Source organism: Juglans regia, chromosome 16, assembly GCF_001411555.2.
Source record: "Juglans regia cultivar Chandler chromosome 16, Walnut 2.0, whole genome shotgun sequence".
NCBI classification, from domain to species: domain Eukaryota; kingdom Viridiplantae; phylum Streptophyta; class Magnoliopsida; order Fagales; family Juglandaceae; genus Juglans; species Juglans regia.
In genome coordinates this window covers 17,547,616-17,691,794 of record NC_049916.1, presented here as the reverse complement: position 1 = coordinate 17,691,794, position 144,179 = coordinate 17,547,616, and the positions used below count along the sequence as shown (strand labels likewise).

At 35.0% G+C, this 144,179-nt stretch overlaps 8 protein-coding genes across 10 annotated transcripts; 1 reads left to right on the top strand and 7 right to left on the bottom strand.

The window, feature by feature from the left end:
- Positions 1-7,783: 7,783 nt before the first annotated feature.
- LOC108986760 lies at positions 7,784-8,990 on the bottom strand. Its single transcript, XM_018959501.2, has one exon. It carries the CDS (start codon positions 8,923-8,925, stop codon positions 7,927-7,929), a length of 999 nt encoding a protein of 332 aa, XP_018815046.2. The 5' UTR covers positions 8,926-8,990; the 3' UTR covers positions 7,784-7,926.
- Positions 8,991-21,884: 12,894 nt separating this feature from the next.
- On the top strand, positions 21,885-22,490 carry LOC108986765. The gene has a single exon (XM_018959506.2). The coding sequence runs from the start codon at positions 21,885-21,887 to the stop codon at positions 22,488-22,490; it is 606 nt and encodes a 201-aa protein (XP_018815051.2).
- A 3,137-nt stretch (positions 22,491-25,627) lies between these two features.
- Positions 25,628-28,746, bottom strand: LOC108986755 (probable inactive poly [ADP-ribose] polymerase SRO2). 2 transcript variants are annotated; one of them, XM_018959497.2, is made up of 5 exons: positions 27,993-28,746; positions 27,008-27,252; positions 26,702-26,838; positions 26,461-26,559; positions 25,628-25,862 (listed from the first exon to the last, which is right to left on the bottom strand). In XM_018959497.2, the coding sequence occupies exons 1-4, from the start codon at positions 28,487-28,489 to the stop codon at positions 26,461-26,463; spliced, it is 978 nt and encodes a 325-aa protein (XP_018815042.1). In that variant the 5' UTR covers positions 28,490-28,746; the 3' UTR covers positions 25,628-25,862. The 2 variants fall into 2 exon arrangements, with proteins under 2 accessions (XP_018815042.1, XP_018815041.1); XM_018959496.2 differs by having other exon boundaries at positions 25,628-25,859.
- A 27,146-nt stretch (positions 28,747-55,892) lies between these two features.
- Positions 55,893-59,401, bottom strand: LOC108986761 (transcription factor bHLH90). Its single transcript, XM_018959502.2, has 9 exons — positions 59,088-59,401; positions 58,780-58,965; positions 58,605-58,686; positions 57,825-57,893; positions 57,170-57,733; positions 56,806-57,039; positions 56,496-56,672; positions 56,316-56,393; positions 55,893-56,121 (listed from the first exon to the last, which is right to left on the bottom strand). Exons 1-8 carry the CDS (start codon positions 59,198-59,200, stop codon positions 56,334-56,336), a joined length of 1,485 nt encoding a protein of 494 aa, XP_018815047.1. The 5' UTR covers positions 59,201-59,401; the 3' UTR covers positions 55,893-56,121; positions 56,316-56,333.
- Positions 59,402-66,375: 6,974 nt separating this feature from the next.
- Positions 66,376-67,185, bottom strand: LOC108986759. Its single transcript, XM_018959500.2, has one exon. It carries the CDS (start codon positions 67,018-67,020, stop codon positions 66,622-66,624), a length of 399 nt encoding a protein of 132 aa, XP_018815045.1. The 5' UTR covers positions 67,021-67,185; the 3' UTR covers positions 66,376-66,621.
- Positions 67,186-75,567: 8,382 nt separating this feature from the next.
- Positions 75,568-82,288, bottom strand: LOC108986785 (pantothenate kinase 1-like). The gene is made up of 10 exons (XM_018959545.2): positions 81,879-82,288; positions 81,452-81,628; positions 79,820-79,866; positions 79,553-79,669; positions 79,042-79,161; positions 78,815-78,909; positions 78,386-78,479; positions 78,032-78,163; positions 76,492-76,604; positions 75,568-76,230 (listed from the first exon to the last, which is right to left on the bottom strand). Exons 1-10 carry the CDS (start codon positions 81,964-81,966, stop codon positions 76,017-76,019), a joined length of 1,197 nt encoding a protein of 398 aa, XP_018815090.1. The 5' UTR covers positions 81,967-82,288; the 3' UTR covers positions 75,568-76,016.
- A 9,820-nt stretch (positions 82,289-92,108) lies between these two features.
- On the bottom strand, positions 92,109-114,860 carry LOC108986778 (phosphatidylinositol 3-kinase, root isoform). Of its 2 annotated transcripts, none has more exons than XM_018959536.2 (18): positions 114,566-114,860; positions 113,859-113,955; positions 113,200-113,296; positions 111,188-111,346; positions 110,865-111,074; positions 110,106-110,284; positions 103,426-103,573; positions 99,905-100,000; positions 99,270-99,405; positions 99,029-99,150; positions 98,370-98,567; positions 97,302-97,472; positions 96,942-97,079; positions 95,579-95,733; positions 94,239-94,382; positions 93,947-94,094; positions 93,679-93,862; positions 92,109-92,555 (listed from the first exon to the last, which is right to left on the bottom strand). In XM_018959536.2, exons 1-17 carry the CDS (start codon positions 114,675-114,677, stop codon positions 93,725-93,727), a joined length of 2,448 nt encoding a protein of 815 aa, XP_018815081.1. In that variant the 5' UTR covers positions 114,678-114,860; the 3' UTR covers positions 92,109-92,555; positions 93,679-93,724. The 2 variants fall into 2 exon arrangements, with proteins under 2 accessions (XP_018815081.1, XP_018815082.1); XM_018959537.2 differs by having other exon boundaries at positions 98,370-98,564.
- Positions 114,861-131,974: 17,114 nt separating this feature from the next.
- On the bottom strand, positions 131,975-137,611 carry LOC108986771 (polygalacturonase At1g48100-like). The gene is made up of 7 exons (XM_018959512.2): positions 137,084-137,611; positions 135,899-136,030; positions 134,847-135,077; positions 134,703-134,747; positions 134,403-134,610; positions 133,519-133,709; positions 131,975-132,538 (listed from the first exon to the last, which is right to left on the bottom strand). Exons 1-7 carry the CDS (start codon positions 137,486-137,488, stop codon positions 132,146-132,148), a joined length of 1,605 nt encoding a protein of 534 aa, XP_018815057.1. The 5' UTR covers positions 137,489-137,611; the 3' UTR covers positions 131,975-132,145.
- Positions 137,612-144,179: the final 6,568 nt, after the last annotated feature.

Sequence of the window (144,179 nt, the reverse complement as noted above, 5' to 3'; positions counted from 1 at the left end):
GTAACAAAAATATTATTAGACAATGGAATTAAAGAAATTTAAACTTACATAATTTGTCTTTGCTTCGAGACAGGTCCAATTGGATTTGCTTTAACATACAATTGAGTCAAATCATAACCAGTAGGATTTTCTTCTGCCTGCAAAAAGAAAATCTATTTTAGGAGTTAAATCAGAAAAATGTATTATATGTTAATATTTAATGAGAACGAGAATAACTTACTATTTTTTTAGACAAACGATGAATAGATCGAGAACCTACATGATGACGTATCGTTAATTTTGATCTATTTGCTTGGTTCGCAGTATTTCGTTGCTAAAAAAAATTATGTTTATATGTTTAATATATCTATCATATACTATTAAAAATAGATAGCAGCAAAATTACATAATAAGCATGATCTTCAAACATATCACAAATTTTCTCTCATTCGTTTGGTGGCATTCCTTGAAATGGATTTTGGCGTGCCTCTATTTTAGTACTGAACTTTTTATAGTGTGCATGACATCGACCTTTGTACCTCCAGAATGCATTCTACATCAGTTCCTCAATCGTTAATCGATCATCTCGTCGGCCAAAATTAAGTTCAAACTTGTCATTTAAAAAATTATAAACAATTAATATAAATACAAAGTAAATTCAAATTAACATGTTATATACTTAGATGATTGGGATTTAGCTTATTACCAAGCAACAGTTTTTTATGTGGTCTTTCACATATTGGAAAACTTTAGACCTGGAGGATATAGTCATCGGTGCATACGTGCGAGTAAGCGTACAAACATAAGAAGCAAGTCACGCTGCCGAATCTCCGGCGCCACCTATGTGACAATTAGGAATATCAGCTTTAATTTTACCCAATTTTCTTACTTTCTCTATGCAGACACCCCTCGTTGTGCCACGACTTCAGCGCTGGCTTACAATAGTTATATATACAGTAATTAAAGCATATATTTTAATTAAATTATTTTATTTTATAGATATATATTATTTAAATTGAGCATAAAATTCGGTAATGAATTTGATAAAATACCTTGTTCTGATTCTAGTGATGTTGGCCCACTATTGATGGAAGGTGAACCACACGGGGAGTCGGTAATAGATATGGATGCGCACGTGTTGCTATGCGTTTGGGAGGCATGTTTGTTTGAAATTGAAATAAATTATTATTCGAATAAATGTTACAGATATTTATAAGAATAATACTTACAAAAATATCTATTTGAAATTCATTCACTTTTAGTTTTGTTGGACCAGTCACTCTCATTCTTGCTAGGTACTTTAGTTGATGCATCTTCTTCCAATATTTCATTCTCAATTATTGTGGATTGAGTATTTTCTCTACGCAATGGAACCATGTCATATTGGCTTAGATCAACAAATAAATTGATGTTTTTTTTCTTGATATCCTTCTTCATTTGCTGGACAATCAACTTCTTCATGTGGATCGTCTGCCTCTAGAATATAATTATATACATTTCTTGGTGCAAACTTCTCTACTATCCGCCATGGGTTCTCGTACTCTAGATTATCTAAATAAAAAAACTTGATTCGCTTTGCAAGCGAGAACAAAAGGATCGTCCTCATACAATGTGCAAGATGTATTGATACTCACAAAATATTCATTGTTACGCACTTCCAACCTAGGATTTGAGACATCTCATCAATTATATTTAAACAACCAGACCATATATCCCCATGTATTTTAACGCTATGATATCTTCTACAATTCCGTAAAAGTCAATGTTATCATCCCCCACAATTTTGAGTTTTCCTATATCGTTCTTTGTCAGCTTTGTGAAATTTATATCCACGCACCGAACACCTTGAGTATTGGATGGCCTGCCTGGACGAAACAAATGCCAGAGCATACAGTTCTGGTGATATTTCTTCTAAATTTTCACCATATTTCAATACAACTTACATCAATAAATATTATTATAGCTACATTAATGTTAGATAAAAATCTGTAGAGTTTAGTGGTATATAGTTCGTATTATTATAAGATGGGGTTTTATAGTAATACCGTATGTTCAAACCACGAGGTAAATTCATCTTCGTGCATCTTTTCTATATCAGTTACATCATTCATGCGAAGTAGCCATATATGTTCATTGCGTATGTTCATGTGAACTATTAATTTGTAACAAGTAATGGTCAAGTATTTACTTAGAGGATCATCACTAACCTCAAGTAGTGGTCAATCTCTATGCAGTTATTCAAGACATACCATCGAGCTCTTTCAAACTCTCGGCCACATAGGTCATAGCCCCCTTGTGCACCTATGAGACGTATAGTCTGGGAAAATACGAAAAATGTTGATGAGACTCTCATTTGTCCACCTTCATAATTTTGATCTGTTTTGGTATATCTAGTATCAATCCCACGAAAATACATTGAACAAAAGGTATGCGACTCATTATCAATATATGACTCTACAATTGAACCTTCCAGACGAGCTTTATTCCTCACAAATTGCTTAAGTTTTTCAAAATCCATTTAATAGGATACATTCATCTATACTAAACGGGCCAACGACTAAAGCCTCATGAGGTAGGTGCACAGCCAAATGAACAATTTCATCAAATAATGGAGGTGGGTACAAACTCTCAAATTTGCACAATATGACTACAATGTCATCTTCCATTTTTAACAATGCATCAACTTTCAATGTTCTACTACAAATATCCCTAGAAAATCCCCCTATTTTAGTGAAAGCTAAACAAATATCTCGAGTAAGCTTTCCACGCACACCAACCAACAACAGATGCAGCATAAATACATGACAATCGAGACTTTTAAGACCAGTTATCTTCCAATCATGTGCTCGAACATATCTTGACATGTTTGAAGCATAACAATCGGGTAATTTGATTGTCATGAACTAATCACAAAATTTCTTTCTCTCATCATTTGAAAGTGTATATCATCCGATGGGTATAGAGGCTGACGACCCATTATCTTGCAAATGCAACTCCGATCGTATCCTTAACTCCTTTAAATTTTTACGAGAGTTAGCTGTATCTTTTGTCTTCCTTTCTATTGACATCAGAGTGTCCAATATATTCTCACATATATTTTTCTCAATGTGTATAACATCTAGATTGTGGCGTAGTGTCAAGGTAGACTAGTATGACAACTAGAAAAAAAATACTTTTTTTTGTCCAATTCAACTCGACTAATTGTCTTTTTCTCTTTCGAACTCTTGAATATTTCCCCAAATTTGTTTTTGGAAACACCCCCCAACTGCGGGATAATATGATTCCCAGACAGCTCTAGTAGTATTAACCTGCACTCAACCCTTCTATCAAACATCGCTCTATTTGAACATTATCTATGAACATGTGGAAAATATTGACGGTATCCCTTGAAACATACTTTCTTACCATTTGTCAACCACCGAGACTGTGTATCTTTATTGCAAACAAAACAAGCCATTTTACCTTTTGTGTTCCACCCAGACAAGTTTCCATATACTTGGAAATCATTTATTGTCCCACATCATTATAGCATGCATCTTGAACTCTTCTCCATCCCTCATCCCAAATATTCCTGCACCCAGATCGCCTAACATCTCAGTCATATCATCTCCTTTATCATTACTGTCATCAGAAGCATCCACAATAATGCCGTCCATGTCGATGTCGTTACCCTCCTCCATTTGATTAGACTGACTGCTAAATTTAACTCCTTTAAGAAATGATTCACCATGTAAGACCCAATGTGAGTATTTAGGATCGATTCCATTTACAAATAAATGATCATCTACTACCACCAAATTATAAGAATTAAGATTTTTGCACTTCTTGAATGGGCATCATATAAATTATCTATTGTCAATACTCATGCGAGCAAACTCTATAAAAAACTTCACCCCTTGTGCATACTCCTTGTAGTCTCGCCCAAGTCTATCTCTCAACAGTATCTAACTCCTATCCATCTCCAATTTCCATTACTCGTCGGCTACTATAAAAAAAACCAATTCATGGGATAAACACTGTCAAGAGTATATTCTAATACACTTTTTTAATTACCATCTATTTTATAAGATAGTTGGGGCTTCACTCATTAATCATTTCTCCTGATTAGAACAAAGGATAACATCTACATTATGTTTTTTGGTTCGGGCCTGAGTTGACTCAACCATGTATGTTTGGCGTGTTCTCGTTCGAATGGACTCTAATCCGTTTGAACTCTCAGTTGCCAAATAGACATATTTTTGTTCGAACAAATTAAATTCGTTCAAATAATCACAAATTGTCTGTTCGAATGAACAGAACATAACATTCGAATAGAGATTTTCCTAGTTCGAACTATGAAGTTACATTACAATGGTCAGTTCGAATAAAATATGTTTTGTTTGAATGAATTATTTCAATTCAGTATAATATATTATATTTTTTCAATTATATAATAATACAATTATTTTAATTATATTCTTACTTTCTTTGCAGTTAAACAGTATACTAGTGGCATCCAGAGGAAGAAAAATGTGAGAGATTAGACTGGCCAAGGTAGTGGAGCAGCTCATGCTCAGGAGACGAGCGGGAGATCATTTGGATGACTTCTGCAATCTTTCATAGGAAGGACGGACCATACAGTCCATCATCATCGACTGGGGATGGACATCGATCAGTCAGCAGTTGGGGACTTATCTAGAGATGGTCGGTGAGTTTTACCGTGCCATGGGAGAGCATGACGCTAATGCTCTATGCTACAGTTTAGCGGTCTGGAGAGTGAGTATTACTTTCTCACCCCACATTATTGTCGAATTCGTTGATCTTCCGCGCGTGATCGAGGCATATCCTGCAGCAGTTGCAACGGCTACATTGAGAGTAACGATTGCACTATCTGATTTGGGGACACCGGCCACATCCTCATCACCAGCGCTGAATGTAGAGTCGGATGCTAGTTCAAATGATAGTGAAGATGAAGATCTACTTGATGATGATCTGACAGACGATCAGGTCTGTCAACTTGTACGAGACTCTTCGGCTCCTTCATATGATGGGAGCATGGTGATCCAACAGGCCGACTATATAACATTTTTCAAAATGCTTAATTTGATTGTTGAATATAACATTGATCCGAAAAACACAAGATTGATTTCGGGATCGATCGAGCTAGATTTTTGTTGCAGATAGCATGGGGGGACCCAATTGATCTAGCATTATATTTCTTCCTCCGCATTCGATCGGAGTCACGCTATTCTAGTATAGGTAGTCTACCATTTGCACTTTTGATATCTAACCTCCTACTCCGATTGGGGGTTACAATGCCTGCAACTTAATGGAGGTCGCTATAGATGGGGCCTCTTAACAAGATTACATTCAGCTAGAGCAATAGGCACTTGCGGAAGATTGCTCCAAAACAACCTAGTGGTACGCTGACCGATCCAAGTTTTAGTAGTACTGCTGGTGTTCAGAGATAGCCTGTTGGGGCTTCTTTGGATCAGGTACAAGCTTTATTTGTGGAGTTCGTTGAGCCCGTCATGGAGAAGCTTAGGGATTTGGATGGACGCATTAAAACGTTACAAAAGGATTTTGATCTACTTAGCAAATAGATTATTTTAGTTATTATTTTACTTTTTTATGTTATATAGAACATTATATATTTGGGATGTTAATATATGGTTTTTATTTTTCGTGTTTCCTATCTTATTTATTTTTTTATTTTACTTACCATTCATGATAATATAAAAAATGACACTATCTTTACAGCTATATTTATATAAATTTAACATAAAAGAAATTACTATAAAATTTTGAAATTAATTACATAAAATTAATTTATAAATTTTTATAAATATTATAACTCACCGTAAATAATATTATATAATATATACACATTTTTTATATTTTAAAAATTATAACAAATTAATGGAAAAAATATATACATAAATTAATGATGATAAACAATTTTTATATAATTTCTAACCAAATTAATCGTTTGAATGAATAAATATGGTGTTCAAATATATTCGAACGATATTTGTTTTGTTTGAACGGTCCTACAAGCTTGCCGCTACATTTTTCCACCAAATCTATTCCGTTCGAACAAGTAAATGTAAGTTCGAACGGTTATGAATTTTTTCCAGAAAAAATAAATTAATTTATTGCCAAAATTATTATTCGAACAACTTATATAATGTTCGAATAGACATTAATTTCATGTTCGAATCTATTTTGTCCCGTTCGAACGATTGTGCATTTTTTAGATGATTTTATTCGGTTCAAAATATCCGTTCGAATGGATATTTATCCGTAGGTGAGACATTGTTCATTAAGGTTAACATCTCAGAAATATTGAAGTCTTTCTGGCCTCCAAAACAAGACAAAATACATCAACTACACCATTGACCCAACAGTATGTAACCAAATTCACAACGTTTGACAAACTATATATGATTGAAAAATTAATAAATTTATATGGCAAACTTCATATGCCCAAGTTACCAACGCATTGATATGCATGGCCAAGTTGCCAACTAATTTCATAGGACATTGACACATGAAATTCAAGAAATCTCTTTTTCTAAATGTATAAACAAATTTATATTAAACTAAGGTAAACGATAACCTTAGAACTATCTTACAACTAATTTATAACTCTACATGAAATGAAAGATAGTTTTATAATATTAAAATTTATTTTTAATGGAGTGACATTTTATTAGTTATTTGAAAATAAATTGTAAAATAGTTAATGTATTGTAAAGTAATTATAAAAGAGTCGTATTGTAAAATACTTATAAAAAAATTGTAGGTATATCATTACTCATAAACTAAAATAGATTCAAACATATTCTTGAAGGTTGGCAAGCGGGTTGTGCAGTCGATGGGCGCATGTCGTCTATCAACTGTCGAAAGATGGTAGATTTGAACATTTCTAACCTAGAATAAAGAAAAGCCTAAAGAAAAATCATGAATTTGTGAACATGTGAAGTATGAGAAGGGAAGAGAGAAAAGCGAGGAGGGTAGGACTCCCCCCTCCCGTGATGGAAGATGATGTTTTTATTTTAAAGCAAAGGATAAGATAAATAACAAAATAAAAAAAAAAAAAAAAAATCTAAAGAGATGAGAAGGGTTGTCTTATCACAAATTCAATAAAATCTTTTATTAAGTCGGAAATAGTTTAATTTTGAGGGAGGCCAAAGACCAAAGTGTCCACCCTAAATATGAGGACTTTTGCATACATAAAGAAAATGAAGAATTATTCATACTAGAGAACAGTTGTTTCTTTTGAAAGGAAAAATTACCCTAGAATCATACTTCCAACTGTTTCTTTTTTGAATGATCTATAATAATTTAAATTATCCATATAAATATTTTCAATAACATTAAATAAATAATTAAAATTATAAATCTCATTTTATATGAATAATTTTCTATCTTTTGAATCTCTTCAATAAAGAGGACTTTCTTCATATGACAAGTTTCAGACTTTGAGGAAAAAGTTTTTTTTGAAAAGAACATTGAAGAAAAGTTGGATAAAGGATAATATTTCCGTAACCGAAAAGGTAAAAGCAAAAAGAAAGATCAAAGCCTTGATATTAAAATGATAAGTGCTTGATACAAAAAAAGATTTATAAATTAATATGATTTAATATAATTTATTAAATATATTTTATAATAAAAATAATTTTATAATTTAACGTAATATATTTTGTGAGTTTATTTTTATATAATTTATTTTATATATAAAATATTTTTCAATTAAAAAATAAGATGGAGTTGAAGAATCTAGACACCTCAATAATGAAAATAAAAAGTAAAATTATAAAAACGAGCTAATGTTTCTTTTCCATACATTACTACTTTTCTGCTATCATTTACATTAGAATTAATAAATCAATTTAGATTATCTACAAAAAAAAAATATATATATATATATATAATTATATATTAGTGGAGGGGGGAATTTTCAATTTAGAAAGGATGGACATTTCTGCTAAACCCGTTCACATTTGTGAAAAAGCCGACCAGATCCTGCCTGTATGGCAAATACGATTTCCGCTTATCTCCCTCCCTTCTCGCTCTATTCCTCATGTAATGTTTCTCGTGCGCCGACGATGCCGTTGCGCCACCCTTCGAACCCTGCCCTTTCGATTGCGCTTTCCCAGTACCGGCCGAGACCCTCGCCTTCTCAACGTTGTCGTTCTTTCTACTTGCCGTCGTTTCGTTTGTCGGCTTTACGCCTCCGGATGGGTGGTTCAGAAGCACGAACGCGTCGTGGCCGTCGCTGTTGCTTCGCAGGACCAAGTCTCGGAACCTCCGCAGCTTTGAGAACCCCGTTGAGTTGCTCTTCTTGGAGAGCTCCTGCGGCGAAGCCTCCACCGCCTTACCGGACCACACGCAGTACGGACCCTCGCTCTCCAGTTCCTCTGATTCGGAGGATGAAGACGGCCGCGGAGGACCTCGCTCTCCCAAGAAAAGCTTCCTCAGTGGCGGTCGGAGAGGCGAGGACTTAGCGTCCTTAGCCTTTGAGTCGCCGTCGTAAACGTCGGCGAATAGAAGATCCTGGTTGAAGATAGGGTATACTGGGCGGATCTGGCCGTCGACGAATACATCGTCTGCGGAAATCGGAGATCCGTCGGGATTCGTGCAAGCGAAAGAGAACTCCTCCTCATCATCATCATCTTCATCTTCTTCTTCTTCCTCTTCACCATTTTCACCTGCTCCCGCAAATTCATCTCTTAATTCACCATTTTCGCCTGCTGCCGCCGATTCAGTAACCAACTCATCCAAAACTTTGCCTTTCGAGCATCCTTCATCTGCCGGCTCCTCAGACACGGAACCGAAAGCCTCGAATTTCAGCTTTGCACTAAAATCATCGCCAACTTTGGCGTCGACTTGTGCATATCGCGGGGTTGAAGGTTGATAAAGATGAACGCTGGGAGGCAACGATAATACAGAACCCGCTTGCATTTTTGCGTTTTTGCTCGTGTAAACCTGAAATAAACAATGATACAAAGTCCGAGGATGAGATTTTTTCGAGTATATATAGGATATGAGTTGGAATTAGTTGGGTGGTTTTAAATAGGTAGTTGGGGAGAAAGTCGAGTAAGCGAGGCCTTGGTTAACAAGGAACACGTGTTCACACATAAAGAAGCTGACGGATGCTATCGAATCGGAGCTGCGCACGTGTTTCGAAGGGGGTGGGTTCTAGAAGAGGCCAGCTTGTTTTTAGGATCGACTTATGAAAGGGTCAGAAAGGTTTATTTATTTATTATATTGATCAAAGGTGTGAAGAGGTGGATAGCTGGGTGAATCCAATTCCATGGGTCAGGGAAAGAGTAAAGGCTATAGTGCATGCCCATGTTGATGTAGGTGGTGGGTGGTATTATACATGTGATAGAAAGTCTTCTAATAAGAGTTGGCCCATTAAAATTTTCTTATTTTTCTCTCAAAATTTTTCTTTCTTTTTTTTTTTAATTTTTTTTCAATAAAAAAGTCATATAAACATTGATACGGGGTTTGATATACGAACTTACTTATACCTAATTAGGCTCTATGTAATATAATATCTAGTTTTTGGATTAATTACTTGTTGATTAAGAAAATAATTGTTTTAAGAAAATAATTGTTGATCGATCAACCTTTATATATTGTGTGGGTCCTAAGTACTGAATTAGATGACTTTTTTTTATCAATCGATTAGTTTATCATTCATTTGATAGGATTCTTATTAGTATGTGATGAAATGATTGACGAATGGAGGCATATCATTGGAGTATAAGTTAGTATCTCTTAAGTTTCAAGTAGCTAGATGGCAGCTAGCTCTAAACATGAAACTTAAGTGCATGGGTTGCTTTCTTGGTTACCGCGTGTTCGTTGCACCAACAAAGGAAGAAAAGAACGTCCTAAAAAGTGACACGTGAATAAGGTTCAACATCACTTAATTCCCAACACATCTGGAAGCAAGCATGCATGCATGCATATGTGTTTATATAATTGGGAATTTCTTCGCAATGCAATGGGTCGATCATCATATAATCTGCTATGAGAAAGCAAAGCAAATGCATGGTGGTCAAACAGACGCGGTTATATGTGCATGCACGATTACTTGTCTTGTTTGATCTCTTGTTTATCCGCGTGGCGTCTCCACGGTCAGTTTGTTCCAATACTTTTAAATATTGTTAGGTGTTGACAACAACTTCAACGTTCAACATCTTTCAATTAATCTAACTCTTGTTTTGTGTGAAAACTTATCCCTGCAAAATCTTTTGGGAATTGTTTCCATTATAACCCGTGCATGGTTCATCAGTACTCTCTCGATCAAATTAATTATTCTTATAATATATGAGTTTGAGGGTCTCAAATAAAAAAGAGATAGACACGTAAATGACTAAAAATATAAAAGATCTTCTCATATTTTAGATCGAGTAAGTTTTTCGAATAATATTAATTAATGTTGAATAATTATGTACGTTGGACCTACTGAATTCATATATCTATTAGTGTTTTCCGACGATGAAGTTCAAATAATAATTTGAGAACTTGATCAAGAATGACCGACAATAGTGCCGATGACTAAAGACTCTTACCGTACGTCAACGATGCGGTGGCCGGCGGGTGATAATATTCAAGCACTGGTAGAAGTTGGGGGGTTGCGGTTGATCTGGATATGGGCACAAGCATATAATATGACATGATTTTAATTACAGGCAGGTGCATGATAATATTAATTATATATATAGTCGTACGTGCATGGTGACATATATATATATATATCCATGCACTTCTTCTTCTGCTTGACCAAGTCTTGAATTCCTCCTCCAAGAAAACAGTGGAAAAAGAAATTAAGAATTGTCGACAGTACTGATGCATGGACTTTCTTTTTTTTTTCTTTTCCTTTTCTATTAATTTTGGGTCATTGGACTAAACATTAAAGGAAAGTATCCCTTTCATCATTTCATGTATGTTCCTGTTCGTCGTAGATTTTCTTGGATCAGGATTTTGCAGTTATTTTCATATTAAATCATTTTGTTTTTGTCACATCAATATTTATTATTTTTTGCCAGCATATATAATGCATATATATCAATTTTAATCATAGCAATTTTTTAACAAAGTGATCATAAAGGGTTGAGATGACAGCAGTTATTACTTCTATCAGGTATAAACACAACAAATATCATCCTAGATTAGTAGATTTATCATTTTTAACTCAGTTTTAGTAAAAAAAAAAAAAAATGTCAAGATCTATTTAATTTGAATTAAAAAAAATGGAAGAATCAATGAAAAAGAATGTAATAATATAAATTAGAAGGCCAAAGCGACCGATAATTCAAAGTCAAGTTTATATTATAACTGGTCATGTACTACGTACGTACGTCTCTTGAAATTATTATAAAAATTAATTATACCAATAAGACTTTCTCCAAATTCTAGAATAACCTGAGATTTTATTCACCAGTACTTAAATGAATTGCCTTATAATGAATTGTAAGGATTAAGGGAGTAACGATCCTTTCTAATCTAATATGTAATCTATGATTTCAAGTAAACCATGTAACTCAATTAATCAATGAGTTAAGTGTTTAATCATTTCTTTAATCAATATAGGAATAATTAACTTCTATTTGTGTTCCTATGAACTCCCTTACGAGGGCATGTTGCCTCTCAACTTCACCACCGGTATAGGTAAGGAGACTCATAAAAAAAAAAACATGTGTTATGTTAGTATTGATATGTTGAAAATTATAAAATCTAAAATTAAAATTGATAAAATGAGTATTATATATTTTTTATAAATAAAATTATAAATATACGTAACACTACTATATATTCTTTTGAAAAACAAACCAAGATCCAAGTTGAAAAGTGGGGTAAAGGTGGTGGTCCAATACTACTAGTAGTAGATCTAGAGCCTTAATTGTCAACTTGTGCATGGGAAAACCAAGTAATTAATTGACTGTTTAGCTTAGCACTTAAGGTATTTATTTATGCCTAATCTATTTCTACTGTACATAATTTATGAGCTTTAACAATTTTCTATACGTTTGACATTATTCTAATTTTATTAATATACATCATGCTACTTGTAATTAGTCATGAGGGACCATATTATAAATTCTTAGGTGTATTTTCGTTATTTTACCACAAAATTTAAAGAACTGTGGATATTCTAATTTTTTCCAAAACATTTAATTATTTTTAATTTACTAATTACAGTAGCAGTCCTATATAAAAAAAAAAAAATCGATTTTTACTTGCATGCGTACGTAGAATCAATTTTACTTTTTCTCGTACATCATCTCAATTTTTATAATAGAACATATGCTTTAGGTTCTCTTTCAAACATCACTCAAACTCGTGAAATAATTTTTAATTTTTTAATTTTTAATTTATTACCCAAACATGCCTAAATAAAATTTTTATAATGAATATTTAGTCAAACTTGACTGCCTAGAGACTTCAACGTGGGTGCCTGTTGCATACCACAATATTCCTTGTGGTTCAAGTGACTTGCCCTGCTGGGCAAGCCACGTTGACAAATTCTTGTACAACGATCAAATTGGGCAAGATTGCTGCGCCTTTTGACTTTGACCGCCAACAAGTCTTCGATGAGCTAGCGCGGTGACCAACAAGAACATTCCGAATCCGGGGATGGGATGGAGTAGGAACAAACTCCTCGTGCAAGTAACCAAAAGCAAAAGAAAACGAGCAAGTCATCCACGAGGGCCCTGACCAAGTACATTAACGTTCCAAAATCCATGCAAGTGGAACAAAGTCGTGCATGCTCAAATTCATGCATTTTGGGATCAACGATGTTTGGACGCTAGTGGAACAAATGTTTGTGAATGAGATTTTGATAAATAGTAAAAAAATATTTTAATATTAAGTCAAATAAAATATTTTTAAAATATAATACTAGCAATCACGGGTAGCCCAAATCTAGCCACTAATAGTGTCTTTTGACCTCCTGACACACTGGTCGCCATGAGGAGGCCCAAACCGATCACCTTTGGAAGCCCATATTGACATAGAACCTTATTCAACAATGGAAATATCATGATATCTGATTTTAGAATCCTTTCTATGAAAATTGAATGCAAGGATGGAAAAATCATGATATTCACCATTTTTTATTCCAACATAGAACCTTATTTAAGTAAGAACTTTCATACCTATTTCTAGTGATTAAATTTTGAATGAATGGCCTACGCCTCATAATCAAGTATCCATTAATTCAAGGAAACTCTTACTCTTTGTTAACATCGTGTTTTGTATGACTTTGAACCAAATTCTAGTAACTCAGGTCTTCAAAACTAGGCATACAAAAATGAAGTAGAAAGCAGTTGAGAGAGGGCATCCTTAGGGCCTAGAGTCTCTAATACCAAAGTTAATATAGTATTTTGGAAGTTTGTAAAATAATGAAAGAGTCTAGAGATCAGAGAGTTTTCTCGTATCTAAAAATTGCTATTCATATCGGGAGCTTAGGGGGACAGATCGTGCCTGCTCTGTGGAGTCCATGCCCTCTTTATTTTTCTTTTTGTCAGAATCTTTTTATGTGGCGTGCCTCTACGACGACGTCATTAATGTGACGTGTAGCTCTAGTAGTGGTGCTATTAATGCAGCGTGGTTTCTCGATTTGCCTTACACTGCTTGTGTCCTCGGTGGTCTATCGATATCACTTTGTAAAGGGATCGAGGGTCATCCTTACTTGCCGCTTGTTTACATGGGCACGTACTTAAAGGCTGGACTCTGTTCGAGTGATCCCCAGGACGTCGAGTCCCATCCCCCTGCAATATGCTCCCATATGGAGGTTGCATCCAGGAGAGTCTACATGTGGGCTGAGCCGAAGAGTCTATTTGTTCTGGGTTGGGCCTTCATTTCTTATTCATTTAGTTGCTCCTCTCAGGCCCATCAAGAAAGGGAGGAAAAACCCCTTACACTCTTAATACGAAATCGAATCCAAGAAGTTTTGTGCTTAGAGCTCATCCTAAACCTATCCATTGTCATTTGATAACGCCAAAACAAGTATATATTCATGTTCCCCCTAAAAATTTCCTCTATCCCCTCCTAAAACTTTGTTGCTTTTGAAAACAAGCAGAGATCTTTTAGACCAAATTAGTTGTGAAATTGCTCATCATTTTGTATAGAGTTTACCCAAATTTAGAGAATGCTAATCCAAGATGGAAATAAGATGGGATTCATCCACGGCAATTTGAATTTTAGTTTAGAAAATATATATATTTTTTAAAGTATATGATATAACTCTCTTTTTAAGAAAAACATATGATTTTCTAAAAATAATTCCCTTCTTCTAAACCCAACTAAAACAAATAAAATAAGTACCTTGTTTGACTTTGATGTAGGGGCAGGCAGTAGGGCACCAACTCCCCACCCTTGCATGGGCGGCAAGGGCAACCCCACCCGTAGGGAGAAAAAGGTGCGGGAGCGAGGGCGGAGGATGGGCTAGTATTGTAGGAATCTTGTCAAAACGACCATTCATTTTTCTTATCTGTAATACCATCAATTTAATTTTGCTTCTTATTGTAGGAGTCTTGCCAAAAAAAAATAAAAAATAAAACTTGAAGATCTACCATGGAGATGTGATTACAAATTTAGCACGAATAAATGCTTCAAGAGATGCAGATAATGATGTTTCAATATTTTATGCGTCCAAATTCATTTTAGATATTTTGTAATTTTTTTTAATATTTTGTACCATGACCCTAACTTAGAGTTTTATTGCAATCTCGTAACATTTTCATGAGCAATTGTACGATTATATATTATGTTTGAATTTCACATTTACTTCCTATTATTGGAACGAAACTTCATTTGTTCGAATGAGTACAACATGTTATATTCAAAACGGCCAAATTGCTATTCGAATGGTATAGCGCTAACATAGGATGTTCCAAAAGTTATCATATTAGTTAATACAACAAGTCATCATCCCATTTGAACGCATAACTTTTTTATTCGAACGAACCCACTTCTATCCGAACGTAAATATTTTGACCAAAAAAAAAAACTTCAAATCATAACGTAAATTGTTCAGAGCAAAGACGGTTCAATATTCAAACGCTCGTCCGAATGGGTATAACAAAGCAATCGAATGATAATCACTCATATTCGAATAGCAATGGCATTACCCGATTATGTTCAAATGAAAAGGCAATACGCCCAACCATTTACGGTCACATCGTTCGGAGGATTATAACCATTATTCGAACGTCGTTTGAATTTGGAACTTTCTTATTCGAACAGTTTGAGTTAATATTTGAACTGTAATTGCACATCATTGAACCATATATGGTCTTGATGTTTCAGTATCCAATTCTTTGAGAGCCAACCCTAAATATTTCTAGAGAGAGAAGATCTACCTTCTCTCTAGAAACCCAAACCGAAAACCACCTTTGGGGGGGGGGGGAGTGGGAGTTTCTGCTCCTCCCTCCCTCCCTCCTTCCAGATGCATTTTTCACCAAGTGTTTAATTTTCCAGTTGGTGTTTTGGTTTTGTTTTTATTTTTTCCAGTCAAAGCATGGAGAAGCGACGTTTGATATTTTTTAGTTGCCAGCGACCACCACGCTCCCCACTGCGAGATTCTTAAACTGTTGATATTTTAGACTGCCAAAGGTTTCGCCAAAGGGAGCGGCGCGTGATCCACACGCGTGGGTCAAAGTGCGAGCATGGCCTCCACGTGCCACCACACAGAGGGCTCTACTGCCACCACGTGCAACGTTTCTGGGGTCAGCTATCTCGATAGCTTCAGGATTGATGGTCCGACACACTCCTAGTGTGACGCGTGTCCTTCATGCGCCAGTACAACCTCCTTGATCAGTGTTTTTTTTTTTTTAGTTTTCAATGTATTTCAAGTTTCTGGTATGTTGTATTGATGTTTTTTTTCGATTTTTCCTATTTGTTTATGTTTTGTTGCTTGTGTTTGGTAAAAATAAAAAGAAATAGGCTATTGGACTTGTTGTCTATAGTAGAAGAACCTTCTCCTCCTTTAGAGGATGGGGGATGGTTTTTTCCGCTCCTCTTTTGGAGGATTGATGGTGGTTTTTTCTCTCCTCTTTTGAAGGACGGGGGTTGGTTATCTTGCTTTTACAAAGTATTATATTCTCAGGCAAACTGAGATTGAAATCTTTGTTCTTACAAAGTCTCATATCTTTGAAGGTTTTGTCATTAGAAAGTTTATAGAAGTTAAGACAACACTCATCACAGAGAAATTTGTGTGCGGGAAAAAACCAAACGGATGAGTAGTTTGACTTGTAATATGGGTTTTTTTTCTATATTTATCAGTCACAGCTATGACTTCAACTTCATTGAATGAAATGAAGTGTATTTCCCATAAAAAGAAAATATATATGATCTCGACAATCGAACGAAAGTCAATCCTATTTGAACTTGCACGTCTTCAATTTTTGAATGACTACGCATCCCCTTCGAACGTTTCTCAACCCATTTGGACATGATTAAAGTGTTCGAATACTGGCCTCATATCTAAAAATTCTAACAATATTCTATGTTTGAATAAAAGTTGGCCGCTGGAATTCTTTTTAGGGATGAAATGAATTCGTCTCGAAATTTTTTTCTGTTTGAACGAACTTCGAATGGGTCGGAAACATTTCATCCCAAAAGATATTTTTTGAGACGGAATTTTTTTCTCGTCCCAAATTTTCTTTCGTGACAGACCTATTGGGATGAATTAGGGACGAAATGTTTTCATCCCTAGTTGTTTTCTGGGATGAAATCCCACTCTTTTGGGACGAAATTTTTCATCCCAAAAGAGGGGTTTATTGTAGTGGCTACATTTTAAACCATTGTTTTTTTTTTTTTATTTGCTTATAGCTATGGAAGCCTTTTACAAGCACACTTAAAACTTTTCACATAGCAGCTTAAGGCTCTCTCCCTGACTTCGCATAGGGTGTTCTTCTCTGTCTAGATTGTCGACAGTACAAAGCATTGCAATAATAAGAAGTTTGCTAGGGGACTTTTTTGAGCACCCTGGCTTTTTACAGTGATGGAGGAAGGGCTGGAGGATTTGTATAACCAGCAATCACTGTCGAAAAAGGAAAATGAGGAGGTCTTAGTGGAGACAGAGCTGCTGGAGGAAACCATCACAAGGGGGAAAGATGTTTGATCATTTCTCTTCTTACCACCACTACAACAAGGAAGCTTTTAAGCAAACAATGCGAAAGATTTTGAGATGGATAAAGAGCATTACTTTTTGGAACTTGGTGCCAACGATGATTCTGGTGGAGTTTGAGGATGGTAGGGACAGAGAAAGAATCTGGGCAGAAGGTCCTTAGTCTTTCGACAAGAATCTGGTCCTCATGAAGGAACTAGAGGGTGACTTACAAATAACCTAGATACAACTACACGAAGTCTCTTTCTGGGTTCGCTTGTATGACCTACCTATACATGCCATGAGCGAGAGAGTGGGACTTTTAACAGGGGCAAACATTGGAAAGGTGGAGGAGGTGGATGCAGAGGAGGGCAAAGTGGCATGGGGAGAATTCCTTCAGATCAGAGTCAAGATGGACATCACTAAACCATTGATGTTGGGAAAAAAAGGTCAATGTGGGAGCCTTGGCACCAGCTGGGTCCATTTTGTTTATGAACGTCTACCAAACTTCTGTTATGCATGCGGCATGTGAGGACATGGTCACAAAGAGTGTGCTCCATGGAAGATGAGAGAGAACCACTTTGAAGAGGTGGGGCTGCCTTTTGGGCAGTGGATGTGAGTTGGTGAAAACTTTGGAAGATGGGGGGAGAAACGGGATAAACAACAAAGGGAAGTTCGACCTCCACCCCTGGCAACAAAGAAGCAAAGAATACCACCGCAAATAAGGGCGGCAAAGGAACCGTCGACGGCAGGAAAAGTCAGTGATGACAGAAATCCCGCTAAAAAGGACGTCATTTCAGTGGTGGCAACAGAAAAAGGGGCATGCGTTTTTAACAAAAATAAGGTTCAAGCCATCCAGGAAGACACGAAAGTTCTGCATGCACAACCCCAAAACACCAAAAAGGTAGTTACAGAAAGAGATAGGTCTGGGGGAGAGAAAACTATTGAACCAGCAGAAGAGGTTGCAAAGGGTAGAGGCACGACAGTTACACTAAAAGAGAAAGGGGTAACAGATCCACAGAGCCTGGTGGATGTGAATGAAAGGGCCTTGGTGGATTGTCCCGTACACCAACTTGGGGCCCATTCCATGAAATCAAAAGGAAAAAAAAAAAAGACAGAGGAGCGGTTACAATTCAACTGTCCAAAGCGCCCCAACAACCAACATAATAAATAAAAAAAGATGAGGGCCTTGTGGGGGAGTTAGCTCTGATCCCCTACAAAGCTCACATAAGAGACTGAAGGTTGACAGGTATGGAAAGGAAGATAACAAAGAGATATCGGCAGAGGCTGGTCACCCACCCCACCGGGGGCAATGAGGCTGCTTAGTTGAAACTCTCAGGGGCTTGGGAACCCTCGAGGAGTTAGAGCCTTTCATGATTTGATCAGGAAGGAAGGTCCTGATCTTGTGCTCATACAAGGGTCAAAAATTTCAGTTAGGAGAATGCAAGCACTAAAACACCACATCAGTGTTGTTTAGTAGTGGAAAGTGAAGGACAAAGTGGAGGACTTGCCATGTTGTTGCACAATGACATCAACCTAACGGTAACAAGCTACTCAAAATACCACATTAATGCATACATCATAGAAGCGTGGCCTGCCAACTAGTTTTTAACAGGTGTGTATGGATAGCATCTAGAAGGGATGAGACATGGAGCCTGTTGAGATCACTAAGGGAAATAGAAGGAAGTGCGACCTGGTCGGTCATGGGGAATTTTAATGAAATATTGAGTAGAGATGAGAAAGTGGTGGGAGAGAGAGAGACCAGAGAGGTAGATCTTTGCTTTTAGAACGATGATCAGTGATTGCCAATTAAAGGACCTGGGTTATGAAGGGATACCCAAAACCTGGTGCAATAAGAGAAGCCCCCCCAAGATAGAATAAGTGAATGACTAGATAGATGCCTAGCAGATTGGGCATGGTGCAATCATTTCCCATCTGCTAGAGTCATCCATGGAACAACAACTCACTCTGATCATATACCCATGATTTTGCACCTACATGGGGGGAGTTAGAACAGGAGAGATAAAAAGCTTTTCAGGTTTGAGGCAATGTGGGTAGAGTTTGAGGATTGTGAGAAGATCATAGCAGATGTTTGGAAGGATGATGCAACTAATATGGATTTTGAGGCCCCGATGAACAAAAATGACAATTGTAGCAGGAGTTTAACAACATGGAACCACAAGGCTTTTGGGAATATTCACAAAAACATTAATCAGGCTAGAGTCAGGCTTTAGCATCTACAAGCAGGTGACCCAACTGGCCTCAGAATTGGAGAACAACAGGTAGCTCGAGCAAATTTGCAGCGTTGGCTGGAGAGGGAAGAAATTGTGTGGCGCTAGAGATCCAAGTCCCTTTGGTTGAGAGAAAGGGACTAGAATACAAGATATTTTCACCATAAAGCCTCACAGAGGAGAAGGAAAAACAAAATTGAAGGGATCGTTGATGATGCAGGAATATGGCAAGTGGGGGATAGGAGAGACAAAGATATCCCTGAGTACTTTCAGAATATCTACACAGCCTCTACATAGCAAGGTGAAAGAAGTAGTGACTTGGAGTGTTTGGTTGACTTAGAGGGTTGGGTAAGTGAGGAAATGAATCAGATGTTGAGTCAGGCTTTTAATGAGGAAGTCGGGAGAGCCTTGCAACAAATGCATCCCACAAAAGCACCTGGCCCGGATGGGATGGCACCTATTTTTTACCAGACCTATTGGAAAAATGTTAGGGAGTCAATAACTTCTGTTGTATTGCTTGTTCTAAATACTGGTAAGTTCCCTAGCTCTCTTAACTACACTTAAGTCAATTTGATTCCAAAGAAGACTAGGCCTGAAAAGGTTGCAGACTATCGCCCCATAAGCCTTTGCAATGTGGCTTATAAGTTGATGGCAAATGTCCTTGCAAATAGACTAAAACTAGTCCTTCCACACATTATATCAGACTCTGGAAGTGCCTTTGTTCCAGGAAGGCTAATCACGGACAATGTCTTAGCGGCTCATGAGGTAGTGCATTTTTTAAAAAAAGAAGGAGTGGGGAAAACTGGTTATATGTCTATCAAGCTAGATATGAGCAAAACTTATGATAGATTAGAATGAAATTTCCTTGAACAAACCATGCACAAGATGGGGTTCCATGCAAAATGGGTAAATCTGATTACGAGTTGTGTTAGAACAGTGTCTTATTCAATTCTCATCAATGGGGTTCCTAAGGGACCTGTCTTTCTTTAGAGAGGTCTAAGGCAAGGTGACCCGTTGTCACCCTACCTCTTCCTCCTTTGTACTAAAAGCCTCATCTCATTATTGCAGAGAGTTGAAGTTAGTTAACAGGTAATAGGCATCAAGATATGTAGAGGGGCCCCACGTATTAACCATTTTATATTTGCAGATGATAGTCTATTGTTCAACAAGGCCACAATGTAGGAAAATGCCAACATCCAAAAACGGTTAGAGAGCTATGAGAAAGCATTGGGTCATAAAGTTAATCAAGACAAAACAACAATGGTGTTCAGCAAAAATGTGAGTGCTGCACAGTAGAAGGACACAATGGCCTACTGGGATGTACAAGGGGCTCTCCAACATGAGAAATACTTAGGTCTACCTCCCATGGTAGGCAGAGCCAATAGAGAGATTTTCTCAGATATCAAAAATAAAGTGTGGCTAGAAACTGCAGAACTAGAAGGAGAAACTGTTATCACAGGGTGGAAAGGAGTTCCTTATCAAAGCAGTTGTGTTGTCCATACCCACATACTCAATGAGTTGCGCCAAGATTCCTGATACTTTATGCACTAAGCTAACAACTAATGGCTAGCTTCTGGGTCAAAAAAGGAATGAGTGAAAAATCCATTGGGTTAGCTGGTCCAAGATGTGTGCACCAAAGTCAGAAAGGGGGATGGGCTTTAAGGATCTAAAATCTTTTAATATGGCCCTTCTTGCAAAGCAAGGGTGGCGTATCCTGCAAGAGGAATCATATTTACTGCATAAAGTCTATAAAGCCAAATATTTCCCTCCTGGTCATTTCCTAGATGCAGGCTTAGGACAGCAACCTTCCTATGCACGGAGAGGAATATGGGAGGCCAAAGACAAGCTGAAACAAGGATGTATCTGGAGGGTGGGAAATGAAAGATCAATTTATATATGGTCTGATAACTGGATAACTGGTTTCAAGCCATTGAGCTACAACTTCAGGGAGTCTAAACTTTCCAACAGGAATGACACAGTTTTTTATCTCATTGACCAACATACCAAGCGGTGGGACTTGGAAAAAATCAGAAGGCTATTTCAACCACAGGTAGCAGCAGAAATCCTGAAGATTGATTTGGGAGCAGGTGAACATATGCAGACAAACTAGTATGGGGAGAAACAAAAGATGACAAATACTGTGTAAGAGGTGCTTATAGGCTGTTCCAAGTCAGGGATAATGCAGGGGAGAGTTCCAGTGTGAGTCGATAGAAGAGAGTGTGGAAGGCAATATGGAGGATGTAAGTCCCCCTCAGAGTCAAACTTTTTGCTTGGAGAGCTTGTAAGGAGAGTCTTCCCACGAGAACCAACCTGACACATAGGAGGGTGTTATCTGATAACTCTTGTCAACTCTGTCATTAGGAACCAGAGGATGCATCACATGCTCTAGCTTTCTGCCATCAACTAGAAGGCTGCTGGAACAAGTTACCACTGGTCCCTCATGTTAATGCCACTGAGAGAAACAAAAGTTTTAAAGATATCATGTATCAGATTTGTAAAGGGGCAGGAGGGAAGATTTAAAATCCTTTGTAATGATGGCATGGAGTTTCTAGTACAGAAGGAACCAAATGGTACATGAAGGCAAGATCCCATCGCCAAAACAAGCACTGGAGCGTGCTATCACACTGCTTAAGCTGCACCAAAAAATGAAACAAAAGCCAGAGATGAGAGCAAGATTGCCAATTGGGTGGGAAAAGCCATCACCAGGAGTGTTGAAACTCAATGTTGATGGAGCTATCTTCAATGACCAACAAGGGGCAGGGGTAGGCATAATCCTTCGAGATGCAGTAGGGGAAGTCCTTTTGGCTGTGAGTAAGAAGGGTCATGCGGTTAATGACCCACCAGACGTAGAACTGTTAGCCATGCTAAGAGGACTGCAACTATGCATCCCTTTAGGAATCGAGGAACTTATTCTTGAAAGTGACTCACTACTGATGATTACACAACTGCAAGAGAAAGAAGAGTCTTGGTCTCTACTAGGGAATATTATAAAGGAAACCAAACTTCTCATGGCTAGGTTCTACTGCTGCACAATTCAACATGTTGGGTGTAAAGGAAATGAAGCAGCTCATAGTTTAGCTAGATATGCTTGGCATATAGATGATATCTCAATTTTGTGGGAATCTTTCCCCAAGGTCATTCAACAAATTGTATGGGTTGACAAATTTTTGTAATAGCTTGACTACTTTCAATGAAGTTTATTTAAGTTATAAAAAAAAAAAAAAAAAAAAAAGCTTATCACATGCTGGAATGAGTGAAGAAATGAAACTGAAGATTAAAAAACTACATCTTCTTGAGTTGTTGCTACTAATTACTATGCCGCAGACAATATTCGGAATTCGTTAACGTTTTCAACAGTTACAAAAGACGACTATGCTAAATCTAGTATCAATTGTGCCGAAATATTGCATCTTTCTATTCTTTTGTTACATAGTGAATCACATTTCCTATTTCGTGTTTCTATTTGTGTTCTCCACAAATTGTCGCTCAACCGAGATATTTTGTATAATGACCCCACAACAAGCAGTGTGTTACATACATGATTTGTAAGTAACATAATTCTATCATATTTTTACAGAAAAAAGTGTCTCATACGTGTCAAGCATATTTTTGAGTTGTCCACCTTTAGAACCAAACTTAAGGTACGTTTAGGAACGCAAGTTACACAAGTATTCTCAATTATTCTTAGATATTTCCTTTCCAAAAATTACTTAAATACAAAATATTTTCAATTTCAAATCTTTAACTTTTGCATTAACCTATTACCTAATCATTACAATTTTTCAAAGCTCCCAAACAAAATACAAAAAATAAAACAATTTTTTTAAATTTTACAACAAAAATTATATTAAAAAATTATATTCAAACACTTTTTAATTTTATAATATTTTTATTCAGCTTTTTTATTCTTTTCCAAAAACTAATAGAATATTTTAACTCAAATTATTTCACTACCATTCAAAAATATTTTGAAATATTCTAGGTATCACCTTAGTTGATTCTAATCTAATTACATTGGATTACAAAAAAGGAACAACATATTCGAAACAAGTTTAGACACTTTAAATTGGAACACAAATATTGACATTACATGTTACTTAATATGTTTCACTAAAATAGAGGCAACCAACTTCGAGATTTTACTTTTAGTTTATCATTAATTTCTCAAAGACCGATATATATATTATATATATATATATATATATATATTGAAAGTTTTTAAGAAGAGTAATACTAAGTGTAAGTCTCAAATGCATCAATCTTACGTAAGTATTTTTAAAAGAGTGGATCCTATTAAGAAAAAGTAAAAATTTTATACTTTTTACGATGAAAAATTCCATTTATAAAAAATTCAACGAAAAATACGACTCTTTAATTTTCTTCATTCAAAAAGTAAAACGCAACTTGGCTAAGAGCATTCATCACCTATTGACTAGTATCATTGATTGATCGGGTATCCAACCATTCCTTAGTGGTTTAAGCTTGGCCACCAAATGGGCGGTGGCCAAAGCTATATATGCCCACTCGTGGTGAGTAGCTAGCCATGAAGTAGAAGACGTCCCCTCAATGTGCTGCTTCTTTTAGTTTTTTAAATAAATTATTATAATTATATGTTTTTCTAAATTAATATTTTTTTTTTCAAATAAGAAAAAAATAATTTTCAGGTGACAATTTGTAAAACTGTGGATTTATTTTTGTTAATTAAGGTGGTCGATATTTCTATTGGAGGGACTTGATAAAAACTCATCGTGCCATGAGGTGCTCAGATTGGATTGAGAAATACTCTCAACCCATCTTATATCATCTCATCATTATAATTTTTATAAATTTTCATATAAAAATCAATAAATAATTCAAAATTTTCAAATCTTAAAACAATAATAATATTAAAAAAAATATTCTAAAAATATTTTATTTAACTTTTAACTTTCAATTCAATTCATCTCATCTCGACTTACTATCCAAACCTAACTTTATAAGGATAAAAACTCAATCCGGACAAAGCACGAAGGTTTATTAACCAAGTTTTATTTTTCAATAATAGGGTAACTTTTATTATTGAGTAAGAAAGGCCTTAGCCAAGCACACAGAGTTCACAAGAAAAAAACACCTAAACAGAACAAAGAAAAAAGACACAAACTTTTAAAAGAAGTATTAGGAGGACAAAGTATAGCACCCATTGATTGATAAGTATTAACTTCCAACATTTAGATCCTATTATAAGCAAATACGCATTCCCACTAATTAGCGGAAAAGAAATTTTTTTCAAATTAGTGATTGTCCTTAGAACTAATGATACACTTGGAATTCTTTTACAACTTATTTTATAATTAATTTACGCAATCATGCTATTAAGATCTTCTTTGTACAGGTTGGAAAGGGAGAAGTCATTCATGACCCACTGTGACAATTTGGACCTTGTTGATGTCATTTGGAGCCCCCCATTGTGGTTCCGCAATGGTGATACAATATCTATACGTACGTTCATTTCAAGAAATAGAAAGTAAATACAGTAACTATAAATAGAGAAAGAGATGCACAAATTTAAGTGGTTGGCCATAAGGCCTACATCCACATGTCGTATAGGGTGCAAATCGATTATATTGGGAATATTTTATAGTCTCTCGTATCTCTCATATCTTACTGTACAAATTGAGTCGATGATCTCTACTGCCTAAAGAAAATAACCCCTGAAGCTTTAGACTTGACGTCTAGAGGTTGCAAAAGCCCTCTCTCGATATCTGATCTCATATTCCTTTTATTCCTCATTGGGTGTAGAGAACTCCTCATTATGTCACCTCATTGTCTCCTTTTTCGCATTTAACTCTCCATTCCTCTCTTTCCTCCTATCAGTTCTCCTCTGTTTTTCCTGACACCCTTTTTTTTCTTTATCTTGTCCCCTCTCTATCTCTTCCTTTCTTCCTTTAGTCTTTTTTTCCCTTTAGTATCCTGACGGTGATCTTCTAACGGACTGGGCCCTCTATATTGGGCCTGGGATATGTTATCCCTTCCACAGGTCACTTCATTAAAAATAGTTTCGATTCCACATAATTATCAATTGAAAATATAAAAAAAAATTGTAGAAAATTTATAAATGATCATTTTCCGTTCTGATTTTGTATTTCACGTTTAATTTATCATTAGGTCCCATTTGGTTATACAGTTCAGATGAAATGTTAAAAATTGAATAAAATATTATTAGTATATAATTTTTTAATATTATTCTTTATTTGAGATTTAAAAAAGTTGAATTATTTATTATATTTTGTGTGGGAGTTTGAAAAAATTGTAATGATAAAATAAGATAAGATGGGATGCGATAATTTTGTATATCCAAACCGGCCTAGTGAAAAATTAAACAAGTAGTCGATTCTGATCATTTTCAACTGAAAAGAAAAAACAAAACAAAACGTAAATCCCACTAAAACATCTTGCTTTCTAAGTTTAAAGGCTTTCCTCTTATCCCACGCGTTCATTCACGTATGTACCCTTTCCGTACGTCTTGTCCAATGCATTTTGTATTTTGCCAAATGTTGCTACTACTGCTGCACACAATATGGTAAATTTCAATTTAACATCCGTTAGGCTGTGACTGTTTGTGATAAAAATAAATAAATCCCTAATAAGAACTTAACCAAAATAGAAAATGATAAAATAACAAAGACAAGCGTTACATTCACATAAAAATTACATAAAAGTAAATTTATATATAATTGACATTCATGTGATATATTAAATCTATTTTACAGTAAAAATAACTTTACAATCTGACGTACTATATGCATTCACATCAATTTGCAAATTTACTTTTGTAAAATATCTTCATCACCACAAGAGAAATCAAATCTAATATCTAAATAATAATACAAAACTCAAATGTGTTGCTCTCTTTTTTTTTCCTTTTTTTCTCAAGTGATAAATAATTAATGGTACATCAAATTAAAAGGAAAGAAACAAAATGAGGTGGCGAGGCTTCTCAACAAATACCCATCGTAACAAATACATAGACAAAAGTAACTTTTTGAGAAAAAAGAAAAGAAAAGAAAAGAAAATAAATTAATACAAAAAAATTGATGATCTGGACTGATCATTTTCCTTGGCTGATGTTCTAAAATAACAATCCACTAGCTAGGCGAAACGCACCTAGTGTTGTCTGTAACGCTTTACTGTTGCAGCTAATAACTCATCTCCGGCAGTGAGCCTCAACATCTGTATAAATCTTGGTCGCGAGATCTTGAGTGCCTGTCATGACCATGAACATACAAACCAAACCACAATCATAAGACAGAAATCTGAGAAAACAAGCACATAGAAAAAGAAAAAAGTTTGCAGCTTTTTTGCAATTAATTAAGCACATCCAACATAAAGAATTTGATAGACTCACCCGAAAATCCTTGTGAGATTTGTGAATCAATGCCATTTTACAAGGACTTAAGGTCCTTGAAAGTACGGACATTAGAGCAGGAATACTCATCCATGGCGTGGATGGTCTCGGATTATTTGGCTGCAAATTCGGAATACCTGGCCATTTTAATAAAAAAAATTAATTGTTTAATAATAGATTCTATTTTTTTTTAAAATGATTGTGCAACGTTACTTTAAGATTGTACCTAGAATTATTAAAAAAAGGAAAGGCTCGATGGAAACAATTAGAAAGTTAATTAAGCAAAGGCATTAATTAGTTACTTACGCGTTAAGCAATGATCAGGGACCTTGAAAGTTATGATGTAAGCGGGAAGGATGTGCGAATTCATGAAAGCACTCCAGACGATGTATCTTCTGGGAGCCGATGGCTTGTCAACGCCGGAGTCGAAATTTCGTGAACTTGGATGAGACTGCTCGGAACCAGGACAAACGGTTTCCATGTTCCCCATTATCACCCGGCATAGCAGAACATGCCTCAACCCATCTTCATCTACCGCAGAGGATGCGGCACTGTGTAGTTAATTATTCAAACATAAGCTACCAGATTGATGCAATTGTGAACAATTTTAATCTTTAGTCTTAAAAAAAGGATATATATGCTATTCTATGTAAAACTATAAAAGAAGATACAACTGTTTCGTCTACAAAACAAAATAAATATATGAGATGATTTTAGATAAAATACTATTAAAATATTATTTTTTAATAATATTATTATTTTAAAATTTAAAAAATTAAATTATTTATTATATTTTATATAAAAATTTAAAAAATTTATATGAGACGAGACGTTTCTGTATTCAAACTTATAAAAGTATCTTTTATTTAAAATATCATGATATTGAGAAGTATCTTTTATTGAAACGTTATTTTCATGAATTTGTTCTACGAGCCTTTATAGATTCAGCTGATTGTCTATATACTAAGAGAAATTTTATTTGCAGTCCCCATTTAGGAATTGCATGTGCAGACCCTTTACTAAATGAGAAAAATCATCATTTCAAGAAAGATAGTTTTATAATTTTAAAAAAAATTAAAGATAAAATTATCTAGGCTTGTATTATAGTCCCCATTGAGACTCTATCTAGCATTGCTCATATACTAAACGATATAACACACGTCAATTAACATAGAAAATATTTTTATTTTGAATCTTGCAACGATTATTTGGTTACCCCTCGAATATGGCAATCGGTAAAGACCTGGATTAGAAGACATTTCATGAGATTTTCGATGCTTTTGAGACGTACCCATCAATGGCAAACTTGGCAGGAGCCAAATGGAGCCCAAAACCATAGGACGGACCGTGCGAAGGCCTCGCACACCGACTAAATCCGTACTTGACGATCTCCCGAATATCGTCCCTCGTGCCGCCATACCATGCGTACCTCGTGTTGGCGTCTCCGCCGCACTTGTTCGCCATCGCCTCAGAGAAAATCCGGAACGAGTCCAGCCTCGCTTTCTTGGACGCCAAGCCAGATGAAGTAGTTGGAGAGCTCTTGTGCATCGCCACCACGTCGGTATCCTTGGAAATATCTCCCATGCCGTGAAGAAACACATTCTTGATCACATCGTGCTCTATGCTCCCTTCTCCGACCGCCGCCAACCCGTCCCGCGCAAACAAACCTTGAGATGTCGGATGAGGAGATGGAGGAGTCGATTCTTCGATTACGGACCCGGCATCGGATATTTCATCATCATCTATACTCTCAGAGATTTGGCTTTCTCCCTCAATTATTTCCTCCATTGATTCTCTCTTCTTTATCTTAATAAAGCAAAAGTTTCTCTTTCTCCAAATTTATAAGACAATCTTGGGAAGGAATTGCTGAATTAATTAAGAAAGAATCAACGGAGAAGATAAAGGAAATTTGAATTAAACAACAGATAATATTAAGGAATTACAACCGACTCATGAGCTAGAACTGGGATGGGAGAGCAGACAGCTGGCCGATCGAGGTTGAAGAAAAGAAAAACAACACAAAGAAGGATCGAAGCCTCTTGAAGATTGTGGTGATAGGATTATATATATATATATATATATATATAATTACAGGTAGAAAGATATAAATGTCTTCTAAAGCACATCGCTTGGAGAGAAAGCGAATAATGCAGAGAGAGACAGGCGGTGGGTGGGGCTTCTGTCGTTTGAGAACACGTACATATTTCGTGCCGCCATTATAGTCTCCCACGGTTTTCTTTGACTTTGTAGGGATGGGGCTTTAACTTTTACATTTACTGTGGGAAGCTACTTGAATGCCGCTCTTTAATAGGATAGGATCGTACCGATACTCTTTCGAATCAAATTATGCTATATAGACCGTGTATGGTGGCGTAAAGATCTTAAAAATAATAATATTTTTTGATCATTTAATAAGAATATTTTCTATTAGGAGATAAATGATATGTTCAGTTTTATAATATATAAGTTTTATATATTCTTTTTTAAAACAAATTAGAAAAATCTGAAAATTATACAAAAAAATTATATTTTAATAATAAGTCTTATTTTTTTAAAAAAGAAGTGAAGTATACATGATTTATATATTCTAAAACTGTACGTAATATTATTTTGATTCAAAACTATATAGACCTATTTTTTTAAAAAAGAAATGAAGTACACATGATTTACATATTTTAAAACTATACATAACATTATTTTGATTCAAAACTATATAGATCAATCTAATTTTAAATTAGAATATATATATATATATATATATTTAGAGTTTTACCCCTACTTTTAAAATGGACATTTAAGTCATTATAATTGAATATACAAGTTGACATATGTCAACAATAACAGATATTATTATCTATTGTAGATTTTGTAAAAGCCTTATGAATGGTACATATTGACGAGGGTGAATCAGTAGCTATGAATTAAGAAATGGTAAGAAACGGTAACTCGTTCATAACTTATATCAATTTATCTTATTTTATTTTATTTAATTATTATAATTTTTTTTTTAAATTTTTACATAAAATAAAATAATTAATTAAAATTTAAAATTTAAAAATAAAAATAATATTAAAAAATTATTTTAATAATATATTATTTAATTTTTAATTTTAATCTCAACCAACCCATATATCTCATCTCTATCTCCCAAAAGTAAAAACAAACAAACGAGACCTTTTTAAGTGTAGACGTGGAATCGTGGATTGGTTTGAAATTGTCTCTCTTTTACTTCCAAGGCAAGTTACCTGCGCGCTGGTTCTTTTTTTTTATTATTATTATTATTATTTCCATATTGTGCCCCATTAATTTAATTATTCATTTTATTTTATTTTTTTATATTTTTTGTATTTTTTGGATTTCTGTGTGTTTTTAGTATATTTTTTAAATATTAAAAAAATTCAGTAAACTACTTTCAACTCATCTCAACTCATCATTACAACTTTTTCAAATTTCAATACAAAATATAATAAACAATTCAATTTTTTCAAATCTCAAAATAATAATAATATTAAAAAATAATATTTTATCAATATTTTATCAACTCAACTCAACTCAACTCAACTCAACTCACTTCAACATCCAAACTCACCCTAAATATAAACGCTCAAAAGCGTCTTTTCAAAAAGCATTATCCTTAAAATAGTGTATGGAAGGCCCTTTTGCCGCACCTTTGGATTTTGGTGTGGTATGTGATGATGCAAGATTGGCATGTCCAGTACGTATTGCGTGACGTAGACTTGTATAAGTGCAAATGTATTTATATATATATATATATTTTTTCAACTAGTTTTTAAATATCTTTAAATATTAATAAAAAAATTTTAAAAAATTAATTTACTAATATTCACTTCCTTAATTATTAAATAAAAAATAAAAAATAAAAATCACTATCGATTAATTTTATCTATCACTTTCATCAATCTAAATAATATTTTCTATTTAGTAAAACTCATTTTCACACGTGTATTTACAGACTTATTAAATAAGTTATATGATAAATTTCTTGTTGTAAAAAAAGAAGTCCAATTATTATTATTTTAAATTAAAAAATTCTATTTGTAAAGGTATAACAACTGTTGCCATAACAAGACTTAATTTGCGAGATAAATTTAAAATTTAAATATCTTATAAATTAAGCCATGTTATGTCATCGCAGTTTGGCGAAGTCACGTGCTTTACACACTTGCATACAGGTAAAAGAATTCTTTTAAAATTACAAATAAACACATATATACATATATATATATATATATATTGCTCTTTAAGATTAAGAAATGATAAGTTTATGCTTAATTATATTCATTAGTGTCTCTTTAACCGCGTAGACGTTAGTGAATTGGCCACTACTCTTTATTAATTAATTAATTAAATAGATCCAAACAAAATCTCAAATTTAATATGTACACATGACAGCTTACCATATATTCTTTCTTTTTCTTTCTTTCGTACCAAGAAAACTTATTAAATAAGTATAAATAATTTCCCAACTTTAATAATATTAAAAGTCATTATCCTGACCAAACTTAAAAAGTGAATCTTTTCTTTATAATTTGTTGGCGTGGAAAGTTTCAATATCAGCCAAGTATTGCATCAGATTCTGGCCCTTTACTAAAGGAGGGACGTATCGATCGAATAGGGAAAGAAATATCAATGTATTCTGCATGGCCACCCATTATAACGATTCGTTTGGACGTATAAGTTAAATAAAATATTATTATAATATTATTTTTTAATAATATTATTATTTAAAATTTTAAAAAAATTAATTATTTATTATATTTTATATAAAAATTTTAAAAAAATTATAATAATAAAATGAGATGAGATGAAGTAAGATAATTTCTATATCAAACGACTCTTATAATATCATAAAGTTTATTTTCTTTCGGAACACGAAATTAAAATCTTTTTCTCTGGCCACAATGGTGGCCGAGGGGAGAATTGAGTGCAATTTGTTGTGCTTATATCATGCTATGGACCCCATGCATGCATGCATGCGTGCGCAAGCTGGAGATAAGGAGATAATGGAATTAAAGGATAATTAGAAATCTTGCATGCATGTTTGGAAATAATTAGGAACGCGCGTACTTGCGTAAATGCAGCTAGCCCACACATATAACTCGCGGGTTTAGTTTAGAATGTATAAGTCGCATGTACTCCTTTTTAAAGTGAAATTTGTCATTAAAATAATAACTTTTTTATATGGGTATCAAATTTATCAATTTTTTTAAAAGAAAATGCATAGAAGTACTCGTATATCTTAAGACTATAAATATCATTTTTCTATCTATTATAATATATTTGTAGATACGTACATATATATATATGTATGGGTAGTGCTAAAGCTCTTGCTGAGGCTCTCTCACATTTACTATTTACATATATTTTTTTTCAAGTTATTTTTTATATAAATTTTTTAAATATTTTTAAAATATAAAATAAATTTAAAACATCATTAAAAATACTTTTTTAATCAAAAGGTAAAAAAAAAAAAATATTAAAAAAATGCTTCCTTGATCACGAAGTAAAATAAAAATTATAAAAAATATTTTTTATTTTACTTCGTGATTACGAAAATATTATTTAATAATATTATGAATTTTTTTATAAAGAATGATGCTAGAGCCACCGTTGGAGCTCTCGCTGGCTCTAACATAGTGTTTTTTCATGTATTTTTTTAAGTTATTTTTTATAATGATGTTTTTAATACTTTTAAATATTTCAAAAAAATAAAATAAATTTAAAACATCATTAAAAAATGCTTTCTTAACCAAAAAGTAAAAAAAAAATTATTAAAAAACACTTCCTTAATCACGAAATAAAATAAAAAAATATTAAACTTCGTGATTAAGAAAGTATTTTTCAATAATTTAATAATTTTTTTATTTTTTTAAAATATTAAAAATTATTAAAAAATCTATATAAAACAAAAAACCAAAAAAAAAATACATATAAAAAAATACAGAGCCCCCAGGAGGAGCTCCCAACGGGGGCTCTAGCATTATTCTATATGTATATTGTCAATAAATATAAAGATTAATTTCTCTTCGGAACAACCCAACTGTTCTTATGGGTTTCACAACCTCCAATTAGAATGAAACACGTAGGGGATTTCATAAAGGGAGAAGCTTCTAGCCGGATGGGTATCAAACCATATTTTGCACCAGCCAATAGATGAACGACACATAGGCACTCTAGGAAAAGCTTCCATGAACTCGCATGCATGCTAATTCCCCCTCTTTTCTTCTGAAATCTCCCTCCCTCCGAATCTCTCCCCCTCCCTCCCCCATCTCTGCACATAGCCACTGTAGATTTCAGAAAATAGAAGCGCATGCACGCGAGTTCATGGAAGAAGGCACCATGAACGATATCTCGGAGGAAATAATTTATAATTTCCGATGAAAGCACTAAGCATTGTAGGTATGCATATGTATGAGACAGAGAGCCGCCCAATCACTTAATCCCAACCCAACTTCCACCCACCACGCAACCTATGAGGGGAAAATAAAAACAAACTGGGACAATTCCTAAAACAACTCATATAATAGCCGCGCTAAGGATAAAGTTAAGGCTGTGTTTGTATGTTAAACTGAGTTTAGTTGAATTGATAAAATATTGTTAGAATATTATCTTTTAATATTATTATTATTTTGAGATTTGAAAAAGTTGAATTGTTTATTATATTTTGTATTGAAATTTGAAAAAATTGTAATAATAAGTTGAGATGAGTTTGTTAACCAAACGTACCCTAAATCTCCAAAATCTCAATTGACAAATAATGAATCAATAAATACATATGCCACAAACCCATGTAAAACTCCACACCAACTCCTCCATCACCACACAAGATTTTGGGATATGTTCACACATAGACATACACTTACATATAAAAAGAGAGAGAAAGAGGAGGGAGGAGGGTACGTAATGCAGGAGATCTTGGAGTTGTTGGGTTCTGGAGCGGGGGTTGATGCCCTTGCGAAGGACGTTGTCTTGCATATGGAGGCCATTCACTCGGATCTAGTCCATGACACACTCCACATCCTCCTTCGTCGTGAACACAGAAACAAGGCCTGCGCCATCACCACCACCAACGGACACAGGGACATCACCGTTGGCATCGAACACTCCAGCAGGGCAAGAACAAGAGGATAGAGACGACAAGAGAAAGAACAAGAATATAGCGGGCACGGAGGCCACCGGGACAAGCCCCGACGCCGTTACCACAACGCCCTTCGGTGATGGTAAGGACAATGGGGGAGCCTGTTTCTGTGTCTATGTCGCTGTGTCCGTTAGTTAAGTGTGATCTTTGCTAAAACAATCTCAAAATCTCATGAACTTGCATATATCTAAAGCAGCCCCAAAGCATCGAAGCCCTCTGGGCTTGCCTTGCAAATCCTTAGGTATATCTAAATCTTTATCAGTCTATCTATTCATATGAAAAATATAATGTATTTCTAAAAATAATTAAAATTATTTTTTATAATTAAATAAACAAACCCTATCATGCTCTACTTCACTTTTTTATGACTCCAACATCAGTCACTCAGTCTGGTGGTGGTGGCAATAGCCAGTGGAAAGAAGCAGCAAGAAGAATTCGTCTTATAGTAGAGAGAGGAGGCTTCGAAGAGGAGGAGGCTTCGATGGACTACATTGGGAGAAAGGGATTTCACGTGTTGTTCATTTTCATATTATCAAGTGTGGACAGGTATATAGCATATGAAATGGAGGAGCTACGTGTGGATCTTTAATTGGATGGTTATTATTTTGGAAGGAATAGACAGACTCACTATAAGATATTCTCATATAAAGAACAGAATTGATACGATTCATTTCTTATTGAAGGTGGTGGATCACTTGAGAACATATTTAAGATCAGTATCATGTCATTATTAAGTTGTGACGTAGGAATGCCATAATTTTTATCCGTCCACTGAAGAAAAAAAATTGAGATTGCCTGACCCACTTTGGGATTGTGGGACTCGCATGCCAACCCTACAAGAAAATGACTTTCTGGCAACAAAAAGTATCGGAAAAAGCCCAATATTCGCCAAAAATACATATTTATGTCCTTTTTTACATCGCCGGACCGTTGTCGCTATTGTTGAGTGAGTAAAAGGAATTTTCGTCGCTTTTTTTTGTCTTTTTTTTTTTTTACAATCGGAAAATACTGAGTTTTTGCAATGATATTTTGTTGCCAGAAAAGGCCTACATTTTGCCATGAAAACATGTTAAACTATGGTTAATTGTTGCCGGGAGGACTTTTTGCCGCAATTGATTTTGTAGGAAACAGATATTTGCCGCGATATAAAACGAGTGAGATAATTTTCTGCATCGATTTCTTTTTACGGAAACAGATATTTTTAGCCATTTTCGATCACCGGAATTAGTCTCATCGTCAAAAAAGAAATTCCGGCGAGTTATTCTCACCGGAAATAGTCCCTTACAAAATTTTTTTAAAAAAAAAAAATTGCACTTAACAGGATACATGAAAAATACAATACACATTCATATTATAGGCTTCCTAGGTTGTTCACGAGATCATTCATAAATTGTCACGCAGAATTTGTAATACATATGCATGCATTTGCACTACAAGACAGTGAGAGCAGGTTTATGGGGCAAAATAAGGGAGAAAGTGAGAGCAGGTTTATGATCAATGGCTATTGAAGAAAAGAAACATGATACATAATGAAGAAAAGAACAACCCAGGTGTATGAAGAAAGTTCTTAAAGAAGATGACACAAAATAATACTCTCTGTTTTTCTCATTATCTACAGTACATGGAGTGACTATATTTATAGGCGTAAAACAGATTGTACCTACACTATGTGCCAGTGCATATTCTGTTACACAGATCTCTTCTTAGGTATCTTTATTTGATTCTTCTAGAGTGTGCTGCTGTAGGCTGTTCTTTGAGTAGTGCTTGCGCATAGTAGCTGTAGATGGTGTGCGCATAGCAGTAGCAGATGATGCTCCTGCTGCTTTTGTCGATGGTGCGCACATAACAGCAGCAGATGGTGCTCCTGCTGCACCTGCCTTAACAATACAGCAGCTGATAGTACCTTTGTTATGGAAATTTCTTCCAAACCTGGGTTGGAATTTATGAACCAAAATATAGAATAAAAGAGCAACCGATTGTACCTTTGTTATGGAAATTTCTTCCAAACTTAAAAAAGCCTGCTCATCTAAGAAAGGAACTGGCAGCAGCTAATGCATAAAATAAAATAAAAATTAAAAACTCATGTTATTCCAACTTATCTACTCTTCAAAGAGAGTTTATTTGTTCAAGATATAAATTACAGGTTAACTACTTATAGAAATATATATATATATATATATATAGATATAAACTAGTTAACTCTATCCATCTTCAAGTCTTTTTGCACCTTTGAACAGACTAACTGCAGTAGGGAGACGCTGGGTGCGTAGTGGTTATGGTCAGAGTCCGTGTTTATTCAAAACATGACAAAGAGGCTAAGTAAAACAATACAACAACTTCAGAAGATAAAACCTTTTACAATCAACAAAAAAATTTGATAATTTATAAGAACTAATTAATATTTGAAGCAAAATGAAAGAATATTTGCTTTCTGACCATATTATGGATTGAGAACCAGCTCCAGTCTACACAGCAGCAGCATCTATGAAATCCAAAAAATTCAGGCCTCAAACAAAAATATTTTAAAATAACATAAACAGGAAAACCAATAGAAAATGCAACATATGACATGCCAAATAGCAAACACAAGATACTGGAAAGTTAAGTACTTGTGCCAACCCCGAGGGGTTGGAAAGACAACTTTTAAAATAAGAAAGAATTTCAAAAGCAAACAAAAAGTTTATAAGATCTACCCCAACTTAAAGAGGAAGCCACTTTGTCCCTTCAGAAGACTTTGAAGATACAGAATCCCTGAAAGTGAAAAAAAAAAGATGCTAAGATCTTAATTAGTATGCAAAAAAGAAATGAGAAGATGATGCACCCAGATATAGAGTGAGAAGATGGGAGAAAATCTAAAACAGAAGTGTGTTAAAAATTTTAGAAAAAGAAATTACAATAAAGAAGATGAAGGAAACACTACATATTTGCAACTCCTCAGAAACAGGGGTCAAATATGCAACCTAATTTAAGATCAACACAAAACTCATGTTGAACTGCTATCTATTGGTCAAGGTGACCAACTTATGCAACATAATTTCAAACCTATTGGACGAGGTTACCAAGTTAGTGCCACATAGAATCGACCAACTTATGCAACCAAATATGCAACATAATTTCAAACCTATTCCACCAGTCCACTGCTATCTATTGGTCGAGGTGACCAACTTATGTTGAACCAATCCAAACTGTGAAGTTCTGTATGTAACAATTATAACTTCTCTTTTTTGTGAAAATATCCCAAAAGAAAGAGCAATAAAAAATATTTAAAAAAAAACTACATGATTAGGAGATGAATAATTAGTTGATCACCACTTCTGGGTCGATTCTATGTGGCACTAATTTAAGTTAACCATGGACCTCAATTCTTGCTTTCAAAGTTACCAAAGGACAGCCAAAACCAGTTGACTCTTGTTCAAATGGAACAAAATGTACTTCTTAAAGCAGGAGAAATGTGGCAAATTCAGACAATAAAAAATGTGAAAAAAGGCACGAAATTGGAAATAAAAAGTACAAAGGGGAGTAGAAGCACTAATTGGAGAGACCAAGAACCCTAGGTTTGGCCATCTGATGGCCTGGCTTGCTGGATTTGCCCTAGATCCCTCGGCCCTTGGCAACACTGATCGACGCCCCAATATCTTCTGCTTAGTGCCCTCGATCGCAGCCTCGTAAGCTCGCCTTAGCTCCTCATCGTCTACACTTAATTCTAATGGCAAAGGATGACCAAGAATGTGGAAGTTACTTTCGATTTGAACAATGGAGTGAGGGAGCTCGAGTGGGGAACGGATTTCGACGTAGAGGGCGAGTGACAATGGATGAGAGGTGGTTATCAGTGTAGGTGTGGCCGAGAGTTTTGGGAAAAGGTTTCATGTGATGGCACCAGGTTCCGCTTGGGATCAGACAAACATCTAAAACTTCGGGACATGTAACATAAGGTTTCATGTTCCCGTTCATTACAATTAAAGATGCAATGTTCTTAACATGCATCTATCATTATGTAATATTCACAGCGAATAATTTTTTTCTTTAACAATACTATGCATCAAACTGAAAATATCACAAATACTTAAAATATACTTCATACAAAAGTACATACTAAACAACTGAGATCATAACGCTTGTCCAAAATGACTATGATCAAAAGAGTATTGGAGATGCAACTCCATAAGTACAAGTAGTAATTTAAGTTAACTACTATACTATCATCAACGTCACACTGTCGCTTAGTCGACCGTTTCCAGTTGGTAGATTCCAGACTCTCTTTCAGATCCTGTAACAAGATCTACCATTCGGGAGGAGAATGGTAATTGAGACTACCACAGTGAGATTTGATTACAAATCTCAGCAAGTTAATAGAAAACCTCCACACAGGCTAATGGCACATGCAAGGCAGTAAAAGCATGAATGCATAATCAAAGTCATAAGTAATCATAGCATAACTTAACAGACAATATAGCATAACTGACATAATTTAAACTAAAATGTGAACTGAACTTGACTTGCTTAAACTAAACTGGACTTAAATTGAGACTTGACTTTACATGAACTTGATCCGAAACTTTACTTAACATGAACTTGAACTTGAACTTAAACTTAACTTGACATGAACTTGAACTGAGACTTAATTCTACATGAATTTGAATTGACTTTTTACTTAACAAGAACTTAGATTTGAATTCTGACAATTAAAATGATTCTGCCAGTCGTTTCATCAGGAATAGTGAACAATCAGAATGATTCTGCCCAACATATTCTGTTAGAGATACTAAGACAATCAGAATGATTCCATCATGAGTATTTTAAATCCGTACCCTAGCAATCAAAATGATTACACCAGGAGTACCTAGTAATACTCTGACAATCAGAATTATTACACCAAGAGTATCTGCATAACTGAACTTGAATTCAATTCTGACAATCAAAATGATTTTGCTAGAAGTACTTCGCGTGAATTACAAATGGAGATATTCAAACAATCATAGTGATTACTGAAAAAGCAGTGGTTCTACCAATCACTACACCTAGAGTGTGGGTGAATAGGTGTAATCCAATTTTGATCGTCTTTTCAAAAATAGAGACAAACAAACAGTTAATCAATTAACACAAACGATCAACACAATAATTTTGGTCACGAAGTGGAAACTCATTTGAAGAACTTCTTCAAATTCTAAAACCAATCCGGGTGTAAGGCACCACCAAAAATCCAGTATAGAAAAAGTTTATTACAACCAATTTAGAGACACTCACAAAACCTTTGTAGTTCCTAAACTTGGCTTGCAACATCACAAGCAACCCACTCGATTTCAACACGCATGTAGTGTCGGAACTCCGACCTTCTATAGCTTCCCACGAGAACCTCTCGATCTCTGCATCAACAGCAGCTCCAGAAACCTTCCGGACAATCAACATGTCCACTTCAATGAACTTTGAATAAGATTTGATCTTGAGTGTAATGAGGTAGAGATGTGTTTGTCGAAGAGAGATTCACAAGATGAGGAAAAGTTTCTCTCAATGGCTCTTGAAGCACTTAGGATTTTTGCTCTGTTTCTCCACACCAAAAGAACAGAAATAAGCTGTTCTATATATAGTCCCAACAAATCACGACACTTAAAAATCCTGAATTTTAAGTTGTCTTGAACATTGGCTCGAGCGAGGTGTCGAGCGCAAGTTGTCTTGAACATTGGCTCAAGCGAGATATCGAGCGCAAATTAAGCGAACCTCTCTGAAAGAGTTCTGCTTGAGCATCATGTCGAGCGCACTTTGAGCGAACCTCTCTGTATGGATTCCGATCTAGCACACATCAAGCGAACCTCTCTGGAAGGTTCTGGTCGAGTGCTAGTCGAGCCATGTTGAGCACACTTCAATCTTTTTCATGTTACAACGCTTCAACAATTGTTACAACTCAATTTTACACAGGTTTTCACAAAAATATGCCAATCAACTAAATTTTCCCTCAACAATCTCCCCCTTTGACATTTCTGTGACAAAACCTCTAACCTATACATAGGACCTAATCCTGACACACCCCAAATAGGATTCCCATGATTCAGGTATAGTCTTGAATACGTTGAGATATTTCTACAAACACTTAGCAAACGGTTAAACGTACCAACAAAAATATGCAAGAAATAATGTCATAAGCATAAACAATGTCTGTAGCACAGTTTCCATAAAAGACTTTTTATTAAGAAATTAATCAGACATTGAGTTCAATAAGATAAACAATAGCAGCACGAGCAACATGTGATACAAAAACAAAAGCTGTTCCCCCACAAAACAAAACAAAACATAAGCTGCCCCCACAGCTTTCTTGCTACTCCCCCTACATCTATATCACTTCCCTAAATATATACTACTCCCCCTTTTTGTCACGACAAGCCAAGGGTCTCAAGTATCAACATCACTCTGACTGCCACCATCATCATCTTCATCGAGGTGCTCTTCTATATCGTTGAAGCGTTGAGTCACAAGCTGCTGTAGACTCTCAACTTTAGCATCAAGGCTATCAAACCGGGCTTCAAGGCGAGCAAGGTACTCAAGGACCTGCTGAAGGCTGGGCTCAGTCGAAACTGATGCCGATGTGGATGGTGTCGAGGTATGAGGTTGTGAGCTGGATGGCCGAGAGCTCAAAGGCTGAGATGAGGGTGGTGGAGGATGCTCAACATTCAGAGGTTGAGGGGCAATGTGAGCACGACTCAGTTGCATGGTCCTACGACCAATAGGAGCCTTAAGAGGCACTCTAGGCTCATGTGGAAAAAACGCAACTGACTGGGAGACGGCTAACCGAGTGATGAGGCAGGCAAAAGGCAAATTAGTCCGTGTTTTAGGAGAATTGAAAGCCTCAAGCAAAACCCGGCACAGATGACTCCCCAGATCCATGGAGACATAGTTGATCAATGTATACAGAAGAGTGGCGCGGTCAAGACCCACATCACTTTGATGACCAGTAGGATATAGATTTGTAAGGACAATTCTACTTAGAATGATATATTCAGGTGGAAATCTCACAGTTAGAAGTTGTGACTTACCATCCCAACTAGAAGGCATACCATATAGACATTGGGCAATGACTGGCGGACTGGGAGGAGAAGTCTGTGCATAGGGATACACAAGATTTGACATACGCGGGGCATTTAGTAAGTCTGCTAACATCCCCGGAGTCACCCGGAAGACGATATTTCAGAGACTAACATCAAAAGAGCCATCATAAGAGATGGCATAAATATTGAAGTAAAACTCCCGAACCAACTCCACAGAAAGAGTGGGATGACTAGTGGCCAAGGCCTTCCACTGGCGAGACTAAAAAATACGTGGAATAAAAGTCTCAGAAAGCTCACCAAGAGAGACTTCATGCTCAACAATAGGCAAACGGTGAGAAAAGTTTTGAGTGTAAAGCTCTCGTGCCCGAGGGGTGTGGAAATGAGCTTGAGCGGGGGCAGGAGGATTTTGGCGTGGACGAACACGTCGAGACATGACTATTGCTGTGGATAGAATCAATTATCGTTAGACAAAGGTATAGGTATGTAAGACCCGATGTATGCATATCCAAAATGCAAAATGCCCAATGCATGATCCAATACACATGCCTAATGTAAAAACCAATGGAAGTTCCAAGCCTCAATGCCAAACACTATCCCAACACTAGGATAAACATGTAATGAACATGGGAACAATGCAATGCCAATGCATGATGAAAATGAGAAACCAAACACCATTGAGGTATTTCTCTTGATTTTTGTTGCAATTCTTTTAAATTCAAAACTCATGATTAAACCAAAATTTTGCTACAAAAATCTTCCTATCCTAAGTTTAAAAACATACTTAAACATCCATTAAAAAGAAACGCTAATCGTCACCACCAAACGTTTTAGTTAAAAGATCCAAACTTTTTAATAAAAAACAAACCCTTGAATCATAAGTTTTGACCTTATTCAAAACATCTCCAAAAATTCAAAAAAATTCAAATCTTACTCTTAACATGTTCATAACATCAACCTAAGATCAACCACGCTTTAAATCATCAAACAAAAGTCACCAAAAATTACAAAAAAACACTTGAAGTTTTCGGTTCTATACTTAGTCCAAAAACATAAACTTTTTTTTAACTAGTTTTGATCAATCTCTTGATTCATGGCTTAAAAAAATGAGATCTTCAAACTAAAACATCACATGATTTTAAAATGTGTCCTAAAGAAGATTCAATCATCAAACCTAAAATCACATGGCTAAAAATTAATAAAACATAGATCTAATCCAAAAACATCAAATCTTAGGTCTAACCGAAATCCTCTTGTATAGAAAAATCATATCTTTGAAACTAATACTAAATATCTACAAAAAAATCATCCTAACTTGCATATAAGAGGTTTAGGATTATCAAATAAAAACATCAAAGTCTTTGGAGTAAAATTAAATCACACAATATTCAAACTTTCTCAAACAAAAACTATTTTTCCACTTCCAGTTTTCAAGTTTCTAAATCTAAGGAAGTCTTTCATCAAAAGCTTTAGTCGTGCAAGAAATTCTCAATGAACATTCATAAACACATGTTAACAACACTCCATAAAATATTTGGACCAAGATATGTCCATTACCTTGATCAAAAACTCCAAAATATAACATACTCTCCAGTTTAACGCCAGAATGACATTTCTATGGTTAAAACAACTTTTTATCAACCAATAACCACGAAATGAAACAAATAAGATATCCACGAAAACTACAGTCAGAGACGAACAACTTTCATGAATGAGTCATTGTGATAAAATATTTATCGAAAAGTGCCACGCAAAGTGACTCAGAAAACTGCTCGAGAGAGCTCTTTAAGAGCATTCACATCCCATTCCCTATAAAATTTCTTAAATTTTAACTAAAATACATCATTATCTAAATTTTATCCCAAGTTTTACCTATCTTCAAAAAAATATCCTACATTCCATTACATATATTTTCCCTATCCTATTAAAATAACTTTTTCTTATTCATTCTTTATTACTTTTTTCTCTCACTTCTATTTCTATTTTTTACTACTACCTTTTTTTTGTTTTTTCATCTTCTATTCAAAAATCACAATTTTTGTCCTCTCTCCAATCGTAATTTTGTTTGTCTTCTCTACAACAGTAACATTTTTTGTCTTCTCTTTAACGGTAACATTTTTTCATATTATTGTAACGGTAATTTTTTTTTTAATAAATAAGCATTTTGGTTACAATCACATTCTCCTTTTTCTCTCATCAAATCGCTTGTTCGTTTTTCCGCAAATTGTTGCTTAACTTATCCTCTGAAAATGAGTTGGAGGTTGTTCTTAATGATGATGACAAATCAACATCTCGGCATGGTCACAATCGGCAACGTTGTAAGTATATTCGGTGTGATCATATTCAAGGGCATGAACAGCTATTTCCTGACTATTTTGCAGAACTAGTAGTATATCCCTCAAATCTTTTTTGAAGGAGATTTTGTATGAGTCATCCGCTTTCTCTTCGTATTCTTAATTAGGTTGAGGCTTACGAGCCATACTTCATCCAAGAAAGATATAATGTCGGAATACTTGGTTTATCTTCTATGCAAAAGATAAATGTTGCCATTAGAATGTTTACGTATGGAGTAACTGCTGATTTTAGGAATGAATACATACGAATTGGAGAGAGCACAGCAATGGAGTGCCTAAAAGAATTCGTGAAGACAATCGTTGCTATTGTTTCTAATGAATATTTGCAGTCTCCAAATGCTAATGATATTGCTTGATTGCTTGCAATTGGTGAACACCGTGGATTCTCCGGGATGCTCGGAAGCATTGATTGCATACATTGGAAGTGAAAAAACTATCTTGTTGCATGGAAAGGTATGTACTCTAGCCATTGTCGTGAACCAACAATTATTTTAGAAGCGGTTGCTTCGTATGATCTTTGGATATGGCATGCATTTTTTGGTTTGCCTGATTCACTTAACGATATCAATGTGTTAGAGATATCTTTTATTTTCACGGAAGTAGCACAAGGTCATGCTCCTTTAGTAAATTACTCAGTCAACGGCAATGAGTACACAATGGGGTACTACCTTGTTGATGGCATTTATCCAAAGTGGTCAACTTTTCTGAAGACAATTTCATCTCCACAAAAGAATAAAAATAAACATTTTGCAACAGCACAAGAATCAGCAAGAAATGATGTAGAGCGTGCATTTGGGGTCATTCAACAACGATTTGCTATTATTCGTGGACCTTCACGAATGTTCAAGATTAAAGATCATACAAATATAATAAAAACATGTATTATTCGACATAACATGATCATTGAAACAAGCGTGATGATAATCTGGTCCTGAACATTGAGTATGATCAACTTGATGATGAAGTCCCAAAACTGTCGTGCAATCGTACAACCGAGCTTATGGACTTCATCCAGCATCATCATCAAATTAAAAACAACTCGGCACATCATCAGCTTCAAACAGATCTTATTGAACATCAATGTCAATTCTATTCCCAACAGTAGACTAGCAGCATAATATTTGTATTTTCTTCATGTTAGTAGGGACTATATTTTAATTTATCAAATTTCCATTCCCTAAACATATTCCATCAACAGAATATGGAAAAATATGAGATGTAATATCAGGGGAAATCTATAATAGTTTTTGTATTTGTAATGGCCAATTTCCTGTTTTAAAAATATCCATGCACACAATCCAATAGCTACATCTTTAACCTTTAAGTATAAATGTTTAACCGCATCCAAGAAAAAATAAATTGATTGAGTATCAATAATTTTCAGCCTTCTAACATAAATCTAGAACTGCTCTTCTTAAAAAATCTAAACTGTCTTAATATCAATAACATCCAACCTCTGTAGAAATTGTAAATAGTACACTCACCATACAAAATTGTAAGAAACAAAAAATAAAGAAATAAAATTTTAAAAGACCAAATCACAACAAATCTTTTGCAGCATTGTGTATTCCCACGATTTCCCTCTATCGTTGCTGGAAATATACCCAATGCAGTCCAAGTAAGGTACTCATGTTGATCATCATAATGCGCTCATCCGCTTCCTTCTTGGCTACCTCTACTTTCTCCGCCTCCAACCTTAGTCTCTCGTCCTCTTAATGGATTTTATTTCCCTCTTTTTTCCGATCATCTTCCATCTTGGCGGCCTTGAGGAGAAAATTTTTTTTCTCCTGAGCACGTGACTCCTTCAGAAGCGTATATTTCAACTTGCTCAGTGCAACAATCTCCTCAGTTGGCTTGCGTTCAGCCTTTCGTTTTCCTTTCTCAGCTTTCCTTCCCATTGGCTGTTCCAAATACTGAACCTCATTGTCCAGAACATTCTCCGCCTCAAGATCAAAAACTCAATCTATATTAGCTCCTGAACATCGAGTTAGGGATGGGGACGGGGTCATCGTCGACCTTCGCTATGAACTCTCATTTGTGCAACGTTGAATCCATTTAAGTTGGTTATTCAATAGGTGCCAAGAATGCTTAAACTGGAAGGAGTATTTCTCTAGCGATTGGTACATGATCTTAGTTCTGTCAAACTTGCATGTAAATATAGAAAGACAATTAAATCAATTGAGATAAAAATAAATTGCTATGTAAAACTAGTAAAAGTATCGATACTCTACCTTGTCTTGGTCTAGGGACTTGTGAATTCATCTCTAAAAAATTATACACACACAAAATTTAGTACAAATGTTAGACACGTAACAACAAAGTTTGAAGTGATTTTGTAGGCAGCTCAAGAACTAAGTGATAACATGCTGGAAATTTGGCACCCTCCAATGGCTACAAAACCGATTGCCACAACTTATTGGCAATCCGGATTACCATGCCATGGAGAAGCTAACCAAATTTCCTGTGTCACCATCTTGGATTTGTCATCATCACAGTTGAGGGAGGTAATCCAACAAAGGTTGGGTGAGGCACATTACTTCTCGATCACAGCAAAATTAGCAACATATCACAAAATGGCTGCAAAATCTTAACCCTAGTTGCCTTTTGTGAAAAAAATCACATAATGTTTTATGGCCATCCAGATTAGGATTACCCCACCATATGGATCGGGCCCTACTAACATTTGTGAATTAACTCCCCAAGTATACAAATTGCTATATTCTATTTCAATGCTTTGGGTTGATCTGTAAAGACCCATTTCCTAGTATAAAGTTATAAACAATAAATTGAAACAACAAATAAGACTTGTCATAGCATATAAGCAATGATTCAACACATAACACAACATTGAGATAGAGCATAAGAGCATTGAAACATAACATAGCATTGAAACAGAACATAGTAATGGGTCTGCACAGACCAACCCAAAGTATTGACACAACAAATAGCATTGAAACAGCACATAAGAACATTCACAGCCCATTCTGCAATGACACAACACATAGTACGTTTGGTACAACAAATAAGCAATGACACAACATACAACAATGAAAAAGTAAATAAGCAATGATAGAGCATAAGAGAATTGAAACATAACACAACATTGAAACAGAACATAGCAATGAGTCTGTATAGACCAACCCAAAGCAATGACACAACACATAGCATTCAAATAACAAATAAGCATTGACCAAGCACAAGCGCATTGAAACATCACACAGCATTGAAATAGAACATAGAAATGGGTCTACACAAACCAACCCAAAGCATTGACACATAACACATCATTGAAACAAACCATAGCAATGGGTCTGCACAGACCAACCCAAAGCAATGACACAACACATAGCATTCAAACAACAAATAAGCATTGACAGAGCACAAGGGCATTGAAATATAACACATCATTAAAACAGAACATAACAATGGGTCTGACAGACCAACCAAAAGCAATGACTCAACACATAGCATTCAAACAACAAATAAGCATTGACAGAGCACAAGGGCATTGAAACATCACACATCATTGAAATAGAACATAGCAATGGGTCTACACAAACCAACCCAAAGCATTGACACATAACACATCATTGAAACAAACCATAGCAATGTGTCTGCACAGACCAACCCAAAGCAATGACACAACACATAGCATTCAAACAACAAATAAGCATTGACAGAGCACAAGGGCATTGAAATATAACACATCATTAAAACAGAACATAACAATGGGTCTGACAAACCAACCAAAAGCAATTACTCAACACATAGCATTCAAACAACAAATAAGCATTGACAGAGCACAAGGGCATTGAAACATCACACATCATTGAAACAGAACATAGCAATGAGTCTACACAGACCAACCCCCAAAGCATTGACACATAGCATATCATTGAAACAGGCCATAGCAATGGGTCTGCAAAGACTAACCCAAAACAATGACACAGCACATAGCATTCATACAACAAATAAGCATTGACAGAGCACATGGGCATTGACACATAACACATCATTGAAACAGACCATAGCAATAGGTCTGCATAGACCAACCCAAAGCAATGACACAACAAATAGCATTCAAACAACAAATAAGCATTGACAAAGAACAAGGGCACTGAAACATCACACATCATTGAAACAGAACATAGCAATGGGTCTGCACAGACCAACCCAAAGCATTGACACATCACATACCATTGAAACACACACAAAGTATGCAAACAGAACATAGCAATGAGTTTGCACAGACCAACTTGTGGGTATAAAGACCAATATTGGCATCAATTGAAACATCACATAGCAATCAAACCAAACAAAACACGAATAATCTCAGTGGACATAGCAATTATACTCATTTCCGACAAGAAAAATGCACAAATCGAACCCGTATAGGTAACCCGTGAGAAATTTAGGATTTTTGTTTTCAAAACCCTAGATCTCAAAATCCAGCCATGGAGAAATCGTATAGGGGGTCAAATAAGGTAGAGAACCTCGGTGCAAACAGCCATGGAGGATCCCAGAATGAGGAGAGTTCTCCATGGAGGAAGCCAAACAGTTGTAACTGCACAATGGGCATGAGGGAACCCATGAGATTAGGGAAACTGAGTCTGAGGGAATGGATTGGACTTACAATGACGAAAGGATGGAGATGAGGTCGTCAATGGTGGTCGCGATGCGAGGGAGTGGCCAAAACCAAGAATGCAGCCAACAGTCGAAGGAAAGGGACGCAGGAGGGAACCCAAAAACCAACCAACAATTTTGGTTTGGAGAGGAATAGTCGATCCCTATATTTGGGGATCCATTGTAGCATCCCCATCTATTCACCACAAAATGGAGAATGGAATGGGAAGGGATTTGGGCAAAATCCCCAAATTTTAGGACAAATTCCCAAATTTTTTCCTAAAATTTGGGGATACAGAGAACGGGTTGTGAATGCTCTAAAAAAGGGGTGAAGAAGTGATGAAATGAAAGGAAGGGTGCCTTGCATGCCTCTAGACTTATGGAGGGTGAGGTATGGGCTTGAATGACCCTTGAGAGATGGTGCTTAGGTCACAAAAATGCAAGAATAGTGGAGGGGAAGTGGGTTGCTGTTGCTGCCTTCTAAAAGGGGTGTGATGAGATGGCTCTTTCCCTCACATCAAGGGACTATTTGGGGCTGTTGAGGGCAAAGGTTGGTCTGCCATGTGGAGGAGGAAACTTTCTCAAGAAGTTTTGTCAAGGTGGCCAAATTTGTAGGCCTTGGTGGGCCTTAACTAAGTGGGCTTCAATTTGGGGTTTAAATGAGGTTTGGTTAGGCTTTGGGTTGCTATCTGCCTAGTCTAATTTTTCTTAGCCCAATCAAATTTTCAAAGTTTAAAAAGTTAGATAATAATGTCATAACAAGATTTTGATGAATTAATAGCATGTGAAAGTGATTTAATTAAACGATTAAACACAATGCAAGAAATTGAATCAAATAGGGTTTGGAGGCCAACTTTAGGGTTTGGGGAAACCATTTAGGATTTCGGTTTCAATCAAGCTTTTGGAGTTTCAAATGGATTCCAAGCATGGTGTCACTAGGGTTGAAACCCTCTTTGGTTCGGCACAATTTGGTTGATCAGATGGAAAACATGGTTTTGCTTAGGAGGCATAATCTCACACCTTGATTCATTCACAATTCATCTCATTGTTCCTCTTTGTGCCAAGTGTCCAATACTATTCACCAAGTGTGACTAAGATCCTGCCAAGTGTCTAAATAAAATTTATCTAACCTAATTTGGACATTCTACACTATGATTTTGAAAACACTACACTAGATGCTACTATAGAGGTTACTAGTCACTCGGGGAAAGTGAAACATAAACTTTGCATTATAAGATCTAAATATTCATACGAACCTAACTGTGCAATTTGTTTATTAAAATTCAATCACGAAATGCCTCGAAATAAGCAAAACACGTTTTTGAACAAACGTTTCGTCCGAAAATTGAAAATGAGATTATTATGCCATAAAATCTTAAATAATCAACTGAGTCTAATGGCACAGATCATATCTCAATCTGATACTTCTAACTACATCAAAAAAATAAAATCGCATTTCTGGCACCATAGTGAATAATAACTCTTGCTATACTGACAAACTAAAACCTACGCGATTGGTCAAAATGTGAAGACTTACGATATTTTCATGATATTTCTAAAGCTTATAGAAATTCCACCATTGAATTTTTAGCAGACTGTTACATTTCAGATAGAAGGAAGTATAGATAAAAGGGGTGGTTGGTGCGAGAAGGTGGTGGTGAATGGGTTAGGGCATGGGTTTTCTAGAAATGGGAAAGGTTAGGGTAGAGAGGAGGAGAATCGCGACTCACAAGAGAAAACGATGTAGAAAGAGAAAAGAAAAAAGGGGGGAGGGTTGGAAAAATTAAAACATGACCATTTGCGGCGACTATTGTCACTGCAAATAATCGAACTGAACCAAATTTTTTTAGCGTCAAAATATTGTCGCCGTAAAATAGTTTACATCACCTTAATAAGCTATTTCTGTCCATATTAGTTAGGCGATACTATTTTCGTCGGAAAATGTGGCTTTTCCTAGCATTTTTCTAAGTCGATGGAAGTGAAATTTTGAAATAGTAAAACTACACTTTTTACGGCCAAATCTTAGTCGCCGGAAATAATTTTAACCACAAAAGCCACTTCTTCTTTTAGTGCAATGGAAAAATCAAAGAAGCTTGTGTGTTTGTATATATACCCCTCTCCATGTTTAATCCAACCCACTCAACTTAACCCACGACTCAAAAAATCGGAATTGGGTTTGGAATCAAGCAAGGACTGATTCAATGAATTGGAAGATTTAACAAATTGAATCGGTTATTTCAATGCTGATAATAAGTATTAAAAATCATATATGATGTATTTCAAACATTTAATATCATATATAAAGAGTATAAAATATAAATTCATAGACTAGTTTCAATAAAAATATGATATGAACATAAATAGTTTCAATAAATATGTAATTTATATATTTAACTTCAATTGTCGACATTTTGCCTCATATACAGAAAAAGATATAGATCATTAAGTTATATGCACATAGTAAATATAATATTTTATGCACAAGTACAATTATAATACAAAATATGCTTTCATCTCCTATTTTTATTAACTAAAGAAAATAAAGAATTACATTTTTCATCTTTCAATATTTACGATTCTTATCGAATACAATGATGAAAAAGTTAATATATGATTCGTTTCATCATTTTTTATACATGAATTTTTTTTTTTTTTATAGAAAAAAAGGTCAATTGTTAGACAGTTTAAAAATTAAAACAATTTTAAATCAGTTGGAATCAATATAAATTCAACTAGAATTGATCTAAATCGATTGATTGAAATAGTTAAGTAAACGATTCAAATAAATTGGTTCGATTTCTTACCGATTCATTTTGAATCAACTAAATCAGTCTGAATTGAAATGGTTTTCCGAGTCTTTTATCAGGAAATGTGGATGGAAAGAGTGTGATTCATGTATTCCTTGATAAGCCATTCATGAAGAATAGATGGAGAAGGGGGTTGCAAAAAAGGCTTCATTTTCGGTTGTTTGCCATGTCTAAAAATGTAGTCTCTAATTCAATATAAATAATCTATTTGTGAAAATTATGTACCTTGGGAGAAAGTTCAAACTCACTCCGCCCTATGCATGATTGTAGCCGGCCACCCTCTGTGAACCCCACCAGCAAGCGCGTAACCAAAAAATCTGGTTTAGGGGGGCCAAATATTAATTTTTATATAATCTACTTTACAAAAACACATTTCAAAACTTAATTTTCATCAAATTTTGATTTTTTTTTTTTTTTTTTTTTTGGGGGGGGGGGGTTTGGGGGCAAACCTCTTAGTAGTTCCGCGCTTGCCCACCAAGGCAAAGTACCATTTATTCGGCCTAACTTACCTTTCAACTAGCCCATCTCCACCCGTCCCCGTTGAAATGGATAGGATATATATATATATACTTTATATAACAAAATCATTCATTAATATGGTTATAACAACCATTACAAATTGTTGTTGTCAAGCCAAATGACTTGAGAAACAAATATTGGAACATCAGCCTACCACATTTCAATATTCTCAACATTCTGAGCATAACGAGCAAGCCTATAAATTACCTCATTTTTCATACGATGCACATGTTGAGTTTATAGAAAATGGTTCTAGCAGCATTTTGTTTCTTTTAGCAGGTTCTCAATAGTTGAAAATGATTCTGCATCTTCTTGTAGCTCCTTAACCATCAACAAACAGTCACCTTCTAGAATTAGTTTTGAGAATTCTTAATGAGCACTCAACTGTAAACCTCGAAACATAAGTATAAATAATTTCCCAACTTTAGCATCTAAAAGTCATTATCGTGCCCAAACTTAAAAAGTGAATCTTTTCTTTATAATTTGTTGGCGTGGAAAGTTTCAATATTACGTAAGTGCATTGGATTCTGGCCCTTTACTAAAAGAGGAACGAATAGGGAAAGAAATATCAACCACCGACTATAATTATTAATTATAAAGTTTATTTTCTTTTGAAGTTAAAATTCTTTTTTTCTGGCCACAATGGTTTGTACAACTGGTGGCCGAGTGGAGAATTGTGTACAATTTGTACGTTGTGGGTATATAAGGCCATGGGGCCCATGCATGCGCTCGTGCGCAAACTGGAGATAATGGAATTGAAGGCTAATTAGAAATCTTGCATGCACGTTTGGAAATTAGGTACATGCGTACGTAAATGCAACCATAGCATATATAACTCGTGGGTCTACTTTAGATACAATTTTGAACTTTGCAAGTTTTACGTATTTTTTTTAAAGCAAAATCCTAATTAAAATAAATTTTTTCACGTGAATATTAAATTTATCATTTTTTCAAAAGAAATACATGAAAACATACTTATATATATATATTAGGATTACAAATATTATTTCTCAATTTCTAATAATATATTTGTAGTTAGGTACATATATATTCTCATATAAAGAATAGAATTGATACGATTCATTTCTTATTGAAGGTGGTGGATCACTTGAGAACATATTTAAGATCAGTATCATGTCATTATTAAGTTGTGAAGTGGGAATGCCATAATTTTTGCCTCATAAACAAAAAAGATAAAGATAATTAAGTTATATGAACATGGTAAATATAATATTTTATGCACAACCACAATTATAATACAAAATATTCATTCATCTCTTAATTTTTTTTTTAACTAAAGAAAATAAAGAACTACATGTTTTATCTTTCAATGTTTCTAGGATTCTTATCGAATACAATCATGAAAAATTTAATATATATTTAGTTTTATCATATTTTTATACAAGATATTAAAAAAAAAAAAGGCTCAATTGTTAGGCAGCTTAAAACTAAATACAATTTTAAATAAGTTGGAATCGATCTAAAATAAGCTAAAATCGATCTAAATTGATTGATTTAAATAGTTCAGTAAATAATTAAAAAATTCGGTTAAGTTTCTTACTGATTCAATTTGAATCGACTGAATAGTTTGAATCGAATAGTTTTTCGAATCTTTTGTATGGGAATACGGATGGAAAGAATGTGATTCCTGAATTCCATGATAAGAAATTCAAATAGATGGAGGAGGGCACAAAAAAGACTTCATTTTCGGTTGTTTGCCACGTCTAAAGAATGTATCTCCAATACACTATAAATAATCTATTTTTGAAAATTATGTAGTTCGGGGAGAAAGTTCAAACTCACTCCTCCCTATGCATGATTGTAGCCACCTTTGCACCCCGCAAGGGTAGAGTACCAATTATTTGGCCTAACTCTACGCTTCAACTAGCCCATCTCCACTCATCCTTGGCCAAATGGCTAGGATTTTGATTTTTAGGCGTATATGTAAAAGCTGTGAGAGGATGGGTACCTCACTTGCTTCCCACCCGCATATTAGGAAAACATATTGATCTAGCCAGCGCCCTAGGGCAAGATAATGAAGTTTTTTGGTGAACAATCTCTGTGATGAAGTTTTGTTATGAGATAATACTAAGGGAATGTTTGAGTAATGAGATAAAATGAGAATGCTATAAATAATAGTAAAATAGTTTGTGAATAATAGAGATGAAAATCGACAGATGCGTTTCGATTTCGATTTCGGTTTGGACCAAAACCGAACCGAGTACTTTCATACATGTATAAAACCGGCCAAAATCATAGTGAAATGATTTGAGTTAATTAAGATATTCTATTAGGTTTTGGGAGATGAGAAAAGAAAAAGTTGAATAAAGGTATTATAAAATTAAAATATTCTAATATTATTATTTTTTTAATATTATTTTTGTTTTAAAATTTAAAAATGTTGTATTGTTTTTTGTTCTTTGTTTGAAAGTTTGTAAAAGTTGTAATGATTAGGTATTGATTAGATGAAAAAATTGAAGATTTGAAATTGAAAATTATTTCCATTTGAGAATGTTTAAGAAGAAAATTATCAGAAGTTTTGAGATAAGATGAGATCATCTCACTTCCCAAACAAACCCTAATGTTAGTAAGGAGAGAACCACGACGGATCTTAGGACAACTTTGTCAGGTATGTATGAAAAGTCATCGGCGAATAACAAAGTGCACCTAATGAAAAAGTTGTTCAATTTGAGAATGTCAGAAGGTATGTCTGTGGCCCAACACTTGAATAAATTTAATATGATCACAAATCAACTGTCTTCTATAGAAATTGAGTTTGATTATGAGATCAAAGCGTTGATTCTATTGGCATCACTGCGACATAGATGGGAGGCCATGAGGATGGTTGTGAGTAGTTCAACCAACAAGATGAAACTGAACTGCGACGGCATATGTGACATGATCCTTGCTGATGAGGTACGTAGAAGAGACTCGAGTGAGTTCTCGGGTTCGGGATTGGCCCTAAATGTTGACAATCAGGGTAGAGGACATGACAAGTCAAGCTCCAAGAGCAAGGGAAGAGCAAGATGAGATCTAGGTAGCAGATCACGGGTTGGAGTTGTTCCAAGCCGGACCACATCAAGAGAAACTTCAGGAATCAAGAAAGTGTTGAGGATGATGTTGTGAATGTAGTGCCAGAAGAAATTCATGATGCCCTAATTCTTGCAGTGTACAGTCCGATTGATTATTGGGTGTTGGATTCAAGAACTTCGTTCCATAGCACCTCACATAGAGAGATCATGCAGAATTATGTTAATGGTAATTTTGGAAAGATGTATGTAACTGATGGAGAGGCACTGGATGCAGTGGGAGTGGGTGAAGTGCACATCACACTTCCAAACATGGGCGTGTGGACTTTACAGCAAGTCAGACAAGTTTCAAATCTGAAGAAAATTTTTATCTCTGTGGAACAGCTTGATGACAGCGGTTATGCAGTAGCGTTCTCTGGAGGAGCTTAGAAGATCACTAAGGGTGCGCTGGTTTTAGCGCATGGTAAGAAATCTAACTCTTTGTATTTAACATCAGAGTCCAGTGATATGTATGGAAATATAAGAGTGCAAAAAAGCAGGATTGATAGCGCAAAACATATGCGGAAGCCAAAGGAAGTCAGCTTTGCCATTTCTCATGTAAACCCTTGGAAAGTTTTCTAAGGTTGCCAAGATCAATTCAAGACCAGATACTCCTTGTGCAATGGGAGTTGTAAGTCGCCCAGTGAATCTTCTGATTAAGGGTGATGTACGTGGAAGACTAAAGTCGGGCTTGACTTAAATACATCTTCTAACTTGAGGACGGGAGCTATGAGCTGTAGAGAAGATAGGGTTTGGCTAGAAATAGTGGCTAGAATGTGGAGACCTAGTATCCAAGTGGGTGATTGTTAGGTTACAAGTGGAGACTAGTCTATGAGCAGAAAATCGAGAAATAGAGAGTTCTTCGATGTCACTCAGCATGGCGCTCAAGCGAAGCTCAACCCATGAGTTCGTTCAAGTCTCACACAATAGTGAGCTCAAGCGACACACAAATCCTAGTGTTCGCTCAAGCTGCGCTCGACACTCCGCTCGAGGCAATGTTCATTAGTTGTTTGCTCGAGGCGCGTATGACATGTTGCTCGAGCGAATAACGTATTTTTTTCCAGATTAGGGTTTTTAGCGTCATTTACTATAAATATGTTATATTTTACTTGTTTTGTATGACTTACAGTATAGTTTGAGAGAGAACAATTGTCAAGTGAGTGCCTATTGTGTGAGAGAACAAAAAGCCCTAGAGAGTGAGTTGAGATTGAGTGATTGTAATCTCCTCTGGTTAATAAGATTTCTGCAACTCAGTGAACGTAGTCAATTTACTGAACCATGTATATTGTGTGTCGTGTGCTTGATCGTACTTGCTTTTACTTTAATTTTCCATCATTGGTGTGTGTGTTTTGCACAACAGGAAAGGGCAACACAGAGTGTGTATGGGGCTGGGGAGAAGAAATAAAGGGAAATGAATCATTAGGGTTTAAATCCTGACCTTTCCAGTGATTTAATATCGCTGCAAATAGTTCAATATCACAAATCATGTTTAGTGGCAACATAATCTTGCAATAAAAGCTCAAAATGTGTGGATTGACTTATTCTATCAAATTTTTTGTGTCAACATTTTTTCGCCACAAAATAGCTTTTTTTGAAGATTTCTTAATCGCCAGAAAAGAAACGACCAAATTGCACAAAATTGATTTAAACAAATCGCAAGAAAGAAAATATTGGTAGCAAAAAGTCATTTATCTGAGAAAACAATCTTCTCTAAATATATGAACAGTAAGGGTGGTGGACTGGTGACACAAACATGGGGGTAGTTTCTTGTATAAAGGCAACACATGAGTGGGAGATTTTATAATCTCTTAGAAGGGAAGAAAGTCGCATACGCTCCACTTCATGAACTCCGACCACTACAAAACATTTGGAGGGGGAAAAAAATACAAAATCAGAAATCTACAATTTTAGCATTCTCTATTTTAGTGAATTTGAAGTTCATAACACATGTATCAATGATCATGCAATTTTATCAGATTGTGCATGGATGGAGGGGTAAAACATTTCACAAACCCTTCACTTTCAGGAATTAACTCAACCCTCTACTTACTGTCTGATTTTATAGTCTCTAGTTTGTTAGCTCGATCAAAGAGCTCCTCAGCTTCTTCAGTTGAATGTCCTTCTTTGCCTGGGGAACATGTACAATGTTTATTTTGTATCAGAGCAATGATCCAATGAACTATTTCCTATCCGCCCTAATTCCATGCTAGCATTCCATTGGTGATCTTACCTCAACCTTGAGAATATTCAGGACCTTGCCATAGAATGTGGTGATATTTGCATCAGCTACTTGAAGCCCTAGCAAATGTAAAGATTCCATCAACCTTGAAAACCCACCTCGCTTATGCTCGCAGAAGAATTTAATCAAGAAGTCTCTTTGGCTTATCTGGTTCACTTCAACTTGCACCTAAGAAAAGGGTTCAAAATGCAAGGATAAATGGAGCATTTTGTTGCTCAGAAAAACAGAAGGGAGCATCTTGTTACGCTACTCAATTGATCAAAGACAATGAAAGTGACAGCTAAATGCTAGCTCTATGTACCTCTGTTTTCTTCTTTTCTCCAGAGCTGGACAAGCCCTGGTTCCGCTGAGTAGGTGGCAAAGGTGTGGTGGCGCTGCCTTGTATTTGGTCTGACGTTGAGATCTTCAACTCCGATTCATTCTTCCTGCTGTCCTCTTCATTCATTTCCATGAGCTCATCCTGAAGTTGCTTCACTTCCTCCTCCAACTCTTGTATATACCCAATTGCGTCTCCAAGAATAGCAGTTCTATCCATCTAGAGTTTATGAAATGACAGTCATAAAGACAGAGACGTCTAAAATGGGAAAAAGATGCAAAAAGAAACAAATGAAAGAAGGATACCAATTCAGTAACATAGTATTTGAAGGATATTAAGTATCTTAAACCTTGGATATCTTTGGGACTAACGAGCGCAGGGTGAAGAGCCCGTCTTTTATCCTGTTTCTTCTATTTCTCTCTGTGACCAAATTTTTTGAATGGTATTGTTCTCTTTCTTGCTTCTTTATAACTTTTGTTTCATCGTTTTCTACCATATTTCTACCATTTGCAATCGATCCTGTCCGTCGCTTCAATGAACACTGACTGTACTTGGCCTTTTTAGAGCCAGAAGATTTGCCAATTGACTGATTTATAGCACCATGCAGAGATATCTGACAAGAATCTAAATCTAGTGATGGGTATTCATGCGAAGGATTGGAACCACTGGATGATCTATCTACACATGAATAGGAGCTGGAATGGATCACTGGTGGAAGAGCCTGTATCCTGGGATTCAAACTTGGCAAGTGCAGGGGAAGTGGCCAATTTGGTAAGTAATCTTCACGCACGGGATCAAGATGATTGCCACTGAGGTTCGGATTAGCATAGCTCCAGGCACTCATGGCTTCTTGATCAAAAGAGATGGTACACTGAGCTGTAATTAACTCTATGAACTTTTGATCTTTTGGTATCTAGAAAAAGAATTATATTTTTAGCAACCAGAGGAGGAGAATATCTAAGTTGCAATGCTGAAACTAAATATAAGAGCAAGGCAAATCTTACATGTTCCGTGGCAAAGAGCTCAACAAGCCCACCAACAACTGGGATCAGAACTTGGGTTCCCAATGAATCCTGTTCAAAAAAACATTTTGTGCAAGTTTTAAGAGGCGTGTTTTCTTGTTGAATTAATTAACACGTTCTAAGTGTTCTAGTATTCTATCTCAATCCAGTCATGATCTTTTCAGAAATGCAACTATGACAAAGTATCTGTAGGGTGTTGCGTGTCTCATGTCTAGGTCGTCAGTTTTTCGAGCATTTCATCAGACTTGACTTGATAAGGGACTTCAAACAAATTATTTGATTGAACCTGGTGAGCCTGGATCCTTGGCTTTTGGTCACTTGGAAGCCGGCATGGGCACAACTCAATATACTTGATCATTATGGAGATATATGAACTAACATTGTGAAGATCGGAGGACTTTTCAAAGCTTAATTGGCTTAAAGTTAATGGTTGAGGCCCAATACAATGGACCAAAGTTTCTCTGAAACAGACCATCCCATGCTACGTTGGGAATATGTGATAAACCTGAAGCACATATAATAGGCTAATGCTCCGTTTGGTAGCTGAGAAAATGTCAGGTTGAAAAGAGAATAATTTGTGGCATCTACTCACGGGGCTTTCGGAAGCAAAAGCCTGCACTCAAATGGACCGACAGAACTGTTTGAATCTGGAATATTCTTTCCTTTTCTCTCATCTCTGTTTTTCAGCATCCAAACAGATTGAATGGCTAATTTATCGGAAATTAAATTGAGAGAGAGAGAGAGAGAGAGCGAGAGACCCACATTTGAAGTAGCTGAATTTGAGGAATTAGCATCGGAAAAAATCCACCTCGGTTGGTTTGATATCACAACCTCCCCATGAAACCTGGTTCCAATCCTTCATTAGTGTTTCATGATCTTTTTACTACAAAATGAAAGGTGTAAAATTGGAGAGAGATCAGAGAAAGAAAGCTTGTACCCAGAATACAGTGGCATAGAAGAAGGAAGCTGAGCAAGAGCCTGACAGGCCTTTGTCCTCATGGGGTGCTCAAAATGGACATCCCTGCATAGGGGGCTCGAGTGGTGCTCCTCACCTGGTTCTTCTTTCACATTCTCATCCCCATCAACTCCACCACTACAACAGCAACCTATCCATTCAATGAACCTGAAAAAAGAAAAAAATGGAGCAATGCCCACTGAACAGAGTAGATCGAAACTAGAAAAACATTGGATTAAAAAAAAAAAAAAAACTGGACATTTTGGATGCAGATGAAAAATGGGAAATACCTTGAGGGATCGTCTCCTAATTTCCAAACAACACAGTATTCCCAAGCCCTAGTCTGAGCAAGGGGTCTAAGCCACTCCACGAGTGTCTCCAGACCCTTCAATGCATCCTCCATCCACAGCACCTTCCCTTTGTTGGTACCTCTGTTACAAGTACCGGTGCAACAGACAAAGGCCTTCCATGTCTCCCTTTAAAAACAGTAACCAAAATAGAGACAAAAATGGTACAAAACAAGGCTAACCAACTTTTCCTTTTGAATCGGGAGGGTCTCAACCTATTCAGTGCAAATCTGCGACAGTGGGAATCATAATCCTGCAGAGACAGTGGATTTTGACCCATTACTAGAGTTAGTATACAAAACATGTACCATCGAATTGTTCATATGCTTCTTCAGCGAAAGCAACCCATAACTGCATATCTCTAATCAGTATGGCAGCCATCACTCTCCTTTCGCCACGCCTCCTTAACTATAACCACTTTTTTTTGTCCCCTTTATTATGCTGAACACTCTTTTTTTAGTTAAAAAAAATTTTTTTTTCGTATAAATTTTATATTTCTTAATTTTTTTCGAAAGAATTGTGTGAGAATTGAGTATTTTATAATTACAAATATCATTTTTCTTTTATTTTCGAATAATGCTATGTATAAGCTCCAAATATACAAATCTTGTACAAATCTTTTATAAAATATGGATCTCATAAAAAAAAAAAGTGAGATTTTTACAATTTTTCATGCTCAAATCTACTTTTTTATAAAAGAAAATATATGTGAGACTTGTGAATTTGAGTCTTATAGATATCATTTATATTTTCCTTTATGATAAACATAATAATAAATTAAACAAAGCTAGTAAAAATTTAAATCTTGTGTGCCACTAACTATTATATTTTGACACTATCTCATTGAGGCTCCTTCTTCTCTCTCTTGTTTGTAAAAAATTAAGAATTCCATATTTGATTTTTGTCAGAGGGGAGGAGGCTTCACCTCCCTCTCCTTCTCTCCTTCCTCCATTCACCCACCTAGGGGTGGGCAATGGGAGCTCGCCCCCGTTCGCCCCGCCCCTGCATTGACAGGTGGGTTACCCTGCAATGCCCATGCAAGGGCGGGGGGTGGATTGACCCCAACAAGGCCCCGCCCCCGCTCTGCACTCATCCCCTTTTTAATAACAAAAAATATTAATTTTTAATAATTTATATAAATATATTGTATATAGATATATATAATTTGTTAAAAACTTGAATTTAATTTCAATTTAATGGATTGCATTGACCTTCTAGGTCAACCATTATATAGGTTTCAAGGTAATATAATAGTAAAGTCTCACATTGCTTAACTATCACTATTGTATTGTATTGACATTCTATATGATGGTTGGCTTAAGAGGCCAAGACAATCCAAAATATAACTCTAATGAGTTTATATTTTTTTTAATGTATAAATTTCAATTCATACTTTAAATTATATTATTATTTGGGTCTAAAAAATACTTTTTAGACTAAAAAAATATTTAGACAATGGGTTGAGCGAGAGGCGGGACGGTGTACGGTTTCAACACCACCCTCGGTAGTGGGGCAAGGGACGGAGTATGAAACACCCCCCCCCCCCCCATGGTGCGGGGTGGGGGGTGGGGAGGGGGTGCCCCGACCCACACCATGCAGGTAGCACCCATACACCCACCTTGTTTATCAATGTTTCTTTTGCTTAGTTTTATTTTACTTTTTTCAAAGTCGAAAAGATAGATCTACAACTTTTCAATAACTTTCAAGAGACATATGCGGCACAAGCATATTCATAGGTCGAAAATCGTTAAGAGAAAAGATGTGGTTTTGTGAAATCACTGCGCGTGGTTCTCACCTGACACCCTTTTTCTCACCAGATCACCGAACTTACCACCAACAGACCTTTCAGATCTGACATTTGTGGCTGAAAAGAGACAAGTGTGTTGCCTTCACTGACCGTCACAGATTCCAAAATCTATCAGAGTTGGTTCAAATTGTAATCTATCATTTTTCATATCTATCTTACTGTTTTCTTTTTTTATTTTTTATTGTTAATTGAAAAAAAAAAGTTCGTCTCTTGGACGTTAGTCTGTAGAGGTTAAATCCTCTCTTTCTAGGAAGGGTGAGGTTGAGTCTCTATTTAGGCAAAGAGTGTTGTCTCTTGGGCATTTGTCTGTAGGGAATATCAGCAATAGTGAGGATTAGACGAGTCATAAAAGGGAATAGTGTATTGTCGAGCTTCAAATGCATTATTTTGGTTTATGATGTCATGTTTGATTTATGGACATCCCAGAATGTATCTGGTCATGGATATAAGTTTTTCTAATGAATAAATGATACGGTTTCCCTTAAAAAAACTATTATACTTGAAAAATATTATAGACACAAAGATTTCACAAAAGCAAACCCACAGGCTCACATGATTTTATATGATACGTTATATATACTCTATAATAAAAGTAGTTTTACGATCTAACGTATCACATCAAGTCACATCAGTTTTTTAGTTTATTTTTATGAAATCACTTTATGGCTAAATCATTTCTCTTATATTTTTAATAAATTCCAACATTTTGTCATGCACATTGCAAGGTGTTGTCCTTGACCAGTCCATCCATTCTCTAGAGGGCAAATTGTTGAACTTTTGATGGCCAGAAACTATTATATTGAGAAGGAAGATGCTACAAGGGCAGGTTTGGGAGATGAGATGAGAATTTTATGGTTTGTTTTGAAGTTTAAAATATTATGTTTTAATATTATTATTATTTTAGAATTTGAAAAATGTGTATTGAGATTTGAAAAAGTTGAATTATTTATTATATTTTTTATAGGGATTTGAAAAAAGTGTAATGATGAGATGAGATGAGATGAGAATTTTATGTTTTGTCTTGTGTCCCAATCCTGCCTTAGTCTACTCAATATTATCACTCAAAGTTACTGTTTGGTTATTTTAATTTTTTTTATCTAATGATTAAGGGAAGTAAATATTATTAAAGTTGTGATTTTTTTTTAATAATTAAGGATGTTAAAAAATTTTAAAAAAAAATCAAGGAAAAGAAAATCTCAAATATACATTAGGAGTACACCTAGCGGTACATGCTAGGCGGCTCCTGGCATTGTCCTAATGAAAATGATCACTGAACAGTTTTTATCCTCTCATAGGAATAGTTACATTTTAACAAAAGATTTGATTTTTTATACAATGATTATTGATAGTTATATAGAAATTGACTGAAATGTCTATAAAGTATGGTCAAACTTAAGGAGACTCCTTTTGTTTCGCACGTGAAGAGAACAATTGATTTTATTTATGGTGATTCTGTCACATGAATAAATTTAAGAGCTAAATTTCCTCCTTTTGGTAGGTATGAAGAACATGATCATCTCCGACAAATTGCCATAGCCATCAGTGAAAACCCCGCACAGTCCCTTAAATAGAGAATGACCCAAGTGTAAAAAGAATGTGTAGAAGGTAAAGTAAGATTGAAGTTGTTGTTGCCTGATTTGTAAGAGCATGCTTAAGAGGGAGAATGAGTCATCCCTAACCCACGGTGATGGTTCGGGTCTCGAACGGTGTGGTTTGGAACACACAATGGAGGTCTGGAGTTTAGGTGTGATGTTCATACATACATCTATTACAGTAAATAAAAGTTAAATACAACAAATATAAATAAAGAGCAAAATACACAGATTTACTTGGTTCAAGATAGGGCCTACATCTACGGGTCGTTCGGGATGCAAATCCACTATAAATAGAAGTATTTTATAGTCTCTTATGATCTCTCATGGCTCATTGTACAAATAATAAAGTTGAAGTTTTCTATTTGAAAGTTGAAGAATCTCTCTCTCTCTCTCTCTCTCGTCGCCCCTGGAGTCCCGAAGAAGAAGAAGCCCCCAGTTCCCTAAGTTTTTTTTTTTTTTTTTTATCTCAGATCCCTTTTACTTCATTGTCAGTAGTTGTTTTATGTCATTTTGTTGTCCCCTTTGTGTGCCTAACCCTCATTCTCTCTCTTTTTTTCCCATTTTTCCGTCACTTCCTCTCTTTTCTCTTGACATATTTTTCCTTCCTCTGCTTTTATCCCATAATTTCCTTCTCTCTCTTTCTTGTTGAAGAGACTAGGGTTGCTATCCGTATGGTGTGGGATGGGGGGGACCCTTCCCCGCACCCCTCCCCACCCCGATGCCAGAAGGTGGGGGAAAAAACTCTATCTGCCCCGACCCTCACCTAGGCCAACACATTAGGTCTAAAGAAATTTTTTTAGTCCAAAAATATTTTTTTGGACCCAAATTATAATAGAATTTAAATTATAAATTAAAACAAAAAAAAACTTAAACTTATTAGAGTTAGATTTTAGATTGTCTTGATCTCCTATACCAACCTTTATATAGGAGAGTAAGATAATATAATAGTCATACTTAAGTAATATAGAGTCATCCCACCCCCGCTAGGCCTTCTTCATGCGGGGCGGGATAGTGGGGTATGGGGCCCCGCTGCCCACCCCTAGATGAGACCCCCCTCAAGCTGGGCTTTGAATGTCATACTAGGCTTGGTGTATTTCTAGTTCTACCCCTTCCAGAAGCAGAATTGGAATTCTACATACTTGGCTCCCTTATGCGTTTTCACATGACCAAAATAATATCATATTAGAGAAGAGAATGCTCATAGAGAAAACTCAAAGTTCAGCTAAAAATATGTGAAATTGACAACTTTTACGAGTAAAAATGTTCAACACCTAAAACGTTTTTGAGATGGTGTCCATTCCATTGTACTGACCTTCCTTCCTTAGGATTTGATAATGACAAACAGTAAGGTTCCCAAATCCTAAGTGGATGCGTGCACTACAATTTGCTGATTTTAACAACAGTTGAGTTGGGCGTGAATTGTTTTTGTTGGGGATAAGCACCCAAAGAGCATATTTCTTCTTCGGCTTCTTTCTCACGTCTCCATGGACATTGTATCAGTAACTTTAAGAGCATTTTTAAATCACTATACATGTGAATTTTCCCTCAAAAATTTGAATGTACGTAAGTTTAAGTTTGCGTTTAGATATTGAAGTATTATGTGAATAGTAACGATAGAATATTAAATAATAATAAAATATTCTCAATTTCAAGTCTCTCTAACTCCCTATTTACACTTTCCGCACTTTATTTACTGTTTATATTGTGAATGAGCACTCCAACCACCTCATCACTGTGACCATACTGTCGAAAATATCGTTAAAATTTTAATTTTTAATATTTATGTTTATTTTGAGATTAGAAAAAATTAAATTATTTTTTGTATTTTGTTTAAAAATTAAAAGTTATAGTGAGTATGTATTGATTAGATGAAAAAGTTAAAAACTTAAAAATTTAAAATTTAAAAATATTTATATTTAAATAATATTTAAATGTTGAGATGAGATCTAACGAGATAATTTGCAAAACTAGACAGAGCATCATAGTGATGTTTTGGTGTTGTTGTTACTAACCAGGTCTGATTAATATGCAGCTCATTGACAAAATTCTGATTGCATGTTGTCTAATAAGTTCCTATATATGTCATTTCTCAATTTTTCTCTAATTTTTTAAAATCTTATAAAATATCTTAATTTAAATTATTTTATTATTATTTAAAAATTATTTTATTACTATTCATATATTTCTAATATATGTAACCAAACCAAACATAAATTTGATAACTATATTGCTAGTTCTGTAAGCTCATAATTATACTCTTGCGTAACTTGTTTTCATTAATGTTCAAGCTTGCTTAGAAAAGAAAAGAAAAAAAAAAAAAGACCCAACAAAAACTGATATATCTTCAGAATTCAGATTAGCTGTGACTGCGCGTGGTGTACAACTTAACAGGAAAGGAATGTCAGGAGAGGGAATATTTGCAGGATCTGGGTGTATCTACTCTGTTTGGCCAAAACTGGTACAATTCTGTTTTGTTTCTAAAGGGTTGCAGTTATGGTGGGGACGTAGCGTGTAAGAGAATTATTATGAAAAGAGAAATTATATTTGTTTTGTATAAATATCATATAGTTTTTTAAAAAAATTAATTAAATATAAGATTCATATAAAAAAATTAATTTTTTAATAATTAATTTCACTTTTTTTTAAAATAATTACGTTTACATACTCCACGACTATATCTAATATTACTTTTAAATTCTTTTTCCATTACACTTTAATGGAGATACGAATAGTTTAAGTTTCAGTATATTAAATAAAAATTATATTTTACGCTCTCAAATTCTTTGAATTTTTCTATTTTGCACTCAAAATTATCAAAACTAACACTTTTGCACCCTACATTAAAATCTAAGTATCAAGATTGTGCCAAATCATCTCCATGTTAACCAATACAATTGGATAAAATTGCAAATAACATTGAAAGCTTTTCTAATTGAATAATTTATTTGAATGTCTTCACACCACATATTATTCTCGTGATATAATTTAATTTAAAAGATAAATTTTAAAATTTAAATATTATAAATTAAATTATATTATTTGAATGATGAGTTAAGAGCTCTACCCATCCGAAATGGGTAACTAGCCACCCTCTCTACCCCCACCCCCTCCCCTTGCCCACCGTTCAGCCTAGAACCCAATCAAAATTCAAGCCCATGATGAAACCTTTCAGAATATCAAATCCACATAAGAGCAGCAGGGGAAATCATTGAGAGAAAGCAAACGAGTCGTAGTATTTCTCTGAAATCCATGACCGTGAATATCATATCCTTAGACAGTCAAATCGGCCATGAATATCAAGCCAACAATCGTGGCCGTGGGTCTTAGCATAGAGAATGAGATGATGAAGAAGAAGTAGGAGGAGGAGGAGGAGGAGGAGGAGGTTGCATGGAGAAGGAGATGAAGAGGGGAAAGAGGTAAAAAAAAAAAAAAGGAATTTTTGTTTTTATATATAGCTGAGCGTGCGGATAACAAACGGACGGGGTTAAAAAGCCTTCCCACCTCCCACTCGTTTTAAGTCAATTTCTAATGGCATCTGCCCACTTGTTACCCATGTGGATTAGGTGAGTGGGCGGGATTACAGGGGCTCCTGGCCCAGCCTGAGGTTCAATTTCAAGTACTTTTTTTATAGGAGGCTTAGTTCAATGTCTAAAAACTGCTTATAGTTTGATGTTACGAAGGAAGTGTGTAAACATTAATGCAGTGTGTATATTCAATTTTCTCAGCAAAACCAGGTTGACTGCCCCGGTATGCTGTCCTTCGAATCCTAATGCCATATAGCAAATAGCCTGGCCGTTCACTACATTCATGGAAACTGAAGAGCAACAAGAAACTGAACATTCCGGGACCCCAACAGATTTTATATATAAAGATGGAATTTTCAGCTAAAATAACTTCATGTCACAACACCATATGTATGTGTACTCAAATACATTCAAGCTGCGGGGGTGGAAACTTAGAGATACATGAGGACTGGAGGGATACAAAAAGAAGAAAACCGAAAGGATATAATGGACATGCCACCAAGGTAGATAAACTAGTATATGGAAGCTGTTCCTCTTTCCTGCACCATGCATTATCTTGCACCGGCTCTGGGTTCTCTTCCAAGAGCAGCAGGCTTCATTTCGCCTCTCATGTGGTCACGACCATTTTGGGTTGGCTTGTGTCCTCTGCTTCCTCCATTTCCAGCTGTTTTTGAAGCTGGGATTCTCTTATCAAACCCGAACTCAATGTCAATGTCCACAGCTTCCTTGGGTCGAGAGTGGTGTTGGTTTCGCTTCGGCTTTTGATCAGTTTGGTAGCGCCGGTTGCAGAGCCTGCCAAGAAAGCAAGCAATGGCCGATACAGCAATGACTACGGCCAGGACAATAAAAACTATCCCAAATGATCCATCTGAATGGTGCGAAGATGGCTGCCCTGCCTCGGTGTTGGGGTAAACCAGAACGGGCTGCTGCTGCTGCGGTTGCAAAGACATCTTCAGGCTTGGCTGAAAGAAGAGAAAGGGTACTGAGGTTTTGTTTTAGTAAAAATTCTGCAGCTCTCGAGTCCTTTGAGTGCAGACAAAGGGAGTTGTTAATTTACTACTGAAACAGGCAATGGGATTCCGTGTGGAGGGGTTATGCTAGCTATGTATAATTGGGTTCAAATATATGGGGGTTTTCAATTCAATAAAGTGGGGAGTTGCTTTAATAAAAGAGACAACTAAAGATATTCCTTGTGTTCTTTAAGTGAGGAAGACTGGGCAGTGTTGTTGCTTTGTATGGTGATGAAAGTAAGATTTTGGCTCCCTTTGAACAGCATGGTCCCATGAAAGAGCAGCAATTATTTACTTGGTGCTCGCTCCCCTTTAATCATTGGAAAAGGACGGTCTCTGCAGCTTCAATTCATTCATGAAGAAGATAATATTGTTCATTAGTTTTCGTTTATTTTATGAAATTTTTGTTCTGAGTGCTCAGGTTTAGCACTTTGTGCATTTGTTTTAGTCGTAACTCCCTGTAACGGGTGTGATTGAGCTGCTAAAAATTACGTCTACTCCTTGATGGAATGATGAGCAACATAATGACTAAGAACTGTAGCCCAGCTATACTTCATGTGGTGATTACAATTTTTTATTTTAATAACCGTGGTATCCGGCTAGCTTGAGCACACCTCGACTAATCTAATAGAACCCTAAAGTTAATGACCAGGTAACCTCCAGTGACCTAACGGGACTCGAACTAGTGATCATTGGAGAGCAAACCTAAGGTCGGACCAGCTGAGCTATCCCTCTGGGTTGTCTAATGGAAAACATCAACAAAATTTCCGTTCACTAAAGCTGTGCTCTTCTTAGAATATACTAGAAAAATTGGAAGGATGATGGGATTTTAAATCCCAATTCATCTGGGATTTTAGATCTCTTCAAATTTTTGATGGAATTCTTAGGTATATATATATATGTATATAATAGATCCATAATATTTATAACTAGATAGTATTAAATATTCAATAAATATTTTGAATATTTTTATTTATTTTTTATTCGGGAGGGGTGTCGAATCCAAAACTTCCATTTTAAAGATTTAGGTGTTATGCCATCAGGTTATATGCATTTTGAATCTTATTTTGAATCTATTTGTCAAGAACTTGAAAGAAATCTCTATCACAAATGAAGGCATGTTAATAAGGCTTCTTCCTCTGTCACGATCTTAGAGTGATCAATGATTTTCAAGATTGCTTGTTTTTATCAAAACATTCTAAATATGCTACCCATGCGGATGATGCAACAGATAAACAAACAAACAAACAAACAAAAATCTCTCTGCAAATTTGTGTTCTTTCTGTAGTTGCTTGGACAAACTCGTGGAATGCTTGCCAAGGTACTTCATACCAAATTCTGTCTGTCTACACTGCATTTTCTTGAGCTCTCACATATGCATTTTTGGCATAGATTGTTTTCATAAAATATTTCATCTAATCATTATAATTTTTTTAACTTTCAATACAATAAATAATTTAATTTTTTTAAATTTTAAAACAAAAATAATATTAAAAAAATATTATAACAATATTTTATTTAATTTTTTAACTTTAATCTCAATTTATCTCATCTCATCTATAAAAATAAACGAATTTTTATATTAGAAAATTCATTTCAACGAAGGATAATATAAGTTGGTTTATGCTAAAAAAAATAAAAAATAAATAAATAATATAGGTTGATTTTATTATTTTATCGGCTCGTGTATTTTATTTTTTTATAATTAAGAAATAATTATTAATAAAATTATGTATTTTTTTAATATTAAGAGATATTTATAAAATATTTTTAAAAAATACACCCTCTTCTTTTGCACGTCGCTCATTTGGGTAAAAGAGAACCCATTCGGTTCATTGTTCGAGAACTTTGTCGCGGATATCCTCAAAAGACGATTCTAAATTGGGATCTGCGTAAGAAATTGCTCACCATTTCCGAGGCACAAGCTCATTGATTGAATGTATCATATATATATATATATATATATATATATATATAGGAAAGGAAACTAGTTTCTATCGTTAATTTTTATTGCTATAAATTTATATATATATATATTTTTACTTAATAATTAAATAAATATTTTTTAATAATATTATATTTTTTTATTTTTTAAATATATTTAAAAGTGTTAAAAATATATATATATATAAAAATACAAAAAAAAAATTAAAAGCATTAACGAAACCCAACGACAGCTCCAGCTGTGGAGTAGCACCGCTCTGTAGGAAAATCACTGACTTTGTCTTTTGTGTGGTTTGCACAAACTCCAAGAGAAAAAGATTTCAGTAATCAATCCCTGAATTAATCCTGTTATCTTTTTGCTTGAAGGGTTTCTATTTTCTCAATTTGGTCCTCAAGTATGTATAAGTTCTTTTTTTTTTCAATTTAGTCCCAACCTCAAATTTCCATGAGACAATCTGACAGAAATCTGATAAGGAATTCCGGGTGGTTACCATCATTACAAATATAATAAAAGGTACAATATAATAGATTTTAGAGAATTAAATTATTTTAAAATCTTACAAATATAAAACTAAAATATTAATGAAAAACAGAAAAGAGAGTTATATGGCAATGAAGCTGGACATGAATAACGCATACGATCGTATAGAATGGCCTTTCTTGGAAGCTGTCGTCCTTAAGATGTGTTTTGAAAAGAAGTGGGTTGATTTAATTATGCAATGTGTGTCCTCAATCAAGTATTTCTTATTGATCAATGGCACACCTCAGAACTTCTTCTCACCAACGAGAGGCTTGAGATAAGGGGATCCTCTTTATCTTATGCACTGAAGTACTCGAGAATAATCTGGATGTAGCTGAGAGAAAGGGTTTTATTTCGGGTTTCCCTTTTGCTAGAGGCTCCTTGTTGGTAAATCACCTTTTTTTTTGCAGACAACAGTCTGTTATTTTGCAAAGCGAACGCCCTGGAGTAGAGTAGAATGTATGGGATTCTCAACTCTTATGAGGTAGCATCTGGCCAGAGGTTAAACTTGGAGAAATCTGCCATCTATTTCAGCAAAAATACCCCTGTACTCACTAAACAGGTGATCCTGTCGACAGCCAAAATGAAGGAGGCAAGCTATTTTGAGAAGTATCTCAGCTTACCTTCTTATGTGGGGAAGAACAAACTCTCCTCTTTTAGACCAATCCTGGACTCCATCAGATCCAGAATGAATAATTGGAAGGTGAAGTTTATCTCTAATGTAGGAAAAGAAGTACTTATGAAGTCAATAGTGCAAGCTATTCCATTGTACTGCATGAGTATATTCAAACTCCCCAAGGCTATCATCAAGGCAATTAATTCTCTAATGCAGAAATTTTGGTGGGGTAGTAGAGGAGACAAAACAAAAACCCAATGGTTGCCATGGAAACTGCTAGGGAAGAGCAAAACAGAATGGGGTCTCGGTTATAGGGAGTTTGATCTCTTCAATCGAGCTCTATTAGGAAAACAAGGTTGGAGACTGATTCAACAAAATGATTCTCTAGTGGCTCAAGTCTTAAAAGCCAAGTATTTTCATAGAACTGACTTTTTGCATGCAAGAATTGGTAGCTGTCCCTCTTATGTCTGGAGAAGTATGATGGAGGCCAGACCAGTCCTTGAAGAGGGTTTGATATGGCGAATTGGGAATGGAAAGGAAGTCAACATGTGGAGGGACAAGTGGATCCAACAACCAACCTCTTATAAGGTTCAAACTCCTCGGGTTGAAGGAATGGAACATTGGACAGTAGACAAATTGATAGATGACCAGACGAAAGGTTGGAACTTGGACCTTCTGAAGAACATACTCAGTGAAGAAGATATTAGCAATATATCTAAGATTCCTATCAACTGGAGGGGTATCGCGGACAAACAGGTATGGATGTGCACCAAAGATGGGTTATACACTGTGAGGAGTGCATACCATCTCCTCGGGGATATGGAAAAACAGGTAAAAGGACAAGCTTCTCAATGTGTGAACTGTAGAGAGAGCTGGACCCATATGTGGAAGTTAAAGGTCCCTAATGCAGTAAAAATGTTTTTGTGGAGAGCCTGTCACAATTCGCTGCCGACAAATCTTAATCTCAGCAAAAGGAAGATTACGGAATCAAATCTTTGTCTAGTGTGCAAAAGGGAACCCGAGAGTGTAATTCATGCATTATGGTCATGTGTTGCGGTGCAGGATGTATGGGGAATCTGCTCAAGGAAGCTTCAGAAAATGAAAGTCAGATTCCATTCTTTCAATGACTTATTGCGCCACCTAGAATCAGAAGTAAGCGAGGGAGACTTCGAAGTTTTCGCAACCACAATGTACCTAGTTTGGAAGAGAAGGAACGAACTGGTGTTTGAGAAGAAATTCGAGAACCCCTCCAAGCTCATCTATAACAGCTACCAGAAACTGAGAGATTTTAAAGATGCAAACGCAAGCTGTCCCTCCAGACATGGTGACAGGCCCCAAGCAGTAGAATGGACTCCTCCACAAGCGAATGGCTTCAAGGCAAACTGGGATGCGACTGTTGACAGATCAATGTGCAAAATAGGCATAGGGGTGGTGGTGAGGAACTGGGAAGGTAAAGTAATTGCTACCATAAGATCTCAAATGACTTTGTTTCCGGAGGCAAAGCTAGCCGAGGCTTTGGCGGCTCTAAAGGCTGTAATCTTATGTAAACATCTACAGCTTCAAAACCTCATATTGGAAGGTGACGCACTCAATGTGGTTCAAGACATTAACACAGAGAGAAGAGATTGGAGCACAATAGGTCTGATGATTCAAGATATTAAAGCAGAACTTAGAGGATTGAAATCCTGGTCATTTCATCATGTACCTAGATCATCAAATTGTATGGCCCATAATTTAGCAAAGGATGTTGTAAAACTCTCTGAGGAGAGCATCACTCTGGAGGAAGCCCCTCCATGTATCCAACATTTGCTGTAGTAATGAGAAACAAGTTTGGTTTCAAAATATATATATATATATATATATATTAAATTATGAAAAAAAAAAATGTCGACCACCTCCCATGTGCAGAACCCAAGCGATCTGAACTGAGCTTGTCAGTGTGCTATAAGTCTAATTAAGGCGTAATTGATCCGGTCCAGTTCGATTTTGGATAAAATTTAAGATTAAACCGATATGTATCGATTTTGTATTTTTTAAAATTGATTACATCCCGATTACTATCTTAAACCGGTACCTCCAATTTTACCGGTTTTCAATCCGATCCGGTCTAACTTTCCAATTTTTTTTTAAATATAAAAAATATATAATAAAGTGTTATTTTTTATGATAAATGTTATTAATAATTTAATATATATTATGTTTAAATTATATAATCAATTAAATTTTCATATTTAAGATTAAACTTTTATTTTATAAATTATAATAACTTTATCTTATATATAACTATATTAATAACATATGATCAAAAAAATTACAAATGTCCATATTTAAAATTAACATTTTATGTTATAATTTATAAATTATAATATGAAATTATTTCATATATGATATATAATTATATAGATTATATATATTATTTAATATATAATTATATATTATATATTATATATATAAATATTTTGTATAATATATAAAATTAATTTTTATTTATATATTTTTTCCAACCGATCCGGTCCAGTCCTGAAAACTACGAAATCGAAACAGGACCGGATCCGGCCGGTTTTCATAAAATAGGAACCGGTTTCGGACAGGACCGGTTTTCTGATTTCCCAATTTAAATTTACACTCATAAGTATAATCAAATCTGAATATTTAAAATTATTTTATAAAAATAAATTCATAAATAGTTGTGATTTATATAATATATTAGATTATAAAATTATTTATATATTATATAAAATTACATTAATTTATATAAATTTATTTTTATAAAATATTATTGTAATTATAGCAATTTTATATATAAAATAATGCACCCTAAGTTCTCTCCCAGGTTGTGCTTCAGTTGTAAACCCAGGCGTATTGCCTTTATTTTTTTAAAGAAAAATTTGAATTTGCTTTAATTTTAAGAAATGGTTTTATGTGTTAAAAATATTACAACCACATTCTTCTGTTTTATTTATGTTAGATTTTCTTTCTAATGGAAATCTGACATGAAAGAAAATCTGACATGGATTCAAATGAAAAAAAAAAAAAAAAAAAAGTCCCAAATGATAAAACTGAAAACTTGAGAGTGAAAAAATAAATGTTATAAAGTTTAGTGGCTACTTTTATAGTCAATAAATCAAGATTTAGATTGATTTTGGACGTTGAAGTGAGTTGAGTTGAGTTGAGTTGAGATGATAAAATATTATTAAAATATTATTTTTTAATATTATTATGATTTTAGGATTTGAAAAAGTTGAATTATTTATTATATTTTATGTTAGAATTTGAAAAAATTGTAATGATGAGTTGAGATGAGTTGAGAATGGTTAATGATCTAAACAAAGCCTTAGATTGCGTTTAAATGTTGAATTAAGTTGAGTTGATATTATAAAATATTATTAAAATATTAATTTTTAATATTATTATTATTTTAAGATTTGAAAAAATTAAATTATTTATTATATTTTATATTAAAATTTAAAAAAATTATAATGATGAATTGAAATGAGTTGAAGTAAATCTAAGAACCAAATGATTTCACGTGATACGGTGAAGTAGTGAATCGGTCCTTGGGAAGTGAAACGGTTCCATTTATGAGTGTTGAAAATTGTACGAGTGTTGAAAATTATAACAGTCTAGGCCACTGACAACGGCGACGGGCAGGTTTGCGAGTGGAATATGAATTTTGTGTATTTATTTGAAGTTTAAAATATTATATTTTAATATTATTATTATTTTAAAATTTAAAAAAAAATTAAATTATTTATTATATTTTATATGATAAATTAAAAAATATATAATGAAATGAGATAAAATTTTTATGTTTTATCTCATTCCAAACCTGTCCGGGTCAACTTAGTAAGAGAAGGCTTAGGATTGTTAAGATAAAAAAAAGGAAAATACAAAATTACAGCCTACTGTGCACTGCAGCCGCAGCACACTCCACTGTATTGAGTGTAAAAAAAAAAATACCACGTAAGTGTGCTGCGGCTACGGACTGATGCCAAGAATTCCTATAAAAAAAATAAGAGATAGAAGTGAGTCGAGACTTTAGAAGAATTAAGGTTGAGAGTTTGAAATGTATGGACCATTGGTTGGGCTATTTCATGGGCTGTAATATGGGCCTCAGTTATCTTTTATTATGATTTGATATCGTTAATAGTTGTTGTAAGGATTTCGATCCATTAGTTATATGGTCTACTGAACCCTTTAGGTTTACTGGACCCTTTATATTTACTTGTTCCCAATTCTATTACAGGAATCTGGATATATTTTGTCAGAAGAGATTTATAATTTTTATATAGAAAAATACAATTCAGTTATTTTTATTTTCTCTCAATATTCATTCCATTTTCCTGAAAAATTCCCTCAAAGTGAGATTTCCGTCTCACTCCACCGGAGTGTTACAAAAATCTTGATTTGAAATAGCAAAACTGCGGATCTAAAATTGAGACTTGGGGCCAAGTGTAGGTATGTTCTTGTTGATGTTATCTTTTCTGGAAAGGTATACTTGGCCAGGTTATTGCATTCTCTGGGGTGCTCTGCTGCAGATGCGGTCTCGTGCAGTGAAAGAGCAGTGAGAGGACACAGTTCTTTAATAAAATATCATTAAAGATAAATTTGGGTTTGAATTAAAAAATAGATAATATTTTATTAGAGAATTGTGCAAAAGTTTGTGTAATAAATATCTCAATATCATGGTGAATTGGTGTGCAGTGGTTTTGCTTTAGGTTGGCTATTTGCAGGGTTTCCAGTTGTTGATATTGTCTTTATTTGGTCTATTTGATCGCTTCATTGCTGGGCTGTTTTGTGTTTCCACATGTCCTGATGCGAGGAGGTATGATTCCATCTGCTGGGTGTGGTTTGCCATTAGGATGTATTTGTCGGATGTTGTCGGGTGTAATCCATCCTAGGCTGCCCAGTTGAGCATATCAGATGTCTTATCTTTTCCGTTTCTTGTAGGGGAAAGCTTGGTCTTTTTGTAAGGTCTGACCCTTCAGATTTCCATTTCTATACATAAAAAGGAGTTTTGCCTGCTCTAGAATGATACCACCCTGTTGGTTGGGATTTTAAAAAATAATTTTAGAAAATAAGACAAGAATTATTCAACTTTTTAAAATGTTTTCCGTCTCTTCTCAGTTATAAAAGATTGGGTGGATCTACCTACACCTATCATTGGGGGCTCCTACTGGGAACTCTCGTTAGGGATTTTAATTTTTTTTTTAAGTTTTTTTTTCATATCATTTTTTCATATTTTTTAATATTTTCTAAAAAAGAAAAAATTTCATAATATTATCAAATTTCATAGTTAAAATTTGAAATCTACTTTATCAATCTAAAAAACGTTTTACAGCGGAATTCATTTAATTAAAAATATAAAAATTCTTTTACAAAATTAGTTTCATACATTACATAAAATGTCTAGACTTCTGTCACCTCTTCCTTGGGCCATGTCTGTCCTGACGCTTCGACTCATTTTGGTCCCAAGAGGGCATTACCTTATAGTAAAAGATACCGTCTTTATTAAATAATAAAAGTTACAATATGAGGAGATACAGAATCCCACAAAGCCTAAGATTATACATAAACAACTAGGAAAGTGATGTTGTTCACTTATTGCTCTATCTCTCTCACTGCCCCCTCAATTTTGTCGTTCATATATTTTTCCTCAAATATTTTTCACTATGTTACACCTATTACAGAAGTTTCCACTCTTTGACATGCTGAGAGACTCAGAGAGCATGCAGGGAACTAAGAGTGGCCTTGTCTAGCTTCTGGTATCCAAGCCCAAAAGGAGAAACAAACAACATATTCTAAGATGCATAGCCACTACTGTCTATACTTTCATTTTCTTCTAAGCTGCAAACTCTAAGACGCATAGATACTACATTCTATACTTTCATTTTCACTCGATTTCCCGTTTGGCGGGCTACCAATCTTATCTCCTGCAAGGGAAGCAGACTGAATTAACTGATGGAACATCAAGTCATCAAAACCATGTTTTCCATAGCTCATGAAGGCACCCAATGCTCCAAGAAATCCTTCATGCCGCAAAAACATTGCTTTAGCCTCTCCTTTAGACCTGAAAAGAGAAAAAACACTGACCTTTTTTAATTGAAAGCCTCTGGGAAATATAGAAATAATTGAAACAGAACAACAACTAAGGTATCGGCCGTCATAAAGTTCCCGAGGAACCGTCACCCAAATATGAACTCAACCATTAATTATCTTTATCATTAATACAACTATTTAATTTTTTATTTTTTTTCAAATGGTTTCAGTTGAAAACAAGGAAGAATGATGCATGTGAAATATGACCAAGAACACAAAGTGTCATGATTACCAGAAGTGAACTGCAACGGATATTGTGTCCATGGTATAAGCATGACCCCCAATAAAAAAACCTCCAAAAAATATCCTCTTGAGTCCAAATCGGAGAGCATTCAAGTAAGAGATCTGACAGTGAAACATAAGAAACATTACGACAGTCACTATATGTTTTACAGAATGAAAATAGCTTTTGAGAGGAATTAAATAAGACTAGATAAAATGCACAACATAATTTCTAAGACAGAGAAAATAAGTTATGAATGTCTTTCGGACCCTAAAAAAAAAAAAAAAACAAGGATGACATATTTCATTTTCAGGGATGCCTAGCTAACAGGGAAAAAGTGTTAATAAGTTTTTTGCACCTCTAGGTTTGGCAAAGGATACCAGAACCTAAACTAGACCTTTCTAGTAGGTCATAAATGAAAGAGGTAAAATATGTAAAGGGGTTGGGAAGGCCAAGGATTTTTTTAATCATGGAAGTATAGATAAGGGAAGGCTTCTCCCAACCATTAAAGGAAAGGCTCGACAAAGACGCGTGATACCATCCTATGATTTTCTGTACACTAATGTCATAAAGTATGAGTATTTGTTCAATATTATTAAAAGGACTCATCAACGGCAGGGCTGAACCTGCGCAGGTGAAGCCCAACAGATTATTATCAATAGTTATAGAGTAGTCTACGCACAACCTGAATCCAAGGGTTTGAACCTTGCCAGTAAGAAAAGACGCTATAGAAAAGTTCGAAATAAAACACCAGAGGATTAATGTAAGAACAGGGAAGTTGGACATGGAAGAAGTTAAGAACAGAAGCATCATAATATATATTCTGGTATGTCCCAATGTACCCAGAAAGTATCAACAATGACAGCTGCTATCTAGCTTTTGTCACATATTATGTGATAGGCCACAATGTACTATTGTGCAGTATGTAAAAGAAATCTTCAAAGTTGACAAGCAAAGAAAAAATAAATATGGAGAAACTCATAAATATAATTTTATTTATAGGTATCATAAATATAATAAGCAAGAAATAAATGCCAAAATAAGGAATGAAATACCCATAATGACAATATTAATCAATGAGATGATTACAAGGTTTGAAAAGGAATTACAAATCATTTTTTTTATAGGTAATTACAAATCATAAATTGCTCTGCCTCACTAGACAGAGTATCAATTTAAGTAGCTCATTTGACTGGATTGTTCATTACTGCGTAGGTTACTTTGAGAGTTCAGCTTTTCACTCTAAGAACTAGATTAATATCCGTTTCTACAGTAAATCTTGGTTTGTTAGGTATTTTAGTTGGCTACCAAGCTTCTTCAACAGATGGAACAATACCAGCTGGCCAGGAGTGATGACCAATTACTGTCTAGGATTTGGACAGCGTAATAAAATAAAATAAGTCAAGGGTTGATCCCAATCTCCAAACTCTGAATACAACAAAATGGTAATTCTTAAACTTCATTTTTCCCATAAAGACAAACACAGTTGCTACTTCACCATGTATATCCAATTTGTGGAAAGCAAGAAACCTGTCCAACTACAACTGACCTGTCCAATGTTATTTGAAATCATTCTTAAGAGGGACCGGGAGATATCTTCGGGCCTGTAATCTGCAAGCTCTTTATTATCAGAAATTGCCTTGCCAAAGCTAGAAGCAATAGTTGTTGATGAAAGACCAACCTGTTAACATTAAAAGGGGGAGGGGGATAGAGATACAGTGAAGTTTGCAATCATCAGAGGGAAAATTAACATGGAACTATGGACGAAAAGGAACAATGAGCATCTTCTGTCAAAATTACGACCAATTCACATGAAAACTTCAACTCAAGGTACGCAAACACAAAAACCAGCAAGCTTTTGACACCTAAATTAAAGCAAAGACAGTCTATCAAGAATATTTACCTTTGAATAGTCCATTCCTCCATAGATGTCCCCGACAAGCATGTCTATCACTCTATTATTTCCCTTATGACTTAATTCCAGCAACTCATCAAAACTGGAAAAAAAAAAAAAAAAAGAATCTCTGGTCCGTGAGTTATACAATATATTTTTGTTATTACAAGGAATCCCAAAGGCCATTTAAACATGCCTCTTAAAACCCAGACCCATGTAATTCGCCCACATCACATGGATCAGGTAAGTCATCGACTTCTCACCAATGGGACGTGGCCCTTAGAAATTGTTTACACCCAAAGTTCGAACCTTAGACTTGGGGGGAGCATATCCCCAAGACCAAGGTTATTACACTTGAGCCAACCCCTAGGGGTTCATGAGTTAGAAAATATATGTAAGAAGATCATCATACCATAATAAGTAGAGAAATCAAATTACCTCTTACAATTCGTTAAGAGCCTTCCCAAACCCCAAAACGTTCCACCGCCAACATTTGTTCCGCTCACTCGCTCAAACTTCCCCTCTCCATCCACCTATATAAATAAAAAACAGAAATTAAAAAGGAATATGGATACAAATGTTTACAATCAAACAACAGTTCAAAAACATTTTTTAAGGATATAATACTAATACAGCAACTGGAGTGAAGAATATGACAAAAATACCTTGAGCATGCTGACACCAGACCCGATATTAACTAGGAGGTAGGGGTACAAATCATTATGGTCAATCTGCACAAATTCCTTCTGTCCATGCATATATGTAAATGCTTCTTGATGGACTGCCTACACAAACGAATATATGTGCCAGTTGAAACTATCAGCACGATATGTTGCTAAGGCAAACAAGGAAACAGATGCAATGAATTACTTGGTTTATGAAATGAAAAGAGACAGTTTTCGTATCAATCACGGTTGTATACTCGTCACAAAGGTATTTGACACTATAAAACTAGTTCTTAACTCTCTCACCTACCACCAAACAGATACTAGTTCGATTGATGCAAATGTGTGTGGGGGTGTGCATTCAAGGACTTGCCAAAACATGGTGTGTATTTAAGGAGAATCAGAACAAACATAATCAAGATTAAGGCTGAGGTCTAATGAGAGAGCTTCACTTTTAAAAGAAAGATAATAAGCTGTTTATACCAAATTTTGTTAGGTATAAGGGTCCCACCTTAAGTAAAAAGTTAGCTCCCGCAACAAGACAGTCCATTTCATCCTCCTTGTCAAGACAAATGCCAAGCTTTTCTATGAAGAGATCTGCATACTTGTATGAACCACCGCCTGTGGCCTTCTCATAGATGGTAAGTAGTTATTACGTTTGCATATTTCAGAATTATATGCCATAAAATGACAAAACCACGTTTCTCATTGCATTCTCTACAAATCCACCAACATTTTTTTCTTCTGCACAGGAAGTACATGTGCTATTTTGCTTTACCTTAATTATGGTCATGTCAGTTGGAGGAGCTTCAAGGTGCCGGCACCCTAACAAGAGTGACAATAAGTATCAGAAACATCAGAGGATTAAAAGTGCATCTGAAATCAACTTAAAGGAAAAATGACCTTAAATTGTAGTATCTGCATTTATATTGGAATGGTTGGGAAAATATCTTGCATAAAATGAATGCCTACTTAGGCCTATGTTTATTTCAATGTTTTCAGAGAATATCTATTGTTTCCCACGGTTTGGTAGGGAAAACAAAAGGCCCCAAAAATATTTTGGGGCATTTGGTTGATATGTAAGTTAATACAGACTAATTACCACCCAAAATCATTGTGCTACCCTTTTTTTCTGAGACCATCACAAAACTATTGAACCTTCAATCCCAATAGAGACAGAGATAAGTCAAGATGGGATCTGAGTTTACTCGAATTAGTGAAGAATGAATCAGGACTATGGGCAGTGGGAGTTGATGCCTGATGGAGCATTTGAAATCAAACAAGTGGGAGAGTGTGATGAAGGGGGAGGAAGAATTTGAGTCAAAGTCAGATTCCATAGCAAGAGTGTGGTTGTTGCAGCAGGACATGGGGTTGTGTAGGCAGATCAATGGCGGTTGGCAAGAGGTTGCGTTGGTGGAGCAGTCTTGTCAACGAGTAGAGGTAGTAGGGCTGCTCTAGAATGGTAGAAAAATCTAGTCATAAGATTTGGACACAAGGAGACGGCATTCGACAAATGACTTATGCCTCTTTAGAGGGTTAAGTCATTCTAAGGCCAAAAGACCCTTTTTGTGCTGACCAACCTAACATTTTCTTGTTGACTTCGATTTTCTACCCTTGCCAAACGCACAAAAAGATGAGAACATTTTCCTGGAAAATATTTTTAGCCAAAACATACACAGCCTTAAAGCAATTTATTTCAATGAAAATCAGAATATTATAATATGCTAAACGTCAAGCAAAACTTATGATAAAAATGGTGGTGCTACCTACATCTTTTAGGACTTATATAAAAACTGAATTGACAGCAGCCTGTGGCTGTTAAAGCACATTGAATCCACGTTGAAGAGTGTAGGATTTGGTTTTATAAAGGAGCTTCTAACCTATCAAAGATAAGCTCTAGTTCGATGCCAACAACTTTTATATGCAAAGCTAGAGCAACACCAGAGACATGTATATCACACCATGACCAGTTTGGCTAGATGAAAGAAATTTCCAAAGAGATTTTCCTGAAGTTTACACTATAACCATTGACACACAATGGATTTGAGACTTCCTTCAGGTTTAGTGTAAATTGTAATGCGTAAGTTGCCTCAGTAAAAATTATGATTGCGAGATTCTGATAGCCATTCAATGATGTATTAGGATGATTCGATCAGCTTTGTCGGGCAATGAACAAGCCGAGCTCAATCAAACATATCCAGAACAAGCTTGAAAAAAATATTTTGAACTAGAACATACTCAAACTCAAACTCAGCTCAAAATATTTAGCCCCACTGATATTAAGCCTTCCCATGATTGGTTCAGTCAGGCTCATTTTTAGTGTGCATTATCACAATGCTCTTCTTTCAACATGATTCAAAATGTAACGCGAGTTTGATCACTTATCTAAATCAGGCAAGTGCACACATACCGCCAAGATGAAGCTGCTTGGTTTGTATAAACTCTAAGCAATCATTGATCTTGCTAGTTTCAAAGTTCGCAAAGTGGAACCTCCCTTTACCCAGACTCTCCTTTCCCGACCTCCCCGCCTTATCAACAACATCAACGTCATCATTTGTTGAGAAATACACCAATTTAATGAGAGATCCTGCCCAACATACACCAAATGTTATTGTGAAGACAGAACATTTTGACGAACATATAAATTGCAGTGACAGATTGATCAGAGAGTAGATCAAATACATGCATACATACTACCGGGTATGTAGGCAAAGTGTGAAAATTCCTCAACTACGAAAACAATCACTCGGAAGAACAACCAATTCATGGGAATCAGCAGAAATTCAGACACCCAAAAAAACATAAAGAAAGGGGAAAAAAGAAAGAAAGAAAATCACCACCGATATCGAGAGCCAAGTGAGATATATGACCGTCGAGCAGGTTTGGCTCCGATTTTCCTGGAATTCCAGCCTCTCGATGATCCATTTTTCTCGCTCTCTCCGTCCGTTGCTATCGACTCCGTAAAGAATTTCCAAGTGAATAATGAATATTGAGGAGAGCTCTGTACCTAAACCGTCCTCGCTCTCTCCGCAACCAAAGGCATGAACCTAGCATTATATAAACGTTTTTGGCGTCGAAAACATAGTTGAAGATACAAACATCATAATTAACCTGGGGGGTCCAGTCCTATCCAAACTCCGAAGTCCAAAGTCGCATTGCCGTGGGGCTTGCTGCTTGCTTGCGAGTTCGTTCCGGCTGACACAATTCGCAAGGTAGTAGTTGGGGTGACGGGAATTAGAGAGTACAATTCACTGACACCTAACTGTTTTAAGCCAAATTGTACCTGCCGAAGCTTTGACGGTGCATATTAACAGCGTTAGGTAAAACTTTAGACAAGTTTGGTATAAGTCTTTTATAAAAAAAATTAAGTGTCATTAATAAAGAATAATTTTTTTTAGTGGAATTCACTTTTTAACAAGAGTTTTTATAAAATTTGCCTATTTAAAGTTTGTATAAATAATTTCTATAAGAGATTAGCGTTAACTTGATTTTAACTAAAGATAAAAGATATATAAAGTGAAGTAGTCTCACGCAAGTCTTTTATAAAAAAGTGAATCTTATTATAAAAAAATGTAAAAATTTTATTTTTTTTAATGTGGCTGGCCTACATTTTTACGAAATATTTATACATTCGGAACTTGTATCAAACATTAGTTTTTTTCTAAATGAAATCTCTTCTCACATTTCATTAAATTAAAGACTAGATACATGGAGGAGCCTCCTCCATTGTTGCAATGAAATCAAAAATGAAAAGAGCATTTTTTGCTAACAAGTGTGCTATGATATTACCATTTCTCTTAACATGAGAAATTTCACATTTAGCATAACGTCATAATAAAACTCTAGCCTCACTCACAAGCATGCTTGCATTGGACCAAGCCTCTACAGTGACCTTAAGATCATTTGTAACCTACATTGAGTCCCCTTCGATGACCACCTATCCAAGACCTAAGTCAAGACCAAATTTAACTGCCTACAATGCAGCATAAGACTCAACTAGCAATGGATCAGGAAACGGTTATTTATTAAGCCTCAAAGTGGCAACAATCAGACCCTCGCAATCCCTAACACATGCCAATGCCAATCAAACCTTTGAGCTTATCAATAATCTCATCACAGCTGATTTTGTACCAGTTGGAAGGAGGTGGTGACCAAACCTCTGTTGATGAGTACATTGGTATGACTCTGTTGCCAATTATCTGCTCTTCCTTGCTAAGCAATTCTAGGATGTGCTTGGCCTCCTTAACCAAAGAATTAGGATAATCAAATTCTTTGTTAAATACAAAGCAGTTTCTTCTCCACCAGATCCTTTTAGCTACTACCATAAACTCTTGTAAATACCAAACATTATTATTTAGCCATTTGAGTTAAAAAGAGCATCCTAATATCAATCAAAATGAATAAGGTTGGCTAACTTATTCTTTTTATTAACTTTTTGTTATTTTTTCATCCCACGTTGAAGATGGCATTGAGTAAAAAAAAAAAAAAGAAGAAGAAGAAGAGAAAATAACATTTAAAAATGTTTTGCCTAAAGCTATATTTCTTTACATATTAATTTGTTGGACAATTATAACATAAATCCATCTTGATTGATTTATGTCTAAGCCAATGTAGAATATTTTTTAGACATTTTAGCCAATTTTTACATTGCATTGGGATTTTGCTAAGTTAATGCTAGTGCTTTAGTTGTATTGAGTCGTTGACATCTTCTATAGTTTTTTTTATCAAAATTATTTTTTCAATTTACGAGAGATAGACTTGATAGTGTGGGATTTCATTTCATTAATTGCTGCATGTGAGTAATTTAAACCCTGACATAAAATATAGTGGTTTTACATACCATGTTTTATCTCTTTACGAATTACAAAAAGTATTTAGTTTGGGAAATGTAGGAAATATTTATCATATAAAATCTCGAAGATTATTTGTAACACAGAAAATTTGAGATGAATAATATTGACCTCTCAAATAACAAGTTTTACATATTGCGATTTTCGAATTTTTTGTTATTATTTCTCTTTAATTTTACAACATGGGAGAGATTAAAAAGAACTAAGGAACTTTGATTTTACACTTTTAAGATTACTAATGATCATTAAAACCATATGATAGAATCATATTCATGACAGAGTAATGCCTAAAACTTGCCAATGGTCTATCCAATCTTGAATTAGGCTTTGGTTGTCGACGACTTCATCTACTCATCATTCTCACACACCACATACTATATATAATTTTTTTATTACTTTTTTCTCTTACTAAATGTGTGGTGTATGGATGATGAGTAGATAAATATAATCAGTTTAGGAAGAATAAATTAAAAAAATGTAATATATGGTATGTGAGGATGATGAGTAACAAAATCCAACAACTCATTCACAACTTATAACCACTTTAAAATTTAAACACATCAAATCAAAAGTAAAAGTCAAAATTAAATTTAAAATAATATTATTTTATTACATAGTTGTATACAAGTTGCTAGTTAGTAGTAACTTTATCATTTTCCATTACCAATTATAGAAATGGTCCAATTAATTGGACATCAAAGTTGCATTGTAAGTTGAGTACATGCTATTTATGGAAGAATAATGACATATACAAAATTTAAATGCCCTAGTCTCGCGCAGATCTTCTATAAAAAAGTAGACTTCATCATAGAAAGTGTGAAAAAATTCACTTTTTCTTGGTGTGATCCATCTTTGTATAAAATACTTGCGTAAAATTTGTGCATTAGGAGATTGTTCCTAGCATTACTCATCTATACAATCTTGCAAAGAAGTGGTGTGGGTCAAGGTTATATAGATGAGATTGGTTTCCATTCAAATGGATTTATTTTGTGACTATTTGGGTACAATTTGCTTGGTTGAGACTCCTGCATATCAAATAAGAACGCAGGACACTGTGATTCAATATTACTACGTGCTTGAAGTTCTTGAGTTGAGAGTTGAAATCAATGAGAGTTTAACTGACGTGTTAACTAGGGGATGTTAGGAAACATATCTTATCTCATCATATCTCATCTCATCTCATCTCATCTCATGTCATCTCTTTCCCAAACATCATTCAAATATGAACACTTTTAAACTAATTGGAGGGACTCACTTAGCCCTTGACAAGAAGCGGGTCCAATATAAAGGCCCAACCCAACAAATGGTGAGGATCAAGTCGTTGAAATCATAAGGACTCATATGACTCCATCTTGTAACCACCAAATGAGTTGAAATGGATAATTGACCCAGGAAGTTGGGATGAATCCAACATTCCTGGGATGAGCTTCAAACCAAAAGAACATAAAGATAAGATCGATCCAATGGGATGATCATCATTAGTATATTTCAATAACTACCAATGTTACGCCTATATATATATATATATAAGAAGAACAGTTCAGATAACAATTGGTCTTGATCACTATCTTGGTGATAACTTATTCTGCATATCACTTACTTAGGCATCGGAGGTGCATCAGGTACACTGGGCCACCATCTTTGTTGGTTGCAGGCAGAGGGTTTCGATTGGTAATGGAACATGTCCTTAACAATGGCACCATCTGTGGGATTTTGAATGTATCATTCAATTTCTTATCGGACACCAGTGTGATTTCCACATGCCAATCACTACACACTCTCAAACTATGATTGCTGACATGGAGGCTCGACTAAGGGAAACCGAGGAGAAATTACGAAAGGTTATGGAAACCATGGAAGACTTACGATGGGAGAATGAAGAGCTGAAACATCGTAACACTGAATTCAACAAAGCTACAGTACCAAGCCATAACGAGCAGAGAGAAGGAGAAACACTGAGTAATGGAGGGACAAACGATGAAGAATTAGAAAAGTAAAAACTACACGACGAATTGCGCAGCTTCGTCAACAAATACGAAGAGATAACAAGATGGGAGGCACTTTCTCAATCGAACAACTGCTGAACCACACTAACCTACCTTATAGTGCAGAAGTGATGGCCATACCACTTCCACCGAAATTCAAGGTACCACAAATCGAGATGTATGACGGATCCCGAGACCCCGTCAACCACTAGCAAAATTTCAAAGCACACATGACTCTCCATGGTTTTCATGGAGAGATAGCTTGCAAGGCTTTCCCATTAACATTAAAGGGCGTGGTGAAATATTGGTTTGGAGCATTGCGACTTGGGTCAATTGACAGTTTCAAGGAATTGACCAAGCAATTCCTAACGCAGTTCATGGAGAGCAGAAGGCATCGGCGACCTGTGGCATTACCTCTTAACCATCAAGCATAAAAGGGAGGAGAGCCTAAAAACGTATCTCACCTGATTAAACAATGAGAGTTTGACTATAGATGACCAAGATGAAAAGATCACATTGGTGGCCCTACTGAAAAGTGTATGGCCCAGGAGTCCATTCATGGCCAAATTGGCTAGGAAGACCCCCATCAACTTTGAGAGAATTCATGGACAGAGCTGACGATTTCATCAAAGTTGAGCACATCCTACAAGCCCTCATTGAGCCAAGAAAAGGATAGATGGAGTCGGACGACAAGAACAGGGTTCGAGATAGGAAGACTGGCCCAAACCACCAAGAAAGAAGGCACGATAGACCTGCGCCCCCACACAACCAAGGTACTCGGCTCATCCATAACAACTTGAACATAGATGAGAAAGAGAGTTCTTTGAAAAGGGAACCAACCCTAACCAGGACATCATCAGACAAACATCCACTAGACAAAAGATTATACCACAATGAAAATGAAGGTTGCTGAATTGGTAGGCACAAGAGAGCTCGAACAGATCGTCACCGAATGTGAAAAGTAAAAGCAGCAGCTAGAGCAAGAACACAATCCTCAGCAAAGCAACAGTCCAGAAAGGCGGCGACCAACAAGGGAAGACGGGCATGACCCCCCTCGTAGAAGTAACATTCGTGATGACATGCCTCTGGGAGAGATTTGTACCATAGCTGGCGGGTTGGCCGAAGGAGGCGCTTCTTACTCTAGCAGAAGAGTATAGCCCATAGGGCGTGAAACAAGGAGATCTATGTGATGAGCATGCAACCCAAGCATTCACGACTCACTCACACAACGACAATCTCCTTCGGGGAGGAAGATTTCGAGGGAGTTTTATACCTGCACGATGACGCATTAGTGGTGACTCTCCTAGTCACCAACTACACCACTAGGTGAATTCTAGTTGGTAACGAAATCTCCACATACATCTTATTCTGATAGGCTTTTGTCAAAATGGGCATAGACCTTGGCAAGTTATGACCCTCACTCACCCCTCTAAGTGGATTCTCTGGTGATACGATCCATCCAGTAGGCGCCATAACCCTGCCTGTCACAACGGGAAAAAGGGCATTCACAACCACCACAATGACTGACTTCTTAATAGTTAAGGCCCCATCATCTTACAACGTTATATTAGGGTGGCCAACCCTAAATAGCCTCGAGGCTATTACGTCCACCCACTACCTCAAAATGAAGTTTCCGATAGAGGCAGGACTAGGAGAAATATGAGGCGAACAAGCCCTAGCCTGAGAATGCTACATACAGGATTTTAAGTCAGGGGGATCTGATGTTATCACTCTTGAGGACCAGGCTCAGAGTATAGCCCTACCCCCACCCCCAGTTCTTCTTGATCGGGGCTTGGAGGCGTGGGATGAACAAAGCATACAGCAAGCAGAATTAAACGAGCCATTAGAGTTAGTAATGTTATATCCAGGTGAACAGACACAATAACTAAAGTGCAGACATGCCTCCCCCCAGACATTCAAGGAGCCTTGAAGCAGCTACTAATCAAGCACAGGGATGTGTTTGCGTAGAGTCACGAAGACATGCTTGGAATCCACAACGCAGTCATCGAGCACAAATTGCGCTTCGACCCCTCGTGTAAGAAAGTCCGATAGAAAAGAAGATCATATAGCATGGAGAAGTACGCAGACATAGCTGAAGAAGTAGACCGCCTCCTCGCCGCAGGCTTCATCGGAGAAGCCTACTACCTCAATGGTTGTCCAATGTCGTCTTGGTTAAGAAAACAAGTGGGAAGTGGAGAATGTGTGTGGACTTCACGGACTTCAACAAAGCTTATCTGAAAGACATTTTCTCTTTACCATGAGTCGATGTTATTGTCGAATCCATGGCAAGGCACCGCGTGCTAAGCTTTATGGACGCCTAATTAGGATACAACCAGATTCGCATGAACCCAGCAGACGAAGAGAAGATGTCATTCATCACAGACAATGAACTCTACTGCTACCAGGTCATGCCTTTTGGTTTAAAGAATACTGGAGCAACTTATCAAAGATTGGTAAACCAGATGTTCAAGAAGCAGATCAGGCAATCCATGGAAGTATATGTCGATGACTTACTAATAAAGAGCAAAGAGCACGCCCAACACCTGATAGACCTAAGGGAATCTTTCACAGTACTCCACTAGTATCGAATGAAATTGAATTCGGCGATTGGCAGTGAAACACGTCCTTAACACTGATCGTTACAGCTTTTTTAAACTAATCATTATAACTTTCACAAATTTTCAAATAAAAAATAAAAAAATAATTCAATTTTTTCAAATCTTAAAACAAATATAATATTAAAAAATTATATTCTAACAATATTTTAACTTTATAATATTTTTTATTCAACTTTTTCTTTCTCATTTCTCAAAACCCAATAAATACTTTACGCAAACCATATTACTACTATTCACAAACCATCTTACTATTATTTACAAATTTTTTATCTCATCTCATTCTCCAAACATCCCACTCGGTTGGTAGTTGCACTAAAAAAAAGTTAAGAGTGGAGTTTGACTTTTTATCAAAGTGATGACTTTCTATCAATGTAAAAGTTCCAATTTTAATGGGTAAAACATAGCTAGATAGGCCGCTACCAATAGTTTATATTGGAAGCATTCCCATATGTATCAACCTTACTGCCCCATTTTTACATCCAACATCTGTTCCTTAATCATGCATCCTTCTCTTGCCGTCTTGCCCATAAAAAAATGTGGATGTTGTTTGCATGTAATATAAAATCACAATTTTGAATTGAAAAATATTTTAGCTACAAAGAGATTAAATAAAAATAATCATATAAACTGACATAGTTTGATGTGGTTCGTTAAATTGTAAAGTTATTTTTATTATAAAATAGATCTAACGGATCTCATTAAACCATGTCAATTTGTAAAATTATTTTTATATAATTCTTCCGTAGCCGAATGAGTTCTGTTTTGAATTTCTTAGTTTTTCTCTAAGGAAGGTAATAGCTGAGAATATGCTATATAATAAAGGTCATAGACCATTAATGTAGTCCATGGGGGGCTGTGTTTATTTGTATGTACGTGTTTGTATTCTCTTCTCTAAATGGTAGGTAGGGTATTGTGTAAAAGAACAATAAAAAGAGAGAGGCTTGCTCTACAATGCTTTTCCACGTCATTTTTTTAAGGGTTTTGATTCAAGAAAATGGAGGTTCTTCTAATGTATTTAGGTGGATAAATGCATTGTAAGAGTATGCGAGATTGCAAGCTTTCGAGTGATTAGGTCGTATGCTCAATTTCTTCCTTAACAAATCGGTTATAAATGTAGGCTCTATTATCGGACCCCTTAAATATTGTTCTTTCTTTTGTGGTTGAGTTATTTTTCCCTTTCTACACAAGTAATAGCTTTTTTATGGATTAAAAATAGTAGGAGTGAGCAATTAGAGGTGGCTTCCCTACTTGGGAGTCCATATGTGGTTAATACTAATAATCTAAAACAAATCCATATTCGAGTTCGAACTCATAACCTAATACATATCGAATCACATGAGAGTAACCTAAAGAACATTGAACAACCAGACAACCATTCTAACTTTTTGTTGATTAGTTGATCAATCACTAGCCATGAGAAATTCTCTATGGAAGTTTTACACCATACATATTCATCTAATCAACATGTGATTTGTCATTTTTATCATTCTCTTTCTTAATGCTTAAAAAGTTTTCATTCCGTTATAAATCTCTATCAACATGGGAGTAACAAATCACATGTTGGTTAGGTGGAGGTGTGCGGTGTAAGACTTCTTTATAGTATTTCTCCACTAGCCATAGATCTCCACCGAAAAAGTTTGTACAAATTTTACCTACTTATTTTTTATTTGTTTTATAATAATGTTTCTATCCATGTTATTTCTCCTATAATGTTTCTATCCATGTTAAGAATATTTTTAAGATTTATTTAGAGATTTGTAACGGAATGAAAAGAATGAGAAAGATGCCCTATAGGGCCATCAATTATCATCTATAAAGCTCCAAAATGAGGCAGAAAATGAGATAAACTAACAAAATGAGATCGCATATATAGATGTTATCAACCAAAGTCCAGCTGGGTTGGTGTAGATACCATAATTATTCAATATTTCTCGAGAATGAATTGCAGATTTTTTGTAAAATAGTTTGACTTGTAATGCTTGGCTGTAATAAGTTGAGAGTATCGCACATCTGAAACTACCTAATAATTATTCATTTCACACATAGGAGAGAACTGGACGCTACCAATATTCATTTCTTCTTCCTTATTATGACTTATAAAGAAAAATAAAATAAAATAAAATTGCAAGAATTGCAAGACTCTAATAGTCAGAGGTTGATGAGGCCTGAAATGGTTGACTTTCAGTATGTTCTTAGCAAACTTAAGCTGACTTGAGAAATTTTCTTGATATAGTAATAATTAAAGGCCAACTGACCAAATTGAGCAGTTCATGAAAATCAAACATCTTTTGCAAGTGCTCAATTTGAAAAGAGAACTAGCATACTTGACCAGAGACCAACACACAACTTTCATCATTATTTTGGAGTTCTGGTCACGGCTCATTGCAAATTGTAATATCATCTGGAAAAAAATATATTCATCATCTCATTTCTCATTATCTTATAATGTGTCATTAGATGATAGGTTCACAAGTAAAATATAATAAATAGTATCCAATATCATGAAATGATAAGATGATAATGAGAATTGAAATGATGAATAACATTACTCGTATAGAAAAAATATATTCATCATAATAAAACAAAAAACTAAAACAATATATTCATCATAATCATGGCCAAAAACTAAAACAACATATAATTGCATCAATATATCCCAACAATCATTTTAGATAGTGAGATGAGATAATTTTAGATGAGTTGAATAAAATATTATTAAAATATTATTTTTTAATATTATTATTATTTTAAAATTTAAAAAAATTAAATTATTTATTATATTTTATATAAAAATTTTAAAAAATTATAATAAAAAGATGAGATGAGATAATTTAAAAATATTTCTATATAATGAGGCTAAAACAATAGTCAAAAGATTGATTCAATCAGTCAGAATTGTACCAACTTTAGTTGTCACTAATCCTAAATGGGCATCATGCATATGTTGACTTTCTTATTTTAATTGAACAGGGAATCAAAAAGTCTCAATTCCGTGTGTCAAGACAATACTTTTTAATAAAATAGAAAGAACAAAAATTGCAGAAAGATTTAATACAAATTTGATAATTGATGATTTTATTTCGTTGAAAAAGGGTAGAGTTCAACTAGCATAATTATGTTATTTTTTATTTTTTATTGTGCAATGCATTAAACTTGCAATTAACAATACCCTTAGAATTTATATATTGAGGATGAGTTCTATCTTCTTCCATTTGGAGAAAATGGAAGATAAAACTCTGATATATCATTTACCCATGATACTTATTATCCAAGCTCTTGTATACTGCTGTGGAAGGTTTGCTGGGATGATTTCCCTAAGCAAAAAACATGTTGCTTATTTTACAGTGTTAAACTCTTTTTGAGGGCACACTGGGCCAATGAATCTATTAAACTAAGAAAAAAAATATTAACTAATTCATTAATTTTAATATCCAATTAATTTTTTTTAAAAAAAAAAGAATAAAAACAAGAAGCTCCCATTTGGAACTTTGAGAATCCTTTTGTTCGCATATTCAATTCCACTTGCTACCAAGGTTAGATTAAGATGCAAGTAATACTATCTACTTCACATCTATGTTCTGCATTTATTTGTACCACTAACTTAAGGGAATTTCAGTATCATTTGTTGGGAAAAAGATCTGCTCAAGTTGTTATCTGAACTTAAAGAGCCAAGCAGGAGAGAGAGACACATCACGTAAACTATACAGCGTTTATCGCGAAATATTTATAGACATCAATAAAATGTTATATGTCTATCTCTCTCCCACTTGAAGCCATTAAGTTCGGACAACAACTTAAGAAAACCTTATTATAATATTAATATATATATATATATATTATATTATACATATATAGTTGTAAGAACATTACTACATCCCTATACATTGCAATAAAGTTATATAATGCACATTTAATCCAAACCTAAATCATAAAAATAAAAAAAAATTAAAAAAAAAAAAAAAAACGCACATATATTCGCACCGCTGTTTGCTATTTCCTTTTTCCCCGTCCATGATGACACGATTGTTTGCTGCTTTGAAAGCTCCCTACCATTCTTGCATCTGCAATTTTATAAGAAGCAGGATCAGAAACTCAAATTTTATTTTTATCACCACGGGTGTTAACGTTTAGGGAAAATCATATTTTACCCTCCTAACATACAACTCTTTTCGCAATAAAAACATCACAACATTTTTTTTTTTTTTGATAAAAACATCACAATATTAAAGTAATCACTTCATTCCAAGGCCCCAACTACCACTTTTTCTATAATGTACCTCCACTTTAAGATCTGACCCAATTTTAATGGTTAGATCTTAAAGAAGGAAACAAATTGCATAACAAATTATAAGTTGGAGAGTAAAGTGAGATCTTTAGTAGTTTTTGACAGTCGTTTTGCAAAAAGACAAATTGAGTGGATGCAATATAATTTTCCTCAAAATTGAAAACATCAGAACAGCACCGTGTCCACCAGCCCCCGAACCCCGTTCTGGCTGGATACAAAATCAGATTTAAAGCAAAGGTTTCTCTAGGTCCCATAATAACAAACCTTTGTTTCCTGATTGGAGGTTAAGGGACCATAAAAAAGTTGCAGGACATGTTAAGTTAATTGCTTGAAAATCCACATAGGACCAAAGAAATGGTGAAAATATGGTACAAGAGGGAAACTTATAGGAATTTGGAAAAACCTAAATATACTCATGCTGCAGATTCAGGAGGATATACAGATATAACTTGGTGGATGGTGATACAATAATAAGATGTCCAATAACCTTGAATTTGTTCTTATACCAATCAACATGACAATCATGGTTCATCCGAAAAAAGCATCAATCACAACACAGGAAACACAAATGACCATCATAAATGCTCCATAGAGCTACTGAAGACAGTTGATATCCTAATTTCTCTCCATGTATGTCTTTCAGGATCTAAAGAGAGTACTGGCTGAAGAGCTGTTTAATCCAACCAGTAAATTTCATACCCAACAAAAATTAGTAATAAAAAAAGGTGACAATTCATTCGGTTATCAGTTCAACTCAGCTGATACTTGTACTTTCAGCAAAATATGCAAATTAAATCCAACTCAGAAAATTTTCCAGAAAATCAGGTTCATTTCCAGTTAACCTGTTCCAAAGAATGTGCAGAAACTGCAAACTAAAACAAAAATATGGTAGAAATCACCTGGCTATTTACAAAGGTGTCTATACAATCCAATTTCTTGCTCAGATCAGCGCCAGTATTGAGCCCACCGATGAATGGTCTCAACCATTTGAGGAAACAGTGCGCTAACACTCTCGTTGATAAGATCCTGGAAAAAGTGTATGCACGCTTCATCATCCAAGTCTAAGCGGAACTTCTCCTGAAGCTGTATGGCATAGATAGAGTTCTGGTTAAAACAAGAAACACAAACAACTATGTACTAGAATGAAATACACACAGCACAACTCACCTTAAGAATGCCTTTTTCAGGATCAGAGGCTATGTCAGGAATATTGGAACCCGCCATTAGATGAAAGAGATTTAAAATAAGGTTACTAGATTTCCTGAGGATATTGTAGGCCTCACAACAATATGACTTGAACCTTGTATAATATTGACTGCAGGAGGAAAAAGAAATGAACGACTTAATTTCTTGTATACTGCTTTTGCAGCACCAGACTGGGCCTCTGATGTCACAAATCCACGTGGAACTTTATCTAGCAAAGAGGAAACAAAGGCACCAAAGAGTTTCAACTATTTACCTTTCAGCTCCACCCATAGCCTCAACCATTTCTTTGCAGAGCTTCATTGGTGGTGGAAACGGCTTTGGATCTCGCCCAAGAATGAATCCAAAATCCACATGGAAAAGACGCCCATCATCTCTGAGGAGAAGGTTGTCGAGGTGCCTAGGGACAAAAGACACTGAATTAACAAATGAACTCCAAATTTTTATATTCAGAACTGTTCCAAGAAGTGGAAAAATCAACATGTTATCCGGGTGAAATATCCACGTCATTCCACAGAACAGAACCAATAACATAGTCTATGCATAAAGGAGCTAATGGCATTAAGTCTATGCATAAAGGAGCTAATGGCATTATATTCTAAATCTGCAACGGAAAACCTAAACTCCAAATGGAATTCAAATGTTGCTGCATAAAACATGTGCAATGACCTTGTATATTCTATAATTAATATTAACTGCATCAGTACTGCTGATAATTAAGTGTTGCAACAAAACAACAAGATTTGAGACAAAAATAGTTCTATGTTTCTAATGGATGTAGAATTTTTCACCCTGTCCTTTTCCGTCTTTATAAGAGAGAAGGAAAATGGGCGGGGGGATGTAATATGGGGAAAACGTAGGATCCGCTATCATCGCAGAGGTGAAGGGACTTGTTGTCACCCCAGAATCTCCAATGGGGACCCTGATACCATTGGAGAGAACCAAGAGAGAACCAATGGGTTTGGCGTTGGTGCCTTGTGTAGAGGAATGTCTAGAATCGGGGGTGTAGTTGGATACTTGTCTGGGGATAACGTTGCTCCCCTGGTCTCTCTTCCTCCAATAGCAAACTGGATTCTGCCTAAAGTTAACGAGATTCAGCAGTTTGTGGGAATTTCACACGGAGGATGTGAAGACCAATTTAAAGAACTAATCACTACGATTGAGGCAAGCCACGCGCTTGAAACCAAATCAAGTTTCAGAAAAGCAGGGAGTTCCAGCTTCTTTCTTGGGCAATCAACTACAACGCTAAAGGTGGTAGCTCAACTAGAGGGAAGTCTAAAGAGAAGGCATTGTGAAGACGGGAATCAAGGGGTTGGGGTTGGGTGTTTGGGTAGAGTTTTAGTTCTATGGGAATCAAGAGGTTGGGGTCGGGTCTGGTGTATTTTGGGTTGTTTTTTCACGGACTTTTTGGGTCGTTAGGGGCTTTTTGGGTCATTTTGGGCAAGGTGTTTTCTTGTATACATTCAGTGTACTTGGTTTCTCCTTTTGATATATACAATATTTTTACTTATCAAAAAACAATATGGGGAAAAAGTAAAAACAAAGTTTATACCTAAATCAAGTACCAAGATTTGAACACAACCCTTAAAGGCTCACCTGTCTCCAATACCCAGAATATAAGTGATAACGGAGTAGCCAGCACAGCTTTTTATAAATGTTTCGAGGCAGGTGGCTGTAATGCCAAAAGGCCCATGCTCATCTGGATGAAATTTCTGGAGGTAGCTTATAATGCTACGATGCTCTGAGAGAATCTGGATGCAGAAGGAATGCATAATATGAACCCAATGAATAGAACTTTCAATCATACAAAGGTATTCAGGCAATCTAACCTCCAGATCCAATTGCAAAAAATTAAACAAGGGTGTATCTAAAAAAGGACCTGTGTAGTGTAACTGCTAATCAACTAGTGCCATGCTTGTGATTAAGGTTCTAAAGTTACAATGCCTTTCCAAAGATAACCATTAGAAGATAGATATGAAGTAATAATATCATTAGTTTATAAAACATGTGCATGTGTTTGGGTCAAATCATGCCAAGAAATCCATTGCCCAGCCCACCAAAAGCATAGCCACTTTCATAATCTTTAAGTACATATAGGACTTGTGATACCCCATATGATAAGGATAAGGGTAGGGATAGTGAATGAGATCCCACATTGCTTGGGAAGGAAAAGTTCTTACTCTTTATAAGGTTTCAATGGGGCTCCAATTGTATCATTGGCTAGTCTTTTTGGAGTATAGGTCATGTAGTTTAGGCCTTCCATTGGGACATTACAGGACTGGGCTTGTCATAACACTAAGACACAAGTGCTGCTGCTCCATCTTCCAAATGAATCTCAGCACTAATATGTATTTTTATGTATAATCAACACTAATAAGCTATTCAAGATTGCATTCAAGATTCCTCCATAAAAATAGATATTCTAAAGCATTTGTCTGTTTATGTTTGTTAAACAAAAACCAAGATATGCATTAAATATTATCCAACATATACCTGTATGTGTAGGTATGTATGTATATGATTAAATCATATATTCTAATAGTTTTTAATCAGAGGTTGAAGAATATCAGGGTTGATCATCATGTATAAGGACTTACAGCATGTAAATCTAGTTGTCTAAATGCCCTGGATCCTGCCTCTAAATAGTGAACATGGTTACAAAATTAGTAGAAGTTCGCATGTTTAGCAGCTATGAAGCGACTTTTAAACAAATAATGGTGTCGATTCTCTGTTAAGTGTCAGCAGGTTTTGTAAGAAATTCCATCACTTGCCCAGATAAACTAACAATAAATAATTAAATGGAACCAAAAATATATAACAAAAATTCTCATGTCTTTCTGGAAGCTGTTTTGCATAGATAGCAATTTTATTTGAACTTATCAAAAAGGAACGATGAGCATTAATTGAACCATGCAGTGCAGTTCTCATATCAATGAAGCATCTCCAAAGGTAATAATACCTGTGCTAAAGAACGTGATGGTATGAATTCCATCATGCCTTCATCTTGCCCAGTTGCTAGCACATTATATGGAGTTAATTGCAGATCAAGATTTTCCAATTTAAGCAACCGATCCATGAGTGATACCATTTGAACAACCTATAGGAACCAGATATCCATATAACCCAAGTCAATGGATGGCTGCTCATAGTTCATTTTCCTTTTCCAAAACTTCTTAATCTTTTCAATTTTCTTCTTTAGGTGTATCTCCTGATATTCCCCATGTACTTCGATATTGTTTTTTTAATAAAATGTTATCTTACCTAGTAAGAGAGAGAGAGAGAGAGAGAGAGAGAGAGAGAGAATATGTTTAATAACTACCAATTGGTCTTGCCGAAGATCATCTCCCTTTTTAAATATGATTTTGCAACTTCCACCATTCGCCGTTCGGAAAGTCAGGCGCAAGGGATGCAATGCACTTTTGAATATTGATGACTCAGATGGCACGATACCAGTAATGAGGACATTTGGAGCCAGTGGTGATCGTATTGGCTGCAAAAAGCAACAGGCCAACACATTTACGTGCCGTTTGGATAGTGATTGAGATGAGATGAAAATTGAATAAAATATTATTAGAATATTATTTTTTAATTTTATTATTGTTTTGGGAATTGAAAAAGTAGAATTGTTTATTATATTTTGTGTGAAAATTTAGGAAAGTTGTAATAATGAAATGAGATGAAACACTTTCACTATCCAAACGGGCCTTAATGTTAGAACTAATAACAGTTTTGGAGCTGGGAATAATTGACTAGATAAAACAGAAACATGCTAACTAAGAATAATGTTGCCAAAGAAGAAAGGTGGCCCCAAGTCCCCAAGTCCTGCATTGCCCCGAGGCGTGAGGCACCAAAAAGGAGCTTACCTAAGTGAAGGCTCCCAGTTCTAAGCATAGTTAGCATGCATATAATGAACTAATATACTGCTTGGAATATTACATATGTGAAAAAAACAGCACTTGAATATTATTATCACATGACCCTGTGACTACTGGATAAAGCTGATTTCTAAAATATGTGATCTCTTTTGTCCTTCATTGTTTTTGCATTTAGGCCCTTTTCTGACTTGATATGACACAACAAACAACCCACTTTCATTGATATCTGGTTACGCCTGAAAAATTATATCCCATGACTCAAGTTTAAAATCCACCTCACTATGGTCCGTCCATCTTTGAAGTATTGGAACTTTAAAGAGGCACATGCTCAAGTGCCTAGAACTTATGCAAGTAACTAAGCGCAAAAAGCAATCCTCACTAAATGTGCTTCTCTTCAAGGCTTAAGTGGCACCTTGGTTCACCTCACTACCCTTGACAAAACTAATTAAGCTTCAATAGGTTTAACAGATGACTTGAACAACAGGTAAAGGATACTTCAATCAAAGATATACCTCTTCAAAATAGGTAAGTTCACTAAGAAGACCAGAAAGCAGCTGTCTAAGCTTTTCGATCTTCTTCTGTGTATTACCACGTACATTTCTTACATCTCTCATAATCGAACACAATTGGGCAGTCAATTCTGTCTGACGCACCAAACTTTGCCACAATTTAAATCCGTCTTCATCTCCATTTACACTGCCTGCCAACTGCTATAAAGTGGATAAAATTATACACTGCAAACAAAAACTTGAACAATCTCAACAAGTAAAAACTCACTTCACACCATCAAGCTTGATGTGACAGAAATGCATAGGGTAATACAACTGATCAAAAAAGGAAAAAAAAAAATTCATCGGGTAACACCACTTTAATAGCTCAGCTACATGTGATAGGGAAAATGTTCCATGCAGAACAATCATAAATGACAATGAACACTCTTAAACAAATATTTTCAACTTCAATCCTTTTTCTTTTTTTTTCTTTTTTTTTTATCAGTAAAGTATAATTTTATTAACAAGAAAAGTAGGTATAGCCCAAGTAAACAGGACATATACAAGATACTTGCATGTTCCAAAATGTTATAAGTTCTGAATGCAGATAGAAAGATTTAAGAGAACTTTATCATCTAGAAACCAAAAAAGTACTGAACTACTGATGTGATAACTCAAACCTTCATCATATTCTCTTCCAGAATCTCATAGGTACTGTAGAAACGTTTAGCATACGTAGGTTCATAAAGTTCCACAGCAACGTACCAGCGAAGAAAGCTAGCAAACTCGCTATTGCGCAATGCTGTCAAAGTTCATGGGGTACTGTCAGGTACTACAAACAATTTAACAGCAATGTGTAGCACTTAAACATGCATTCATACACCCACGCTCCCATATGCAAAATATACAAAGGGCGCATACCACGTTGCACAAGGAAATGAGAGAGGCGAGATTTATCAGAACGCTCAAATCGAAGAGCCTGAACAAGTTGAAGTAAATAACACTGGAGTTCTTCATCATCAGCCCTTTCAAGAATGCTAACGGCATATGCACGTACCTGTGAAGAGGGATTACAATTAGGAAAAACATGAGTGCAATTGGAAAATGCATCACTAAAATGAAATGAAGACCTCATCTTTATCTTTGTTTCAGCTGTTATATGGATGTCAAGCAAGTAAATTCAAATGAGCTTTCACAATAGTCTACTTAGTTCAACATGCGCCAATTATAAGGCGCAGATTTTTGCTTTCAAGTGATAACCCACAACAACTGGTCTTAAGGTGGAATATCAAAGAAAATATGTTAGTACGTTAAAAAACTGTGATCAGTGTAGTATTCAATACTAGACTGTCAGCAACATGGGAAACAGGGTAACATCAATCAAAACTGAGCCCTTTAACTATTAGATGAAGTGGTCAAATGAAAGTAATAACTAAATGTACATGCATGCAAGTGTTCATAGCCATTCATAGAGAGAGTTGGAGAGCTTTATACTTTTTTCAACAACTAATTGACAAATTTATTAAGCAAAGACCACATCTTTCACAGGCACCTACCTCTTCACTTTCAAAAACAGGAGAAAGAAGCTCCAGTGCATCACAAACATCAATCATTTCCCACCTACCCATCAATTCCAATGCCTGTTTTGCTTCCTGCAGAGACATCAGTATCAGCATGAGAATCTTGTAAAGCTTCATCTAACAGCTGAGTACCCAGTGCATAATTTTAGTTTGAATTTGTATCCAGTGATATTCTGTGGCGCCTGTTTTCAACCCACGTGATCCCCAAGATAATATATTTGAAACATTTCCCCATCGTACATGATTGTGGGGGCAGTCATGAGGGTAATAGATATTTCAAGTTTGAAAATATGTGGCTGAAAGTTGAAGGCTTTGTGGAGAAAGTAAGGCCGTGGTGGTCCTTGTGTCTCTTAGAGGGCTCACCAAGCTTTATTTTGGCCAGGAAACTCAAAGCATTGAAGAGGGATTTGAAAAAGTGGAATGCAGATTTCTTTGGACAAGTTGATAGTAAAAAATGATCCCTTTTTGAGGATTTACAGGTTTTGGAGGGTAGGGAGATGAGCGCTCCTCTTTTAGAGGAATCTTGCAGGAAATTAGCTATCACTTCGGAGATTGAAAATGGTGCTTTTAATGGAAGAAATCTCGTGAAGCCAGAAATCGCAAGCACTTTTGTTGAAAGAAGGGGATAGATGCACTAAATTCTTCCATCGGGTGGCTAATTCTCATCGTAGGAATAATGCGATTGAGATGCTTCAGGTCGATGAACAGGTTTGCTCAGATCATGATGCTATTAAGAGTCATATTGTCTACTTCTATGCAGATCTTCTTACAGAAAATTCCCTTGGAGACCCAAACTGGATGGCTTGCCCCTCAAGACTATCAATCAATCAAGCTCTATTTGGTTGGAGAGATCTTTTTAGGCAGATGAGGTTTTTCAGGTGATTCGTGGGATGGCTAAGGATAAAACCCTAAGTCCATATGGGTTCTCTATGGCTTTCTACCATGATTGTTGGGATGTGATTGGCGAGGATATTATGAAGGTTTTTCACGAACTTTAGTCATTTGGAAAATTCGAAAAAAAGTCTTAATGCAAATTTTATTTCCCTTATCCCTAAGAGAATTGGGGCAGTGGCGGTGAAGGATTTTTGACTCATTAGTCTCGTTAATGGGGTGTACAAGATACTCTCAAAGGTCCTTGCCAACCGTATGAGTGTCATTATGCATAGCATTATATCAAAACCCCAAAATACTTTTGTGAAGGGAAGACAAATTTTGGATTTGGTTCTTATTGCTAATGGGAAAGTAGAATCAACACAAGAATACCTAGGATCATTTGCAAACTAGATATAGAGAGGGCATATGATCATTGTAATTGGGATTTTTTGTGTTATTTACTTGGGAGACGTGGCTTTGGGGAAAGATGGATTTCGTGGATTAGGCGTTGTATTCCTACTGTCCGTTTCTCGGTTTTGGTGAATGATGCGCCGGAGGGATTTTTTAACAGCTCTAGGGGACTAAGACAAGGGGAAGGGGACGCCCTCTCCCCTTTTCTATTTGTCATTGTTATGGATGCACTCAATCGTATGTTGGTAGCAGCTGTTAATGGAAGTTTTCTTTCTGGTTTTTCAGTTGGAGGTGTTAATATTTCTCACATTCTCTTTGCTGATGATACTTGGGCCCCGTTTGGATTGAGAAGTAATTTCAACTCATCTCATCTCATATCATCTCATCATTACAACTTTCTCAAATTCTCATACAAATATAATAAATAATTCAACTTTTTCAAATTTCAAAACAATAATAATATTAAAAAATAATATTTTATTCAACTTTCATCTCATCTCTGAATCCAAACGGGGCCTTAATTTTTTGTGAGCCGAATTGTGGTCGGTCATATTCAATATTTGAGGGTTCTATTACTTTGTTTTGAAATTGTTTTGGGCCTGAAGGTGAATCTTTTGATGTCTGAAATGGTTTCTGTGGGTATTGTGAATAATGTTCAGGGATTGGCAAACATTTTGGGCTGTAAGGTTTCTTTGCTTCCATTGAAATACCTTTGTCTCCCCATTAGGAGCTGCTTTTAAGGCAAAATCTATTTGGGAGGGTATGTTAGAAAAAATTGATAGAAGGTTGACAGGTTGGAAAAGAATTTATTTGTCAAATGGTGGTAGAGTAAATCTTATCAAAAGTACTTTATCCAACTCCCTACATACTTTCTTTCATTATTTCTGTTACCTGCAAGTGTGGCCTCTCGTATTGAGAAATCCTTTTGTAATTTTCTTTGGGGAGGTATTGGGGAGAAGCCAAATTTCACCTTATTGGTTGGAAAAAAGTTTTTTCTCCGATACCTTGTGGTGGCTTGGGGATGCATAATTTGAGGATCTTCAATAAAGAACTTTTGGAGAAATGGTTGTGAAGATATCACCAGGAAGGAGAGGGTTTGTGGAGGGTAGTTATAGATTCAAAACACATGAGTATTAGAAGGGTTGGTGTTCTAATGAAGTCAAGGGGGCACATGGAGTGGGGTTGTGGAGAAATATTCGTTCCGGTTGGGAGAGGTTCTCCAACTTTTTCAGATTTGCAGTTGGAAGAGGCCATGGTGTTTTTTTTTTTTTTTTTTTTGGGCATAATGTTTGCTACTAGGGCTCTTAAGCATGTTTTTTCCACTCTTTACCAGATTTTGAGTGACAGGGGCCATGGTGGCTGACTTGGTGGTGTGTTCCAATGGTTCTTTCCATTGGAATGTCAGGTTTTTGAGAACGGCTCATGGTTGGGAAACAGAGTGAATGAAAATCGTGATTCTCCCATACTACGGTCCCCATACTGCTGCTTAGGATGAAGGAGAACAAGAGTACTACAAGAGAGAGAAAAAAAAGGCTTGAAAGTCTATTTGGAAAAGAAAGGTTTTGTCAAGTCAAGACTCAAAATCATGCTTCGTTCCCTTGGAAGTCTATTTGGAAAAGTAAGGTGCCGCCTAAGATTGCTTTCTTTGGTTGGACATTATCTCTTGGGAAAATTTTGACGTTGGATAATTTGCGAAAGAGGGGTCTCGTAATAATGGATTGGTGTTATATGTGTAAGAAGAAAGGGAAGTTAGTGGATTATCTCTTACTTCACTATGAGGTGGCAAGAACGTTAATATATAATAGAACGGGAATTGTTTGGGTAATGCTCAAGAGGGTGGTCGATTTGTTTGCATGTTGACAAAGATGTAGGGCCAATTCACATATTGAGGGATGTATGGAAGATGATTCCTCTTTGTATCATGTGGTGTTTATGGATAGAAATGAATGGTCAAAATTTTGAAGATAAGGAGAGTTCTCCGGATGAGCTAAGAAGTTTCTTCCTCCATACTTTTCTTTGGACATCCTCTTGTGTACTTACTGGAACTTGTTTCAATGACTTTCTTGTATCACTTTCTAGCTCCTTATTATGTAACTAGGTACGTGCTGTTTGTACATCTCCTGTGTACTTGGGCTATGCTTATTTACTACTATCAATAAAATGTTTTTACATACCAAAAAAAAAAAAAAAAAAGATAGAAAAAAAAGGTTTACCTGAACATCACTCCATTCAACACATCGGAGAAACTTTGTGAGAGCCCTTTTCTCAGACATCAATGAGAAACGAAATTTCCATAGTAGCTGCCTCTCATCTCCACTCAAAGTCCTTGTTGGTGGGTATTTCAATATTCTTTGTATGGACCTTCAACAAACGAGTATGAAAAACGATATACCCTCAACCTCTTTAAAAATAAATCAAACAAAATGATATTGCAAGATATAGCTAAAAGTAAGAAATTCAATAACTCAAAAGACATTCTAGAAAAACAGGAAATGAATACATTGAAGAATCCAAATGTAGCTCCAGAAAGATCCAAAATCATATGGATTTCACCAAATGCAACGTGCCTAATTACACACATACCCCAGAAATATCCTAAGCCATTGATTTTTTAGAATTCTATCTATCTCACGTGGGTTTTTAAATGCAATGTATATTACATTTTAATCACATTTTTTCCTTCTAATTTGAAAACTTGAGAGAAGCAACTTTTATTTTTCAGAATTATATATTTAGAGAAACGGGCCAATGGGGAATGGGTATTACCGAGCGTCTCCAAGCTGATCAAACAAAGAATTATATATTTCAAGAAACATTTCATGTGCTCCAAGTAGGCATGACTTCTGGTCATGTGCAGGTGGATTCAAGATCTATTCATTCATAAGTATATTACTCTACTATATAAATTCAGATTCAGGATAGACAGTTTGAAGGTCTAAGACTGCTTGTGGAGTTTGAACCCCAATTTCAAACAAGAAAGATTTGTCCAGACACTTTTTCAAGAATAGATATTGTCAGGCTAATCACAAACTAGCAGATCTGGACATTGCTTACAAAATTGGTCCCGATAGGAAATTAATCAGAATGTGTAGAAAAAGGCAAACGTAATATCAAAGCAATGATAACTTTATTAAGTACTTCAACGTGCATGATTTTTTTATTATAGAAGAACTTAGATTTATCAAAGTTCACTTTTAACCCGGAAACCGCTTCAAAACAAAGTAATAATGCCCTCAATGTTTGAATTTGGTTTTGTTCTGCCTCAAAGAAAATCAGTGTATCAACTGCAAACAATAAGTGAGATAGATTAATGGTGCCCCTATTAGGATTACCCACCAAGAATCCCTCGATAAAGCCACTATTCACCATGGCTAGAATCATTTTACTAAGGAGTGGTTTGGATTCAGAGATGAGTTGAGATGGTTTGTGAATAGTAGAATAAAAATTGAATTATTTATTATATTTTGTGTGAAAATTTGAAAAAGTTGTTTTGAAATTAGAAAAAGTTGAATTGTTTATTATACTTTGTGTGGAAATTTGATAAAGTTGTAATGATGAGATGAGATGAGTTGAGATGGGTTACGAATACAAACGAGGCCTAAGTGTCTCCATGACAAGAACAAATAGGAGTGGAGACAAAGGATCTCCTTGTCTTAGACCTCGAGAGCTATTAAAGAAACCATGTAGGCAGCCGTTCACCAATACGGAAAACCTCACAGTTGAAATTCACCATCTAATCCACGAGCATCATTTCTCCTCAAAACCGCACCTCCCAAGCACATAGAGTAAGAACTCTCAGTTCACATGATCATACGCCTTCTCCATATCTAACTTGTAAAGGATTCCCAGCTAGCCAGATTTTAGTCTATTGTCTAGGCATTCGTTGGTAATGAAAACTGAATCCAGAATTTGCCTATTTTTAACAACAGCATTTGGGGTTTTGTAATGATCCTCCCCAAAACCTCTCCTAAACGATTTGCAACCACCTTACAAATATTCTTATAAATCCCATTCATCAGGCTAATGGGCCGGTAATCTTTCACCTCTGAGGCCCCAATCTTCATAGGAATGAGTGCAATAAATGTGGCGTTGAGGCTTTTCTCAAATTTTCAGACTGAAAAGAATTCTTGGAACACTTTCATTAAATCCGCCCTCACCACATCCCAATAAGATTGAAAAAATCCCATGGAAAAGCCGTAGGGGCAGGTGCTTTATATTTAACCATTCTCCTGACCACATTGTGGACCTCTAGTTCCTCAAAAGGCCGCTCCAGCCACAAAACCTATTGTGGATCAATGGGCTTAAAGGCTAGTCCATCGAGTTTTGGCCACCATCCCACCTGTTCAAAAAATCCCACAATATGCTCCCTAATTACAGGAGCCTCCATACAGTCCACTCCATCTATTTTCAGCATCTCAATGGTGTTAGTTCTCCTATGGAAGTTGGCCACTCTATGAAAGAACTTTGTGCTACGGTACCCTTCTTTCAACCATAAAGCTCTTATTGTTTACACTAAGAGATCTCCTCCAGTAACTAGGGGTGGGCAGCGGGGCCCCGCCCCCGCTGCCCTGCCCCGCTTCTGCCCCGCCCCCCCGCATGGGCGGGCGGGCTACCCTGCTCCGCGCATGCGGGGGCAGGGTCCCCCACCCCGCATAGAGAGGGCCTAGCAAGGGCGGGGGCCGGGGGGCGGGATGACCCCACCGAGGCCCCACCCCCACTCCACATATAAATTTTTTTTTTCATATATATATAAATAAATATATTGTATATAAATATATACAATTTATTAAAGACTTAAAATTATATTCAAGTCATTGGATTGCCTATGCCTCCTGGGTTAACCTTTATATAGGAGGCCAAGGCAATACAATAGTCATCCTTAAACAATGTGGGACTTACTACAAAGTCTCACATTGCATAAGGATGACTATTGTATTGTCTTGGCCTCCTATATAAAGGTTGGTCTAGGATGTCAAATCAATCCAAACTCTAAGGGCGTGTTTGGATGTTGAAGTGAGTTGAGTTGAGTTGAGTTGAGATGATAAAATATTGTTAGAATATTATTTTTTAATATTATAATTATTTTGAGATTTGAAAAAGTTGAATTGTTTATTATATTTTGTGTTGGGATTTGAAAAAGTTGTAATGATGAGTTGAGATGAGTTTGGGATCTGGATCCCAAACTCACCCTAACTCAAATGAGTTTTAAGTTTTTTTTATATTTATAAATTTTAATTTATTATTTAAATTATATTATAATTTGGGTCTAAGAAAATATTTTTAGACCAAAAAAATGTTTTTTAAACACAATGTGGTGCCTAGGTGGGGGGCGGGGCGGATGGGATTTTTTCCCCTGCCCCCGGCACCAGGGCGGGGGGAGGGGGAAAAACCCCCAAACCCCGCATGGTGCGAGGGGTATCACCCCTACCAGTAACAACCCTTTCTAATTCAGCCTTTAGCTCAGCCTTCCGAGATGCTTCCTTCATAGAAAGAGCCCTCCCCTCCTGAGTCCTCTCTACCTTCTAAAGCTCCTCCAGCATGTACTTTTTATAGTATCCTACATCACCAAATGATTGAGTGTTCCATAACTTTAAATCATTTTTTAAAGCTTTCAATTTACCCACAAAAATGAAACTAGGGGTGCCATCAATCTGATAAGAATCCCACCATTGCATAACCCTTTCCACAAAACCTTCAGTGTTTAGCCACATGTTTTCGAGCTTAAAATACCAACGCCCTCCCTGAATACCTCCACAATCTAGTAATAGTGAGAAATGATCCGAGCATAGACAAGGAAGCCTCTTTTAATAAAGCTCCGGATAGTGAGTTTCCAACTTTGGTGATACTAAAAATCTATCCAATTTGAACCACGTATGATTATTGGACCACGTATAGGCACCACCCATGAGAGGAATATCCATCAATCCCAAATCAAAAATACACTCTGAAAATTCTATCATTGCTGGTCATAATTTGCTATCTCCAGATCATTCGCTAGGAAACCTTATGACATTAAAGTCACCACCTATGCACCATGGTAAGTTCCACCAACTATGAATTCCAGCAAGTTCTTCCCATAACATTATTCTGTTGTTGTCTAAATTTGATCCATAAATACCAGCAAAAGCCCATAGATAATAATCATCAACATTCCTAAAGGAACATGTCACAATATACTCACCAATAAATTCCTCCAATTTCTCCATGACCCTTCTACCCCACATCACCAAAACGCCCCCCAAGGTAAACCCAATCCATATAAGTACAGCTCCATAAACTCCTAACCACTCTCCTAGAGATAAATTTCAGCTTGGTTTCCTGTAAGCATACTAAGTCCGCCTTCCACTCACGAAGTATGTTTTTCACCCGAAGACGTTTATTTGCCTCGTTGAGCCCACGGACATTCCAAGATACAATCTTGGGCTTCATAAAAATGGAGTTGATCCCCGCCCCTTAGCTCTATATCTACTAGAACTTCAAGAGACCATGTTAGCCTCTCTAGCCCCTGTTGTTTTTTAGAATCTGACTTCTTCAACTGACATTGTCCAACTTCAATGGTTGTTAGTAAAGCCATGAATTGTTCCTCAAAACCCTTGCACTCGATTCCAACATAGTGTTGGATCTCCTTTACTTTATGTAGCACCCACTCAAAGACACTAGTCACGTTTGGCAGTAGGTATTTTAGAGGTATCGGACCCCCCCCCCAAAATGTCCATCTCATCTCTAAATGTCCACTGTGGCTTCATCAGCACATCAACATCTTCCATAGGACAAACAAATCTTTCATCCCCCTCAAATGGGTCATTTGCGACAACTAACATCCCAGAACACCCCAAATCTTCCCCCCCATACGTTGTCTCTGAAAATAGGACTCAGGCTACTTCCAGAGGTTGTTATGCAATCGTCGACAATGTTGCCGATGGAATCTCAAGAGGAGGCTCAGCCCCTCTGTCCATCGACATTGTCTGTCCAAGATTAGCCTGAGAATCTACCCAAAGTTCTGCTACAGAGACGTTATCCCCAGCTACAATCTCTAGCGAATTCAGTGTCTTCCAACGACCTTATCGATGTTGTCTCCACCTGCTGGCTCGTTGTTGGCAACTTCTTGGCTGGGATCAAGGGCTTCTCCGACGTCTCCCTCTACTGCCACCTGATGGTGGATGGGCCAGCATCACGTCTAGCTCTCCACACGAGATGGGCTTCACGGGCTGGCTAGAGTTTGCCTTTGCCCTTGAAAGGCCCCACAAGCTTTGGCCCCGCCAGGCTTTGGCCCATTGCCCTTAGCCAACGTACTGAGTAGTTGCCCCACGGGCTTTATCCTCCCTTCTGGACCAAACCTACGCCCCTGCCAATTGACCCTCTCATGGACATGTCCTAGGCCCAGGCCCACCTCAGCTCCCTCCTCAACGCACCGTACTAGTAAACCGACTTGCTCTTGCAATGCCATCAATTGGTCTTGCATTCTATGTAACGTATTGTGCACGCCATTTTTTGACAAGCCGACACAAGACCTAGCACCACCTTCTTCCCTCTGCAATAGTACTGTGCACGCAATGTTTGTAGCTCCACTTCTGTTATGTTCCCTAGGCTACGCCGACACCTTCGTCTGCACCAATGTGTCCCTATATGATCGAGACTGCATACTAGGCCTCACCTCCGACAGCCTCTGTGAGCATCCTCCTCTGTACATCACACTTTGCTCATTCAAGGAGATCTCTCACAGCACAGCAGCCATTCTCCTCCATCCCCTCCCTTCCAAATCTTCCAGGAAGAAGATGAAGTTACGTCTTCCACCACAACCATACTCCACCATCGCCATAAATCTTCCTCGGGCATTTGAGCACTTTTGTGCTATAAAACTTCTATCACCCTCCCTTGTCAGCACATACAACTCCTTCATCCCCCTCCTCAAGCTTTCCTCCAAGGTCCTAATAAACCATTTCACCACAGCTTTCTGAAGTCTTAACTCCTTCATTACCTGCCAACTCCTTTCTGAAATGAGCACCGAGCCTCCCTCCTTCATCATAACAAAGGTTTTTTATTCAATGACTAATCTTATCAGACCCCCCATGATCAATAACTTATATCCTATACGTTCTAATCAACCTCAGAACGCCCCACAAACCTCATCAAAAGATGCATTTATGGAGAGAAAATACATAGTTTTGTACGGAGAGAAAATATTTTTGCTGCAAAAAAAATCATGCACATTTGTTAGCACTCTTTTTCTTTGGGCCACATCTATAGATTGTTGTGGCCTCGATTTCCATGATTTTCTTGTTTCTATTACTTCTCTCTAGGTGTGACATTTTGTATACCATCTTGTGTAATTGGGCTATGCCTATTCATATCAATATAATCGTTTACTTACAAAAAAAAAAAAAGAGTACTTCAACATATATAAAGTTTAAGTTCAACATTTCTACAAGGTACTCAAGTCAAAAAGCCTGAGCGAAACCAGTTTAACTTACGCATAGTAAGTCAAAAATTTGCAAGTTCTAAAATAGTAACAGGGCAATCATTAGGTAAAAAATGATTGGCCAGGGCAAGGCCAATTATCAAACTTGTCCACTCAAATTTGCAAGAGTAAATATTAATGAAGATATTCACAATTCTCCTTGCTCACGGTTTAGGTTTACTAAAACAGAAATATTAGCAAAAAGAAAAAATTTTGCAACACAAATTCATCATTTGTTTCATAGCTCCCAGATCAACAACAATCAACTCAATTGAAATTGCAGCAAACAAATCATTTTCCATTATGATCCAAGTGAGAAAACATAGGATGGCCATGGAGGACATTGTGAAAAGGAGAAGCAAAAATAAAAAATAAATTTCAGATTAATCAAAGAACAAATTCAACTGAATCTTGAAGCACAAATTTAAAGCTTACTTTCTCTCATTAGAGCTTGGCTTAAGATCCCTGTCAATAATACCACGAGCTAAACTCCTAGCAAGCTTTAGTTGCTTGTGCTCAGAAGGATTTATCTTTCCGACTTCCGGGTCCCAGACATTGACAATTTCATTCGTTGAAGTTATAGGAGATGGTAATAAGAAATTTGCTCCTGATTCCTACATTTCCAATAAATTAAAATCACTACATATAAAAAGTAAAAGCCAAATGATAATTGCTACCATGTATAAATTTTGCCTTCATATTGCCTCTAAAATCTGACATAAATGCTATTATATACATGCCGACAATTACTGCAGTCAAAACCTCTGTATTTATTTTTAAAAAGGATTGAGTTCAAAAGTGCCTACAAGTTTATAATGCCTATTTTTTTTATATAAGTAAAAGAGTTTATAATGCCTACTTAGGTGCTCATGGAATTGAAAAGGGGGCAATACTTAGGGAAATTACCAGGATCTTCTCCAGCTTCTTGGTTGTATTAGAAAATAATCTCTTCAACTGTCATAGCTAACTGCCTAACACTAATACTATAATCTAAATGATAAAGAAAAGAAAGAATCTAGAACATATTAAAGGGAAATAAAATTGTAGTGATTCTATCAGAAAAATACAAGCGCCTGATAAAAGTAAATTTATGAAATATACAAAAAGCTGTGATCAGTCCATGTTAATGTTTAGTCAAAAGATAGTAAATACTATCAGGCAGTAGAAATTTATAAATGTGTATAACAGCACTACCTGAAAGACAACCTGATGTTCAAAGCTAGAAAAATCAACGACCACGTACAGATGAGAACCTCCATTTTTCAGGCTTTCACGATCCTTTATTCTGTCCATAGCTTTAAATGTGAGGCGATCAAGCCAATCGACAGGTTGAATCTGTCCCCTCTCATACCTATTCACAAGCTTTTCCAAGCGCTCCAGCTCCCCACGCTCATGCTGTGGGACCTGTAGAAAGATAATCCAAATGATAGAGAAAAGGATCAAACCGTTTCATAGAACTACAAATGCAAAGAGCTAGAATTTCATATCCTTAATTGCTAATGACATATTTAGAAAACCTTTCCAGGAGTAGTTGTAGGAAATGACCCATCTGCTTCTTTTCCTGGCCAAAGCCTAAGCTTTTGCCTCCCTGTTTTGAGTTGCATTTTGCTATTAAATAGAAGAATTGTGGCTCCACCAATCAATCCTTCATCTTTTCCACATGAAACATCCCAAACCTACATATTCAGTAAGGTTGAGGAAAAACGCTCAGCTTCTATGAACGTATAAAAAAATTAAACCTAAATACACTTTTCACCTATAGCTACCAGGTGCAAAACAATTTCCCTCCTAAACTAGGGCGAAAATTTAAAAAAAAAAATTAGAAGTTTTTAAAAAAAAAAAAAAAACCTAATAAACAAGCCATTTGGAATTGCTCAACCAAACTCAACTATGAGTTCGGTTACCCAATGAGCCATTTGTAAACACAAAATTATAATCGATTATTAAACAATACAACTTGTATAAAAAGTAGAAATAGATTAGACTCCTATTAGCTCATATAAACTTGTATACTTCACATTTTTCATTTTTCACAACATAATTGTTAACTTTGCAATTATATCTTAAGCGTTTGAAAAGATAATTAAATGAAAATCATGTTTTTGATACAATAAATGTTGTTTAACTCCTATGGATATAATCATCGATATATAAATATATAAACTAACAAAAATTTTAGAAAACCCAAAGTTGGGTCATCAAAATTTGTAAAGTTATAAAAGATGATATAAATTTAAGTAACTCATAAATAAGCTCAGCCTCATTTGAAAAACAAATAACCTATTTGAGAAAGAAAAACTCTGAGATAAGGTTAAGCTCACTCGTGTTCAAATAAAATTAAACAACAAAGCTTGACTATCTGCTAACTCAAACTCAACTCGTTTACACCTATAACACCTTATAATAACTCATTCCTAGATAGCATTCCTAACCTCATAAGGGAGGCGGTTTTACAACACTAAACTACCAACACTGATACATTGCACCTTCAAACTACTAGGAGCTGGAAAATTGCACCGTTTTCCAAATCTTCCCATTAAGATGACAAAAAATAAGTAATGTTGCACAATCTTAGCTGTAGGATCCTAACAAACGGTGCTATTTAACATTCAATTGTAGTTATGGGTGTAACATGTCGGTTTTGATAGTTAGAGGTGCAAAGTATAAAATACCTTATAGTTTAGGAGTGAAAAGAGTTATTTAACCAAAACAAATAACGTATACATATTAAGAACAAACGCAATAACCAAGATATAGAACTTGCCTAAGACAAAATCATAGAAAAGAAAAATTGTGTAGAACCACAAAGGTTAGGGGACTAAATGTATGGATTGATGTTTCTTGTGTAAGAATAACAAGGAATCTGTGGATCATCTAATGTTACGTTGTGAGGTGGCTAGGTTCTTGTGGGATGAGATCTTTAACTGGATTCGTGTGGCATGGGTTATGCCTAGAAGAGTAGTGGAAATTTTTAAGTGTTGGACAAGTCTTAGGGGTAATGTTCATATCGCCGCTGTGTGGAAATTCATAACTCACTATATTGTGTGGTGTTTGTGGATGGAGAGAAATAATAGGTGCTTTGAAGACAAGGAGCGTTTCTTAGATGAGTTGAAGAGATTCTTTTTTGCCATGCTATTTTCCTGGGCTTCTGTCATTGTTTGTAATGAGGACAGCTTTCATAATTTGCTTGTATCCATCTCTAGTGCTTAGTGGTTATTAGGTGTATTTTGTGTATTCAGTGTACACTTCTTGTGTGCTTGGGCTATGTCTTTTACTATCAATTTACTTATAAAAAATGTATCACCAAAACATGTGTTGACCACCAATAGCTAACATATTTTCACACTACTAATTGCTCAACAATGTAACAAAGCATTCCAAGGAAGGCAGAATTGAACAACTAAACTGAACAATGCCTTGGCCTAAATTATTTAGTATGGCTACATGAGTCTGAAACGAATATTTTGGTAGGCCCTGGACTTTATAGCTTGTAGGTACCATATACATAAGCAGATGGTTGCCAACTTACCGTTATAGCAAGCTGTGAGTGAACAGTTAAATCTCGATATTTAGTGCTCAATGTGATCAGATCATTCCAACAATATGGTGGTCCAGTTGATTCCAGCCTGGCACAAAAAATAAAACCTAAGTAGTATAAGACAGTGATACAGTTGACATGTGTGTGCATGCATTGTATGTGCGCGCGCGCATGTGTAGAGATAGAGAGCTGCAATAAAAATAGTTGATAGAAGAGTGAAATAGCATGATCTCAAATGTGAAAGGAAAAATAAGCAAAGAATTAGCCAAATATTAAATCCTTCAAGAGCAAAGTTTTAGCCCTGTGAGATCTTGCAACCTACCAATTTTATAACTAAAACTGAGAAAACATAAGTTAAAAAACAATAGGTTAAATAATACAGAAAATTCAACTAAGCACACATAGGCGTTGCTCTTGTATATGTTGCGTATACTTGGGCTTTTACCTATTCTTTTGATCAATAAAATCTTGTTTACCAATCAAAAAACAATAATACAGAAAATCCAACTTTCAGAGAGTGCAGCAAAACCCACTTTGTGGGGCAAAGAAAGAAAATGAAAACATTCAATATAAACATCCTTATGCCTGTTTGTGCCTGTGCATTCCTGTGTTCCTGAAAATCGAATGCAAGAACATAATTCAAAGAAAACCTTGTTCTCGTGGGGAGGCCAAATGGAGTACCATCAATGTATAATGCGCATTCAACATATAGCTCTGCTCTTCTCTCCTCTGTTGGGGCATCAATTTCTGCAGGAGAATTGAGTATGATGTGGCTTAAAATGTATAAAGATGTTACTTTATTTCTTTCATATCACTAATTTATAGCAGTTTAGCCCTGATTTTCACCCCAAGCCCTTTGGGCAGCATTCCTTTACCTAGGGGAAGGGGAGTTACAGATTTATAGCATTTTGACACTGATTTATAGCATTTTCAACTGATCTTTGACTGAGACTATGAATGATAAGAGGTCGGTAACACTCTTTCGTTGTGCATACGATTGCACAACTCAAACCACAAGGGTAAAACAAAACAAAAAATGCAAGTTGGTATCAATTATAAAAAGGTATAACACCTGGCTATTGAATTTTCCAGATATCACGTTTAGCAATTTCTTAACTGATTTTTTTGCCAACCCACTTTCACATCTCACGCCACTAATTGGAAAGTGCATAAAGGCTAAAATTTCAATAAGCCCACTAATTTGAGAATCCCGAGCACTGAACATTCCAGAATTCCCTCTAATATTTTCAGGATCTTGTTTTGTAACCAAGCACACGGTACTGGAAGCTTCAACGAATTTTATGGGTAAAAGGAAACGGAAGAGTAATGATGTAATTAAAAAGGAAGAAAAAGGCACCTGAATTAGGAGACTTGGTAGGGAGCAAATTACCCTCCAACCTCTCGATGCGAAAGGTTACTGGAAGATTGATGTCGCAGGACAAGAAGAACCGGAACTCGGTCCCGCTCATAACTTCTTCTTCTAGCCTCTAGGGATCACAGGCTCACAGCCTTGGAATTCTGAACGATATGGTTAGGGTTTGCGTGGAATGTAATGGAATCTCTACAATTTCAAATACACCCAACAACAGCTATGACCCGCACACAACATCTGAGCTCCAATTCTTATATTCTCGATTCAAACTCAATTAATTTAATAAATAAACGAGGAGTTATATTCAAGTTTTATGTACGTATGCATGTGAAAAAAATTTAGAAAAAGTCTACGGCCACATTCTAGATCCTCGTTCGGATTGTGAGTTTATACCAATTTATTTAATCTCATTTCATCTTATTTTATTATTATAAAATTTTAAAATTTTTACACACAATATAATAAATAATAATATTTGTTTAAATCTTAAAATAATAGTAATATTAAAAAATAATATTATAATAATATTTTATTCAACTTATTTTATTCTAATTCATTATCCAAACCTCACATAATTCTCTCGAGACTCCATCCGATTAACGTGGCAACAGCCACAACCCCTTTATTATTAAAAAAAAATGCGGCCTGCTAAAATTTTAAAAAAAATATATATTTATGTTAAATAAAAAAAATGAAGAAGAACATATATCTCCGATCCGAAGAAACCCTAAGTGTCTCCTCCATCCCTCCCTCCCGTCCACCCTCTCCCAAATCAAACCCTAAGACCATCTTCGACTCCCCAAGACCTGGAGCGTCACCACTAAGCCACCTTTGTCACTTGTCACCATTGCCTCCATCCCATGGATTCGCAGATGTAACCTCACCATTGAGCCACTGTCACGCCATCCAAAGGCCTGAAACCCAAGCCCATCACCATTGAGCCTTCGTCTGGGATCTAAAACCCAAGCCCCTCCCCATTGAGCCACCGTTGCTCCATCCCACGCCTGAAACCCAAGCCCTTCACCATTGAGCCACCGTCGCTTTCATCCCAAGGCCTGAAACCTAAGTCCCTCACCATTGAGCCACTATAACCGCCATCCCTCCCGCCCACCCTCTCCCTAAAACTATTTGTCATTTCAGATCTGTTTGACTGCCTAAGGCTTGATGCCCATTTCTTTCACCATTGACCCACCGTCACCGCTCATCTCCATCCTTCTCGTCTGTCTCATTTGATTACCTTAAGACCTTCACTTCCATCTCTAATGTCCTATCCTAAATTTAAAATCATTAGAGCTCTGTCGCATTTCTCTGTTGGATAGGCCAACCCCCTCACCACTGAGCCTACCATCGCCGTTGGTTGTTACCATGGTGCAAACCTCTATTGGCTCCCTCACCTAAAAACCAAGGTTGTTACTTTGTATCTATCATGTAATCTCTTCTCTATTTTAACTTTTCTTACATGAATGGTCTCTCGAATTACTCTATGAATTTTTGTTTGCTAAGATATGTCTCATGCACATTGTGATAGCTAATTTGAGCCTAGAAAATCCAATTGAAATGGCCTTAGGATTATAGTAGTTTATAAAATTATAGAATGTATATAAAGAGAAAAAAAAAACAGTTTAGTTTTCAAAAATTGGATTAACACTTAGGAAAGTATTCAACTTGTGTCATTGGCAATTTGGCATTTAGGAAATTATAGAATGTATTCTAAGGCCTCATTTGTTTTCATATCTCATATCAACTCATTTCATATCATCTCATCTAATAATTACAATTTTCTTAAATTTTCACACAAAATAAAATAAACAATTCAATTTTTTTAAATCTTAAAATAAAAATAATATTAAAAAATATATTCTAACAATATTTTGTTCAACTTTTAACTTTAATCTCAACACATCTCATCTCATCTATGAAAACAAACGGAACCTAAGTGGAAAAAAATAATTTAATTTAGGAAAGCTGGATCTCATAATATTCTATTTAATATATTTTAGATAACAATTTACAAAAATAATTAAGATTGGTTCTTATCGTCATAACACAATATAGGTAGAGTGGAGGAAAGGCCATAGTCAAGACAGAGTGGAGGAAGGGCCATAACACTATGCTTTTTAGCACTTTATTTTTATGGGCCTCTGTCATTAATGTCAATAAAACTTTTATGGGCCTTTATCAGCAACTAGACCGTATTGATCATGTGTAACAGACTTTAGCTCAAAAGTCCTGCATGAAATGACTAAGAATAACAAATAAATTTTGAATAATAGGGGAAGGTACAGAAACTTAGAAGCAAATATGTGATAATTATTGAATGAATACTCTAATAATCTTGAAAGCATCCTGTTAAATTTTTAGCTTACATATGTATATGGTTTGGGGCCACCCCATTTAGTCATAGCTACCTCGATCACAAAGTCTATTTATATGCTGGATTTACAATGTAACATGGTTATTAAATTACCTTCACGCTTTTTGGTTATGCGAAATAATATTTGAAAATTTTTTTCTTCTTAGAGCTTAGTGCCGGTTTTTAGATTGCCAAAACCTTGAGGTATTTTATTTATTCATACTCTTGTTTGATAAGAAATGATTGGTAATCTTGATTTGCTAATATGTATTGTTCGATTTTGCAGGTTGGACATTCTTGTGGGTTTGTGTGGTTGATATGACCAGAAAATACCACCATATAGTGAAAAGAGAATCAACCAATTAAAAACTGAATTTCAAAAGATACAACTAACAATGGATATCGAAACAACTCGACATCGACTAGAAATAGAGGCTGAGAGGTGCAAGAGAAAACTTGAGGTGTCAGTTTAGTTTTATTAATTTCAATGTGATGGGTACTTTATTTATGATTTTATTTTGAAAATTCTGAGAAGACAGTGTGAGCAATATGTACTTTTCATGTCGTGGATACTTTGTTTATGATCCTATATGAAGTTGTTTGTATTTTACATAGAGCTTTAAGCTTTTTAATTTTTCTCATTAAGCAAGTAATTCATTGTATCAAATGATTACTGTACATCTATTCTAGGTGCCACATAAACAGGTTTTTATTTTTCAGCTAAGGAAACAAATGCAGAATAAAAAAGAAAACATGTTGCAGTTAGTGCTTTTAGGTTTCGGTTTGTAGGACTCTTCACATCCAAAAGAGTACAATCCTCATTCGCCAAAGTAAAAAAATGACCCTTTAAAGTTTGACTTGAACATTTATGCACAACTAAGGACAACAGGGGATGATCCTTCAGTTCTTGCAAGTTTTGAACATGCACACAACTAACATGGCAAGCACGTAAACATTCAAGAAACAAAGACAAAGAATCAATGACTATAATTTATTATCACAACTTCTCACCATTGTCAACAGGCAAGTTAGTTCATATGTTCATTTTTAGTACGTGTAATGTCCTAAGAGATGATCATATTTTGAAAAGAACGTATAAATTAATGGGTCTTTCAAAAGATAGAGTCATGCATGAAAGATGCATCCATTTTTAAAATATTAAGATGGTGGATTTTATACATTTAAATTGGTAGGAGATGTAAAGTATGAGTGTTGTATCTCAAATACCTGATTTGATGAGGACAAGAAATACATAACATTGTATTAAAATTCATCATCTCTATACACAAACTCAAACAAAATATGCTAATTATTATACTCATCTTATGTGCAAATATTACACATAAGTCATCATTACAAAAAAAAAGATATCAAACTTGATCAACAAAGCATTAAAATATTCAAGAATAACAACGTCTGGAATTTACAATAGCTACATGTTTATAAAGACAAGATACACTAAAAATAGTCATCTCCACAAAAAAATATGTCATCTCCACCAATGAAATAGTCATATCATCTCCACCAAAACTACATCATTTAGAAATAATGTCTCATATTATCATCCTAATCTAAGAAATTCAACCTCCCATTTGCACCTAAATGAACAAAAAGTCACTACTACCATCTAAAAAAAATAACATATTGTTGTCCATATTTCATGTTGACACTACCTGCATTGGAGGAGCAGTCGATCCAATATGAAGAGCCTCCGTAGTGTATACTTGATCAAGTATGTACTATGGGGGGCATAAAAAAAATGTTAGCCACGCACTAAAAATATGTTATACCATAATGTCGTTTGAACTACCTATGAGGAAGGAGCAGTCTATCCAATACCAAAATAATTCATAGTGTATACTTGATTAGGTGTATACTGTGAGAGGCATAAAACATATGTTAAAAAAATCAACGCACTAAAAATATATTATACCATAATGTAATATGGATTACCTGTGAGGGAGGAGCAGTCCGTCCATCACCAAAATAATCCGTAGCAGTTGAAGGAGTTGAAAAAAAGGTTTGCGCATGTGTCCAAACTTGACTTTGTTAATCCTATAGCCATTTAATATGGGCAATGATCAATATTATTTTTGTTAATATGTGTTTGTAAACATACAAAATATAACAATAATAAACAACAAAAAAGTATCTGGGTTTGAGGGGCCTCTGTGTGCCGCTCACATTGCATTCATTTGGTAAGTGATTCTGTTGTGCATTGGAAGAAATATAATAATTTATCGTTATAAAAAATTAAAAATTTTGTAAGTCAAATGTATTATACAACATTATTAAAAATGAACCTCAATTTTACTATGGTACAAGCTCATTCTCGTTCTAGATTTCTTAAGACTCTTCTTAATGTGGTGCACTTTTCTTCTAAATGATGGTCTTCCCTTACTCCGAACTACTAATGGACTAAGAACTCTACCTGTCGTGCCCTCCATGGAAGTAGTTGGATCAACTATGTTGCTAGTATCATGAACAACATCACATGGTACTCTACCTTTAACTACTCTAACTGGCTAATCAAATTTATACAGCGGCTCTCGGCCTTTGAAGCATTGGAACACAGTTTATAAAAGTAATTTTGAATCCTATCGTACATTCAGACATCGTGGTTGCTACCTGTGTCATAACTAATTTTGACGAATGTGTATTTTCGCCTTACATCCTTTTTCCACATATCCAATATGTATTTTTATGGTACTGCATGCTTGCCTAGCTAAATCAAAATATGAAGAGCATGCCTGCATAATATGCCTCTAAACTCAAACAACTTGCCACTGCATTTAACATCAAGGGGATCTTCATCAACTTTGACAGTGTAGTTTCCACGTTTTAATAAGTTATTATGCACTTAACCTCATCGACAACTACGAACGCATATCTAGCACTCTCACATCCCAATAACGAGATAGCAAATATAATAATCCTCGCAATTCCTCTTGTATTTATTTGAATTTAACAATTATGTATGTAGTTTCAAACTGCTTCTTAAGATAATAGTGACTGATGTAAGGAACCTCAATGTTAAATGAATTAAAGTCAGTAATTGTTTCATTCTCTACATTCCTTCTAAGGACTGAATCCTACTGATCTACAAATTATTTCAGAGTTGTTATAGAGTTAACACAGTCATCTAAAAATACATTCATACTTCCACTCTGTTGTGTAGTTGACATTCCTACCCAAAATGTATCTTTAAAGTAAGACAACACCCAAAAACGCAGGTTACTATGTAGTGATCCCAACCATGCATTCTCATGCAGAATAAAACGTTTTTTGAATTCTTGCTCACTTAAAGAGTCATGCACGCACTAATGTAGAGTACCCTTAATCTCTTCATATCGAGAATGTGATCAAAACTTTTCATGAAACTGTTTTATTATATTTCACAAGTAAAAGTGATGCCTAGACGTTGGACACACCCTCAAAATTGTAATTTGATTGCCTTGTTTTGGTCTGTGATGATTTCACTTGGCGTTTGTCAATCATACACTTTGACTATAACTCAAACAACTACTCAAAAGTATGTGCATCTTCATTGGATACCGATCTGCACCCGAAAAAGATTGACTAATCATGGTGGTTCACACCCACACAAAGTGCAAAAGACATATTATATGCATTAGTCAGATATGTTGTACTAAATGTAATCGCATTCCAAATGATTCATACGCAGCTCTACTTCGTGCGTTTGCCTAAAACACATTATTTAACCGCAACTCATGATCCACGTCTATCTGATAGTAAAAATCCGAATTTAGTTTTTGATATCTCAAAAATCGTTACATAAAGTTTCAACACCTTCAAACCCGAGGCGAAGTTGTCATACTTTATCAATATAGTTTCGACACTTCTTCTCCCCGAATGGTACATTCTCCTAACTTCTCGCGTCAACAACCATAGCCTTGAAATTTTTGGACATTCGTATTTCTGTCTCGTCATTTATTTCAAGCCTCTTAGCCACATGAGCATCAACCTTCTTAAAACATCTGAAATGTCTTGTCTTTCCCAAACTATAAATGTGTGTGCGATTTAAGTTTACTTTAGACAAGGTATATCCACCTTTACCATTTAGTGTCGCATTAATCCTAGTCATACATCCTACCCTATCTTCTCTGTTTATCTTGGCTTGAGAACATTGGCAGCTTTACTCTTTGATTTACCTTATTGCACACATATCAAGGTAAACCATCTGACATTCACATCGTCTCCCTATTTAGAATTCATTTTACACACCCCAAAATCTCTCATGCTTACCATACTTCATATAGTAAGACCAAATTTCTTCTACCGATGAAAATATCATTCCAACCTTAGGTTCTTCAATGGTTTTATCACACTCATTATCTGCATGTACCACCTCATCACCCTCGTAATTGCACGATGTCCTTGATCATACTCATTTCCTATATGTCCCATGTCAAAATCCATTGCAAGTCGAGCCTTCAAAATATCTAAGAAGATGCAACCAGATTCAAATAAAGATTAAAAACAATTATGAGTTTTTGTAGTGTTATCCTAATGTCAACAATAAAACTCATAAGATTTGAAATGTCAACAATAAAACTAGTAGTATATTATCAATAAAACAAGAACCAAATTATCAATATAAACTCACGGCAATCTCATAAGGTTTAAAATGTCAACAATAAAACTAGAACCAAATTAATACATCTAAGAGTAGTCAAAATATCTAATGATTGAGGAGCATTATTAAACTATGCAATCCTACAAAAAAATCAATTTAACTAAATCCCAAAATAACTTTAGCTAGTAGTATATTGTCCAGACTTTTTCGTTTAAATTTCAATGCAAATATGATGTTGACTTCAACTTCTGCAAATCTGTCAACATTCAACTCTCAAGCCGTCCATGATAATAATGGTGCATTAGCCTTAGTGACACAGTAATAACCCAAACCATAACTCAAATATAAGAACTTGAAGCATATCAATTATAATAATACAATGTTAACATTAAATTTTTTATAGAAATAAAACCAGATCAGCTTAACTAAAATTGTTATTTCTTTTGTTATATTCCAAATTAAATATATTTTCTATGCATTTAAACTAAACATAGTCTACTAAAAATTCTAGGAAATAGCTAACATCTCATGAAAAATTCCATGCACATGGAGCAAAGGGTTTTTTGCACATTGATATTGCAAAGAACAAAGGAAAAGAAAATGAGGGGTACCTCACTACCCACATGGAAGTAAAAAATTCTCTCCATTGTAAAATAAAAGGACAAAATTTTAAAATCTAGCTGCTTTTGCCCCCTTTATTCCACTCGAAAATCTTAAATGCAAAAGAAAATTGACAGTCATCTTAAAATGAATAAAGTGAGGTTTCACACTCATCAGAAGCATAGATAGAAAGCTTGAAATTTCTGAGCTTCAAAAGTGAGTTGGGGAGACCAGTATAAGTCAAGTAAGAAATGAGTTGTTCCTGTTTGGGGAACAGAACAATCTAAATGATAGATCTTGGTGGTCCTTATTTCCCAAAAGAATCTCACTCCTTCCCTTTAGTATTCCAAAGACAAAAATATGACTTCTCAATGGATACCTATTTTCCTGAATCCTCAACCTAAAAACATAATAGAAGAAAACAAAAAAAATGGAGCCGCTACCCCAACCGGTGTGAAATGTTTTGCAGACATTCGAGATGTGCTGCTTTCCTATTTTTGAATAAAAACTAGTCTGAGCCCCATGAGAAAATATTTATAATACATGGTTGTTATGTGCTTATCTCCAAAAAAGTTACCTTCTAGTTTTTCTATTCCTTCTAATGCAACTTTTCATTTATTTTGATTGCAACATTTTTAGAATAAGTGATCATCAGTTTGTGTTTACCAAACATATTTTTTATATGTAAAAGTAGTTTCTGGAATATAAGCAAATGAAACTTTGAGCTTTCTTAGTGTTTTTTGTTCACCAAGTTTACAGATGTGTATTTGGAAATAAAACTAGTTTGACAAGTATATGATGTGTATTTGGAGGTATTATAAACTTTGTATAAGGTGAGCATGTCCTCTTTTTTAATTTTTGGAACACATAAGATTTTCTTTCTTTTTTTTTAGTTAGGTGCACCTCATTTTTCAAATATAAACTAGTGAAATGATAATTAACTAGTACATGATAACTTGTATTTTACTTATAATATTTTTTAGATAATAACTTATGTGTATAAAGATAACTACAACAGTTGAATATGAGTGTGATTATGTATATCTTAGGAGTTTCGTCTCACTAAGATGTTATTTTTCAAGTTCCATTGCTCCTAGGATTAGCTATCAAGAGAATTGATTCTTTTTGCATTATACTCTAAAGTGCATGAAGAAGAATGTGAAATGGCTTTGAGTTGTCTCTAGTCGTGTTACAAAAGTTGGAAAAATTTAATATTTCTTGATTTTCCTTGCGTTTAATGTATGCAATTTGTTTTATGTTGTGTTGTAGTCCCTGCATAAAGCTATAAACAAAAATAAGATGAATTAGTATTTCAAATTTCTACTATTAGGCATAGGTTTAAACTTTTCTGGATTAAAATTACCAGATTACCAGGCATAGGGTTAAACAAAACTGGATAACTGGATTAAAATTACCAAGTCAAACTTGACAAATACTTGTCAAACTTTATCCACTGAGCATGTTGTTTTTCTTTGTTGGTTGGCTTTCTTGTAATGATGTGATATATTCATGTTTTTCCTAAAATCTTGATTAAAAATTGTAGTCTCGATCGCTCAATAACATAACTTTTCTGTACTTACTTGAAAAATTGAAATCATCAGCTGTTTTATTTAGCTTTGCTAATTGCTAAGAATATGTTATGACCTTATTTGCAGCCCCTTGTGGTGGAAAATTTATCCATTAAGCATGTAGTTTTTCTTTGTTGATTGGCTTTCCTGTTGTGTTGTGATATATTCCTTGCTAATTGGATTTGTTGATTGGATTTTCTTTTGTATCCCCTTCGGCCGTGATGATGACAAAGTTCAATAGAAACAAAGGAAAATTGGCATATACTCCATGACAAGGTAATCCAAATGGTCAATGAATAGTGGCAATCGATTGTTGTAACCATTGAAGACATTGCTGCTTCCTATATGTCACAATTCCTTTCCTGAGCCGGTTTACAAAATGTTGTCGCCATTGCTTTTGAGTTTCTAACATGTCTACATATTATTCATTGTCTATAATTTGTTAGAAATAGACTCACAAAAGCATGGACATATGTTTTTCACGAACCTTCTCAATGATGACCCAGCATTGACCACACTTACTTGAGTCAAACTCAACATAGTCTAGTGATGGTGGAAGACTCTCCACTTCTACCCAAAGTAGAGGTTCTTTAAAAAAAAAAAATAAGGGGTGCAAACTTCACCCAAAAAGAATACAAACTACTTGTCTCGGTATGGTTAAATACTATCGTAGATGCGATCTAAGAAACTGATAAAAAAACACACCAAACATTGAGAGAAAATTAGGTTGAAGGAACAAATACACGCTATACATCCTTTCATGTTGATTCTTGTTCTGCTACAAAATATTTCTTCTTGTTCCCATGTGAAGATAAGATTGTCTTCACAAATGTTGATCATTTTGGATAAATATCATCGTCAAGGTAGTACCCCATAATTTTGTCATTATCATTAATTGAGTAACTTATTGAAGGAGCACACCCTTGAACCAGTTCAATGAAAATAAAAGATTTCTAGTACATTGATATCGTTATGAGAATGGAATAATCCAAAAAAGGAATGTCATATCTAAAGATCATTAGATACAACTGCTTTTAATATAATAGTTGGTTCAAGACTCTAATCAGAGTACATACATTTCCACGCACACAAGTAATTTTTTCACTTCTAATACATGCAATCAATATTCGTAGCATAATTGGGAATCTATGTTATTTACCAATAATGAGCAATCGATTAATATCATTAGCATTTAAAAATCTCAAATATTCATTAGAAAAAACATTTACGATTGTAGTTACAAATTTTCTCAAGCTCTCCATTGCGTGTTTTCTCCTATTAGTATGTATTCATCCATGAAATCAGCAGTTACTCCATACGTAAGCATTCTGAATGCAGCAGTTATCTTTCGCAGGGAAGATAGACCGAGTCTTCCAACATTATCTCTTCTTTGGATGAAATATGGTTCGTAAGCCTCTACATCATGCTAAATACGAAGAAAAAGAGAACGACCTATACGAAATCTGCTTTGAAATATATTTGGGGATATACTGTTGCTTCTGCAAAATAGCTGCTCATGCCCTCGTATTAGGTCCAATGTACTTAGGATGTTGGCGAGTACCATGATGAGTAGATGTTGATCCTCCATCATCATTAAGAATTAGCTCCAACTCATCTTTAGAGTCTAAATAAAGTAACTAGGGGTGTAACTAGTCCAGTTTTATTCGATTTTGTAAACTTTTTAGAACTGAACCGGTATACACTGATTTTAAAATTTTAAAAAATGATACCAGACCGATTCACTACCGAAACCAAAACTTTCAATTTTTTCGATTTCAGTCCAATCCGATCCCATTTTTTTGGTTTTACAGATTATCTATGTTAGTAATAACATGATGTTTACATATTCTAAACTCTTAGTCTATTTATATTATAGTATAAGTACATTCTTTTATAATAATTAACACATACTAGTATAATATTGAATTTAACTATAGTCTATATAAGTTCTAGACTTTTTATATAAGTATATATGATCAAATGTGTATAAATATATTTACAAAATGAATATCTAATTATAAAAAAGTAAATTTATATTAATAACTTAATATTAATATTTATATTTAAGACTAAAATTAAAATTTATATGTTATATTAAATGTTAAATTAAAAATTATAAGATTAATTTTATGTTATATCTCATGTTATATTAATTTTAAGTTATAAGATTAATATACTTGAATAATCATATTATAATTTCATATTATATGCTAAATATTATATTAAATAGTAATTTAGTATATAATATATATAAAATAATATTAAAAATTATAAATATATATTAGTTTGGTTCAGTTTAGCCCGATTTTCAAAATATGAATATCGCTATTGCACTAGTTTAGTACCATTCAACTGATTTTCTGATTTTCTTTACATACTTAAAAGCAACAATTTACAAAAGAAATAACGAGTCATTTAAGAAGCAAGTGGAAAATGAGGTTGTAATGAGAATTTCTCTTAAGTTGGCTCAGGGATATTTTATTCTGTAATTTTTTTGCCAAAAAAACTGCTTCGAAATTGCAAGTTCCGCCCAAGTTAAACTAGAGTTTCTTGGCATCTAAAAAGTCATTTTGACTGATAATAATATTATTTAAACCTTTCAGAGAGAGAGAGAGAGAGATGAGCCCAAAACGTGGGAGTGGATTCTTTGAGTGAGACCGGTTGTATTTTTTTTTTCTCTAAAACGATGATTTTTTTGTTGGTTATTAGAGGATGTAAATTCTTTATTTACACCATTTAATTTAGGGAAATGCTATGCATCAGCCCCACACCAGCACACACTTCACATCACTTTTTTTTTTTTTTTTTACATTCAATAGGTTGAGTGTGTGCTGGTGTGTGACTGATGCAAATATTTTTCCTTTAACTTATGATTGGGTAATATGTTTTCAACCATCAGATGTAAAAATTAAGAGAGGGTCTTGGTTTTAAATAACACATACAGTTGATGGGTGCTCTACCAAATGATTTATTTATTTCTGAACTACTACCAAATTTATCTGCTTTGAACATCACTGTGATAACTCCAACTTCGAGGAATTGTAAAACTCAGAATAAGGAACACTATAACATTATTTATTTGTGTACAGTTTACTGGCTATGGAGAATTTATTTTGTTTTGTTTGTTTTTCTATTTTTTTTTTGTTCAAGTCTCAAAGTTTGGAAGAAGTTTATGGAATCGAAACATATTATTTTTCAAAATTTTTTTAATTTTTATTTTATTTTATTTTATAAACTATTTTATTACTATAATTTGATTCTTCTAAATTAGACGAGCTAGTAACCGTGAAGGTTGATGACGTACCAAGTTTCAGTGGGGAAGGAAGATTTTGAGCCTAGTGCAAAGCACAATAACACAGCGAAATACTTTGGCTAATACCCACGAAGAGATTACACAAAATAATCTAATAAATTGAAGTGGTTTCATATAATTCGTCAGATTGTAAAGTTACTTTTATTATATAGTAGCTCTTATCCTACATAGAAAAGCCACCGTGGCTACTAATTACTTCTTTATTTTTGTTTATTTAATTTAATGATTAAAGAAATATTTTTTTAATGATGTTATTTTTTAAAAAATTTTAAGAGTATAAAAAAAATTCATGAAAAAAAAAATCAAAATGGCCTTGGACACTCTTGATCGTGTAGCTATAGCATTTTCAAAGCACTAAATAGTAAGGAAAATGATCATAGTTGAACCGATAAAAGTGACCGATTGAATTTTTTATTTTTATTTTTTTATTTTTTTTACTGAGGCCCCATTTGGAACTCTTAAAACACCCAACTCTCAAATAAATTTATCTCAACTCAAAACTTATTTGTACGTGTGACTCACAACTTTTTTTCAACTCAACATCTCTTTAGACGTGAGACTTACAACCTTTTTTTAACTTTACATAAATACATCTGAACTCATCTTAACATCTAAACTCATCTTAAGTGGGCCTCACAACACTTACTTTACTATCTCAACTCACTACTATTCATAAAAAAATTCAACTCATTTCAACTTAGCTCAAGATCCAAATGGGGTCTTAATAGTTAGAGAAATGATTATTAATGAATTGATATATTTTTTAAAAATATTTAAAGATATATAAAAAGTGATAAAAAGAAAAGGAAAAAAATAAAAAAGTTCAAATGCACTTGTCGATCGACTTTTTCAGTCGATTCTCTCGGTCCGAGTAGCATAACCAATGTTTTTAATTTCGTACTGGTACGGTCGAAATTTTTCGTTTCGGCCGTCCGGCCGGTACAGGTACTATATATATTCCGTACCGGCCAAAATACCGGCCGTACCGGACGGTACCGGCCGTTTCGGCCTAAATTTCGGCCTGTACCGGCCTATACCGGCCTATATTTCGGCCGGTACCGGCCGATATTTCGGCCTGTGTTTTTTTTTTTTTTTTTCATTTTTTCAAACTACAAGTTTATTTTTTGACCCCCAATTTAGACTAGACTATTTATAATTTATATGTATGTATGTATTTATATATAATTTATTCATATATAAACTATTATTTTAGAATATAATTGTTATATATATTTATATATATAATTTATTCATATATCGACTATCCCGAAACGGTACACGAAACGATACCGGTATCGAAATATTTCGTTTTAGTGTCTTGACCGATACGCCATCCGGTACGGTATTCAAAACATTGAACATAACCCAAATAGTAAATATGCATTTCGTTGTAATCTAAGAGCACTGGTATCAATAAAATACTGGCACTGGATCCAATAAAGATCAAAACTTAAATTTTGAACTATAAGAAATTTATTTGAGTGGGTCAACACTCATTACTGGGAGCTCCCGCTACGCATTTCAAATTTTTTTTTTCATATCATTTTTTAATATTTTTTAAAAAGAAAAAAATTTACAATATTATTAAACAACACTTTCTTAACCATTAAGGAAAAAAAATATGGGAGAAGTAACTTCCAGCCCAATCCCTAACTTTTTTCAATTTATTTTCATCTTTTGAAGACTCACTATTCATAGTCTATCTCTGTTATTTTATTACAAAAAATTTCTGCCAACTGCTCTCCCCATTTTCACATGTGATTCTGTTTCTTTCTCCCAGACCTTTCTTCCATTTTTTTCTTCTTCCATCCCTTTCTCCGATTTATTTCGCTCGTGAAGCCAAAAAAAAGTTTCATTTCTCCCTTTCAATTTTTCCTCTCAATTTTCTCTATTCCCTTTCTCTTTCTCTCCCTCTAGAGCCCGACACTCCCTCTCTCCCCTTCTCTCCATTTTTGATTTAGGTTTTGCTAAATCCAACCTCATAAACTCATGCTTCCCCAGCTAAATCGCGCTTGAGGAGCACGAGGAAATCTTAGTGATGTAGTTAGAGTAAATCGCTCTTGAGGGGTTGAGGGGTCGAGGAAATCACTGCCCAATCCAGGAAATCAATGCTTGAGGGTATTTTTTTGCATTTTTCTAAGCACCCAAACTAATGTTCGGTGATCATTTCTTGCTTTGTGAAAGCCAAGTCAATCTTTTGTCTCAACTATTTGTACTCTGTAAACCTTCTACACTGGATCTAAATTTCTTATCACTTGCATATATTTCAAGATGAAGCCTTTTTTATGTTTGACATAGACTGAACTTGTATATATACCCCTGGATTTGCTGTGTAACTGAAATTGCTGATGTGTAACTGAACTTGCTGAAATTATTTGGGTACTGCTACTGAAATGTACTGAAGTGTACTGCTACTAAAATGCACTACTATTTTCATTTGTTGGTTTATGAACTGGTTTGTGGAGCTATTATATTATTTTGATACTAAAATGTGAATATACTAGAGTTGTTGGTTTATGAATTGGTTTGATAGTGGAAATGTTGGGTGATACTGAATATTGGTGGATTTATGAACTGCTTGCTCTGAATGTCGATGGTTTATGAACTGGTTTATGAACTACTTGCTCTCCAAGTTCTCCTGTATGTTTTCTGTTAGAGGGATATTTTAACGTTTTATTTTCATGTATCATATGTTTTATTTTAATGTTTGGATTCAAACTTTGAATAGTGGATTCTGAATATGTGGTGGAATTGCATTTGCACTTGCACCAAACTGTATTTCTCTGCATGATTATTAGGTACCTCTTCCAATTTTGCATGCATGGGGGCCTTCAATAATCCAATTGGTGAGGTAGCAATTGGTATATTGTTTCATTTTATTGTAGTTTTGGTTACTTGTAAAAAATAATTATTGTAGTTTGGTTGTTAGATTGCTGCTCAAGGTTTATCACCTCTGTGTGGATGATTTGATAACAATAATTTATTTGAAGTCACTTGATATGCTAAGAAGTGGCTTTCCAACTTAAGATAACCTCTGTATGGATGATTTGATAGCAGTCATTCTCCCCTACCCAGCTTAATCTGTTCTGCAGTATTGAGGCTAAAGCTCAATACCTTTTCCATTAAATGTAGGTTTGTGTCAAAATTTGAGCTGTTTTGGCATTAGAATTGTATCACTTATAGAGATGCATGTTCTGAAATGAGCAAGACTTATAGCACCGCATGTCACCTGTTTTGTGTTGGTTGCTTTGTTAGTGTGAATCAACAGAAATCCTTCTTGCATCTCCCTTTTACTAAGAATTGGCTACTCTCTCCTAGAGAGCAATTAGTTCGATTTTAGTACAACTCATTTAACGTCTTCCAATGTAAATGTCATAGGAGTTGTTTTGTTAAATTTATGTTCTTATTTTTTTTGTTCTCTCGTCTGGTTGGTGTTTAGAAACAAGGAGCTATTGCTTGTATACATCAGAATATGTTGATCAGGTTCATGAATGAAGAACCATTGGCGGTTCTGATGTTAAAAGCTTATATTCTGAAGATATTGCTAGAGTTTGAGTAAACCAATTGTTATCTGATTTGTTGAACATATAGTATTAGTTTATATGTTTGGAGTAAGTCATAACACTACCTGAGTAATTCCAGCAAGTTCATTCATCAATAATCACAACAATAATCATATGTCAATACCAATGATTGCTCGGAACAGAAGATGCTTGTTATTTATTTTATGTGATGACAACAATTTGAGTTAGTTAGATTTATGGAGATATGTAGCAGACTACTAATTTGAGTTTGAAAATTAGTTTGTCAAATGTGTTTGTTGGATAATTAGGTTGAAGAAAAAAATTAGTTAGGAAACAATAATTTAAGTATAAAATTAAATTATTAATATACATATAGTTAATATAATTGTAAAATATGAAAAAAAAATAAAAATATTTTTATTAAAAAAATTAGATTATATTATTATTTTGATGAATTTAGTGGCTAATCCAATGTGGGATTATAAATAGAGAGGTCTTGATTTTATTGAATACATGTCCGGCCTTGAGTTTGCTTTTCAATGGTCACCAGTTCGAGTCCCTTTAGGGTCACTGAGGTTTACCTAGTCATTAACTTCAGGGTCCCGTGAGATCAGTCGAGAATCTCGAGATGCACGGAAGTTGGCTTTGATACCCTCGGTTATTAAAAAAAAAAAAAAAAAGAGAATTTATAAAACATATATATTTTTCATCAAAAGATAATTTTGATGAAACCGAATATTCTAACAAAGTGAGCCAAAAAAAGAAGAGGAAACTGATCAAAATGCATAAAACATTGGCGTTTGATGTTCGAAATGGCAATCAGTGGAACCGGTCGTGGAGGTGTGATTCCAACATACGTAGACACGAAACGTTGGCAAATCGGACACTGGCTCTCAAAGAACAGAAATTGAAGCATCGGCCTGCAAAGAAGTGAAAACAGAGGAAAATGTCGCATAATCTTCTTCTCGATCCAGGAGCGCACTCCTTTGATAATTTTTCTGTGGTGTAAATAGTTGGTTAAAACTCTTACCCATTTTTTATGCGCATTGATTACTGTTCTCGATTCCAGAGTCCCTAACAATTTGCTAGTGCTATACTTTGAGAATTCGTTTCCTTTTGGGCTATAACTCCGGAGTTTCCCCATATTTGATGTTTTTGGTTGTTGTTATTCAATGGGTAGACCAAATTTCCTTACTTTTTGTGCTATTTATTGATTCAGAATCATGTTTTTCTTATTCACACATAATTGTTCCACAAATGTACCCATGCCCTTGTATGGTCTTTTTTGGTATTGATTGACATGATTCTGCATATTTATAGAGGATATTATTCTATTTCAAATTGGGATGTAGAAATTTGTATGCTTTCTCAGACTTTGACAATCTATTATAACAAACAAGCTAGCCTTATACACTATATGGGACTCCAAACAAAAGCAATGCCTGTATACTCTCACAATTATAATTGATATAAAGCTGCTGGAGAAGAATTTCTATAAACTAGGACTGGCATAATATAGACGCTGTACCTAACTAACTAATGGTACGAAAGGGGTCTGGCAGTCATGCCGACCGCACAACTGTCTGTACCATTAAATCACAATGTTGAGTTCAGCAAGAATCGTGATCGGATTGAACCCGGTTGCTGGATGGCTTACCAATCTGTAAACAATCTATTGGAGGCATGGTAGGAGTCATCAACTCTCCAAAAGTCTGCCAACAGAAGGGATCATACATGTGGTAGCCCTCTTGCAACGGTTTTAGCTGTATGGCAGTCAGTGTTACATCTGTACATGGTAGACTGTCACTACAGGCAAAGTGTACAGGCTTGACTGTGTACGTCCCTCTTATCCTCTCATAGTTGATTCCTGATAAAGCGACAGATGATGTTTGGTTTTTGCATGTGCTTTTGTCACAATAGTACTGGTCAATCACAATTGGGAGTTGAACTTCTGAAACTTGAATGTTTGAGAAGAGTACCCCCTGGACAGAGCCTGATCCTCCCTGCAGATTTAGCATTTCAAATCATGTGTAAGAGATATAGCTGGTTTATATGTGATTTTTGTAACAACTTGGATGTTGAAGGAACTCAGATCTGGTTCAATAATAATATTAGAGCTTAGGAGTGACTTGTATCCAACATTGGTGACAACATGCAATGTGCTGTAATTTTCAGATTGTATTCTTAAAATTTCCCAAATTCTGAGAGGCATTTCTTTAAAAAATTTGGTGAATTATCAAAATGTCTTCTCAAGGTTCTCTTGCTCTTTAGTAATTTCTGATATCCTGGAAGCTATATATTGAACTGGGTCGAAGTTATGATAAAAGGTTTTGAAAAGTTCTTTTAGTTTATCCAAATTGTGGCGATGCTTGGGGAATGAGATGAGATGAAAATTTTGTGAGTGAATAGTAATGAGATAGTTTGAGTAAAGTATTTTTTGTGTTGGGAAAGGAGAGAGAAAAAGTTAAACAAGAAATACATTAAAATTAAAATATTGTTAGAATATAATTTTTTAATATAATTTTTATTTTGGGATTTGAAAAAATTGAATTTCTTTTATTTTTTGTTTGAAAGTTTGGGAAAGTTGTAATGATTAGTTTGAAAATGTTTGTGTTTGAGTGATATTTGAGAAGAAGATGAGATGAGATGGGATGAGATGGGATGGGATGGAATGAGATGGGATGGGATGAGATGAGAACTATTTCTAAACATCCCCTTAACTCTTTTCTAATTCAGAATTTACATGATATCTATTTACGGAGAGAAAAAAAAAGGAATCCCTCTTTAAAAGATTATCTGTCTTTGGGCCAAAGAATATTTTCCTTCCCTATACATATGGCATAGTGAGGTTCAAGCATTTTGAGTTCCTGACAAATGAAAAAAATAAAAACTGATCCACCTTCTTAACTAGAATCTTGATTTTGTTACTTCTAACTTCTTGAGCTTTTCATGAGTCATATAGAATCAGAAATGGTATCAATACCTGCCATGTCTTGATTCTGACACCATTCATTGTGTTGTGCATAATCACATCTCGAACGGTGATGTTAGAGACACAGGCTTTGCTGCTATCCTTTCCTAGACTCCCAATGCTGATTCCATGTCCTGGTCCACAGTTCACATTGTGTATATATACATTTGAACATCCAGTTTGTATAGAAATACAGTCATCCCCTGCATGTCATAAGAAATTCAGCAACTCTTTTTATAACAAAAAAATAATAGTCTGCTTTTAACATCATGTTTATTTTAACTTTAGCGGTCCTGCTCACTTTTCTCATCGTTTATGTATAAAATTTGAGTTTTGAAATTTTATTTAAGGTTGTCATTTCCTCCTCAAATGTTTGCGTTTTTAATGATCATGCTATGTTACTTGGCGAGTCTCAATTTAAGTACAGATAAACAAAGTGAAGGAACGGGGACCAGAAGTTATAGTTGCTAATGAAGACAAAAGAAACTGCAGAAAACAACAAAGAAGTCTTCATGTTATCCATGTTCAAGATCTAATCCCCTATTGGATGGTCCACTAATAATTTGGGAGATAAAACGTCATATAATTGGTGGTAGAAATGCTTGAAATGGGAGTTTTTGGAGCCACGTGTCAGATTGTGAATGGTCAGAGATTGTTGGCTATAACGAATAAGGCTTTGGCAGGATTGTATTGTGTTTTGCACAATCTTGTTTCAGGTATCTATCTTCTTGTGTAATATTTTCTGTCACTGATTTCTATGTTCTTTCAATTCATGTAACTCCATCCTTTGACTCCGTAGGCTGTATTCTTGATTCTTGCTCAATGGTTTGCCCACAACTATGTATTCATCTATCAAAAGAAAAAAAAAAAGTATTCAATTAGGAGTGATTAATTACCGCAAGCAACGTTGGTACTATGAATTAGAACATCTTTTGAGTTCTGCAGATGGATTCCATCTGTGTTGGGACTGTCACCAGGAGATGATACACTAATATCATGGACCAACACTCCCATGCAGTTGTCAAACTTGAGGTGGCATTGGGGACTACTTTGAATTGTTATGCTTGTGACGGTTACATTAAAACTCCCATAAAACCTCAGTGCCTGTGCAAGAAAATGCAGTAATTATGTTAAAAGGATTGCCATGTGCACACAGTATATATGTTGCCAATGTCAAGTCTTGAAGTGGTCCTTACAGTTGGCTTGATGCTAGGCATTATCCTCCCAAGCTCGCTTCTTATCTGCCACACAGTTGTTGGAGAAGCATGATCATGATCAGTTACAGGTAGATAATGCAGAAAGTAATTCAGTGAAAGAGAAATGGTGAAGTGAATTGCTACCGGCATTGGCGGATTCTTTTCAACAGTGCTATTTAATGGGATAATGAGTTTTAGTTCATCGTCAACTGGGTCATCATCAAATTGGCTGTCTTGCCACCAGACTGAGCCTCTTCCATCAATGATGCCCTTTCCCTGGATGGTAATTCCTCTTAGCTTTGTGAACTCGAGCCATTGTAGCAGACCTCTGCCCCAAGCTTTAGAGTTTGTGGGAGCAATGATCGTACCATCCAGCTGAGAAAATGTTAATTAATTCATCAATCTTTGTCATGCATTTTATTTGATGGTAATACGAGACCCATGTAAAGGCCAAAATCATTTCACTGTAAAAAGACCCCGTGTCTCTATCAGGGTTCTCCTTGCAATAATGCTAGAGAAGTTACTAATGGATTGAATTAATATGAGATGACAAATCTGTAAATAGTTGTGAAATAGTTTGTGAATAGTAATAAAATGATTTTTTTTGTTTTATTGGGTTTTGGAAAATGAGAGAAAAAAAATTGAATAAAAATATTATTTTTAAAGTAAAATATTGTTAGAATATAATTTTTTATTTTTATTTTTGTTTTTAAATTTGAAAAAAGTTGTATTATATTTTATATATTGTTTGAAAATTTGAAAAAATTATAATAATTATGTAATGATTAGATGAAAAAGTTGAAGATTTGAAATTTAAAGATGTTTTTGTTTTAGTGATATTTGGAAAAGAAATTTTGAAAAATTTTAAAATAAGATGAGATGATTTTCATTCCTAAATAAGGCCTATGATACACCAAAGCATTTAGTTTTAAATTTTAAATTTCTTATATAAATTAAATCTTGCCATGTCATTGGTATATACAAGAGTGAGGGCGATTATAAAAAAAACTACCTCATATAAATTATAAAGTAAATATACCAATCAAAAAAATATAATATATTATATAAAATTAAAAATTACGTGAATTTATAAATTTATTTTTACGAAACTTAATTATTACTATCAGAACTTCTCTTTAAAACTTTATTACTGAACATGTAGTTTCTCAAAAGAAAATTATTAGGAGGATACATACCTGAAATACAATGTTTGCTTGACAGTAAGGACCAGAGAAGGAAATGGGTCCTACAAGGAATACGTATTCTGATGGAACCATAATCATTGATGCCTCGACTTTACAGGCAGCTGCCCATGCAGCTTGGAATGCCTGCGATGCATAGTAATAAATTTCACCAATATTAGTTTATGGCCGGAAAGCCAATATCTTTTTGTTTTACTTTGTTTTCTATTCTATCTTTTTCTTTCTTTTTTACTGAGATACTTGTGAGTCGATCACCTAGTACGACCACATTAAACAAACAGTTGGTGTTCGTTTCGGATCTGCAGCTGCAATAATTGTTGGAATCGTTAACTCAACTGTACGTCGTAGCTAGATGGGGGACTCCTTTCTTTTTCTTGCTTGGGTCCCACCTGCAGCTTGGTTAGTTCTTTTGTCTTTTGTATCTCGAATTCATGATTCTTTGGCTTATTAATGTGTAAATATTGATATTCACGTTAGCCTTCTTAATTCCACCAACAATTAATAGTACTTATAAAACACCAATGTTTTGTCACCCTCTTTTATGGTTTAGCACACATTTTTCTACTTCTAGCTAAATGCTTTAATTCGGGAAAATGTTATAATATACTATACGTTCGTCTTATTCTATTGTGTTGATAATGACTTTTAAAATGATCTCCAACGCAATTCATATTCATTTCTTATTAAAAACTCCATATATCGTCATGTACGATGTCCTAATAGATAAAAACATAATGGTACTATGATCACATCTAAGAGTCTGTTTAGATAATGAGATGAAATAAGATGAGATGATTAATTGAGATGATTTATAAATAATAATAAGATTATTAGTTGAAATTAGATGAGATGAGAACCTCTATATCCAAACAGGTCTCTAAATAAAAAATTCTAATTTAATTTCTAACCTCGAGTATGAAAAAATTAAAATAATTAGAATTAATTGCCCCAAGAAGCCTATTATGTATTACTTTTTGTATACATTATCCGGCAGTAGTTCTTGTGTGCCCTCTTTTTTTTGCAGAAAAGAATGAAAATTTTGTAATTATATTAAAAGATTAATGTAAAATGTAAATCCTTGCATGAATCTACGTAATGTCAAGCACCAAATTAAGACTTTTTCTTCCCACTTATTTGTATTTTTCCATTATGCATGAGTGAGAATTGGAGAATCAGTACCTGTGTGTCATCGGTGCTTCCATCACCCTTGGCACCAAAATCAAGCACGTTAAAGAAGGTGGCCGCAGTATGGCCGCCGCCACCATTGTAAACTTTCTGCGGCGGCGGGGGGCTTGATGGGATGGGTTCTTCCGGTATGGGAGGTGGAGGCCGTGAGCTGGGCGCTTTTTGAGATGGAGGTTTAGGCTTTGAGGATCCTCCAGTACTATAGTGGTGGTTTCCATTGCTGTGATAATTCTTTCCTTTCTTCTTAGACAGAGAGGCAGCGCTAGTTCTGCTGTGCCTCCAATGCTTGCCTCTTCTTGCATTGCATGTCTCAAAGTTTGATGACCAAAGTATGAAAGCAATGAGAAGCACTAATGCGAGGCTTCTGAAGCTCAAACCAGTCATCATCATGTTTGGCATAAATGTAGACCAGAGAGAGAGAGAGAGAGAGAGCTACGTCTGAAGATAGCCAAAATGAGTGGTGGTTATGGGTATATAAATAGGAAGCTGATGAGAAGTCTTCGAGGTTATGGTGAAGACCATGTGCAGGCCGCATAAGCCATATATATATATATATATATATATTGGTAGGTGGTGGTATTTTTTCGTCTCATTCTTCCTGCTTCGTTTATTAATCACAACTATTTTCACTTTAGTGAATTTTAGATGAAATTCTATTTAGAGAAATTATAATTGCAGTCATGAATGCACAAATATCGTACAATCACTTAAAAAAAATGAACAACTACGAGACCTTACATACATCAATAAATAATAATTTTTTAATAATGAATCTCATTCTTTTTCTAAACGACTGCACGACGCTTGCGAATTTCACGATTACATTTAACATTACTCTTCTATTTATAGCTCACTAGTCATGTGTCCCAATTGGCCAGGTGTCGATTTTGTTAGTTTGTGCTAGTAAATATTGATCAATATATGCCAAACTTTCCCCCATTCAAGACAACTATATATACTTCATGCCAATTTGTGTCTATTTTGCTATCCACTGTTCTTGGTATCTCTATATTAAACGTGATAAATTGATATATATATATATATAAATTATATTTATAAAATCGTAATAGAGATTCGAGAACACACTTTTCCCGATCAATCAATGCAACTCAGATGAGCATGTTTACCAGTGTGAAGAGTGCATGACTGATCATGTCCTCATGAAAACTTATGACTTGCAAATTTATTATTTGTCTCGTTATCTTTTCTTTCATTAGTACGTACTTCCTCTTCCTGATCATCTATCTATATATATGCATGTTGCTAGCTCTGCACAACATGCATATATATATTTTACAACTACCACTACTACTGCTAATATATTATTATATATTATATATAATAATCGAGAATGTGATGTAAAATACAAAAAGGAGGCACGTGAGTGGGGGTCTAATTAATAAGGTGTCAAGAGCCGGCACTGATTATAACAGCTCTATAAGATCACATGCAGCCCCTTCACGGGCATGCACTTGTTCTGGTTTTGTCTTCTTTACATCCCATCCCCATTTATCTATTTATCTATCTATCTATCTATGCATGCCTATCAGCAAACTTGAGGCTATATATATATCTATCTGTTATCGTATTTTCCTCCTCTTCTCCTTTCCCTTTCTTCCACCTATTTGAAATATATATATATATATATCTATATAAAATTCTTGTTTTCCAATGATCTATGGAAGAAGAGAGAGAGAGAGAGGCTAAAAAGTAACTGAAGCTAACTGTCTTCAATAGAACAAATGGTCATGAGGCTTTTGATCAAACTTTCTTTTCTATATGTTTCTTTTCATGAGATTCTTTTTAGAGGTACTGCTTGAAGGAAACAATGTACAGACACCTCAATCCGCCCATGGTTTTGGTATTATATGATCTATAAGTGTCCTAAATTTCAAATATTAATTGTAATTTAATTCATAAACAAAAGTTTTAGGAACATATATATATATATATATATAGCTTGCTTTCTTGCACATCACATGTTTAATTAATGGGTACCTGTGATCAAGACTAGTACAATATAATGACCTTAAGAAGAAAATAATAATAACATGCAAGACAGACAGAATTACAGGAAAGATTGCGATGCAGCATTCAAAAGGGCACATCAGCTTTGAAGCTTGAGTCCTCATTATTGGGGGTGAGAAATTGGAACTCTCTGATGATCTCCAGTGTCATGACAAAAATAATACATTTGCATGCGCACTGATCAATATATGTATCAGTTGAGTAATCCTTCTTTTATACATTATTCTTTTATCAACTCATACAATGATTAAAAAAATCCGTATCATGTTTTGCTTATTTAATTACTAATTAATTAATTAAGAGTGGCACTACAGTCACCACTCCCAGCTACTGCTAGGAGCTACCATTAGTTATAGGATTTTTTTAATTTATTTTTTACTTTTACATTCATGTACTTTTTAATAGTTTTAAATATTTTTTAAAAAAATAAAAAAATCACAATATTATTAAAAAATGCTTACTTAATCACTAAGTTAAAAACAAATAAAAAATCACAACTATAAAAATAAGTGATAAGAGTAATATTTTCTATTAATTAATATCCCATCGTAAAATAACAAGAAGTTAATAAATAAAGGGTGATGGATAATATATATTTCTTTACGGAGTTAATTGCAAAATTAGTACGGAGATTTTCACGCAATTCAGTATCTCTGTTAATTTTCTTGCTTAATTAACAGCATGATTGACATGATGGTCGTTGATTTCACGTGTCAGCTGATCAAAGACTATAGTTTGGTTATACAAAATATTTCAACTCATTTCATTTTATTTAATTATTATAATTTTTTATAATTCTTACATAAAATATAATAAATAATTTAATTTTTTTAAATTTAAAAATAAAAATTATATTTTTATTTAAATTAATTTCAACTATCATCTCATTTGTATATATAACGACTAAACGGGGCCTTAATACATAACTGCCGTTAAATTTTTAACAAAAAATTAAAGCAGATATCTGTTAGAGAGTTTGTTAAACTTCAAATATCAATTTAATAAAAATTAAAAACCAAAATTTCAAGTATTATTAACTTCTTTATTTATTTATTTATTTTTTTCTGTTAGGAAAGTGTCCAAACGAACGTACGGATCATTTTGAAGCTCGTAACATTACAGAAACTGGAATTTCCTTGTCACAGGCTCACAGTGATTTAGGTAGTCTACTAATTTCTTTGGGTATTTTTAAATCTTTATTCTATCTTGAAAAACGAGATGAAAATTTGAACTACACCTGTATATGCGCCCACAAGAAAACGATGGAATGCTAGCACATGGATGACCTCATAAGCTTTATTTCCAACAACATGATTAACAAAGTAGAATAATTCCAATTAATTACTTCTATATACTATACTTTTGAATTTTTTTATATAATTATAAATATGTGATGTCACTTGTATGTAGATGATAAATAAAATAATTGAATTAATTTAATAAGAATAAAAATATATATATATAATGTGTGGTGTGAGATGATAAGTAACATAATCTAACAAAATATAATTATTTTTATATACTTTTAAATTATTTTATTATTATTTATAAATTATTTATTATTATTCTCTTTATTATTCATAAATTACATGATATATTCAAATTATTCACTACTATTGGCAATATTTTTATTTGTTCACCGATCGAGAGCTTTCTGCAATTAATGAGGCCGGATTATCTGTGATCAGGAGCTACACTTTATTTTCATCACTAACCAAGATTAATAATTATATATCTTTTTCACTCTTTGATCCTCCATCCACTCCTCTTCAAGATTTCCCATCAAGAGTAATGCATGTTCAAAACAGAATTTAAAAAAAAGTTGAATGTATGTCATTTTTCGTTGTGTATATTATGGTTAAAGAGGACATTTGTGATTATATATATGAAAAATTAATGATATTTACAGTCATAAAATATGAAAAATGTATCTTAATAGTAGCTTCTATCTATATTTATTATATATATAAATGCATATATATATATATAAATTCATACGTCTATATATTTATATCTTAATTATTGTGTTTCATTTTTATGATTAAAATAAGTTAGAAAAATTAATTTTCCCTATTTACCAATGCAAATAATTGTAAAGAACAGGAAGCGCCCAGGGCTTTCGACTACGACCTTTCTTAGCCGTCTTTTTGTGCTTATGTGCTCGTGAACTTTGTGTCCTCTCGTGAACCTCATTGCATACAATACAAACATATATACATATACATATATATATATATATATAAATAATTAGGGTTTCTTGTGCTAGGTAGCTGCTGCATTATTAATCTGTGAAAATGTTTCAGTGACCAACAAAGGCATGAAAAGCTTCATGCTTTTTGGATCACTCATCAGCTTTTTTTCCCCCTATAAATCTTGAGAAGTTGCATGGATCATATAATTCCATATATATATATAGTTGCACTGATCATCACATGACCTAAACCCAAGTTGGTTTTCCTAATTAATTTCCTCCGAGAATATTAAGATCATATTGTAAAACCATATATCGGTTGGAATGGAGATCATCAGGATTCTAACCCTATCGGTTGGAATGGAGAATTAATATTGACCATACAAACTTCCACATCACCAATATCCTAATTGCATTCGAGTGGGAAAAGTTGCAACTTTTTAAACTGCACCTAGAAATAGTAAATTAACTTGTAAAGAGAAGTGGTCACGGATCATTCTAAAATGTGTAGCTACGAAACATATAGTAATAATTTAAAGACACATGCATGCATGGGAAAGCTAGAACATGATTAAATTAAAATATATTGCATTTCATGATCAATATCTGAGATTCTGAAGCTAATTCCCCGGCCCATGCAGTACTGTACATGAGGCGTACTGGTTCCTGATTAATGATCTGATTGGTGTAATTAATTTGCTGCTGATGTTAATTATATATCATTAATTGTTGGATTGGACATTCATATTGTCCTTGATCGAGGCATGTGAACTTCTGATCGGTTGGCCGGATCATGAAGACTCTTTTTCGCTGATGTGTGATCCCAATTGATTGTTTTTCTTATAAGATTGATCAGAAAGACACACAATAGAGCAGTGCATCTATCCCCCACTACTTTGTCTGCATAACATCAGCCTCATGAATTCCTGCATGCATGCCCAACAAAAAGCCATCCATCCAACCAAATCTATAATAGCAATATCACGGATCTCTTTTAACCCCTAAAGTTTGCCTAGCCTCGTGGTTTTTTAGAGCCAGGACAAGAGATTTCAGAGACTTTTTGTGTAATTTCTTTCTTTGATCTTCTTCTTCTTCATCTTCCACTAACTTGGTCTGCATTCCAAGATCTCAGACACTTTTTCTATGATTCTTGACCCACAGGCCACAGCAGTACATGATGAACAATGCAGTTCTCTTACTTTATTTGTTTTGTTTGCCAAACAGTACATGACATAAAATCTGAGGCAAATACAATATATATATATATATATATATATATATATATATATGCACATGCAATTTTAGTTTATCAAGATTTGTACGGGAGACTGTGCATGCACATACATGCGCCATTAGATTTTATGTAAGTGGCAAATTCTTTCTTGTTGGTGATGATCAGATGGGTGTCCTTTCAAGTACCATTGGTACGAATCCACCTTGGAGAGACGGTTGGCTATCTAAATATAAGATGAGAATTCATGCACACAGTAACAGTGAGAATTCATGAGTGCGTAAATTAGTTTTTGTCCTAAACGCTCACGTACAAATGGTAAAAGAGACCATGATTTTGTGAAAAGTCTATAATTTTCTAGTACCTGAAGGGAAAATTAATGCAAATATGGTTGTTATCTGTACGTCTTAGCCCCTTGGCATGATCTGTATATATTGTATTTCATTGAAACTGTCTGTACGTCTAATTAGCCCCTTGGCATCTGCATATATTGTATTTCATTGAAACTTTTATTTTACTCAATGCAAGAAATTTGATTTTTAGGAATGAAATTTTTTTGGGACGAATTAAATTTCATCCTTACAATTATTTGAGACGAAAATTAAATTTCGTTCCAAAACATAGAAGCGGTTTTTTACACGTTCAAACAGACGAACTAGAATTTCTGAGATGAAATATAGCGTCTCAAAAAAGAAAACCATTCAAAGTTGGGTCTCAAACTCGTTCAAATTAATAGTATGGTATTTCACATTCGAATGTTGATATAACTGTTCCAACAATATTCGTGGTGGAAAATTATACACAATTGTGGTGGGGGAGGGTTAGAAATCGTTCAAAAGTACGATTTTCATTCAAACAGAATTTGCGACCGTTCGAAGGTATGGAACTTCCTATTCGAATGTAGAGCCAATCATTCAAACGATTTTATTGTTGAGAAGTTATAAATAAATTTGGCAGGGATGCTTGCTATCTTGTTCAAACGGTAACTTTACGTTCGAATGGATTTATAAAACATTCGAATACTCGTAAGATTGGTTTGCATTGTGATGTAGAAAATCAAAATAAATTTAGTTATAGAAATTTATTCAAATATTTTTAAAATAATTATTATTTGATTCTATTAATTATCAATTTTAAAAAATAAAAAATCTACCTATACAAATTTATTAGTTATGGTAAATTGAAATGTATCATATATGCCATCCTAGAAAATTCATATAATTAATCAGAAAAATTAATTAATGGCTTTTTTATGGTAAATAAAAATCTTCAATTAAAAAATTTTACCTCTCAGGGAAACTCATTTTTTATATCACCAAATGGTAAGTAAAATAAAAAAGCTAATTTTTTTATAACAAGCAAGCTAGCTATATTTAAAATATATCGCCAAATGGTAAGTAAAATAAAAAGCTAATTTTTTATAACAAGCAAGCTAGCTATATTTAAAATATAAAAACGATATAGAAATTAAAGTGACAATGTTTGATACAAAAAAAAAAAAAAAGATCGATACGAAATAAGACTACTGTGTAAGATTATCCAGGTCTCCTTGCATCACAGTAATGTGTTCCTCAATTTCTTGTAGTCAAACCATGTTGCACGCAGTGATCCTCTCAACGATCCTCTCCATGTTAGGATCA

What these genes read in the sequence shown, in the direction of transcription:
- LOC108986755 (XM_018959497.2), bottom strand. Translation starts at nt 28,489, where the DNA reads ATGGAGGAAATAATTGAGGGAGAAAGCCAAATCTCTGAGAGTATAGAT. An exon ending in CCCTGATCATTGCTTAACGC is followed by an intron (nt 26,839 to 27,007) that starts GTAAGTAACTAA and finishes TAAAATGGCCAG; the next exon opens with GTATTCCGAATTTGCAGCCA. An exon ending in AATCTCACAAGGATTTTCGG is followed by an intron (nt 26,560 to 26,701) that starts GTGAGTCTATCA and finishes TGGTCATGACAG; the next exon opens with GCACTCAAGATCTCGCGACC.
- LOC108986759 (XM_018959500.2), bottom strand. Translation starts at nt 67,020, where the DNA reads ATGTCTTTGCAACCGCAGCAGCAGCAGCCCGTTCTGGTTTACCCCAAC.
- LOC108986765 (XM_018959506.2), top strand. Translation starts at nt 21,885, where the DNA reads ATGGTACATGAAGGCAAGATCCCATCGCCAAAACAAGCACTGGAGCGT.
- LOC108986761 (XM_018959502.2), bottom strand. Translation starts at nt 59,200, where the DNA reads ATGGAGGATGCATTGAAGGGTCTGGAGACACTCGTGGAGTGGCTTAGA. An exon ending in AGCTCTTTGCCACGGAACAT is followed by an intron (nt 57,734 to 57,824) that starts GTAAGATTTGCC and finishes TTCTTTTTCTAG; the next exon opens with ATACCAAAAGATCAAAAGTT. An exon ending in TAGTCCCAAAGATATCCAAG is followed by an intron (nt 57,040 to 57,169) that starts GTTTAAGATACT and finishes CATAAACTCTAG; the next exon opens with ATGGATAGAACTGCTATTCT.
- LOC108986771 (XM_018959512.2), bottom strand. Translation starts at nt 137,488, where the DNA reads ATGCCAAACATGATGATGACTGGTTTGAGCTTCAGAAGCCTCGCATTA. An exon ending in GAAGCACCGATGACACACAG is followed by an intron (nt 136,031 to 137,083) that starts GTACTGATTCTC and finishes TATGCATCGCAG; the next exon opens with GCATTCCAAGCTGCATGGGC. An exon ending in AAGCAAACATTGTATTTCAG is followed by an intron (nt 135,078 to 135,898) that starts GTATGTATCCTC and finishes ACATTTTCTCAG; the next exon opens with CTGGATGGTACGATCATTGC.
- LOC108986778 (XM_018959536.2), bottom strand. Translation starts at nt 114,677, where the DNA reads ATGAGCGGGACCGAGTTCCGGTTCTTCTTGTCCTGCGACATCAATCTT. An exon ending in GGCCTCCCCACGAGAACAAG is followed by an intron (nt 113,297 to 113,858) that starts GTTTTCTTTGAA and finishes TTTTTGTGCCAG; the next exon opens with GCTGGAATCAACTGGACCAC. An exon ending in CCAAGCTCTAATGAGAGAAA is followed by an intron (nt 103,574 to 110,105) that starts GTAAGCTTTAAA and finishes CGTTTGTTGAAG; the next exon opens with GTCCATACAAAGAATATTGA.
- LOC108986760 (XM_018959501.2), bottom strand. Translation starts at nt 8,925, where the DNA reads ATGCAAGCGGGTTCTGTATTATCGTTGCCTCCCAGCGTTCATCTTTAT.
- LOC108986785 (XM_018959545.2), bottom strand. Translation starts at nt 81,966, where the DNA reads ATGGATCATCGAGAGGCTGGAATTCCAGGAAAATCGGAGCCAAACCTG. An exon ending in CTGGTGTCAGCATGCTCAAG is followed by an intron (nt 78,910 to 79,041) that starts GTATTTTTGTCA and finishes TTATTTATATAG; the next exon opens with GTGGATGGAGAGGGGAAGTT. An exon ending in GAGGAATGGACTATTCAAAG is followed by an intron (nt 78,164 to 78,385) that starts GTAAATATTCTT and finishes TAATGTTAACAG; the next exon opens with GTTGGTCTTTCATCAACAAC.